Raw genomic sequence first — 144,179 nt, forward strand, 5'->3', positions numbered from 1 at the left:
CCAGGAGCCAAGACGATTCCTGGAGACTTGCCCCTCAAACTCCTTCATTTTTCCTTCCTAACACCCAGCCTCCTCTCTCCTGAGCCCAGATACGTTTGACTGTAAGCCTCTAAAACGTTGACAACGTAAAGCGCCTTCCTCTCTTTCCTCGAGCCCCTACCGCCTGCCTGCCTCACCCCGGCCCTTCTCTCTTCTCCTCTTTTCTTCTGTCTCTAAATAAAGCTACAGATGTAGGATATTAATTTGAACCAGTTTGCTACAGCAGGAAAATAAAATCCTGAAACAGGAAATGTGAATTATTATGTGGATTATAATTAATGGACATTTAGGTAGGAGTTATATTTTTTGTTGGGGCAAATAAAGCCTGATATTTGAAAGTGGAAATGACAAACTTTTGAAGCATTTTAAAAACTCAAATACACTACAAGTTTGCATTTCCTGCTGTGCAGAAACATTCTCAGCAACAAAAGAGTGATCAAATTAAGATCCTACATCTGTAGGATTTGTTTTCACTTTCGCAGCCGGTGATAATGGCTGCCACGTTATATGGCATTTCATCCGCAATTAAATAAACAGTCCTTTTGAAGAATCTCTGAATCTCCCCCCCTTCTCTCTCTCTGCCACTGAAGCCTGCTCGGGCTCCTGCCTCCATTCCTCCCTTTCTCAAGGCTTGGTGACAAAGAACTCTGGGGGCAAAGCCAACGACTCAAGCCTTTCTTTTGTCGTCCTGGGTGAAATTAGCGACTGAAGAGGCTTCATTGTGGGGGCCGTTGTTTTTAAACGCTGACGCGTCACACAAAGGCAAACCTAGGGGCCTCTCCCTCCTCTCCGGACCCTCCAAAGCCCTCCACTCAGGGAACAAACAGCACATTGAGGGGTCATCTTTAATCCCCCTCCGCCCCTGCCTTTTGTATTCAGATTAGAGACTAAGAAGGATTTGCAAGAGCCCGAAGCCTCTTGTTAAAAGGCGGTTTCCCACTTAACCTGCAATTTACCTGTCACTTAAGCCCGCTGCAGAAATCATACACAGCCAGTCACACACACACCTCCTGCAGTAAGAGGCACACACACACCTACCGCAGTAAGAGGCACAAGAGGTACACACATACACCTCCTGCAATAAGAGGTACACACATACACCTCCTGCAATAAGAGGCACACACACACACCTCCTGCAATAAGAGGCACACACACATTTACTGCACTAAGAGGCACACACAAACCTCCCGCAATAAGAGGGACACACAAACCTCCCGCAATATGAGGCACAAACACACCTACCTCCCGCAATAAGAGGCACACACACTTCTCCCGCAGTAAGAGGCACACACACACCTCCCGCAGTAAGAGGCACACACACACCTCCCGCAGTAAGAGGCACACACACCTCCCGCAGTAAGAGGCACAAACACACCACCTCCCGCAATAAGAGGCACACACACTTCTCCCGCAGTAAGAGGCACACATACATCTCCCGCAGTAAGAGGCACACACACACTTCCCGCAGTAAGAGGCACACACACCCCTCCCGCAGTAAGAGGCACACACACACACACCTCCCGCAATAAGAGGCACACACACACACTGCCCGCAGTAAGAGGCACACACACACCTCCCGCAGTAAGAGGCACACACACCTCCCGCAGTAAGAGACACACACCTACCTCCCGCAGTAAGAGGCACATCTACACCTCCCGCAGTAAGAGACACACACACACCTCCCGCAGTAAGAGGCACACACACACACACCTCCCGCAGTAAGAGGCACACACACACACCTCCCGCAGTAAGAGGCACACACACACCTCCCGCAGTAAGAGGCACACACACACACCTCCCGCAGTAAGAGGCACACACACACCTCCCGCAGTAAGAGGCACACACACACTTCCCACAGTAAGAGACACACACACTTCCCACAGTAAGAGGCACACACACACCTCCCACAGTAAGAGGCACACACCTACCTCCCACAGTAAGAGGCACACACACACTTCCCACAGTAAGTGCACATACACACCTCCCACAGTAAGAGGCACACACACACTTCCCACAGTAAGAGGCACATACACACTTCCCACAGTAAGAGGCACACACACACCTCCTGCAGTAAGAGTGTCTGTGTTGTGTTACTCCCTCAAGCCACTGCTACGGCTCTGGCTGGAGGCTTTGTGATGAATGTGGATGTTTATTTATTTATTTTATTTCACCTTTATTTAACCAGGTAGGCCAGTTGAGAACAAGTTCTCATTTACAACTACGACCTGGACAAGATAGAGCAAAGCAGTGCGACACAAACAACACAGAGCTACACATGGGATAAACAAACATACAGTCAATAACACAATAGAAAAGTCTATATATAGTTTGTGCAAATGTAGTAAGATTAGTGAGGTAAGGCAATAAATAGGCCATAGCGGCAAAATAATGACAATTTAGAAATTAAACACTGGACGGCACCCTATGTGCCCTGATCAAAAGTAATGCACTATATAGGGAATAGGGTGTAATTTGGGACACACGTGTTCGTGGAGGAAAATGGGGAGCTGAATAAGTTACCCAATGTTAGCAATTTATGTTATTCTTGAATAACACAAACTCCAAAGCAAATCAGGGGGAGGAAAATAGGTTTATTCAAAGAGGACAAATCAAACGGGGAGGTAGATGGTCATTCTCCCCTGTCCTCAGTGATGCTCTCTCAGTGATTCTCTCCTGTGGTTCTCTCCAGTGATTCTCTCTCCACAGAACAAAGGCACAGCATGTAGTTGTATTACCCAGCCCTTGCCTGTGGTTGACCAATTAGAATTCCTTGCAATAAAACTAGCCATTGACCAAATAACATGTATCCTATTTCAGAAGACATATTCCTCCCATGTCTCTGAACCATTGATCAATAATTCAGAAAAAAAACTATTTCCATTCCAGTTCTATTCTCGTACTCGGTCACTGCTTTGTGTGTAGCAGCAGTGTACAAAACAAAGGGGGGGGGGGGCATTTGATTAATTTGCACCCCTATAAGGCTCTGGTCAAATGGCACCAATATAAGACTCTGGTCAAATGGCACCAATATAACACTCTGGTCAAATGGCACCAATATAAGACTCTGGTCAAATGGCACCAATATAAGACTGGTCAAATGGAACCAATATAAGACTCTGGTCAAATGGAACCAATATAAGACTCTGGTCAAATGGAACCAATATAAGACTCTGGACAAATGGCACCAATATAAGATGCTGGACAAATGGCACCAATAGAAGACTCTGGACAAATGGCACCAATATAAGACTGGTCAAATGGAACCAATATAAGACTAGTCAAATGGAACCAATATAAGACTCTGGTCAAATGGAACCAATATAAGACTAGTCAAATGGAACCAATATAAGACTCTGGTCAAATGGCACCAATATAACACTCTGGTCAAATGGCACCAATATAACACTCTGGTCAAATGGCACCAATATAAGACTCTGGTCAAATGGCACCAATATAAGACTGGTCAAATGGAACCAATATAAGACTCTGGTCAAATGGAACCAATATAAGACTAGTCAAATGGAACCAATATAAGACTCTGGTCAAATGGCACCAATATAACACTCTGGTCAAATGGCACCAATATAAGACTCTGGTCAAATGGCACCAATATAAGACTCTGGTCAAATGGCACCAATATAAGACTGGTCAAATGGAACCAATATAAGACTCTGGTCAAATGGAACCAATATAAGACTCTGGTCAAATGGCACCAATATAACACTCTGGTCAAATGGCACCAATATAACACTCTGGTCAAATGGCACCAATATAAGACTCTGGTCAAATGGCACCAATATAAGACTGGTCAAATGGAACCAATATAAGACTCTGGTCAAATGGAACCAATATAAGACTCTGGTCAAATGGAACCAATATAAGACTCTGGACAAATGGCACCAATATAAGATGCTGGACAAATGGCACCAATAGAAGACTCTGGACAACTGGCACCAATATAAGACTGGTCAAATGGAACCAATATAAGACTAGTCAAATGGAACCAATATAAGACTCTGGTTAAATGGAACCAATATAAGACTAGTCAAATGGAACCAATATAAGACTCTGGTCAAATGGCACCAATATAACACTCTGGTCAAATGGCACCAATATAAGACTCTGGTCAAATGGCACCAATATAAGACTCTGGTCAAATGGCACCAATATAAGACTGGTCAAATGGAACCAATATAAGACTCTGGTCAAATGGAACCAATATAAGACTCTGGTCAAATGGAACCAATATAAGACTCTGGTCAAATGGAACCAATATAAGACTGGTCAAATGGAACCAATATAAGACTGGACAAATGGCACCAATATAAGACGCTGGACAAATGGCACCAATAGAAGACTCTGGACAAATGGCACCAATATAAGACTGGTCAAATGGAACCAATATAAGACTAGTCAAATGGAACCAATATAAGACTCTGGTCAAATGGAACCAATATAAGACTAGTCAAATGGAACCAATATAAGACTCTGGTCAAATGGAACCAATATAAGACTGGTCAAATGGAACCAATATAAGACTCTGGTCAAATGGAACCAATATGACTGGTCAAATGGAACCAATATAAGTCTGGTCAAATGGAACCAATATAAGAATCTGGTCAAATGGAACCAATATAAGACTGGTCAAATGGAACCAATATAAGACTCTGGTCAAATGGAACCAATATAAGTCTGGTCAAATGGAACCAATATAAGACTCTGGTCAAATGGCACCAATATAAGACTGGTCAAATGGCACCAATATAAGACTCTGGACAAATGGCACCAATAGAAGACTCTGGACAAATGGCACCAATATAAGACTGGTCAAATGGAACCAATATAAGACTGGTCAAATGAAACCAATATAAGACTCTGGTCAAATGGAACCAATATAAGACTCTGGTCAAATGGAACCAATATAAGACTCTGGTCAAATGGAACCAATATAAGACTGGTCAAATGGAACCAATATAAGACTCTGGTCAAATGGAACCTATATAAGACTGGTCAAATGGCACCAATATAAGACTCTAGTCAAATGGAACCAATATAAGACTGGTCAAATGGAACCAATATAAGACTGGACAAATGGTACCAACCTTTTTTTTTCCAAGATGGCGTAGCAGTTCAGACGTCCTCTACCCTCCTCTTGTCGTGTCCCGTGTATATATATATTTACATATTTTTTTTCTTCACTTATCTTTATATATATATATATATTTTTTTTAATTCTAAATACTCAACCTCAAAGCACTCTCCTGCAACCCGCCTCACCAATTTAAAAAAGAAAGTATTATTTACCTCATCTGAATTCCACAACAGAAGCTAGCAAGTGTTTAGCCATTTTCACTGGCTAACGTTGAAGTTCAGCTAGCCACGGTTAGCTGTCCTCAGCTATCCATTAGCTCGAAAAGCTATCGCCAGTTTTTGTACAGCGCGACTCAGACCAGAGCATACCGGACCTATTCTCTCTCCTTTCCCCGATTTCTACCGCAGGCTCTGGACATTTACACCTGGATCTTGCAGCTAACTAGCTGCTACCTGAGTGACTATTGGCAACGTCGGTCACGGAATTAACACACATTATTACGGAGCTAGCCAGCCAGCCAGCTGAAGAGTTCCGTCAGCCACTCCTGGGCTATTCCTGAGCTAGCCAGCTGAAGTGTCTCCTGGGCTACAACTCACCTATCCTGACCCGTTTTACTGCCGATGCGGAGCCCCATCGGGTCTTCACGACTGGACCACCGACGTTATCTGCCCGAGGGAGTTATCCAACTGGCCCCTCCGTCGCGACGTAACGTGATCGCCCATCTGCGGCCCGCTAATCGTTAGCTGTCTTTTCGGCTGCGATCTGAATAGGTCTATCGGACACTTTTCTTGGGCCACTATAACTAACTATTTTGCCAACTTGGACTGGTCCCCCCTTCCACACGGAACCCCACTAACGCACAGACGGAAACGCACGAGGTGGCTAAAAACAGACCTCCCTCCCATCTTCCACCAGCTTGCTACCTATGGCCCGGCTAGCTGTCTGAATCTCACTGGACCCTTTGATCACTCGGCTAAGCATGCCTCTCCTTAATGTCAATATGCCTTCTCCATTGCTGTTCTGGTTAGTGTTTATTGGCTTATTTCACTGTAGAGCCTCTAGCCCTGCTCATTATACCTTATCCAACCTCTCAGTTCCTCCACCCACACATGCTATGACATCTTCTGGTTTCAATGATGTTTCTAGAGACAATATCTCTCTCATAATCACTAAATGCCTAGGTTTACCTCCTCTGTACTCACATCCCACCATACCTTTGTCTGTACATTATACCTTGAAGCTATTTTATCGCCCCCAGAAACCTGCTCCTTTTTCTCTCTATTCTGGACGTCACAGACGACCAATTCTTATAGCTTTTAGCCGTACCCTCATACTTATTCTTCTCTGCTCCTCTGGGGATGTAGAGGTGAATCCAGGCCCTGCAGTGCCTGGTTCCACTCCTACTCCCCAGGCGCTCTCTTTTGATGACTTCTGTAACCCGTAATAACCTTGGTTTCATGCATGTTAACATTAGAAGCCTCCTCCCTAAGTTTGTTTTATTCACTGCTTTAGCACACTCTGCCAACTCGGATGTCCTAGCTGTGTCTGAATCTTGGCTTAGGAAGTCCACCAAAAACTCTGAAATCTTCATCCCTAACTACAACGTTTTCAGACAAGATAGAACGACCAAAGGGGGCGGTGTTGCAATCTACTGCAGAGATAGCCTGCAGAGTTCTGTCCTGCTATCCAGGTCTGTACCCAAACAATTTGAACTTCTACTTTTAAAAATCCACCTCTCCAAAAACAAGTCTCTCACCGTTGCCGCCTGCTATAGACCCCCCTCGGCCCCTAGTTGTGCTCTGGACACCATATGTGAACTGATTGCCCCCCATCTATCTTCAGAGCTCGTGCTACTAGGTGACCTAAACTGGGACATGCTTAACACCCCAGCCATCCTACAATCCAAGCTTGATGCCCTCAATCTCACACAAATTATTAATGAACCCACCAGGTACAACCCCAAAGCCGCAAACACTGGCACCCTCATAGATATCATCCTAACCAACGTGCCCTCTAAATACACCTCTGCTGTTTTCAACCAAGATCTCAGCGATCACTGCCTCATTGCCTGCACCCGTAATGGGTCAGCGGTCAAACGACCTCCACTCATCACTGTCAAACGCTCCCTGAAACATTTCAACGAGCAAGCCTTTCTATTCGACCTGGCCCTGGTATCTTGGAAGGATATTGACCTCATCCCGTCAGTAGAGGATGCCTGGTTATTTTTTTTAAATGCCTTCCTCTCCATCTTAAATAAGCATGCCCCTTTCAAGAAATTTAGAACCAGGAACAGATATAGCCCTTGGTTCTCCCCAGACCTGACTGCCCTTAACCAACACAAAAATATCCTGTGGCGTTCTGCATTAGCATCGAACTGCCCCCGCGATATGCAACTTTTTAGGGAAGTTAGGAACCAATACACACAGGCAGTTAGAAACGCCAAGGCTAGCTTTTTCAAACAGAAATTCGCTTCGTGCAACTCCAACTCTAAAAAGTTCTGGGACATTGTAAAGTCCATGGAGAATAAGAACACCTCCTCCCAACTGTCCACTGCACTGAGGATAGGAAACTCTGTCACCACCGATAAGCCCACTATAATTGAGAATTTCAATAAGCATTTTTCTATGGCTGGCCATGCTTTCCACCTAACTACCCCTACTGCATTCAACAGCACTGCACCCCCCACAGCTACTCGCCCAAGCCTCCCCCATTTCTCCTTCTCCCAAATCCATTCAGCTGATGTTCTGAAAGAGCTGCAAAATCTGGACCCCTACAAATCAGCTGGGCTTGACAATCTGGACCCTTTCTTTCTAAAATTATCTGCCGAAATTATTGCAACCCCTATTACTAGCCTGTTCAACCTCTCTTTCGTGTCGTCTGAGATTCCCATAGATTGGAAAGCAGCTGCTGTCATCCCCCCTCTTCAAAGGAGGTGACACTCTTGACCCAAATTGCTACAGACCTATATCCATCCTACCCTGCCTTTCTAAGGTCTTCGAAAGCCAAGTCAACAAACAGATTACCGACCATTTGGAATCCCACCGCACCCTCTCCGCTATGCAATCTGGTTTCAGAGCTGGTCATGGGTGCACCTCAGCCACGCTCAAGGTCCTAAACGACATCGTAACCGCCATCGATAAGAAACAATACTGTGCTGCCGTATTCATTGACCTGGCCAAAGCTTTTGACTCTGTTAATCACCACATCCTCATCGACAGACTCAGTAGCCTTGGTTTCTCAAACGATTGCGTCGCCTGGTTCACCAACTACTTCTCTGACAGAGTTCAGTGTGTCAAATCGGAGGGCCTACTGTCTGGACCTCTGGCAGTCTCTATGGGGGTACCACAGGGTTCAATTCTTGGGCCAACTCTTTTCTCTGTATACATAAATGATGTCGCTCTTGCTGCTGGTGAATCTCTGATCCATCTCTACGCAGACGACACCATTCTGTACACTTCTGGCCCTTCTTTGGACACTGTGTTAACAACCCTCCAGACGAGCTTCAATGCCATTCAACTCTCCTTCCGTGGTCTCCAACTGCTCCTAAACACAAGTAAAACTAAATGCATGCTCTTCAACCGATCGCTGCCTGCACCTGCCCGCCTGTCCAGCATCACTTCTCTGGACGGTTCTAACTTAGAATTTGTGGACAACTACAAATACCTAGGTGTCTGGTTAGACTGTAAACTCTCCTTCCAGACTCACATCAATCATCTCCAATCCAAAGTGAAATCTCGAATTGGCTTCCTATTTCGCAACAAAGCATCCTTCACTCATGCTGCCAAACATACCCTCGTAAAACTGACCATCCTACCAATCCTCGACTTCGGCGATGTCATTTACAAAATAGCTTCCAATACCCTACTCAACAAGCTGGATGCAGTCTATCACAGTGCCATCCGTTTTGTCACCAAAGCCCCATATACTACCCACCACTGCGACCTGTACGCTCTCGTTGGCTGGCCTTCGCTTCATAATCGTCGCCAAACACATTGGCTCCAGGTCATCTACAAGACCCTGCTAGGTAAAGTCCCCCCTTATCTCCGCTCACTGGTCACCATAGCAGCACCCACCTGTAGCACGCGCTCCAGCAGGTATATCTCTCTGGTCACCCCTAAAGCCAACTCCTCCTTTGGTCGTCTCTCCTTCCAGTTCTCTGCTGCCAATGACTGGAACGAACTACAAAAATCTCTGAAACTGGAAACACTTATCTCCCTCACTAGCTTTAAGCACCAGCTGTCAGAGCAGCTCACAGATCACTGCACCTGTACATAGCCCATCTATAATTTAGCCCAAACTACTACCTCTTCCCCTACTGTATTTATTTATTTTATTTATTTTGCTCCTTTGCACCATATTATTTATATTTTATCTCTGAACTTTCTTCAAACTACAAATCTACCATTCCAGTGTTTTTCTTGCTATACTTTATTTACTTTGCCACCATGGCATTTTTTTGCCTTTACCTCCCTTATCTCACATCATTTGCTCACATTGTATATAGTCTTATATTTATTTTATTTTTTTATTTTTATTTTTTATTTTTTTCTACTGCATCATTGATTGTATGTTGTTTTACTCCATGTGTAACTCTGTGTTTTTGTATGTTGTCGAACTGCTTTGCTTTATCTTGGCCAGGTCGCAATTGTAAATGAGAACTTGTTCTCAACTTGCCTACCTGGTTAAATAAAGGTGAAATAAATAAATAAAAAATAAGACTCTGGACAAATGGCACCAATATAAGACTCTGGACAAATGGCACCCATATAAGGCTCTGGACAGATGGCACCAATATAAGACTCTGGACAGAGGGTACCAATATAATACTCTGGACAGATGGCACCAATATATGACTCAGATCAGATGGCACCCATATAAGGCTCTGGTCAGTAGTGTGTTATACAGGGAATAGGGTACCATTTGGGATGTAACTTGTGATTCATGTGGCCAAATCAGAAACAGGCTAAGAAGACATTATTTATCCATATCTTCCCTCTTGTGAGTTATGCTGTCCAATACCACCACTGGGCTGCTGTTGGCTAAGGCTCCTCTAAATCCTCCCTGTGACTGGGGCTCTCCGGGTCCACGATGGTCTTCAAGTGACCCATTAGTTCTCAGTTGTAGAGCCAAAGAGAAAATAAGAATAGCTTTGGTAGTAGTGTTGCTGAGACAGAGTACTCCATTTTTTAACCAGGCAAGAACAAATTCTTATTTACAATGATGGCCTACCCCGACCAAACCACAACACTGAGGACGCTGGGCCAATTGTGCGCCGCCCTATGGGTCTCCCAATCACGACCGGTTGTGATACAGCCTGGAATCGAATCAGGCTGTAGTGACGCCTCTAGCACTGAGATGCAGTGCTTTAGACCGTTGCGCCACTCGGAAGCCCCACTATATAGGGAACAGAATGCCCCTATGGGCCCGGGTCAAAAGCAGTGCACTAAATAGGGAATAAGGTGCCATTTGGATGCACACTCAAAGCTGGCTGCCAAAGCTCTGCTCCAAGCCCCTCGTGCTTTTAAAACCATAAAGCATCAGCCATCAGTCGATACCCAGCACCAGACAACTGCTCCGTTTCTGCCGGAGCTTTGAAAGCGTCTTTGATTCGCTCTCTCTAATCTCTCCATAAACTATCCCACTGGTTTTAACAGTAACACCCCAGACGTGTTAGCCTGTCTTATAACTTAAAAGAGTTTCTTGTTATATGCGCAAAATGTAGCTAGGTTTTTTTCAACTCTGGATTTTAGAACTCTGGGCAGCTTGAATGAGCAGCATGCCGATTGATACGTTCTCACAATGCAACACAGGACGGGGATATTGTCCATTGTTTTAAAAATGAAATCCCTACTGCCATTGAGCCATCTCAGATTAAAACCATTTAAAACTCATCACTTCACCATTTAGGAAATACAATCATCTGGATGGTGGAGATCATTTTCCCTACATCCTGATTTGCTTAAGTCCCCTACTACACCTGAGAAATGCATCCAAAACAAAAGACTACTTGTTTTTTAAACGGCTTCTCTACTAGACCAAAGTAAAGAGCAGCTGTACGGTGTCCATATTAGGAAAGCCTGACATTGAAACAAGTCCTGTGGAGACTGATATTGTCATAATATGGACATCGTACCTGAATATGGAGGATAAAAACCAGGTCAATCATCCGGGGGAAAACTCTACTTAATTTCCTCCTTGTGTTAAACTGGATCTGTGGCTGGCCTGTTTACTTTTTGAGTCTCTCTCCTCTTCCCTTCCTCTCTTCATCCTCCCCTCAAAACCCAAGAGAGTTGCTCCCTTCCTTGTGGAAAAACCCACCTGTCTGGCTGCACATCAAGCAGCCTGTCCTGGTGGGGCTCCCGGTTCAATTCCAGTATTAAAACCCATTACAGAGCCATCAGCCCTCTATCAGCCCTCTATCAGCCCAGTCATAGGATGCGGCCTATACACTCTTTCCTCTTTCCATGACATAGCTTTTACCTGGATTCACCTGGTCAGTCTATGATCCCTTGTTGATGTCACTTGTTAAATCCACTTCAATCAGTGTACATGAAGTGGGGGAGACAGGTTAAAGAAGAATTGAGACATGGATTCTGTATGAGTGCCATTCAGAGTGTGAATGGGCCAGACAAAATATTTAAGTGCCTTTGAACTGAGTACGGTAGTAGGTGCCAGGTGCACCGGTGTGTGTCAAGAACTGTAACGCTGCTGAGTTTTTCACGCTCAACAGTTTCCCGTGTGTATCAAGAATGGTCCACCAACCAAAGGACATCTAGCCAACTTCACACAACTGTGGGAAGCATTGGAGTCAACATGGCCAGCATCCCTGAGGAACACATTCGACACCTTGTAGGGTCCATGCCCCAACGAATTGAGGGCAAAAGGTGGTGCAACTCAATATTAGGAAGGTGTTCCTAATGCTTTGTACACTCAGACCAACGGCCCAGGCTGCCACCACACACCACCGCTGTCTGAGGCTTCCGTCCTCTGTGAGGCATCGGCATCTCCGCCACCCTCCGGCACTGCGTGGCCAGTCCTCATGAAAAACAGGATAGAAAGCCTCAATCCGTGGAAATATGTCAAGGCAACTGGGAGGGAGAGAGAGAGAGAAAAAAAAAATGAACTGCTTGGATATTAGTCAGAGCAGCACAGTCAATCAAGGCCCCATTTTGATTTGAGGTTAGGCAGAGAGAAGAGGAGGAGGAGAATTGGCACATGATGGCTAAATGGCTGCCGGTCATGGGGTGGCTATCCAAGCTCAACCGTATCAGTCAGGAGGAGTAGGTGTGTATGAAAATAGATTATTACTGAAGTGATCAGAACACTGATCCAACTCCTGCCCTGGACAGCTTAGGAGGCAGCAGAAAGTGTGTGTGTGTGTGTAAGTGTAAGTGTGTGTGTGTGTGTGTGTGTTGGTGGGTCTTTGTGGAAGAGTGCGTACGTGTGTGCGAGTGTGAGGGTGCATGCATACAAGTTAACGTGCACTGCTGCTTTCATCTCATTTCCCTCCTATCCTACTCCCTAGGTCCCTCACCACATTCCCCTCCTATCCTACTCCCTAGGTCCCTCATCTCATTTCCCTCCTATCCTACTCCCTAGGTCCCTCACCACATTCCCCTCCCATCCTACTCCCTAGGTCCCTCATCACATTCCCCTCCTATCCTACTCCCTAGGTCCCTCACCACATTCCCCTCCTATCCTACTCCCTAGGTCCCTCATCACATTCCCCTCCTATCCTACTCCCTAGGTCCCTCACCACATTCCCCTCCTATCCTACTCCCTAGGTCCCTCATCTCATTTCCCTCCTATCCTACTCCCTAGGTCCCTCATCACATTTCCCTCCTATCCTACTCCCTAGGTCCCTCATCTCATTTCCCTGTGAAATTATTTTGGTAAATACAGAAAGGCCCCCCTAGGCCACACAGGCCTGGACCCTCTCTTTAGGACTGTACCCTCTCTTTACGACACTCTTTAGGACTGGACCCTCTCTTTACGACACTCTTTAGGACTGGACCCTCTCTTTACGACCCTCTCTTTAGGACGCTCTCTTTAGGACTGGACCCTCTCTTTAGGACTGGACCCTCTCTTTAGGACTGGACCCTCTCTTTAGGACTGGACCCTCTCTTTAGGATAATTGACTCATTTTCCTCCTCCTCAATAATTCATTGCTTGTGTATGCCAGCTAAATCATCAGTTAGCCTGCCCCTGCCACACACAGGAAATCGGTGTGGTGGAAAGTGGTGTCGGTGTGCAGAATAACAGGGGTTAACAAATGAGAGCACTTCTAGATCTATGAATGAATTATGTATCTTAAATGCCTTGCGCAGAGGCGACTGTCAGCCTGCCTCCATGCGAAAACCTCCCTGGTCTTTGTGGTTGAATCTGTGTTTGAAATTCACTGCTTGACTAAGGGACCTTACAATTAACTGTATGTGTGAGGTACAGAGATGAGGTAATCATTCAAAAATCCTCCCCAGTTTCCAATTGGCTCATTCATCCGCCCTACTCTCCCCTGTAACTATTCCCCAGGTCATTGCTGTAAATGAGAATGTGTTCTCAGACAACTTACCTGATAAAAAAAGGGTAAAATAAAATGTTAAACACTATTGCACACAAAGTGAGTCCATGCAACTTATAATGTGACTTGTTAAGCTCAATTAATACTCCTGAACTTATTTTAGCTTGCCATAACAAAGGGGACATTTCAGCTTTCCGTTTTTTAATACATGTGTAAAAAAATAAAAAATAAAAAAACATAATTCCACTTTGACATTATGGGGTACTGTGTGTTGGCCAGTGACACAACAGCTCAGTTTAATCCATTTTAAATTCAGGCTGTAACACAACAAAATGTGGAAAAAGTCAAGGGGTGTGAATACTTTCTGAAGACCCTGTAGCTGCTGTCTCTAGTCGTGTTGTGTCTGATTTCCAGCCTCATTACAAAATGATCAGTCCAGTACACTTGTCTTCCACACTGCAGTACCCTCTTCTATTCCTGATGACTGCTCTGGTGCTGAGTGCTGACTCAGATATTGTTAAACAAATTATATCTCTGTCTTCTTGTCACAATAACCCACATCTATTTCATCTCAGAGGGGGGACGGCATTAAAGTGGAATGGGGGTGGAGGAGGATATCACTGTTATTATTCATCTCATGACGAATGCATTAGTGTGCACCAATGCTGAATCCGACATCGTATTCTAATGGCCTGATTTCTCGCCTCATTCTCTAGCAGCCATGGCTCCTTAATGCCAAACTGGTCATATTTTGTCCCTGATTAAAATGCCTTGCAAAGAAGGGCACCTATTGGTAGATTAGTAAAAAAATAAAAATTAAAAATCCTGCATTGAATATCCCTTTGAGCATTAATTACAACACACCAAAGATACAAGCTTCTTTCCTAACGCCGTTGCATTTCACCCTGAGGCCATGGTGACTTTAAAACAGTTACAGAGTTTAATTGCTGTGATAGGAGTAAACTGAGGATGGATCAACAACATTCAATCAAATGTATTTATAAAGTGCTTTTACGGAAACCCGGCCTAAAACCACAAACAGCAAGCAATTCAGATGTAGAAGCATGGTGGCTAGGAAAAACTCCCTAGAAAGGCAGGAACCTAGGAAGAAACCTAGAGATGAACCAGGCTCTGAAGGGCGGCCAGTCCTCTTCTGGCTGCGCTGGGTGGAGATTATACAAGATTGTCGTTACTCCACAATACCAACCTAAATAGAGTGAAAAGAAGGAAGCCTGTACAGAACACAAATATTCCAAAACATGCATCCTGTTTGCAACAAGGCACTTAAGTATTACTACAAAAATTGTGGCAAAGAAATGCACTTTTTGTCCTGAATACTAAGCATTATGTTTGAGGCAAATCCAACACAACACATCACTGAGTACCATTCTTCATATTTTCAAGTATTGTGATGGCTGCAGCATGTTATGGGTATGCTTGTCATTGGTAAGGACTAGGGATTTTTTGTAGGATAAATATAAATCGGAATACAGCTAAGCACAGGCAAAATCGTAGGGAAAAAAACGGGTTCAGTCTGCTTTCCAACAGACGCTGGGAGACTAATTCACCTTTCAGCAGGACAATAAATTAAAATACAAGGACAAATCTACACTGGAGTTGCTTCCAAGACGACATTGAATGTCCCCGAGTGGCTTTGTTACAGTTTTGACTTAAAAATCGGCTTGAAAATCTATGGCAAGACTTGAAAAATATCTTTCTAGCAATGATCAACAACCAACTTGACAGAGTATGACGACATTTTTAAATAATACGGGAAAATATTGTTAAATCCAGGTGTTCAAAGCTCTTAGAGACTTACCCAAAATGACTCACAGCTGTAATTGCTGCCAAAGGTGTTTCTAACATGTATTGACTCAGGGGATGAATACTCATATAATCAAGAGATATTAGTGTTTTATAAATGTTAGACTTTTTCATCCACTTTGACATTACAGAGTATTTTGTGTAGATCGTTGACCAGAAATTACAATTAAATCAATTTTAATGTCACGATCGTCATTGTAATCATACTTAGACCAAGGCGCAGCGTACGTAGTTCCACATCTTTAATGAAACTCCCAAAAATAATAAAGCGCAACAAACACGTGAAGCTATGGAGTGCTCACAGGCAACTACACATAAACAAGATCCCACAAAAACCAGTGGGGAAATGGCTGCCTAAATATGATCCCCAATCAGAGACAACGATAAACAGCTGCCTCTGATTGAGAACCATACCAGGCCAACATAGAACCAGACAACCTAGATAGGAACACCCCCCCCCCCAGTCACACCCCGACCTAACCAAAATAGAGAATAAAAAAGGCTCTCTGGTCAAGTCGTGACAGTACCCCCCCCCCAAGGTGCGGACTCCGGCCGCAAAACCTGAAACCAACTGGGGAGGGTAGTGTTGGCGGCGGCTTCGGTGCGGGTCTTTGTCCCCGCCCAGACCACGGGTCCAGCCATGGAGCCGGGTAGAACTCCGTGCCCAGACTGGGCATCGGCGCAGAGAAGGGCCCCGACCATGGAGCTGGGTTGGACGCCACACCCGGACTGGGCACCGGCACCGAGGAAGGCTCCGGCCATGGAGCTGAGTTGGCCGCTGTGCCTGGACTGGGCATCGGCGCAGAGGAAGGCTCCGGCCTTGGAGCTGGACTGGACGTCATGCCCGGACTGGGCCCCCGACACAGAGGAAGGCTCCGGCCTTGGAGCGGAACTGGACGCCGTGCCCGGACTGAGCACCAGCGCAGAGGAAGGCTCCTGCCATGGAGCTGGACTGGACGCCGTGCTTGGACTGGGCATCGGCGCAGGGAAAGGCTCCGGCCATGGAGCCGAGTTGGCCACCGTGCCTGGACTGGGCACCGGCGCAGAGGAAGGCTCCGGCCTTGGAGCAGGACTGGACGCCATGCCTGGACTGGGCACCGGCACAGAGGAAGGCTCCGGCCCCTGGACCATCGCAGGAGGCTCCGGCCCGTGGACCGTCGCAGGAGGCTCCGGACCGTGGACCGTCGCAGGAGGCTCCGGACCGGGGACCGTCGCAGGAGGTTCCGGACCGGGGACCGTCGCAGGAGGTTCCGGACCGGGGACCGTCGCAGGAGGCTCCGGACCGGGGACCGTCGCCGGAGGCTCCGGACCGGGGACCGTCGCCGGAAGCTCCGGACCGGGGACCGTCGCCGGAAGCTCCGGACCGGGGACCGTCGCCGGAAGCTCCGGACCGGGGACCGTCGCCGGAAGCTCTGGACTGGGGAGGCGCACTGGAGGCCTGATGCGTGGGGTCGGTACAGGTTGCACCGGACTGGTGACACGCTCTTCAGGGCGAGTGCGAGGAGCAGGCACAGGACGTACCGGGCTGTGGAGGCGTACTGGAGGTCTGGTGCGTAGAGCCGGCACAACTTGTCCTGGACAGATGACACACTCCGCACGACGAGTGCGGGGAGCTGGCACAGAACGTACTGGGCTGTGGAGGCGCACTGGAGACATGGTGCGTAGAACTGGCACAACTTGTATCGGAACAATGACACACTTCGCACGGCAAGTGCGGGGAGCTAGCACAGGACGTACTGGGCTGTGGAGGCATACATCAGGGCGAGTGCGGGGAGCAGGCACAGGACGTACCGGACTGGGGACACGTACTTCAGGGCGAGTACGAGGAGGAGACACAGGACGTACCGGGCTGGGGAGGCGCACTGGAGGCCTGATGCGTGGGACCGGCACAGATTGCACCGGACTGTTGACACACTCCTCCAAACGCCTGTGTTGCCGCATACTCCTCGCCAACTCCATTCTCCGGTATCCCTCCTCGCACTGTTCCATTGACTCCCAGGCGGGCTTTGGCACTCTCCCTGGGTCGACCGACCATCTCTCTACCTCCTCCCAGGTTGTCACTGGTGCTCTCTATGTGGCCGCGAACCCCGGCGTCGTTGAGTGTGCAAAGCTGTCATCAAGGCAAAGGGTGGCTACTTTGAAGAATCTAAAATCTAAAATATATTTTTATTTGTTTAACACTTTTTTTGGTTACTACATGATTTCATATTTGTTATTTCATAGTTTTGATGTCTTCACTATTATTCTACAATGTAGAAAATAGTAAAACTAAAGAAAAACCCTTGAATGAGTAGGTATGTCCAAACTTTTGACTGGTACTGTACATCACTAAAAAAAGCAATATGTTATATCCTATGTAATGATTCCTAAGATACCATTACAGAAGGGATAGGTTTGAACTTCATTAGATTGATCTGATTGTTAGATCTTGCAAAAACCCTAGGTTCAAAAGGAAACTCACAAGTGTGGAAGATTGTCTTAATGATCAATTAATAATAATCTACAGGTAGGTAACTCTCCAGGAACAGGGTTGGAGGTCAAATCTACAGGTAGGTAGCTCTCCAGGAGCAGGGTTGGAGTGAAAACCTACAGGTAGGTGGCTCTGCAGGAGCATGGTTGGAGTGAAAACCTACAGGTAGGTAGCTCTCCAGGAGCATGGTTGGAGTGAAAACCTACAGGATGATAGCTCTCCAGGAACAGGGTTGGAGGGCCCTGAGATAGAGTATGTAGACATAACTGATAAATGTCTTTAGAACAAGACTTAACTGATAGACATGTCTTTAGTATACGTGTCAAACTCATTCCACAGAGGGCTGAGTGTCTGCGGGTTTTCGCTCCTCTCTTGTACTGTACTTGATTGATGAATTAAGGTTACTGATTAGTAAGGAATTCCACTCAAATCAAATTATATTTGTCACATGCGCCCAATACAACAGCTGTAGGTAGACCTTACTGTAAAAATGTTTACTTACGAGCCCTTAACGAACAATGCAGATTTTTTCTTCTTCAAGTAAGTAAGAAAAATTAGCTAAATAAACTAAAGGAAAAATAGTAATACAATAAAATAACTATATTGAGGCTATTGTAAAGGATGTCTTCGGAAAAAGTGGACCAAAACGCAGTGGAGTTAGTGTTCGTCATATTTAATAAAGCAAAAGAGAACACTATACAAAACAAACTGAGAAAACCGACAGCCAACAGTCCTGTCAGGTGCAAACACACTAAACAAGAAACAATTACCCATGAAACACAAAGGAAACGTAGGCAACTTATGTGTGACTCCCACTCAGCCACAACCCTCTACAGCTGTGCCTGATTGGAAGTCACACGGCCAAAATCAACGAAACAATCAAAAACACACACTCCCTTCTGCCACGTCCTGACCCAACTACACCCTCTACTGGTCAGGACGTGACAGCTATATACAAGGGGTACCGGTACCAAGTCAATGCACAGGGCACACGAGGTTGGTGGCACCTTAATTGGGGAGAATGGGATCGTGATAATGACTGGAGTGGAATCAGTGGCATTGTATTAAATACTGTACATCAAATACATGGTTTCTAGGTGTTTGATGCCATTTTATTTGCTCGGTTCCGGCCATTATTATAAACCGTTCTCCCCTCAGTCGCCTCCTGAGTAGCAGCAGCATATGTGAAGAGTGTGAAGTGTGTGTGTTTGTGTGTGTGTGTGTGTTGGAGTGTCAATGTAATATGTGTGCGTGTGTAGTTAGAGTCAAGTGAATGTACATAGAGCCCGTGCAAGAGAGTCAGTGCAAAACATAATAATACATAACAATAAAATAAGGGGGTTGAAGCAAATAGTCCTGGTGGCCATTTGATTAACTGTTCAGCCTTCTTATGGCTTGGGGGTAGAATCTGTTAAGGAGCATTTTGGTCCCAGACTTGGTGCTCTGGTACCGCTTGCCGTGCGGTCTATGACTTGGTGGCAGAAGTCTTTCACAATTTTTAGGGCCTTCCTCTGACACTGCCTGGTATAGAGGTCCTGGAAGGCAGGTCTTAACTGAAAGGAAAAACCAAAAGCTAGCAGACACTAGGCCCTCCATGGAATGAGTTTGACACCCTGCTTTAGTACAAGCTTTCCACTCACACAATCTGCCTTCTGTTCTGCACTATGAATGGTTAGACCTCCCTCTTGTGACTAAATTGTACGCTACATACAAACTAACTGTTGGTGTCTCCCCCCCCACTCATATCCACTAGATGGAGACAGAGGATCAATAAACTTCGTCTGACTTTCAATTAAAACTCTTGCCTACCGCTCCATGTTCTTTCCTACCGATCCATGTCCTTTCTTACCGCTCCATGTTATTTCCTACCGCTCCATGTCCTTTCCTACCACTCCATGTATTTTCCTACCGCTCCATGACCTTTCCTACCGCTCCATGTCCTTTCCTACCACTCCATGTATTTTCCTACCGCTCCATGTCCTTTCCTACCGTTCCGATAAAAACTGCTAAGCAGCACTCACAGGTAAAATTGCTGCTCCAAATTCGCACCATTCATTAAAATCACAATTTAACCAACATCCATCTATTTTTGTGACTACCTGGACCTACCAATTGTTTTTAAGTATTGAAACCAAACCATAAGGAATTGAAAGAAAAGTATTTGAATGTAAGAAGCAAACATAATGTCAAATAGCCAGACAGACAGGGAGCCTAAAAAATTACGAAAATGAATTATTTAGGCTATATTATTTCAATTGTTTTAAGGCTATATAGCCTACAACGAAATACATTGCGAAGGATTTGCGAGTGAGACACAATAGGCTGGAAGGGACATACAGCGTTCGACATTAAACAACATTTTGTTGTATTAAATCTGTCTGGGGCTTCAGGCTCATACGATGGTGCCTGGAGAGCCGGCCAGCAGAGAATATCCTGTCCACACTAGTAGAACTACTGCAGATGCTAAACACCATGTTGGCCTCTCTTGCCAGGCTGGGTAGAGATGCAGAGTTGTTTAAAAAAACATATATATAGGTCGGCCTAAAGGTTTTTAGGCAGAATTTCACAATCAAAACGGAAAGCTCCTTGAGTGTGGGAATATGGCAGGCCTATTGGGCCAAATCAATTATGGCCTATTGTGTAGATAACTAATTGTGTCATTGTAGCAAAGTAGTTATCTGCCCATCTCATTCCTTTATTTTAGCATGTGCACATATTAAGTACACCATCATGCTTTTGGGAAATGTGTCTTTTCAGATTCCACAATGATTCTTTAGTTATGGACACTAGCCTACATCACCACACTTTCTATCTTGCTCTTGGTCCTCTCTTTGTAAGTCACCTTGATTTTAGCACATGTGTTTTATCAGTTGGTTAAAATATTTAGCGAATTCCATGACAGTAACTAAAGCAAGGTTTATAGCAGCACACAAGTACACTACAAATGCATGCTGGGACGGGCAAGCCCTGGGCTCGTGAAGTGAGCACTACTGGAGCGAAACTGGAGCGGGTGAGAAATCCAACGCTCCAGACTTTGGGAATCTGGCTCCTTGTTCCAGTCAAATTGGGCACGCTCAGCTCCTTGCTCCGCTCCCTGCTCCGCTCCCTGCTCCGCTCCCTGCTCCGCTCCAGCTCCACTACGCTCACATGCTCTGGTTTCAACCAAGCATACTGCTCTTTTCTTCTGATGACAAGAATGAGAATGATCAGAATGACACATTATCAAACCCACATATTTGTATTTCCAATACCCCACTTTATTTACCTCCGAGTTTTATTTAAGTCAGAGTTATGAATGCATTCTTTATTCAAAGCGTCACATTTGCATGACAAGTGTTGCATAATACATTTGTAATGGTCCTTAGCACAGGGCTAATGAGTGATGCAATGTCTTTCTGAATTATCTAGCCAATAGTCTTGTGCTCTGCCCCTGACAACCAAGTGATTAGGCCTTTAGTCTCAATGTCAACATTATTTAATCCACAAATTACTGGCCCACAATGAGAGGAGAGACAGAGAGATGGCATCCAAATCACATTAGAATTTCTCTCTGTAAGCAATTATTGGAGCCAGTGATTGCGATATGGACAATATCTAATGAATATTCCCATGAAGGTATAGAATGAATCTAAGGCCACTATGACCGTGCCTGTGTCCCAAATGGGTGTTATTTGGGATGCATTTGTGGCTCATCATAACACCTCTAATCTTCTCTGAATGCATCCTAGCCAAATTAGATCACAAATAACATAAATCATCCTAACTTCTGCTGTGCTGTCCCTCCTCCATCTCAAGACTGCCAACAACGTCAGTCTCCAGATCTGTACTGTGTTATTGTGATACCAGATGGCCATTTTGTGTCATCTTCCTCTGTGGACAGTCTTGTCTGCTGTGATCTCTGCTTTTTGTAATGTGTAGTTGTGTGGCTAGCTGTGTTTGTGGATGGTGGATGAGTAAACAATCTCGTCTTGCCACCAGCTGTTGCGTAAAATGTCAAGTGGTAGTGTTGGGCATCATGCTGGGGAAAGAGCTGAAGGAGCTGTTTGCATTGGCTGTCCAGGCTTGCTCCTCTCTGATTAGACAGAACTGTCCACACATTCTGCCTGGTCTAGACTATATTGGCCTGTCTGAAATGTGTACTGTCTGGTGTCACCTACATGTTAACCTCGTCCCCAGGCAACAAGGAGGAAGTCTGGTGTCAGCTACATGTTAACCTCGTCCCCAGGCAACGAGGAGGAAGTCTGGTGTCAGCTACATGTTAACCTCGTCCCCTGGCAACGAGGAGGAAGTCTGGTGTCAGCTACATGTTAACCTCGTCCCCTGGCAACGAGGAGGAAGTCTGGTGTCAGCTACATGTTAACCTCGTCCCCAGGCAACGGGGAGGAAGTCTGGTGTCAGCTACATGTTAACCTCGTCCCCAAGCAACGAGGAGGAAGCCTGGTGTCGGCTACATGTTAACCTCGTCCCCTGGCAACGGGGAGGAAGTCTGGTGTCACCTACATGTTAACCTCGTCCCCAGGCAACGAGGAGGAAGTCTGGTGTCAGCTACATGTTAAAGGTCCTGAACAGTTATTCTGAAAATTACTTTTTCTCTCATTGCTAACTACCAGGAACTTTGAAAAGACAGGGTGAGTGGGCAGGGAGCATATATCATGAGCTCGCCTTGACTGACAGTTCTTTGAAACGCCTGTGTCAAGCAACTTGAATGTAGTGAGCAGCAGTGGAGGCTCCTCAGAGGAGGAAGGGGAGGACCATCCTACTCAGTGAAAAAATAAATAGTGAAACAATGAAAAAGGTATCCTTTTTAGGTACAACTATACTAAATATATTCACATAACTGAGTCACCAAATAACTGATTAAAACATACTGTTTTGCAATGAAGCCTCAACAGCACTCTCTGGGGGGCATCATGGTGTAGCCGGAGGACAGCTATTTGCTATCCTCCCTGGGTACAATGACTTCAATACAAAACCTAGGAAGCTCATGGTTCTCTCCCCCTTCCATAGACTTACACAGTAATTATGACAGCTTCCAGAGGACGTCTTCCAACCTATCAGAGCTCTCGCAGCATGAACTGACATGTTGTCCACCCAATCAAAGGATCAGAGAATTAATCTAGTGCTGAAAGCATAACCTACAGCTAGCTAGCACTGCAGTGCATTAAATGTGGTGAGTAGTTGACTCAAAGAGAGAGAATGACAATAGTTGAACAGTTTTTTACAAATGAATTTCTTCAAAAATTAAGGAGAAGCAGCAGAGAGTGAAGGGAAAAGGTGAGAGGAGGAGAGCATGTAGATGTGAGAAGGAATTATACAACGAGCAAAGTGATGATGCTGTTTGAATGTGGCTGCTATGAACGTGAGCTTTTGTGTGCGGATGATCAGGAGTATATGCATTCTGCCGATTCTGTTGAAAAAACATTTCACAAACGGAACGAAACGCGGATAAACCTACCTGAATTTGTTCAATAGAAACTCTTGTTTGCAACTGTTTGGACTAATGATTACACCCCAGATCAGCTAGATGCAGGCAAGAGAGTGCAAGGCGGTATTGAATGTGTCACTGTCTGTCACCTTGATTACTCCTAGTTGTCTCTTGATCTGTGCACCTATGTTATAAACTTTGTCTGGTGTAAGCCCATCACGAGGTCCCAACAACCTAGCCTACGAAAAAGTCTGGTGTAAGCTACATGTTAACCTCGTTCCCAGGCTAGGGGGAGGAAGTCTGGTGCACGAGGCTAGCTACTTTAGACTCCCAGAATGTTTGTCCTCCAGTATATCTGACCTGTACAACTTTCCACATATCTGAGCCAGTTTTTTAGGGTACAAACATTATTTTCTTTATGTACGTACATTTTTCAGAAGAACACATCAAATGGTTCTTAATGTTTGCAATTATACATATCACTTTCATTGCACAAACATTACAGAACATTACTTTCAATAGTCAATTGTCCTCTTTTACAACATCTTTCCTTCATCCTAGCATAGAAAGAATAAAATACAAAGAACAGATATATGTTTACGTTGTACTATACATTAATATTAAAATGCAGCACTTGTAGTCGGTACAAAGAGCCAAAGAAAATGACAGCAGTCACATTCTGCATCCCAAATGGCACCCTATTCCCTACATAGTACACTACTTTTGACCAGAGCCCTGGTCAAAAGTAGTGCACTACACAGGGAATCGGGTGCAATTTGGGAAACCGACACCATTTCCGTGTGAAAGACTGCTAGTCAATGAGTCATCAGCTTTCATGACTTAGGGAACCTTACTTTTCTGAAGATACTAAGTTGTCCCTTTTACAGAATACAGTGTCCAAGGTAACAGGACAATACAATAAGCTTAGGAAAAATAGAAGAATATCTCAAAATAACATCCTTTTTTTTGGGTCTATCACGGCAGCACCGTGATGTTTTTTAAATCTTAAAGGCATAGGCATCACTAAATTATAAAATCAAATATTGGCTTCCTTACCAAAGCACGTATTGATGTCTTCACATGTCCATATACTGCTTACAGGGTAACACCCAAACCAGACCAGCCATGTTGCGTCAACGAGTGTTGCAAAATAAATGTACACGTTATTAAAATATTTCATCCAGACTGGTCACGCACATTAACGAACGTCTGCATAGCCAAGCACTAAAATAGAACTTGGTTCAATTTGAGACGCTTGACACAATGTAAGTCCCACCTCTCCGATCTACTCATTCGTTTTCAGGAGCATACAAACCCACATGGGTATTTGAAAGATGAACAAGGAAAGATTAATCATAGATAACTAACTAAAAACGAACTACGTTTCGCCTTGTATCTGTGGATCAACGCTAGAAGCACTGAGAGCATAATTCTTAAGTCATATGAATTTAGGATTTGAATAACTCTGCCATTTTCAGTCATGTTTCCCCGTCCTTGATATTTCCTAAATACGTTTATTCATGTTTCAGGTTTCAAGTTTTAATGTCAAGTACAGTGAAATGTATTTCTCGCAAGCTCCAAACCCAACAATGCAGTAATCAATATCAATGTAGCACTAAAAATAACATAAATAAAAACAAGAACAACACAAGAAAGTAAGATGCTACAGTGAGGGAAAAAAGTATTTGATCCCCTGCTGATTTTGTACGTTTGCCCACTGACAAAGAAATGATCAGTCTATAATTTTAATGGTAGGTTTATTTGAACAGTGAGAGACAGAATAACAACAAAAAAATCCAGAAAAACACATGTCAAAAATGTTATAAAAGGATTTGTATTTTAATGAGGGAATTAAGTATTTGACCCCTCTGCAAAACATGACTTAGTACTTGGTGGCAAAACCCTTGTTGGCAATCAGAGGTCAGACGTTTCTAGTAGTTGGCCACCAGGTTTGCACACATCTCAGGAGGGATTTTGTCCCACTCCTCTTTGCAGATCTTCTCCGAGTCATTAAGGTTTCGAGGCTGACGTTTGGCAACTCGAACCTTCACATCCCTCCACAGATTTTCTATGGGATTAAGGTCTGGAAACTGGCTAGGCCACTCCAGGACCTTAATGTGCTTCTTGAGCCACTCCTTTGTTGCCTTGGCCGTGTGTTTTGGGTCATTGTCATGCTGGAATACCCATCCACGACCCATTTTCAATGCCCTGGCTGAGGGAAGGAGGTTCTCACCCAAGATTTGACAGTACATGGCTCCGTCAAATGATGCGGTGAAGTTGTCCTGTCCCCTTAGCAGAAAAACACCCCCAAAGCATAATGTTTCCACCTCCATGTTTGACGGTGGAGATGGTGTTCTTGGGGTCATAGGCAGCATTCCTCCTCTTCCAAACACGGCGAGTTGAGTTAATGTCAAAGAGCTCCATTTTGGTCTTATCTGACCACAACACTTTCACCAGTTGTCCTCTGAGTCATTCAGATGTTCATTGGCAAACTTCAGACGGTATGTATATGTATTCTTGAGCAGGGGGACCTTGCGGGCGCTGCAGGATTTCAGTCCTTCATGACGTAGTGTGTTACCAATTGTTTTCTTGGTGACTTTGGTCGCAGCTGCCTTGTGATCATTGACAAGATCCTCCCGTGTAGTTCTGGGCTGATTCCTCACCGTTCTCATGATCATTGCAACTCCACGGGGTGAGATCTTGCATGGAGCCCCAGGTCGAGGGAGATTGACAGTTATTTTGTGTTTCTTCCATTTGCGAATAATCGCACCAAATGTTGTCACCTTCTCACCAAGCTGCTTGGTGATGGTCTTGTAGCCCATTCCAGCCTTGTGTAGGTCTACAATCTGTCCCTGACATCCTTGGAGAGCTCTTTGGTCTTGGCCATGGTGGAGAGTTTGGAATCTGATTGATTGATTGCTTCTGTGGACAGGTGTCTTTTTTACAGGTAACAAACTGAGATTAGGAGCACTCCCTTTAAGAGTGTGCTCCTAATCTCAGCTCGTTACCTGTATAAAAGACACCTGGGAGCCAGAAATCTTTCTGATTGAGAGGGGGTCAAATACTTATTTCCCTCATTAAAATGCAAATCAATTTATAACATTTCTGACATGTGTTTTTCTGGATATTTTTGTTGTTATTCTGTCTCTCACTGTTCAAATAAACCTACCATTAAAATTATAGACTGATCCTTTCTTTGTCAGTGGGCAAACGTACAAAATCAGCAGGGGATCAAATACTTTTTTCCCCCACTGTATATACAGGGTCAGTTCTAATACCATATTTATGTGCATGGAGTGATAGAGGTAGATACTGTATGTATGGGGTAAGGTGACTATGCATCAGGATATATGATAAACAGAGTAGCAGCAGCGTACATTTTGATTGTATTGTGTGTATATGTAACCGATGTGAAATGGCTAGTTAGTTAGCGGTGGTGCGCGCTAATAGCGTTTCAATCGGTGACGTCACTCGCTCTGAGACCTGAAGTGGTTGTTCCCCTTGCGTTGCAAGGGCCGTGGCTTTAGTGGCGCGATGGGTAACGATGCTTCGTGGGTGTCAGTTGTTGATGTGTACAAGGGTCCCTGGTTTGAGCCCGGGTTGGGGTGAAGAGAGGGACGGAACCTACACTGTTACATTGGTGCCGTGACCCGGATCATTGGTTGCTGCGGAAAAGGAGGAGGTCAAAAGGGGGGTGAGTGTAACCGATGTGAAATGGCTAGTTAGTTAGCGGTGGTGCGCGCTAATAGTGTTTCAATCGGTGACGTCACTCGCTCTGAGACCTGAAGTGGTTGTTCCCCTTGCGTTGCAAGGGCCACGGCTTTTGTGGCGCGATGGGTAACGATGCTTCGTGGGTGTCAGTTGTTGATGTGTGCAAGGGTCCCTGGTTCGAGCCCAGGTTGGGGCGAAGAAGGGGACGGAACCTACACTGTTACATATAGTGTCAGTATAAGTTATGTGTGTGTTGGAGTGTCAGTGTGTGTGCATATGTAGAATCCTGTGAGTGTGCATAGAGACAGTAAAAACTAAAAATTCAAGGGTCAACTCAGATAGTCTGTGTAGCCATTCTGTTAGCTATTCAGCAGTCTTATGGCTTGGGGATAGAAGCTGGTCAGGAGCTTGTTGGTGTCAGACTTGATGCACCGATACCGCTTGCCGTGCGGAAGCAGAGAGAACAGTCTATGGCTTGGGTGGTTAGAGACTTTAACGATTTTCCGGGCCTTCTTTTCACACCGCCTGATATAGAGGTCCTGCATGACAGGGAGTTTGGCCCCAGTGATGTACTGGGCTGTCCTCACCACCCTCTGTAGCATTGCTGTTGCCATATTAAGCATTGATGCAGCCAGTCAAGATGCTCTCAGTGGTGCAGCTGCAGAATTTTTTGAGGATTTGAGGGCCCATGCCAAATCTTTTCAACTTCCTGAGAGGGAAGAGGCTCTGTCGCGCCTTCTTTAAGACTGTACGCGTGTGAATGGACCATTTTAAATCCTTAGTGATTTGGACACCGAGGAACTTGAAGCTCTCGACCCGCTCCACTGCAGACCCCCCACCCCCCCATTTTCTGCAGTCCACAATCAGCTCCTTGGTCTTACTTTTGATTAGGGAAGCGGCGAACCTTCACTGTAAGGAAAACGTTCGTGATGCATTTCCTTATGAAGCTGGTGACAGAGGTGGTTAACTTGTCGATGTTTTCGGCGGAGTCTCGGAACATATTCCAATCAGTGCTAGCAAAGCAGTCCTATAGCATAACCTCGGATTCTGATGACCATTTCTAAACGGAGCGAGACACAGGTACTTCCTGTTTTAGTTTCTTCTTGTAAACAGGAAGCAGGAGTACAGAGTCATGATATGATCAATGGTCTAGGACTTCTACAAAGATTCAGTAAAAATAAAAGGACCATATGCATTTCAAGTAAAATAACAACCCAATGTTCATCTCCCAGGACAAATTAGCTAGCAATAGCAAGCTAGCTAAATGTCCATGAATGTTTAACGTGTGTTTCGACATACCCCCAAATGTATATTGTTGGTTCACAATTGGTTTTGGTACTTTAACCCTCGTGTCATGATTTCGTTTGTTGTGGATTGACAAAATCCACACCTAACATCTTTCCTTCATCCTAGCATATAAGAATAAAATAGAAAGGACAGATATGTTTACGCTGTACTATAGATTAATATTACAATGCAACACTTGTAGTCAGTACAAAGAGCCAAAGAAAATGACAGCAGTCACAGGCTAAAGCAGTCATATGTAAGGAAAGTACATGTAATTTTGTTATTTGGGTGAACAGTTTTTTTTATGCTTTAAAGGGGCAGTGAAGTTAAATTATATTTCCACATTATGAGGTTGAAATAACACTATGAAATTGTGAAAAAGATTTTTGTGTAAGCGCTGTTTGAAAATGCCTGGAATTTCAGGATGTTCAGGAGGGATGGAACTTTTGGCACACGTCATGAAGTCACAACTGGATCGGAGTTATTTTCAGTAAATAAACACAGTTATTTATTAGACTTATAGTGATGATTTATAGTGATACATGTGGACTTGAACTGTACTTCATATGAGCTGTATCCTCACTAAAGGCGGTTTGGCTGTAAATGAAGCCCGCATCCCTCCCACAGTCCCCAGATCTGAGTAAACCATCTGAGTCATCCCAACAAGATTAACAGTATTTATTCTAACATTGATGACTGAGCTCAGCCAGACAGCCAGACAGCCAGACAGGGAGACCAATCTACACCAGATCAGAGGCTTAGTTCTCCTCTTCTTCATCTTCTCTCAAATTGTTTGCATTCCCTCTTTCCTTTTATAGTGCACTCCTTTTAACCAAAACCCTATGGGCCCTTGTCAAAAATAGTGCACTATGTAGGGAATAGGGTGCCATTTGAGATGCAGTGTTTAACTTACAATAAGTTGAGACTGACTGACAGAATTTGCTCTCATAATATCTGAGATAATCTAGTCAACACCTCGTTCACGTATGAATTAATCTCGTCCTCCATCCGGCTCCGTATATGCGGTAGCAATTATGCCTGTGGACGAGGTTACATTTGAATACCTGCTATAACAGTGATTTAAAAACAGGCAAAGTAGCACTTATTGATTTGTTTTGTATTTTGAACATTCATTACATCACCTTTTACGTTCATCACTTTTATGATGGCCTAGTTAATTCCTGCCAATGAGCCTGAAAAGTTCCAGGTTGGCCGGAGACTCCAGTGGCTACAGAGAAGTATAAAGTACCAGTTTGTAGTACCAGAGGGGTATATAGGACCAGTTTATAGTACCAGAGGGATATTTAACCTTTATTTAACTAGGCAAGTCAATATATAGTGACACACAGGTCATTGTCACACAGGATATATAGTACCAGTTTATGTAATAGCAAGTAGACAGCCATGCTACGTTGGGCAAGGCTTGTATAGTGCCGTCATCTGGATGCTCCCCTTATCTTCAATATCAGCAGTCAATGCCTGGTCCTCAGAGGTCAAGACCTGGTCCTCGGAGGTCAAGACCTGGTCATCGGAGGTCAAGACCTGGTCCTCAGAGGTCAAGAGCTGGTCCTCAGAGGTCAAGAGCTGGTCCTCAGAGGTCAAGAGCTGGTCCTCAGAGGTCAAGAGCTGGTCCTCAGAGGTCAAGACCTGGTCCTCAGAGGTCAAGAGCTGGTCATCAGGTCTCACATCTATATCATAGGCCTCTGAGCTGGTGAGATCACTGGCCCTGGGGGCGGGGCCATCCTCACAGGCCTCTACTGCAGGGGTATCCCCATGGGCGGAGTTACTAGACTTGTGGGAGGAGCTCTGAGAGTTGGTGGGACTGAGCTGCACAGCAGTGGTGTCCTGCGGCGTGTGCTCGCTCGTCTCCATCTCAAATGTGACACCGGCCCCTATCCGCGTCCGACCCCAGCTCTCGTCCCCCTTGGCCTTGCCGGCATTGTGGGTTGGTGGCCGCCGCCCACACACACAGCACGCTCCAAAAAAGGACAGGGCCACCAGTAGGAGGAGGGGCCCAATGACGATGGGTGGGTTGCTGGTGGGGATGAAGGACTCGAAAGCAAAGGCCCCCACTAGGGTGATGTTGATGCCCGCAAGCATAATGCACAGGCCACAGGCGCAGCACAGGGCCGGGGAGGGGAGACTCTGGGGCCGTTTCCCGAATAACGTTTTGGGCCCCGAGCTCTTATCGGGAAGGACCATCTCTCCAGGCTTTATGTTGTATACTGTCTAATTCAGATATTTTTGGGATTGCATATTACTTAATTATTTTATGGTGTCAGCTAAAATACAATTTAATAGTCTTGATTAATGACAACATAATCCAGCCCAAATGCAGGACAGGTCTGAGTTTTCTCTGCCCTACAAGAGATAGACAGAAGAGTCAGATGATGTGTTCCTGTCATAGACATAGGTTTTCTACAAAATAGATCATTGTCACACAGGTCTAAAGGCAACTGACATTGAGGGAGAAAAGCTGATACATTATGTATACATGACGAGTAATAAATGCTACAGACTAGATAAATCAACGGTATTATTATCTTCAGCTCTGCAACATATTAATGTCCAGTTTTTTCCACAGAGAATAAGAAATTCTGAGTTTCTTGTCTTCTGTTCAGATATATATGTTCCTAAGTACACAATGAACAAGTACACTGGCTTCTGATATGCAAGCAGCCGATCATTTACATTTTGAAGAGGTATTGGTCTTAAATTACATGGTTAAAAGTGTATTAGACTACATAAATATACGTCTTAGACTGACACATAGCCAATAAACTGGAGCATTTTGACACATTAGGTTACCCTGATAAAACAATAAAAATATCAGTACCATTACAGGAGTTATTTCATTTAAATTGTCGTTTAAAAATCAACGTATATTCTAAAATCACTGACTGGCATTGGACAATTCATTCAGAACAGAAAATATAAATATTCTATTGGTAATGAATAGAAATACGTCAAGGACAGCGATTGCTTTTACTTACATGTGATGAGTCCCATAGTTCAGGTAATCTTGTTTGAAACACAACACTATTCCCGTCGGTTGCCTCTCATTTATATCGAGTCGTGGACTTTCCATGACACTCTCTCGGGAGCTCGCTCACCCAAGCAGATGGAATACGACAGAGGAAAAGAGGAGAGCGCTCATGAGTGTCGTGCATGGTTAACCACTAGGGGCGCCATATGAGCGTCATTCACTGATGAACACAGCGAGACGAACGGATGAACAAACCAACACAGACAAGTGTATTTAAACAAATAAAATAAAATGGGGATTAGAGATATCTGTAGAAATTGATTATGAAAGCAAATTATATTTTTTGGCAGGAATTGAAAGAGCCCAATATGTATTATGGGGATAGTTATTGTTCATTTTGATTATTAATTAAGCAAATGCTTTGGATATAATCAAACTATGATAGAATCACTATGAAATGTTGCTTGCTTAGAAAACCATCCAGACATATAGCCCAGATAAACTGTACCACTCTTTGTTCTGAACTACCCACAATGCAACAAAGCATGATTCTGAACTACCATCCCATACACAGTGGTATAAAGTACTTAACTAAATATTGAAAGTACTAGTAGGTTTTTGGGAAATGTGTACTTTACTATTTCTATTTTTGAGAACTTTTACTTCACTACATTCCTAAAGAAAATAATGTACTTTTTACTTCATACATTTTCCCTGACACCCAAAAGTACTCGTTACATGTTGAATGCTTAGCGGGACAGGAAAATGGTCTAATTCACTCATTTATCAAGAGAACGTGGGTATCCTTGCTACCTCTGATCTGGCACTCACTAAACACAAATGCATCGCTTGTAAATGTCTGAGTGTTGGAGTATACCCCTGGCTTACTGCACATTTTTAAAAGAAGAAAATGGTTCCGTCTGCTTTGCTTAAAATAAGGAATTTAAAATGTACTTTTACTTTTGATACTTAAGTATATTTTAGCAATTATATTTACTTTTGATACTTCAGTATATTTAGAACTAAATACTACTTTTTTACTGAAGTAGTATTTTACTGAGTGACTTTCTATTAAGGTATCTATACTTTTGACAATTGGGTACTTTTCCACCACTGCCCATACAGTGCAACAAAGCACAATTCTGAACTATCCACCCAACATACAGTGCAACAAAGCATGATTCATGATGTCTTCCTTTCCAGCTTGTGTGTGTGTGTGTATAATCCCCTCGAGGATGGCATAACATTTTACTAGACGCTCTTATCCAAAGCTACTCCCTGCGGGAATTGAACCCACAACCCTAGTGTTGCAAGCGCCATGCTCTACCAACTGAGCTACACGGGACCATAAGTGTCTGCTCGTACATCTTCACTGTTACCTTCTTCCTTTAGGCGCTCTAGACCAACCCCCTTCCTCCTCTCTTCAGTGTGGTCAGGTGAATCACAATCATCCTTGTCCCCATTTCATTCACACTCTACAATAGGCAACTGATGGGCCTGAAATAAACCCATTCAATCAGTTCTTCCAGCCATACAGGGAGCAGTCTCTGTTTATGTACTCACACTGAACCTAGAAGAACAGTCAACTAACTTGTTACATGATGTCAGAGTTCTGCCTAGAAGTCAGAGAAAGAAGAATTTCATAAGAAATGGGTTTTATTGGGAAACAGCATACCACAGGGGCTATTGATGTGCAACATTGTAAGAACATTTGCCATAAGACCTCATACACATAGGTTATAAAGGTATTTAGTTGTATAGCTTATGCCAATTAATATATCTTATCCCATCTGATTTGAGTTTAGTGTATGTCCCAAATGGCACCCTATTCCCTATGTAGTGCCCTAGGTTGCCATTTGGGACAGAGCCAGCCAGCCACTTGCATAAGGACTTAATGAGAGTGAGAGGGCTTTACCATAGCCACTGGGAGATCCCTAATGTGTTGCACCCTCTCTGACAGAGTCCGTGGCCGCTTAGGAAGGCCCTTTAGTTGCTATAGCGATGGAGTATCCATGGCAACCGGGGGAGATCCAGGTATTGGGTACAAGCCGTTTTACATACTAATTTAATGTGACATGCTAGCATTCACAGTCGTCACAAGTTATTTCTATCAGTCTCTATGGTTTCTTTGGCACACTTTTTCAGATACATTTGCTGACAAACCAACCAACAATACACAAATAAAACAATTACTAAAAAAAACTGATATAAAACTATAAATTCCCTTTCCGCCACAGAAAGGTATCTTTATCATGGCATCCCCTCTGGAATATAGAATATATATAAAAAATTAAGTTATGGACGTTAAAAAAAGAATATAATATTAAAAAACAAAAAGACATTTCCAGATTTCTAAATCACTTAAACGGATTCTAACAATATTCTGTGAAGTGTGAATAGCCAAAACAGTAATTAATTCACGTAAAAAGAAAGCTTCAGGTTTTTAGTGGTATGACTGAAAATAAGTTAAACACATTTGAAGCAAGCAATGGCAGAATGGTCCTGTAATCATTTGGAAAAAATGTGCAAAGACGTCATACAAATTCTAGCTTGGCCCCAGATCTGTCTGTGCCATCATGTCAACACTTTCTAATGTCATGTTTTGCATGACATTGAGTGACAACATAACACAAACAAACTGGCAACCAGGCTAGTGCAACTCTGGTTTCTGAGGTAATCCTTGTAGTTTATCAATACTTCAAATATGTTTGAAATAAAAATACTGATGAAATGCAGTCATTTCAGATAATCTCAAAATACATATGACGAGTGAGTTATTCCAAAGTATAGAAGTGATCCAGGTAGCTGATGTTTCGATAAGGAGATAGGAAATGGAATTTCAGGGTCATTAAAATAATAAAATGCTTCACATCTTCAAAATGCTTTTCAAATTAATAACACACTCTCAAATCATTCAGTAACCCACCTTCCACAAGCACAATGTCTTAAAAGTTCTAGGCCAAACACTCACACTCAACATACTGTAGATATCGACCCATCTGTCAATAATAGGGCCCCAGAATGCTTACTAGGATAATCAAGGACAGAGTCCATTCCCTGAATACCAGGCCATTATTGGGTTGCAGAATTCTCAAAACATTCCAAAAATTCCCAGTTAGGTCAGAAATCCTGCATGAAAAATTTGAGGATGGATGCTTCTTCCCTGCTGGTTCCAGAAATCCTACAACTGGGATTTCTGGAAAAACCAGGACATTTTGGGAAAGTTTTGAAACCCTCCTCACAGCCTATGTATGACCAGCCCTAAAAACAGCATTACTAAGTGTCTGAAAAGTAATGCTCTACTTTTTCAGCATTCAGTAACTATAAATAATGCCAAAACCTTTTCACAGCTTGACCAACACAACGTAAATTAAAATGTTTTTTAAAATTAAAAGGATTTTTACAATAAGACAGGCTAGCTACATGTACTGTATGTGTATTAAATGCCCCATGCGGACATCAACAATCCATTCCTAATGGAAATAAGCGTGCAATTAAGTATAGCTAGCATAAAGCAACCATCACTAGCAGTCTTAACCATAGAAAAATAATCTCTAGAACAGGCTTAGACCCATTCTAATGACTTTATTTCTGTCATCTTAATATGGGATTGCGGTCTGAATAGACTGAGGTTATTATCAAATGCAGGAAATTACCTCAACCCAAACTAATCACTGAAACCAGACTCAGCAACCGATACAAAGCTGGGACTAAGTGTTAGTTTAGTAGAGGATAAAAGTGCTTCCCTTTGTGCTCCTGTCTCTCTGTTTCTAGGTGATAAGAAGACCACTGGCCATGACGAGAGCTTGGACAATGATGCTACCAACCTGTGAAGCTACACAGGAGTCTGCTGCCAATGGCAGCTATCGTCCATCTCAGATGGTGTGACATGGTAAACACCACGTAGAGAGGAAGAGCAGGGGGGAAGAGAGACTAGCACGAGGATGGAGGGAACAGAGGAAAAACAAAAGAGGGGAAGGCACACAGAGCCTGGCAGCAGTTCTAAGGCTGACATCGTTAAATCAGAGAATCTGACCCTGTAGGGATCTTAGAAGCACACGACTATATTAGAAGGATAAACCAGGTGCGAGGGAACTCCGAGCCTGCAGTAGCACCAAAACGGGGTCTTCCTGGGGTTAAACCAGGAGCTGGTCAGGTGACGAGAGTGTCGAGGTTGTCGTCATCTGCAGGCAGGAAGTCCTGGGTGGTGCGCTGAGCGTTGGACTGCGCCCGTCTGCGAGCCAGCCGGGAGTTGGAGGGGGGCGAGAGCCTCATGGAGGTCACAATGGTGGTGACTACTTCCTCCTGCTCCTCGTCGTGCTGCGACAGCTGGCGGTTGAAGGCGATGGCGTCGGCGGCAAACTGGGTCAGGTCTTTGGTGCTGCTGTTCCTGCAGAGAACGAGCAGACGATCAGTCAGAGATTGATCAAATTATAGATCACACGTTTAGCTCTAGGAGACATACACTCAATTTGTCAGGCACATCTCCTAAATCTAATTTTGTCTGATGTTTTCAGGCCTCAAAATGTCAAGTTGAGTCCATTATGCTACTTTGGAGGTCTGGAAAACAAACTTTGATTTTGAAGTGTAACGTCCCTTCAACGACTGACTTTATTAGCCATCTGCCTGTCATATAACAGAAGAAATTAGCTGTAATGTACGGCACATTCTGTGAAATGAGCACTGAGTGGATTACCTTTGGAGGAAGTGTGGGGTTGGGAGACCTCTCTCTGGTGCATTCTAGGGGAAAATAAATAACACATTTAAATAAGATATAAGAGGAAAACAGAATCCATTTATTTTAATTGTAACCTTTCCTTCACAGATATACAGTTTGGAGGAAATGTACTGGTGAAAACAAGCCCACTGGTTTCTTGGATGTCTCTTTCACACATTCAGCCTTCTTAGATCAGTGTAGAATAGACAAGGCAAGAAAGCCACTTTAGAATATTAACATCCACCGGAACAACATAAAGACCTGGGTTCATATACTGTTTAGGGTATTTCAATTGATTTCAAAAGTAATTTGGAACTTAAGTATTTGGATATTTTTTATTTGAAACAAGTAGTATTGGAATGTATTTGGAAACACTTGTTTAGTAATGACATGTATATATTTTTTAATACTCAAATACACAGTATTTATACAAATAATTAAATTCCCATGCATTTGAACCAGGTCTGTTCGGTATTTGAAATTATGTATTTTCAAATACTTATTTCAAAATAGTAGGCCATTTACAGGAAATTATTTGAAAATACTTTCAATAGAAGTAGGTGATTAGAGCCACATTATTAGAAAATACTGAAATACACAGAAAATAAGTATTCGATAACAAATAATAGACATGTATTTCAACCCAGGTGTGGTATGTTATGACCATACACCCACACAGTGGACAGAAGGGTTAGGAAATTGACACTCACCCCCTGCACCCAGGAGTGCTGCAGGACCTGGGCAGCACTGAGGCGGAGGGTGGCATCCCGCACCAGCAGCCTGGAGATGAGGTCCTTGGCCTGGGCAGAGATGTGGGCCCAGTCCCTCTCTGGAAACTCATACTGGCCATCCTGGATGTTCTCAAACAGATTCTTCTGCAGGGGTGGGACACAACATATTAAAGGGAAAATCATGAATAGTGAAATATTTTGGGCATTCACTTATGACATGAATCAGTCATTAAACATGGTTATAAATAATTAGAAATAGTTTCTAAATTACTATAAGTGCTTATGAATTATAATGGTTTAACACCAATAAATGCATGACAGATTTTTAAAATAATTTTTTATAATCGGTCTCGAAGGTCCAGAGTTTGTGTTCCTTCGAGACTGATTAAAAAAAATTGTGCTGTAGATGTCTATGGTGAACTGGGGGTTTGAGGAAGACTGGTGATGACTTGTGTACCTGGCAGGTGCGGCAGGTCTCTCCACGGTCCCAGCCACAGTCAGTCCCACAATGACCAGTGAAGGGGGGGCTGCCACTGAGCAGAATATAGAGGATGACCCCCAGGCTCCAGAGGTCACAACGCTTGTCGTAGAATGATGCCTCGTCTGTGAACACCTCCACCACCTCTGGAGCCATGTACTCTGCCGAGCCACACTGAGGTGGGGAAACCAAACACCGTGAGGACATATGTCAAATCAAATTTGATTTAAAAGTGCATTTAAAATCGCAACACTCTTTACAGTAAAAGTAAAATATGTGCACTCAGGGACAATTAAGACATTGCCAGACGAACAGACAGACACAAATATCAGGGTTAGTGATAGGTTCAGGTTGTGGTATTTACCGGTGTGGTGAGCTCTGGAGTGGTGATCGGAATACAGGCACTGCTAAGCTTCACTCCACTGCCCAAGTCAAAGTCACAGATTTTCACCGGAGACACCTGCAGAGGAAGAGAAAAATAGCAGGCATTCACTAGCTATATCCACAATAACTGTTTGGCAAACATGACATTTTCTACAGAAAACATATGTTGTTGTTCCGTAGCACATTGGGGGAAACAAAGGTTACCTGGTCAGTAGACTCACACAGGATGTTCTCTGGCTTTAGGTCCCGGTGGGCGATACCTGTAGAACAGAGAATGTTCACGAGGAAACAATCACACTGTAATTCTATACAGGCACAGCCCCATGTGCAGGGGTCCTACCTTTGTTGTGGAGGAAGTGGAGAGCTTTGGAGATGTCCCTGACCACACGGCTGGCCTCCAGCTCATCAAAGTGCTTACGGTTCTGGATGTGAGTCAGAATGGAGCCTGTATGGGTAAAGAGGAGAGCTTTCAGGAGCAGAGAGCTTTCAGGAGCAGAGAGGGGAGAGCTTTCAGGAGCAGAGAGGGGAGAGCTTTCAGGAGCAGAGAGGGGAGAGCTTTCAGGAGCAGAGAGCTTTCAGGAGCAGAGAGCTTTCAGGAGCAGAGAGCTTTCAGGAGCAGAAAGGGGAGAGCTTTCAGGAGCAGAGAGGGGAGAGCTTTCAGGAGCAGAGAGGGGAGAGCTTTCAGGAGCAGAGAGGGGAGAGCTTTCAGGAGCAGAGAGGGGAGAGCTTTCAGGAGCAGAGAGGGGAGAGCTTTCAGGAGCAGAGAGGGGAGAGCTTTCAGGAGCAGAGAGGGGAGAGCTTTCAGGAGCAGAGAAGGGAGAGCTTTCAGGAGCAGAGAGGGGAGAGCTTTCAGGAGCAGAGAAGGGAGAGCTTTCAGAGAAACACCTAATAGTTTCATGTAACCTGGGTCATGTTCATTAGGCCACAAAGCACCACCATGTTTTGCAACAGAAAACATTGTTTTTATTGACAAGTTCAGTTATAGCAGTATCTCCCCAGTTGACTTATTTATTCCATTTTGTGCATAATGAACACGACCCAGCTTCACCCTCACAAAAGTGGGATATGGTAAAAACAAGAAGACATACCTCCGCGCAACTTCTCAAACACCAAGTAGAAGCAGGAGTCATCTTCAAAAAACTGAATTAGTTCCAGAATGTTCCTGAAAATGTTAATAGGAAGACATTAGTGGGTGACATTTGTTTTTGTAATTATCATTTAACCTTCAGAAGTTTAACTTTGTAGAGTGAAAGAGCACACACTTGTTCCCCTGGCACTGGTAAAGGGTCTCCACTTCACGGAAGACGCGCCTGCGACTGTGCCCCGCATTCTTCTCAATGATCTGAAACCAAACAAAATGTACACGGGTATCAGTGAGTGAAGAAAGCTTAGTCACAGAACAATGAGCCTGATGTATACATTTTAAGCACCCAGTTGGCATTTCCACTCACAACAAAATATGTTGATGAGAGGAAGCCCACTGGCCAGCAGTGGGAAAAGATGGAATCAGATGGATTTTGGCTGACATTCTGCACATTTTCTCATCAATGAAACATTTGATCTCAATACAGTTTTCTGTTCCTAAAACTAGAATCTGTTAGGAACAGAGTGGACTAAGTTTCGTAGACTTTACCCTTTCCCAAAGTTTCTAAAAATGACGTTGTCTAGGAGTCCAAGGGAGAATTGAGCTATTGCACAAGCACACTTCACAGGCGTTCCCTAACAGAAATATGCAACTACATGCTAGAATGCACCAATAAGATCTCATTAGCTCGTGCTCTGCCCACTGTGATTAACTTGCTCCCATTGGAAACGGCAGGTCTATCTTGGATTAGTTATAAAAATCTTTGGCTTAGTGGGTGGTATACGTGCATAACTTGCTCCCATTGGAAACGGCAGGCTGTGGGTCTATCTTGGATTAGTTATAAAAATCTTTGGCTTAGTGGGTGGTATACGTGCATATCCGTAAAAAAAAGATGTTCCAGGTGTTGGATCAGAGAGGACAACGTAGAACAAAAAGCTAATCGGCACACTGGTATAAAGCTTAACTGTTTAATAGGACAATGTTTGGACCACAAACTGGGTAAAGAAAACAGTGTTTGGGGTCGAAACAGCATCAGTGAGTGACTTTGCGTGTGATGTATGACATTCATCACAAGTCCCATATGTCCTCTATGCACTCTGGTCAAAAGTAGTGCCCTAAATAGGGAACCATTTCATACGCAGCCTCTGACTCACCTTCACAGCATATTCATTCCCATTCTGAAGACTGATGCATCCTTGGACCTTTGCATATGCACCCTGACCCAGCATTTCATCTGTCAGTTTGTACAGGTCTGGAGAAAAGAGAAGCGCACAAAAGCCTGTCTCTGGTATCTATGGTGTGGGTGCATTTATTAAAACCCTAGATTTTGAATGACATGAGTGATTGGATATTTGACATGCTTGTCTGATTTATGTGCAACATGATTACCGTTGAAGTTTCCTGTAAAGCTGTCTGTTGCTCTTGACCTCCTTTTCTTCTTCTTTGGTTTGGCTGAGTTTGGAATGCTTACTGGCTGGGTGGCTTCCATTGGTTTGGCTGAGTCTGGAATGCTTACGGGCTGGATGGCTTCCATTGGTTTGGCTGAGTCTGGGACGCTTACTGGCTGGCTACCTTCCACCTCTGTATAAACAAGTTGACTGTTAATTCACGTCAACCACAGCTATGTTGTAAAATATTGCTTGAATCGCAAAGTGTTTGCAACGTGCATACTGACTAACATCTATTGACTATGTGCCAATCAACAAAAATTAATGTTTTCTTAAATTGTGAATGATTGTTTAAAACTGTGACACATTGATAGATCCTTGAATGGATTAACTATGTGCCAATGTGAAAGCAAAGAAATTATTGCTTAAAACCTCTTGGGGCTAGGGGGCAGTATTTTCACGTCCGGATGAAAAACGTACCCAATTTAAACGGGTTACTACTCTGGCCCAGAAAATAGAATATGCATATTATTAGTAGATTTGGATAGAAAACACTCTGAAGTTTCTAAAACTGTTTGAATGGTGTCTGTGTATAACATAACTCATATGGCAGGCAAAAACCTGAGAAAAATTGAATCAGGAAGTGGGAGAAATTAGAAATGTAGTTTTTCTTTTGAATCCCTTGAAAAACTACAGTGACATAGGATTTACGTTGCACCTCCTAACTCTTCCATTGGCTGTCAACAATCTTTAGGAACTGGTTTCATCCGTCACCGGGCAGAAAATTGTGGCTCAGTCAATCAGTGGCCAGTCTGAGGACAGGTGTCTCGTGACGCGCATGCACGTGACTTCGCTGTTTGTTATTATTCTTCTGGGATGAATACCTATTGCCCGGTTGTAAAATTATCGCAATTTTACGTAAAAAAATACCCTAATGGATTGATTGTAAACATCGTTTGACATGTTTCTACAAACGGTAATGGAACTTTTGAACATTTCGTCTATGGATTTGCGTCCACGCCACATGGCATTGTAAAGTGTTCTGGATGGGTCAACAAAACAGACATATTTGGACATAAATGATGGACTTTGCAGAACAAATGAACATTTCTTGTGGAAGTGGGTGCCCTTCCGAGTGCATTCCGCCGAAGATCAGCAAAGGTAAGAAAATATTTCGAATATATTTTTTGAGATTTGTGGACGCCGTGGTTGTAGGCTAACTGTATAGCTTAGCATTGAAGGCTAAGTTCTGTACTCAGTATATTGAACAATGTGCTTTTTCCGTAAAGTTATTTTGAAATCTGACAAAGTGGTTGCATAAAGGAGTATATTATCTCTAATTCGTTAAATAATTATTATAAATTCTGTCAACGTTTATGAGTTCTTCTGTAAATGAATGTGCCTATTCACCGAAAGTTACGGGGAGAAAACATTTTCTGAACGTCACGCGCCATTGTAAAAAATTGTTTTTTTGGGATATAAATATGAACTTGATCGAACAAAAAATGCATGTATTGTCTAACATGATGTCCTAGGAGTGTCATCTGATGAAGATTATCAAAGGTTAGTGCTGTATATCTGGTTTTGTGATGGCTATCCGTGCTTGGAAAATTGCTTTTTTTTTTGCTAAGGTGCTATCCTAAAATAATCTAATGTTTTGCTTTCACCGTAAAGCCTTTTTGAAATCGGACAATGTGATTGGATTAACGAGTAGAGTATCTTTAAAATGCCATATAATACTTGAATTTACATTTTGAGATTATTTTTTTTTAAATTTCGCGCCGTGTTATCTCACTGGTTGTTATCCAACCAATCCCTTTAACGGGATTTTATCTCGAAGGGGTCCTCAAGAGGTTAAAGCGTAGTGTGTGCAATGTGTATACTGACTAACATGTAGGACTGCTATGTGCCAATGTGATAGAAAAGCAGACAGTGAGAAGCTGGTTGTGGAGCTGGGTCAGTATCCACAAAGCATCGGAGTAGGAGTGCTGATCTAAGATCAGTCCATATAATCTTATTCGTTATGATCGAAAAGGCAAAACTGATCCTAGATCAGCACCTTTACTCTGAGATGCTTTGTTGATAGGGCCCTGGTCAGAGGCCTGAGGTGCAGTACCTGGAGGGTCCTTTGAGAGGCGCTGTCTCTCCTCTGTGGCAGTGGGGGGCACCACATTCTGCTGTCCCCCACAGCTGTCTCCTACTGGGCCAAAGGCCAGAGAGTTACTCTGCAACTGAGAGAGAGAGTGGGAGGGAAAGTGTGAAAGTGAGAGCAGAGCCAGAGAGATCAGGCGGTGAAGAGGGACAGAAAGAACAAGAAGCACAGTGTGTCACTTTTGTTCTTAAAGTACCAGTGCAGTCCTAAACAAACAGCCCCAAAACAAACATTCAAATCTACTGATATGGAATATTCTAGATAAAATAGCAATACAGTATAATTAGAACCAAACTTCTGGTTTAAAACAAGGTTATCTTCCCCTGTGGCAGCCTGCCAATAGGGTACACTGATATGCAAGCACAAACAGGGAAAGCTTACAAAGACCTTATCTGACCCTGGATATTCCCAAACACACTTTCACGTCCAGTGATAGCATAGGCATATTTGTACTGAAAATTATGCAACATATCCGATTTAACGCCAAGATAAGCATAATTGCTGGCAGTCTGGTACTACTAGAAGCTACTCTTATCTGAGTAACAGGAAAAGTTAAGAGAAGTAACAAGTGTGACAAAATCGCAAGCTATGACAAGTTTGTAAAATAGCTAGTTAGCTAGCTATTTCTGACAGCAATATTGAGTTACCTGGAGAGAGTGCTGGAAGGCTTGCAACTCTGCCACCCTGCTCTGCCTCACCATATCTGCCAACTGAAAAATAATGAAACATTTCAGATAGCTAGCACGTTTTCGAGTAACTAGTTAGTACAGTAACGTCATGTCGGCGGGGGCAGAAACAGGGAGAGAATATTCAAAGTTACACAAAGGAATTCCATCAGTGATGATGTGATGTTTTCACTTGAACACACATTCCAGAACTAGTTAGACCTTTTCTTACACACATATGCAGGGCGGTGTTTTGTAACGTTGGTGTTTATCTGCTAGCTGTAGGCTATGTCAAACCTATCTGGATAATTGGGTGAGTTATTGAGTCATTCCACAAAAAAAAAAACTCAGCTCCAAATATGCTGGTGAAAGCAGCCACGACTTGGTCGTGCCAGACTGGAGGCGGCAAAAATACTGCTAGTTAGCTAACGTTCGTTCGTTCAATCAGTCAACAAAAGTAGGCTATGCAATCACACACAGTAGCTAGCTAACTATAGTAAAGATACTCGTAAGGTAATAACAGGTCGACCTTATTAGCTGTCGAGTTAGCTAGCAAACCCTATATCAGCTCAGAGTCATAACGATGTTCTGAAAATAATTGTATCAGATGAGTTTATGAAAAGCCAAAGCAAATCAATTTGCGCTAGCTACCTACAATACATAGTTAGCTAGCAAGCTGGATAACATTAAGTATTTTAAGTTGGCTAGTTACTATGTCACCTATTCCGTCTTGCTAATGACGTTATGAATTACAGACGATATTTAAAAATAAAATAAAAATAATAATCTATCTAACCTGGAGTCTGGGTCCAAATAGGCCGAAATCCTCCTCCAGCGCCTCCGTCATCCTGTGGATTTTGCGGTGGGTCAGGGTGGACAACAGAGTGAAACCAGTTAGTGACGTAAGGCGCTAAACGCAGAGCCCCCGCCTCTTGCCTGTCCTGTAGTTTATTCATTGGACGAAAAGAATAAGCCACTAGGACGTCAGCTATTGCAAAACAACTTCCCCTATTTCATAACAGGGAATTTCTGGTGTATGACAGCACTCTCTCATTCATAGAAAATATACTAGTAGTAGCAAGGTAGGTTATATTATAGTCTAGGGCGTCCTATGTAAGTTAAATAAAGGTGAAATAAAATACATTTGTAGTGCAAGTTATATTAAAGAGTCATGAGTATTTTAAGATGAATAACTTTCCTCAAAAATGAACACAATTAACTCAACAGGAGAGGCCAGGAAGGGTAAAAGAGGCTCTTGATACTTGGAAATGGAATCAGTTACACATCAGATCGGTCTCACAGAGTAAGGTTTAAACTGGTTTTGTGTAAATTAAAATGAAGTCAGTAATTTACAGTATGAGTCCATACTTGTCATTCTGTACATCCCTGGACACATCACACAATGTATGTTTTTCAAGTTGTCTGGCTGGGACACATTCAACACATATTGGTCACAAAAATGCAAAACACTGGAGACAGGTCTTGTGTTGTGACCATAGAGAATGATAGAGGCCTCTAGTGGCCAAAAGGCCATTTTAGCATGGGCAGCTCCATTGAGAGCTTCCACCATTTTAATGTGGTCAACTGGGCTGGACTTCCAACTTCATTGGTTGATCCCTCCTGGTGACCCTGTTGGAGTCATGTCCAATCAGGTCATCAGGAGGGATCACCCAATTGTGAAGAAGAACATGTACAACTTCAAAATGGAGATAGCCTCAATGTCCATGCTGTCACAGATACAAAGAAGATCTCTATGGTTGTGACCTTCCATCCATTACAAAATATCTCAAACACCTCGAAGCCGCAAACATTTCCAAAGTTGATGATGTCAAGAACTATACATGCTTAATAAAACAGAGCTAGAATAGTTATTACTAAAAATTACAAAAATTACAATAAAGCTCAGAAGACTGGAGTGCTACATCATGTCACAGCACTATAGGAAGCAGAACAGTCCTTTTTCATAAAACATATAGACTATTGGCTGAAAATGTCACTTTATGAACAAACTTTGTAATGCTTGGGATGGATAACACTTTAGCTCTTCAAATCCACTCAAAATCCATTCCTTTAGTTTGAGCTTCAGTTTGAGTGTTTGGTTGTATTGAAGCTGTGGGTCTCTTGAAGGTCACAGGGACTGCTGAAATTATGTAAACTCAATTTCCCAAGTGGTTCAGTTACAGATCTTCTCTGTCATTGCCCTCTGAGGGTAGAGAAGAGAGAGTAGAGTTGGGGGATTAACATGATATTGACAAATAATTGCATTATATGCCTACCTTGCTGCAAAAACAAGACATAGGAATGGTTATTACAATGCTTTCTCCATTGAACAGGCCTACGATTAAAGGGCTATCTGGGAAAAAAAAAAACAAAGCGGTCACTCGTCCCTGTTTTGGTAAGACATATTCTTCAAGAATCACTGTCTATCATTAAGTACAAAAATGGATGTACCAATCCCAGATTGCCTTGTTAATTTGAGGTGACAGACAGAACTACATGCCTATGCTGACATGCTGTATGATGATGCTAAAATCATTTCTTAACGGATAGGCTAAAGCCATAATCTGAGGAGAACTCATTCGGCTGTTTCCACTCACAAAACACATGACTTATAGTCAACCAAAAGCAGAAAAGCTAAATGCTCAACCCATCACACTGTCTTATGTTAACAAGGTTTATTTCCCCTCATATTGCATTGTTGACATAATGTTTCATTGTTATTTATAAGTAGAATCTGTACTTCATAATGACGATAACAGAGGACTTTTATTGTATACCTCAGCGCTCCTACCTTCATCGGTTCAGATGTAATGAAGCGCTGCACTAAAGAAAACAACTTGAAAGTGACATCATTCTTACGTATGGCTGACTAGATTGCAATTTCACTTATAATGGTTATATAAACCAAACCAGATTTTTTTTTACAAAGACTAACAATTTTCTTTTATGATTCAAATTTGGGAAATAAGTAGTGCATCACCAATTCCAATGACTGTGACAAAGGGAACAATTAAAGACAAGCAGCTATTATATAATTATCTTATACTAGACTGTGATTTAGTCATTATGTTCTATGCTCAGAGAGTGATTCTGTATAATCGCCCAGGTTGTGGTTTGAGCAGACACACTTGTGGTGTGAAATAACGGTGACAATCCACCGCTTCTGTTTTATGACAGTAAAGCTCCTCCTTCATTGAACTACAGCAAAATTAGACCATCCAAGTCTGAATGACTGCACTACAGTATGTGAAGGATATTCCCTCATAGATAAATATCCAGACACCCCCTGCACTACACTGCATTTGGAAAGTATTCAGACACCTTCCCTTTTTCCACATTTGGTTATGTAACAGCCTCCTTCTAAAATGCATTAAATCTTTTTTTCTCATCAATCTACACAAATAGCCCCATAATGACAAAGTGAAAACAGGTTTTTAGAAATGTTTGCATATGTATAAAAAAAACAAAAAACTGAAATACCTTTTTTACAAAGTATTCAGACCATTTGCTATGAGACTCCAAATTGAGCTCAGGTGCATCCTGTTTCCATTGATCATCCTTGAGATGTTTCTACAACTTGACTGGAGTCCACCTGTGGTAAATTCAATTGATTGGACATGATTTGGAAAGGCACACACCTGTCAATATAAGGTCCCACAATTGACAGTTCTTGTCAGAGTAAAAACCAAGCAATGAGCTCGAAGGAGTTGTCCGTAGAGCTCCGAGACAGGATTGTGTCGAGGCACAGATCTGGGAAAGGATACCAAAATATTTCTGCAGCATTGAAGGTCCCCAAGAACACAGTGGCCTCCATCATTCTTAAATGGAAGAAGTTTGGAACCACCAAGACTGTTCCTACAGCTGGCCGCCCGGCCAAACTGAGCAATCAGGGGAGAAGAGCCTTGGACAGGGAGGTGACCAAGAACCCGATGGTCACTCTGGCAGAGCTCCAGAGATCCTCCGTGGGGATGGGAGAACCTTCCAGAAGGACCACCACCTTTGCAGCACGCCACCAATCAGGTCTTTATGGTAGAGTGGCCAGATGGAATCCACTCCTCAGTAAAAGGCACATGACAGCCAGCTTGGAGTTTGCCTAAAAGCTCCTAAAGGACTCTCAGACCATGAATAACAAGATTCTCTGGTCTGATGAAACCAAGAATGGACTCTTTCGCCTGAATGCCATGTTTTATGTCTGGCGGAAACCTGGCACCATCCCTACAATGAAACATGGTGGTGGCAGCATCATGCTGTGGGGATGTTTTTCAGCGGAAGGTACTGGAAGACTAGTCAGGATCGAGGGAAAGATGAACGTTGCAAAGTAGAGAGAGAGATCCTTCATGAAAACCTGCTCCAGAGTGCCCAGGACCTCAGAATGGGGCGAAGGTTCACCTTCCAACAGCACAACGACGCTAAGTACACAGCTAAGACAACGCAGGAGTGGCTGCGGGACAAGTCTCTGAATGTCCTTGAGGGGCCTAGCCAGAGCCCAGACTTGAACCCGATCGAACATCTCTGGAGAGACCTGAAAATAGCTATGCAGTGACACTCCCCATCCAACCTGACAGAGCTTGAGAGAATCTGCAGAGAATGGGAGAAACTCCCCAAATACAGGTGTACCAAGCTTTTAACGTCATACCCAAGAAGACTCAAGGCTGTAATCGCTGACAAAGGTGTTTCAACAAAGTACTGAGTATATGAATACTTATGTAAATGTAATATTTAAGTGTTTTCTTTTTTTTTTACATTTGCAAAAATCTCTACAACCTGTTTTTGCTTTGACATTATGGGGTATTTTGTGTAGATTTATGAGGAAAAATAAAAATGTAATCCATTTTAGAATAAGGCTGCAACGTAACAAAATGTGGAAAAAGGTGTCTGAATACTCTCTGAATCTCTCTCTATGTACTGTACATATATTAATAAAAACCTCAATTCCAAGTGTAACAGAGTTAATATCGTGCCGTAAGCTCACCCCTAGGGTTACAAAATTCAGGTAACTTTCACCAAATTTGCTGGTTTTCCAGAAATCCTGGATGGAGGAATCGTCCAACCAGGACTTGAGAAAAAAACTGGGAATTTAGGGAAAGTTACCGAAATATGCAACCCTACTCACCACCACACCTCCTCTCTCACCAGGGGCTCCAGTTCTGAGTGCTCGATGAGGCTGAACTCAGAGATGAAGTAGTAGTAGTGTTTGTAACAGGTATTGATGTGAGCCTCGGCGCCCATGCTGCAGATGCTGTCAAAGTGGTGGATGTAGACGTGCACAAAGACTCGGAAAAGACGGCTCAGGATCTTCTTACACACCTGTTGGAAGTTCTTAGGGAAAGGAACACCTACAACAAGAAGGATAGACCAGTCAATGAGGAAGAACACTGGACAGTTAGTTAGTTACCTTATAATAAAGCATTGAGCCTTTGCAACCGCATTCAATTCCTTTTAGAGACCCTCCCTGGATGCATTAATGAAAATCAGTTCGTAATTTTCAGAATATCATTATGTTCCATAATTATGTTCTATTATTTTTTCGATAATTGCTTTTTTTTTAAACTCGCATTAAAACACAATCACATTAGTTTCCATTGAAGATGATTCAAACCACACACTGGATTTCAGTATCCATTAGATCAGCTATTCCCAAACTGGGGTACGCGCAATGCCGTCAGGGGTACGTCAAACAAAAATGTCATTCACATTTTTTTTTTAAACAATAGTAATTCTTCACATTTTCAAACAGTCCATTTATATTTTCCAACGGGGCTATACATTTGGGTGAGTTTTTTTTCCTCGCCTGAGTAGCCTCATTTCACTGTCAAAAATAAAATGAAACCGTCTAGTGTTCAGCAAAATAACAACACAATGTCAAATACAGGTAGCCTAGTCAAATAATTAAAATCCAATCACATTAACCATTACTCTCTCGCGGGAATTCCACTAACATTCCGTATGTAGCCAAATGTAGCTGCTGCTCATTCAGTTTGCTCGAAAATTGATAAATGGTTTAAAAAAGTAAGGCCCGCGTTTCCATAGAGACTCATACCAGCTCTACTGGTAGTACTGCTACTACCAGCAGTACTACACCTGCACCTGTCGACGACACAAGTTGTGTTCTGCTTCCACGAGCACATCCAATGCTAGCATCAGTAACTACATTTGTTGTTAGCCCAGCTAGTATGGACACTGACAGTTGTGAATCTGATGCAGCCGAAGAGCTACTGCCCCCTTACCTGGGAAAGCACCGAACAACAAACAGGGACGTTGGACCATCGAAGAGGCGCAAATATGATGAGAACTACATTGATTTGGGGTTCACTTATATTGGGAGTAGTGCCTTTCCTCAGCCACAGTGTGTTATATGTGCAAAAGTACTATCTCACAACTCAATGAAACCTTCACTCTTCCGCAGACATTTAGAAACAAAACATGCCAATTTGAAAAATAAGCCACAGGAGTTTTTTAAGCGAGAATTAAGACGACTTTTGAGTAGTAAGACATGTATAAAAGCAACAGATACCATTAATAAGAAGGGGCTAAAAGCGTCTTATATGGTGAACTACTGAGTGGCTAGGACAGGCAAACACCATACTATTGTGGAGGACTTAATTCTTCCTGCTGCCGCGGATATGGCTGGGACAATGCTCAAAAAACTATACAGACAATGACTTCATCAAACAACACTGTTTCACGACGCATCAGTGATATGGCAGATGTTTTGAAACAATTACTGCTTCGCATACAAGTCAGTGAATTCTATGCTGGAATTTGTTGGTCAAGATGTGTTGGTATCTGTACTGATGGCGCAAAAGCCATGACAGGGAGACACAGTGGAGTGGTAACGCGCATACAAGCATTTGCTCCCGACGCCACTTGGGTACACTGCAGCATCCACCGAGAGGCTCTTGCTGGCAAAGGAATGCCTGACAGCTTGAAAGCCATTTTGGACACAAGTGAAAATGGTAAACTTTGCTAAAGCAAGGCCCCTGAACTCTCGTGTATTTTCTGCACTATGCAATGATATGGGCTGCGACCATGTAACGCTTTTACAACATACACACCTGTTGGAAGTGTGCTGGTTATCAAGCGGAAAAGTATTGACAGGTTTTTTTTTTTAATTGAGAGAGGAGCTTAAAGTTCTCTTTACTGACCATGATTTTCACTTGTCTGACCGCTTGCATGATGACGAGTTTCTCACACGACTGGCCTATCTGGTTGTTTTTTCTCACCTGAATGATCTGAATCTAGGATTACAGGGACTCTCCGCAACTGTATTCAATGTGCGGGACAAAATTGAGGATATGATTAAGAAGTTGGAGCTCTTCTCTGTCTGCATTAACAAGGACAACACACAGGTCTTTCCATCATTGTATGATTTTTTGTGTGCAAATGAACTCAAGCTTACGGACAATGTCAAATGTGATATAGGAAGCACCTGAGTGAGTTGGGTGCGCAATTACACAGGCACTTTCCCGAAACGGATAACACAAACAACTGGATTCGTTATCCCTTTCATGCCCTGCCTCTAGTCCACTTACCGATATCTGAACAAGAGAGCCTCATCGAAATAGCAACAAGCGGTTCTGTGAAAATTGAATTAAATCAGAAGTCACTGCCAGATTTCTGGATAAGGCTGCGCTCAGAGTATCCTGTCTTGGCAAATCTCGCTTTAAAGACACTGATGCCCTTTGCAACCCCATACCTATGTGAGAGTGGATTCTCGGCCCTCACTAGCATGAAAACTAAATACAAGCACAGACTGTGTGTGGAAAATGATTTAAGACAGACTCTCCCCAATACAACCCAACACTGCAGAGTTATGTGCATCCTTTGAAGCACACCTTTCTCATTAACCTGTGGTGAGTTATTCACAGTTTTCGATGAACAATAAGGTTTTATATGTAAGATGGTTAAATAAAGAGCAAAATTATTGATTATTATAATATTATTATTTGTGCCCTGGTCCTATAAGAGTCACTTCCCACGAGCCGGGTTGTGACAAAAACTCACACTCACTCTTATGTTTAATAAATGTAGCGTATAGTGTGTGTGTGGCAGGCTGACTCTGGTGCTAGAGGGGGTACGCAGCTGGAGGTTGAATGTTTGAAGGGGAACCACTGCATTAGATAATCTCCCTCCCCAAACAGAAGTTGATGACAACCCTTTAACAATGAACAATTGACTCAGAGTACCCCATTCAATTTCTTCTAAATGCCACCCTCATTGCATAATTAACATATCCTTGAACCTTTCAAGATCCATTAAAGGTATTGTCAGAGAAGGTGGGGTATGATTCAACATCACAGATGCATTCACTATCATCCACTTAGATCTACGTCAAAGAGCTTTCGTTTTAATTACTGCTGTAAAACGTTCTGTACATTGACTTTCTATAGGACCATTGCAGCCGAGAATGTCTCCTGAATATCAATATACCTTTGCACCCTGAAGCACCATTATATAGCTAGTAGCTTCCATGGTCACACACCCCATAGATTCAACTCTAACTTCAAAAAGACAGTCCCCCTACAGAGGAGTCCCTCAGGGTTTAGTATGAGGTCCTCACACACCTACTCTTGTGGGAAAGATGTCCTCGTTGTTGATGTTGGTCTCGATCCAGTCCATCAGCAGGTTCATGTATTTCAAGGCGGGCAGCTTGGTGGGCTTCTTGTAGTCGTCTCCATCCTGCCACCGGTACTCGTAGCGCAGGCCCCCGGACATGATGGGGCAGGTGCGCTCGGTGCAGAACTCGCTGACCGTGCCGTAGATTAGGTTGATCCGGTTGAAGAAGTCCACCACGTGCACAGCAATCCAGTCATTGATGTTCTCTCCTTCAGGAAGCTGGACCACTTTCCTCAGGTCCAGGCCGGACTTCAGAGAGGCCTGGGCCTTCTTGTATAGTTCAAAGCGCTGGGTCCCAGGCTCGAAGCGCTTCCGAGGCCTGAAGGTTTTGTCTTTGCTGAAGACTTGTCCGAGACAGAGCGCCATTGTCTTAAAGGTGGACTCTATGTTGAGGCGTGAGCCTAATGGACAGTGTGTGTATGTGTGTGTGTGTGTGGGGGGGGGGTTCCTGAGAGGTGATTGGACAGGTTTCACGAACATAAGTTTGTTCAGGTTAAGGTGTTCTCTGAGGAGTTCTGAGAGCAGTGACCTCTACATTGGGGACGGTTGGGAATGCAGGGACATTTCTCTGAAAAATAGAGAAAACAACAAGAAAGGTCATGAGAGGTTAGAATGGCTTCTACCCCCATGATATCATGCCTGCAAACAAAGTACAACAATACTATCATGCCTGCAAATTAGGCAACATGATAGAAATCAGCAAACTAAATCAGCAAAGTATAAACAGTATTGTTAGCTTGTTTACAAAGGAAATGGCTTGAAGGACTTGATAAGCAAAGCATGTTGTGATTGTGAAACTGCTCTGAATATAAAATATGATCCCAAATATAAGGACAAACCAACAGTGGAGTGTACAAGAATCCATTTGCGGCATTCATTTCTGGAGGCTGCTATGTAAAATTAGCTGAAGGTTACAATACTGACAACCATCTGGCCCATGAAATAGGTCCTTGTGTGTGTGTATGTATGTATGTATGTATGTATGTATGTATGTATGTATGTATGTATGTATGTATGTATGTATGTATGTATGTACAGTTGAAGTCGGAAGTTTACATACACTTACGTTGGAGTCATCAAAACTTGTTTTTCAACCACTCCACACATTTCTTGTTAACAAACTATAGTTTTGGTAAGTTGATTAGGACATCTACTTTGTGCATGACACATGTCATTTTTCCAACAATTGTTTACAGACAGATTATTTCACTTATAATTCACTGTATCACAATTCCAGTGGGTCAGAAGTGTTGACTGTGCCTTTAAACAGCTTGGAAAATTCCAGAAAATGATGTCATGGCTTTAGAAGCTTCTGATAGGCTAATTGACATCATTTGAGTCAATTTGAGGTGCACCTGTGGATGTACTTCAAGGCCTACCTTCAAACTCAGTTCCTCTTTGCTTGACATCATGGGAAAATCAAAAGAAATCAGCCAAGACCTCAGAAAAAAAAATGATAGACCTCCACAAGTCTGGCTCATCATTGGGAGCAATTTCCAAACGCCTGAAGGTACTACGTTCATCTGTACAAAAAAATAGTACGCAAGTATAAACACCATGGGACCACGCAGCCGGCATACCACTCAGGAAGGCGACGTGTTCTGTCTCCTAGAGATGAACGTACTTTGGTGTGAAAAGTGCAAATCAATCCCAGAACAACAGCAAAGGACCTTGTGAAGATGCTGGAGGAAACAGGTACAAAAGTATCTATATCCACAGTAACATGAGTCCTATATTGACATAACCTGAAAGGCTGCTCAGCAAGGAAGAATCCACCGCTCCAAAACCGCCATAAAAAAGCCAGACTACGGTTTGCAACTGCACACGTGGACAAAGATCGTACTTTTTGGAGAAATGTTCTCTGGTTTGATAAAACAAAAATAGAACTGTTTGGCCATAATGACCATCGTTATGTTTGGAGAAAAAGAGGGAGGCTTGCAAGCTGAAGAACACCATCCCAACCGTGAAACACGGGGGTGGCAGCATCATGTTGTGGGGGTGCTTTGCTGCAGGAGGGACTGGTGCACTTCACAAAATAGATGGCATCATGAGTTAGGAAAATTATGTGGATATATTGAAGCAACATTTCAAGACATCAGTCAGGAAGTTAAAGCTTGGTTGCAAATAGGTCTTCCAAATGGACAATGACCCAAAGCATACTTCCATAGCTGTGGCAAAATGGCTTAAGGACAACACAGTAAAGGTATTGGAATGGACATCACAAAGCCTCTTCCCTGACCTCAATCCCATAGAAAATTTGTGGGCAGAACTGAAAAAAAATGTGCGAGCAAGGAGGCCTACAAACCTGACTCAGTTACACCAGCTCTGTCAGTAGGAATGGGCCAAAATTCCCCCAACTTATTGTGGGAAGCTTGTGGAAGGCTACCCGAAACCTTTGACTCAAGTTAAACAATTTAAAGGCAATGCTACCAGATACTAATTGGGTGTATGTAAACTTCTGACCCACTGGGAATGTGATGAAAGAAATAAAAGCTGAAATAAATAATTATCTCTACTATACCTCTGACATTTCACATTCTTAAAATAAAGTGGTGATCCTAACTGACCTAAGGCTCTGAATTATTTACTAGGATTAAATGTCAGGAATTGTGAAAAACTGAGTTTAAATGTATTTGGCTAAGGTGTATGTACATTTCCGACTTCAACTGTATGTATGTATGTATGTATGTATGTATGTATGTATGTATGTATGTATGTATGTATGCATGTATGTATGCATGTATGTATGCATGTATGCATGTATGTACACTGCTCAAAAAAATAAAGGGAACACTTAAACAACACAATGTAACTCCAAGTCAATCACACTTCTGTGAAATCAAACTGTCCACTTAGGAAGCAACACTGATTGACAATAAATTTCACATGCTGTTGTGCAAATGGAATAGACAACAGGTGGAAATTATAGGCAATTAGCAAGACACCCCCAATAAAGGAGTGGTTCTGCAGGTGGTGACCACAGACCACTTCTCAGTTCCTATGCTTCCTGGCTGATGTTTTGGTCACTTTTGAATGCTGGCAGTGCTTTCACTCTAGTGGTAGCATGAGACGGAGTCTACAACCCACACAAGTGGCTCAGGTAGTGCAGCTCATCCAGGATGGCACATCAATGCGAGCTGTGGCAAGAAGGTTTGCTGTGTCTGTCAGCGTAGTGTCCAGAGCATGGAGACGCTACCAGGAGACAGGCCAGTACATTAGGAGATGTGGAGGAGGCCGTAGGAGGCCAACAACCCAGCAGCAGGACCGCTACCTCCGCCTTTGTGCAAGGAGGAGCAGGAGGAGCACTGCCAGAGCCCTGCAAAATGACCTCCAGCAGGCCACAAATGTGCATGTGTCTGCTCAAACGGTCAGAAACAGACTCCATGAGGGTGGTATGAGGGCCCGACGTCCATTGGAGTGGAATTTATCAACCCATGGAGGTCTGGATTTGGAGTCACACTCAAAATTAAAGTGGAAAACCACACTACAGGCTGATCCAACTTTGATGTAATGTCCTTAAAACAAGTCAAAATGAGGCTCAGTAGTGTGTGTGGCCTCCACGTGCCTGTATGACCTCCCTACAATGCCTGGGCATGCTCCTGATGAGGTGGTGGATGGTCTCCTGAGGGATCTCCTCCCAGACCTGGACTAAAGCATCCGCCAACTCCTGGACAGTGTGTGGTGCAACGTGGCGTTGGTGGATGGAGCGAGACATGATGTCCCAGATGTGCTCAATTGGATTCAGGTCTGGGGAACGGGCGGGCCAGTCCATAGCATCAATGCCTTCCTCTTGCAGGAACTGCTGACACACTCCAGCCACATGAGGTCTAGCATTGTCTTGCATTAGGAGGAACCCAGGGCCAACCGCACCAGCATATGGTCTCACAAGGGGTCTGAGGATCTCATCTCGGTACCTAATGGCAGTCAGGCTACCTCTGGCGAGCACATGGAGGGCTGTGCGGCCCCCCAAAGAAATGCCATCCCACACCATGACTGACCCACCGCCAAACCGGTCATGCTGGAGGCTGTTGCAGGCAGCAGAACGTTCTCCACGGCGTCTCCAGACTCTGTCACGTCTGTCACATGTGCTCAGTGTGAACCTGCTTCATCTGTGAAGAGCACAGGGCGCCAGTGGCGAATTTGCCAATCTTGGTGTTCTCTGGCAAATGCCAAACGTCCTGCACGGTGTTGGCCTGTAAGCACAACCCCCACCTGTGGACGTCGGGCCCTCATACCACCCTCATTGAGTCTGTTTCTGACCGTTTGAGCAGACACATGCACATTTGTGGCCTGCTGGAGGTCATTTTGCAGGGCTCTGGCAGTGCTCCTCCTTGCACAAAGGCGGAGGTAGCAGTCCTGCTACTGGGTTGTTGCCCTCCTACGGCCTCCTCCACGTCTCCTGATGTACTGGCCTGTCTCCTGGTAGCGCCTCTATGCTTTGGACACTACGCTGACAGACACAGCAAACCTTCTTGCCACAGCTCGCATTGATGTGCCATCCTGGATGAGCTGCACTACCTGAGCCACTTGTGTGGGTTGTAGACTCCGTCTCATGCTACCACTAGAGTGAAAGCACTGCCAGCATTCAAAAGTGACCAAAACATCAGCCAGGAAGCGTAAGAACTGAGAAGTGGTCTGTGGTCACCACCTGCAGAACCACTCCTTTATTGGGGGTGTCTTGCTAATTGCCTATAATTTCCACCTGTTGTCTATTCCATTTGCACAACAGAATGTGAAATTTACTGTCAATCAGTGTTTCTTCCTAAGTGGACAGTTTGATTTCACAGAAGTGTGATTGACTTGGAGTTACATTGTGTTGTTTAAGTGTTCCCTTTATTTTTTTGAGCAGTGTACATCGAGTGTACAAAACATTAGGAACATAGAAAAAGACTGCCCAGGTGAATCCAGGTGAAAGTTATAATGCCTTATTGATGTCACCTGTTAAATCCACTTCAGGGTAGATGAAGGGGAAGAGACAGGTTAAAGAAGGATTTCTTAAGCCTTGAGACAATTGAGACATGGATTGTGTATGTGTGCCATTCAGAAAGTGAATGGGCAAGACAAAAGATGTAAGTGCCTTTGAACAGGGTATGGTAGTAGGTGGCAGGCACCCCGGTTTGAGTGTGTCAACAACTGCAACACTGCTGGGTTTTTCCATACTCAACAGTTTCCCATGTGTATCAAGAATAGTCCACCATCCAAAGGACATCCAGCCAACTTGACACAAATGTGGGAACTGGGAAGAATTTGCGTCAACATGGGCCAGCATCCCGGTGGATCACTTTTGGCACCTTGTAGTCCATGCCCCGACGAATTGAGGCTGTTCTGAGGGCAAAGGGGATGCAACTCAATATTATGAAGGTGTTCCTAATGTTTTGTACACTCAGTGTAAGTCAAGCATATTTGTGCGCTCTGAGCCTGAACTGTACTGAGTAATCCAGAATGAGACAAAGTAGAAATGTTGCATTCCACCTGGTTTAATTTTACTGTAGTTTGCTCTCAGAGTGTAGCAGAAACTTGACAAAGAGCTTCAACTCTCACTACTCAGAACAGTAGGCCTAAAGTATGACTGTCATTCTTCTTCTGGACAGCTTCCTCTACATCTGTATGGTGTTTGTTACACAGTATGTGTGGTGTGAACAGGATCGTCCTCTTCCTTAGTACTTCACATCTATTATCTCTAGTGGATCATTTCCATTAGAGGCATTGGGTATTCACTTGGAGAATAAGACAGAAGGAGCTGGTCCACAACTGGATAGGTAACCGATTTGATGATGGCCACTACACTCCCTTAGTTTTGGTAACTAAGTCTAAATCCATAGCAGTCCCACAAATGTGGATACCAGTCATGGGCAGTAAACCTCAGAGTAATTTAATAACAGTGACAGTGCACAGAAAAGAAATGTCTATATAGGCCAAGGGATAGGGGATATGCGTCCTTTCTTTGTGATTATGACCTCACTGCTTCTCAGTGTCTTCATGCCTCTCCAGTTACAGACTGGTGCATGTCTGATCACATATTTGGGACGGTGGACCAGGTCCGCTATGCACCCTGCATACTTTACTGATTTTCCATGGAATTTCCTTCTGACACTGGAGAATAACAATAGCTCTTTCAAGGTCCTACAAAAATACTGTATGTGGGAGAGAGAAAACAGTAGCTAATGCACAGTAACAAATTCAGTAAGATCTAGTCATATGGAACAAAGAGAAAGAGCGTGAGAGATAAAAAAGAAAGGGGAAAAGTTTCCCCTCAGTACCTGGCCGGGGTCCGTGTGGATGGCTTGGAATGATGTGGGGAGTCTTTGGAAGGCCAAGAAGAGTTCCGTGGTCAGCCCCCTTTACTTTAACTCCCTCTGGACAACGATCCAGGCAGATCTGTCCCTCTCCGGATCCTATGGATACTCTCTCTTTCCCAGCCACCAACAGACCTTGAGGCTCCAACTTCACTCAGCAGCCAGCTACACAGCAGCGCAGACAAAAAAAACTGAAAAAAAGTTGTTTGGCTTCTCTTCCTGTGAGTGATGTCACATCCTGACTTTGTCTGCTAGGCCTCTGCTGTATCTGTGTATGTGTGTGTTTGTGAATGGAAGACCTATAAATCAACAGAGGAGGTTCCTGTACTATAGGGGCGGGAAGAAGCCACCCCGGCCCTCTATTCCACTCCTCTCAGCTCTGCTTCCAGGACAAGATTCATCCCAATATACCTCAAACTGCTATAATTTCTATTTCATTGTCAAGATGTAACCAAATCCATCAATTCTGACTTGCAGAAATGTATTGCCTGGTGCAACATACAAAATAAAGCGTCACAAATCTTCAAAAAAATTGAGACACGAGCCACCCGAGACCTGGACTGTTCTCCATGCTCCTGTAACGAGTGTTAATATTGCCTTGTGTATTTCACCTAAATCCTTTCATATCCATGGATTGTGAGTGTATCGATTGCTCTGTGGTATATTGCTCTGGCCTGCAGTACCTTCAAGTCAGACGCAGGAGTTCCCTCTCAGTATGTTTTGATTCTACTGAGGAGAGGTATGTGTAAATGCATATGTTATAAACGTTTAGAAGTAGTAAAACCATATAATTTTGATATAATGACAATAGTGTTGTTAGCGAACCGTTTGTGATTAAATATTCGGCTGAAAGAGTTTACGAAGTGGTGCAATTTTAGGCTAGCTAGCTAGTTAACTTACATGCTAGCAGGCTGTCTGTAATGTAACTTCCCTCGTGCAGGTACTTGCTTGCATTACTTTTCCTCACGTTAGGTGTGCAGCATTGAGAGGCTCACCATTCAGTGCATTGCATGTTTTCCATCCAATCCAGATAAATAAAAGACAACTAGTGTCCAGAGACCTGTTCGTTACCAATACAGCAGACAAGTAGCCAAACCGGCTACACTCCCAACCCGGCAGGCGGGACCGGTACATCAAGGCTCAGACCAACAGACTCCTAAACAGCTTCTATCCCCTGGCCATAAGACTGTTAATTGGCTAACTACTACAGCTCTCCTACAGACTATCGACACTGACTGCCCATCCACAGGTCTCTACGGGGTATGGTAATAGGTGCCAGGCGCACGGTTTGTGTCAAGAACTGTCACACACATTTGCGTGTGTATGAATGGTCCACCACCCAAAGGACATCCAGCCAACTTTACACAACTGTGTACATTTATATTCCGGACTCGATCGGATATATATATATATATATATTTTATTTTTTTCTTCATTTGTGTGTATTGTTAGGTTTTACCGCATTTTTGGAGGTAGAAACAAGCATTTCGCTGCACCTGCGATAACATCCGCGAAATGTGTACAGTCTATTCAATAAAAATAAACCTCTACTAAATCAAATAATGTTGAACATTGTTAATCAAAGTGTATATTTCTAAATCATGAGTTCTGTATCTCACAGCTGCATTGAAGAGATGTTTAGGGAACTACAGGTGAAAGGCCCCCTGCAGTGATCCACAATATCCACAGGATGTCACCAGCTACATATCTTGAATCCAAGGGCTCAGAAATGAGAGAAGTCCCTCTTGAAATCCAGAGCTTAAACAGAAGTCCCACATAAAATAAGTAATTGCCAATAATCAATGATGAAATTCATGTTCGATTTATAAAAATTGTGTGCAATGCCAAGCTTTAACTGTAAGTGATTAGGATCACTAGGATATAACTAAATTGCACCCCTTACAGTAGGCTTTGGTGTCAACTGTCAAAAAGATGTCAATAGTGTAATTGTAGCCATTATTACACAGCTTTCAGACGGGAGCCAGGACTGTAGGCCTAAAGGGGTGTAATAAATGGTACATTGGGTGGCCTATAGGTGATGGGTTAGCTTAGGAGATCATTAAAACTGCTTTTTTAAGTGCATGTTTTTTTTGTTGACATATTTTCTCAGTTTGGGTAGACCATCAATGTCCTGATCAGTCTCAGCATGCACATTGGTACGGGTCTAAACTAGTTCTACTGAAAAAAGACTCCACCTTTTCCTTTAACCGCCCACCCTTTCCTGTTTCATCAAAACGTTAAAAAAGGAGTGCGGTTCAATCGTTTTACGAGGGGTGCGTTCAGTTTGATTAAACGTTCGCTACGTTGCCTAACGGCTTCTGCTGAACGGAACGTTCTTCAGAGTTCTTGAACAGACTGAGGGACGTTTGGTGGGTGTGGCGGGGTGTGGCTTGAAGAAATGAGTGACATTTATATCGAAGCGGCCATGCTGACAGCGTTCCCCAACCCCATTTTTAAACTTCGTTTCCGTTTAATTGAACATTGCATTATTACCTTTTTTCGCACTGAACTCAGCCCTGAAGGACGACACACCACACCACTTGTTTTAACGGTTCTGTCTTCTAACTTCTCACGCTCTCCACCACTTTGTTCCAGGTAGGTAACACTTTTATTTCACTAATTATAGCATACGTGCTGTTCTGTATAAAATTAATTTGTGAATTAAACTAGAAAAATAAGTTTAACTATTGCCTGCAGCCAAATAGGTTACCTGTTTTACAATCTATAGTATATGGTTGGCTGTCACTGTAGTCGCCTATTATATTACCATGCATAGGATTAGTCATGGTAGCGGGTTTGAAAACCACTTAACTTGATAAACTTTGTCAGTGAAGTTAGGCATTTTATTTTTGTAACTGCGTCATGTGGCTATGCAGTCCCTATTTCCTTCAATTTTGACAGTTTTGTTGTCAACATCACTACGCGCCGCATTGGCCACAAAGTGTTTGAATCAACGTAATTTGTGAACGTATTGTGACGTTGAATCTACGTGGGAAATACATTGGATTTGAAAAAAGTCATCAACGTAAACGGTTGATTTGAGTGTAAAATTTCAGCCACGGGATTACGTCATGGTAACCAAATTTCAAGAGATAAACCTTGTATAATATATGTTGAGTTGTACCTTTTAAAACAATGTCAGACCTTTGACTCTATCCACGTATCAGAAGGAAAACATATATATATATATATAAGCAGGGCAGCACTTCCTACTGGAAAATGTATCTATCTACAGCTACCCTTCGGTCTCCCATCCAGGGTTTTAACCAAGCCCAGCCCTACTTAGCTATGCTGTTTGTCACTGCCTATTAACAATGTGCTATAGTGAGAATGACTGACTTTTTTTTTGAGATCTCTCCACTTAAAACCTAAATAGGTTCACTGCTGTTATCGAAGTCATTCAAAAGGTTAGGTTTAACAGAGCAAATGAAATGTGACTACTATTAGGCATTTGCAAATTCAACAATAGCTATTGTTTCAATTCAACCCAGAATAAAACAAAAAATAGACCATACAATAGGCCTAGGGTTTCAAGCTCAACCTCTGGTTTCAAGCTCATTTAAAAAAATGTTTTTAGTGATATTGAATTGTTTGGTTATCAACTCAACCAAGTGTGGAGAGTCTGAACTGAACACATTGCTCCTGTAAGTGCCAGGGCAAACCAACTTGACCTTGGGCTTCAGTTGCAAAGCATTCCACTTTCCCATGAAGGCTCCTCTCACTTTCCATTGCTCTCTTTTTGTCCAAGGATACTATCACTGTCACAATACACACTGATGCCAGCTATGAGCTTATCAACATTAATGATTATTCTGTATATTCAACTCTTCAATGGTAGTGTGGATAAATGATTTGTTCCATTGTTAATGGTTACCTCCATGTATGTTGATTATGGAGGATTGTTATCTCTCACATCACAAGGCTATTTCTTTGACATGTAAGTTTAAAACTATAGCGAAATATTTTAATGGGGTGTGAGAAACTGCTTCAAGGTGACTGGCCCTGTTTGTTTTCTGATGCTAATGTAAATATTAGGATCTTAATGGAGCGGTGTCACTGTTTACACACAGTATGCATCATGTTACTATCGTCCGATGAGCGTCAATTGTCAACGGCTGCTGCCTAAAGGGATAACCTTGTCTCGAGGCTAATTGCGCAAAGCGATTGCGTCAGATGTGTCACAACATTTTCAGCCTGATTCCCGGACACTGATTAAGCCCCAAAATAAAATATAGGCTTTTTAGTTCAGGACTGGGGTTCATCTCTGTCTGTGAAACCTACAGTATAGGGAAGGAAGACCCAGACTGGACTGACTAGAATGCTTTGGGTCATCATTTTATGCTTTTGCTCATTGCTTGATTGGCCATAAAGCAAAAGACTGGTGTCTGAAAGGTTGCTGGATCGAATCCCAGAGCTGACAAGGTAAAAATATGTTGTTCTGCCCCTGAGCAAGGCAGTGGATGTCGATTTAAGGCAGCCCCCCAGGGGTTGGGTTAAATGCGGAAGACACATTTCAGTTGAATGCATTCAGTTGTACAACTAACTAGGTATCTGCTTTACCTTTCCTTCTCCCAGGTAATTTCCCCCCCAGCCATCTAGTAATTTTTAAAATGTATTTAACTAGGCAAGTCAGTTAAGAACAGATTCTTATTTATGACAGCCTACCCCAGCCAAACCCAGATGACGATGGGCCAATTGTGCGCCGCCCTATGGGACTCCCATTCACGGCCGGTTGTGATACAGCCTGGAATTGAACCAGGATCTATAGTGACGCCTCTAGTGCTGAGATGCATTGCCTTAGACTGCTGCTCCCTTAGACCGCTGTGCCACTCAGGAGCAGTGGTCTAATACAGAGAGGACAATGGCTTAACTTGTACCTCTTAAGAGATGGCCAATTGCTCTACTCTCCCATCAGATTAAGGCATTTGCTTGTGTCCTTAAGAGGAGCCTCGTGATAGCTAAAATGAAATCACTTACTTTGCCTCAGCACATTGAGTTGATAGAAGGCACTAAAAGAATACTTTTTTTCACTTAAGACTTTTGCGGACCAACTTTCTCTTTCACGTACACTGTACTCTGTGGAATGTTTAGTCACCTCAGACAGCCAAGAAATCTGCACCTGGATCGAACATCAACATAATTTCCCCGAGCAACTCATTCTAGGTTTACCATAAGCGTTCAATGGATTAATTAATTGATTTGATATGAGGCGCTTATTAGTGTGTGGAAGTTATTTTCATAACAGAGGCAATGCATTCCTCACAGAGATTATGGATGCTGTCATTCGATACATTGCATAACCTACATAGTCTTGTATAATCCTACACTGTCTGTGAGACCTGCTCTACACTAAAAGCTCAGATGCACCAGTAGGATTGTCAAACGTTTTCCTGCCAACAGCACTTAGCACCTCTGTTCAGAGTGTCGGCAGTCAATCTCTTTTGTGTTCACACAGCAAAGACCTTGGAAGCAGTCAGCCACTCAGCCTTGTTAAAATACTCCAAACCAGAAGGTGGCAGTAGAGTTGTTTGTTAACCTCTATGGGCTAGGTGGGACGCTAGCGTGCCACCCGTGGTGCACTCCATCAACAGCAGGTGCATTTCAAGAGCGGCAAATTTGAATCCAAATAAATGTCAAAATTCAAATTTTTCAAACATACAACTATTTTACACCCTTTGAAAGATAAACATCTCCTTAATCTAACCACGTTTTACGATTTCAAAAAGGTTTTACGGCGAAAGCATAAATTTAGAGTATGTTAGGACAGTACATTTACAAGAGTTGTGTGTAATGTTTTGTCAATTCAAAGACAGGGTCACCAAAACCATAAAACCAGCTAAAATGATGCACTAACCTTTTACAATCTCCATCAGATGACACTCCTAGGACATTATGTTAGACAATGCATGCATTTTTAGTTCTATCAAGTTCATATTTATATCCAAAAACAGCGTTTTACTATGGCATTGATGTTGAGGAAATCGTTTCCCTCCAATAACCGGCAGTCAAGTCAGCGTCACAAATTAAATAATTAAAATTAGAAAACATTGGTAAAATATTATATTGTCATTTAAAGAATTATAGATTTACATCTCTTGAACGCAATCAACTTGCCAGATTTAAAAATAACCTTACTGGGAAATCACACTTTGCAATAATCTGAGCACTGCGCCCAGAAAAATACGCGTTGCGATACAGACTAGACGTCATGTTGGGGAGATCTAAAATCGAAAATACTATGTAAATAATCCATTACCTTTGATTCTCTTCATCAGATGTCACTTCCAGGTATCACAGGTCCATAACGAATGTAGTTTTGTTCAAAAAAGCTCATCATTTATGTCCAAAAATCTCCGTCTTGTTAGCACATGATCTAAGCCAGCCGGACTTCTCGTCATGAACGAGGGGAAAAAATATATTTACGTTCGTTCAAACATGTCAAACGTTGTATAGCATAAATCATTAGGGCCTTTTTTAACCAGACCTTGAATATTATTCATGTTGGACGAATGCATACTCTTTTATAACGTATTGGAACGAGGGTACCCAACATGAACTCGCGCGCCAGGTGTCTAATGGGCCATCATCGTTCCATGGCTCTTGTTCGGTCAGATCTCCCTCCAGAAGACTCAAAACACTTTGTAAAGGCTGGTGACATCTAGTGGAAGCAATAGGAAGTGCCAAAATATTCCTCAGCCCCTGTGTTTTTCAATGGGATAGGTTTAAAGGTAATACAACACATCAGGTATCCACTTCCTGTCAGAAAATGTCTCAGGGTTTTGCCTGCCAAATGAGTTCTGTTATACTCACAGACACCATTCAAACAGTTTTAGAAAATTTAGGGTGTTTTCTATCCATATGTAATAAGTATATGCATATTCTAGTTACTGGGTAGGAGTGGTAACCAGATTAAATCGGGTATGTTTTTTTATCCAGCCGTGTCAATACTGCCCCCTAGTCCTAACAGGTTAATAATGCATGTCTGTGTGTGTTGCTTATGGTCTTGATTCCAAGCTAACTGCGCTAATGTTGCTATTTTGTAGAAAGCCCTTGTTGATACAATTTTTATTTCACCTTCATTTAACCAGGTAGGCCAGTTGAGAACAAGTGGTCACTTTAAACTGCGACCTGGATACTAGCCAGATGGCATCAGTTAGAGAACTACCTAGAAAGATGACGAAGAAACAATTTTATTCACTCTCTATAATTCCATACGGCAAGTGCTAGCTCATAGCTAAATGTTTAGCTAGCTAGTTAAGGTTAGCATATTTGCTAGCTAGCACAACATAGCTAGTGCACTGTCCTTTGCTAACTCGGCAGCTAACACAGGCAGCTGTTTCATGGAAACTAGCTAATCCATTATGATTTAGTTATGTCAATACTAGCTGCCGTGATTAGCTAACTTGGAGGACGTATTTAGTGTTGTGTGCATTGCGTCTGTGCACTTAGATAGCTCCTATCCCATAGCCTACATTGCATATGAAGTGTGACTGGCTTATCCGGGGATGTACGGAGAAAATGTTGTCTGATTGGCTCAAAGTCAAGTTGTTGGCAAGCCATTGCAATTCTACAAGTAGAATCACTGGGTTCGTTGCTACCGAGTCAGCAAGCAGCAGGTACCGCTTTTGTTCTACATGCTTAGAAAAAAAGATGCCATCTAGAACTTAAAAGGGTTCTTCGGCTGTCCCCATAGGAGAACCCTTTGAAGAAACCTTTTGGTTCCAGGTAGAACCCTTTTGGTTTCAGTTCCAGGTAGAACCCTTTTGGTTCTAGGTAGAACCCTTTCCATAGGGTTTACATGGAACCCATAAGGATTATACCTGGAACCAAAAATAGTTATCGTATGGGGAAAGCTGAAGAACCCTTTTGTAATGAAGGAAAGGCCTGTGATAAGTAGATATTGGCAGTCTAACGGCAGTGAGATTCTAGGTGTGTTTCATGCTTATTATGTCAAGTCTGACTTCAGGATGTTACCTTTTAACCACATGTTAGGGAGGGACCTTGGACCTTGTCCATTGTGATAGAAATGGTGAGGAATTGACGAAAGATGAATTGAGAAAGCCTGTGTCAGTTGAACCCTTTATCTGGCAAATGAGTAACTACCCAATGGGCAAAAACATTTACATTTACGTCATTTAGCAGACGCTCTTATCCAGAGCGACTTACAAATTGGTGCATTCACCTTATGGTATCCAGTGGAACAACCACTTTACAATAGTACATCTATATCTTTTTTGGGGGGAGGGTAGGGGGTTAGAAGGATTACTTAATCCTATCCCAGGTATTCCTTAAAGAGGCGGGGTTTCAGGTGTCTCCGGAAGGTGGTGATTGACTCCGCTGTCCTGGCGTCGTGAGGGAGCTTGTTCCACCATTGGGGTGCCAGAGCAGCGAACAGTTTTGACTGGGCTGAGCGGGAACTGTGCTTCCACAGAGGTAGGGAGGCGAGCAGGCCAGAGGTGGATGAACGCAGTGCCCTTCTTTGGGTGTAGGGACTGATCAGAGCCTGAAGGTACGGAGGTGCCGTTCCCCTCACAGCTCCGTAGGCAAGCACCATGGTCTTGTAGCAGATGTGAGCTTCAACTGGAAGCCAGTGGAGTGTGCGGAGGAGCAGGGTGACGTGAGAGAACTTGGGAAGGTTGAACACCAGACGGGCCGCGGCGTTCTGGATGAGTTGTAGGGGTTTGATGGCACAGGCAGGGAGCCCCGCCAACAGCGAGTTGCAGTAATCCGGACGGGAGATGACAAGTGCCTGGATTAGGACCTGCGCGCTTCCTGTGTAAGGCAGGGTCGTACTCTGCGAATGTTGTAGAGCATGAACATACAGGATCGGGTCACCGCCTTGATGTTAGCGGAGAACGACAGGGTGTTGTCCAGGGTCACGCCAAGGCTCTTAGCACTCTGGGAGGAGGACAGACACAATGGAGTTGTCAACCGTGATGGCGAGATCATGGAACGGGCAGGCCTTCCCCGGGAGGAAGAGACGCTCCGTCTTGCCGAGGTTCAGCTTGAGGTGGTGATCCGTCATCCACACTGATATGTCTGCCAGACATGCACAGAAGCGATTTGCCACCTGGTTATCAGAAGGGGGAAAGGAGAAGATTAATTGTGTGTCGTCTGCGTAGCAATGATAGGAGAGACCATGTGAGGATATGACGGAGCCAAATGACTTGGTGTATAGCGAGAATAGGAGAGGGCCTAGAACTGAGCCCTGGGGGACACCAGTGGTGAGAGCACGTGGTGCGGAGACGGATTCTCGCCATGCCACCTGGTAGGAGCGACCTGTCAGGTAGGACGCATTCCAAGAGTGAGCCGCGCCGGAGAGGGTGGAGAGGAGGATCTGATGGTTCACAGTATCAAAGGCAGCAGATAGGTCTAGAAGGATGAGAGCAGAGGAGAGAGAGTTAGCTTTAGCAGTGCGGAGAGCCTCCGTGACACAGAGAAGAGCAGTCTCAGTTGAATGACCAGTCTTGAAACCTGACTGATTTGGATCAAGAAGGTCATTCTGAGAGAGATAGCAAGAGAGCTGACGAAGGACGGCACGCTCAAGAGTTTTGGAGAGGAAAGAAAGAAGGGATACTGGTCTGTAGTTGTTGACATCGGAGGGATCGAGTGTAGGTTTTTTGAGAAGGGGTGCAACTCTCGCTCTCTTGAAGACGGAAGGGACGTAGCCAGCGGTCAAGGATGAGTTAATGAGCGAGGTAAGGGAGAAGGTCTCCGGAAATGGTATGGAGAGGAGGGGATAGGGTCAAGCGGGCAGGTTGTTGGGCGGCCGGCCGTCACAAGTCGCAAGATTTCATCTGGAGAGAGAGGGTAGAAAGAGGTCAAAGCATAGGGTAGGGCAATGTGAGCAGGACCAGCGGTGTCGTTTGACTTAACAAACGAGGATCGGATGTCGTCAACCTTCTTTTCAAAATGGTTGACAAAATGGTTGACAACAGGTTGAATCAACGTTTTTTTCCAGGCCATTTCAACCCCCAAAATCAGAATTACGACCTTGAATCAATGTGGAAAAAGTCATCAACGTAAGGGCATTTTGTTTTTCACCTAACTTTTAACCTAAATCCAATGACGTGGTGAAATGTTTAATTGATTTCACATTGAATTCACAATAGTTGACAACTCAACCAAATGTAAATCAAAATGTTGATGTTGAACTGACATCTATGCCCAGAGCGTAGTTCCTTTTTTCAAGTACGGAGATGAGTAAAAGAAATCCCTTTCTATTTATCAGAAGGGAAGTGGTGACCTTGTGTGACTACCCATACAGAAGTTAAAAGAGGAAGGTGTTTTTGAAATGTGTGTCAACCCTACACACAGTCCCACTTTGATACCAATAGTTATAATCATGACAGTTGTAAAGAATGATTGACATGTTTTAGTGTTATGAGGGAGAAATACCTGCAAATATTTATCCTGACCACTGACTCACTCTCTACCCCTCCTCCCAGTTCCCACCTTTAGAGGGTAGTAAACATCCTCCAGCCAGGTTTCAAATGCATCTGATTGTTTGGAACAGTTATAATTCTGTAATGAGCACTTTTTCAAATGTCATCTGAAGCAGGTAATGTTGTCCTATGTTGAAACCAGTTCTGATAAGATATACTTCAGTAATAATTGTGGAATGGTGTTTTTGGATGACGTTGTTGGAATAATAACCAGTACTACCTCTTGGTTATTATCTTAAGGCAAATGCCAGGAATAGCCTAGTTTGAGGTGGTCACCTAGGTGACAGCTGTCACCAGGGGCTGTACTCTACACAACCTTGGAAAACGACTGACTGACACTTCTCTCTGTAGAGCAAGTGTGCCATCCCGCTGGCTTGCTGGGTGGTTGTCTGTCCCCCCCACTAGTCAAATATGTGATGTTTTCATTAGGGTTGTAGTATGACAAAGATTCATTCCATAGATGGAGTAGTTAGATAAGGTAATGCAATGTTGAGTAAACATTTTGGTGGTTTACTCAAGTAGTGAATGAGAGATGGAAATTGACTTTTTAAAAGTGAATATTTTATTTCAAGGTACGTTATTTTTAGTGCAGAAGTATGCTATAGGGTTAAAGAAGGGATGCTTATTATTTTGTTTATGTAAACAAATGTGTTTTTAAAGAGGTGAAAGCGCAAAGGAAAGCTTCTGATCCATTGCACAATCATAAAATAACAGAATATCACATTCATTTCAATGAGTGGTGACGTTGAACTTGTTCCACTTTTCAAAGAACCTCTAGTATGGAACGAGTTCATACAGAACCATGCTGGGGGTGTTATAAAACCACATCCTGGCTTCAACTTTCCTTTCCTGTCAAATAAAATGGCTGGTGCTGAAGTTAGGTGAAAACAAGCTGGTGGAGACACTGCTGGGACATGATAGGTTGTCCCTGCCTGGAAACACCCATTTTTGGCATCAATGTAGTAAGTAGATCATTCTGTCACTGTTATTAGTCAATACATGTCATTTACATAACAAGAGGGGAGTGATAGTGCAATAATAACCTTACAGTATACTGGTATTTGTGATTTACAATATCCATTACTAGGAGCTGAAAGACTAGAAAGTTACAAAACGTCATGGTGAAGCCCCTCCACCCTATAAATTAAACAAATAGGCCTATGTCGTACAAAAGAAATGCCAAATATATATACATACACACACACAGTTGAAGTCGGAAGTTTACATACACCTTAGTCAAATACGTTAACTCAGTTTTTCACAATTCCTGACATTTAATCCAAGTAAAATACCCTGTCTTAGGTCAGTTAGGATCACCACTTTATTTTAAGAATGTGAAATGTCAGAATAATAGTAGAGAAAATAATTTCTTTCGGCTTTTATTTCTTTCATCACATTCCCATTGGGTCAGAAGTTTAAATACACTCATTTGGTAGCATTGCCTTTAAATTGTTTAACTTGGGTCAAATGTTTCGAGTAGCCTTCAACAAGCTTCCCACAATAAGTTGGGTGAATTTTGGCCCATTCCTCCTGACAGCTGGTGTAACTGAGTCAGGTTTGTAGGCCTCCTTGCTTGCACATGCTTTTTCAGTTCTGAACACACATTTTCTATAGGATTGAGGTCAGGGCTTTGTGATGGCCACTCCAATACCTTGACTTTGTTGTCCTTAAGCCATTTTGCCAAAACTTTGGAAGTATGCTTGTGGTCATTGTTCATTTGGAAGACCCATTTGCGACCAAGCTTTAACTTCCTGACTGATGTCTTGAAATGTTGCTTCAATATATCCACATAATTTTCCTACCTCATGATGCCATCTATTTTGTGAAGTGCACCAGTCCCTCCAGCAGCCAAGCAACCCCACAACATGATGCTGCCACCACCGTGCTTCACGGTTGGGATGGTGTTCTTCTGCTTGCAAGCATCCCCCATTTTCCACCAAACATAACAAGGGTCATTATGGCCAAACTGTTCTGTTTTGTTTCATCAGACCAGAGGACATTTCTCCAAAAAGTATGATCTTTGTCCACGTGTGCAGTTGCAAACCGTAGTCTGGCTTTTTTTATGGCGGTTTTGGAGCAGTGGCTTCTTCCTTGCTGAGCAGCCTTTCAGGTTATGTCGATATAGGACTCGTTTTACTGTGGTTCTAGATACTTTTGTACCCGTTTCCTCCAGCATCTTCACAAGGTCCTTTGCTGTTGTTCTGGGATTGATTTGCACTTTTTTTTTTTTTTCATCTCTCACAGTTGAAGTGTACCTATGATAAAACATTACAGACCTCTACATGCTTTGTAAGTAGGAAAACTTGCAAAATCGGCAGTGTATCAAATACTTGTTCTCCCCACTGTGTGTGTGTGTGTGTGTGTGTGTGTGTGTGTGTATTTATTTATGTTGATTGAGTCCCAAGCCCACTGTATGCCATCTGATCCATTGATCCACTACCGGTTAATTCTTCAATCCCAAAAGAATGGGGAAGATGGGTACCGTATTAATAATACCAGAATTTCAGACGGTACCTTTCTTATCCACTTGGAGTTGAGTCATATAGCTTCATCAACATAACAGAAGTCTTGGAACATGGACTTATTTTGACATTAGGCCATTAAGTGATCTTTAATGTGCCATCTGAGATTAAATGGTGTGCAATGTCGTAAATAGCTCTGCCATTTTATTCAATTTCAGAAGAGACAGCTTCTTTTGTAGAAAATCAGCATGTTGCCTTGGTAATTTTACTGTATATTTCATAGCCTGTAGCTCATTCCATTCAGAGAGTGGGGAAGGCCTTGGTAGTGTTGCACCATAGTACAGCATAAGGGTGGAAATATCAGGAGACATGTGCTTACTTGTGTAACCATTAGAACACATACAGACACATGACGTAACCTCACTCACACAAACCTGGGGCGTAGGCCTATTCACTAGAAACCAAACCAAAAAAGTTTCAAGTTTTTATTAGTCGTATGTAGGGGATACACATGGTATACACCGTCCAACGAAATGCTTATTTGCAGTTTCCTTCTCGACATTGCAACAACAATAATAAAAGATAAGAATATGAACATAAAGTAAATGGTTCAGTAGAATAGAATAAACATTTGAGCATATGTATAATACAGAAAGGCACAGTATTTATAGTCCCAATATTTACATGTGTATCGGTGAACGGGGGATGTGGGGGCAGTGTAATAAGAGTCTGGGAGCAGCAGTTGTGATGTGTGCGTGCTAAGGTGCAGAGAATCAGAGCAAGTGGGCAGTCCAGTTCAAGTGTTAAGCATTCTGATGGCTTGTAGATAGAAACTGTCTGAGCCTGTTGGTATCAGACGTTATGCTCCGATACCGTCTGTTTCAAGTAGATGTCCTGGATGGGTGGGACCACGGTCCCAGTGATGTACTGGGCCGTCTTCACCACCCGCTGGAGGGCCTTCTGGTCGTGGACGGAGCAATTCCATGATGCAACCGGTCATGACGCTCTCGGTGGTGCAGCGGTAGTGTTTGGAGAGGACCCGGGGCGGCAATGCCACGTTTCTTCAGCTGCTTTAGGAAGTAGAGGCGCTGTTGCGCCCTCTTGACAAGAGTGGTGGTGTTGTTGGTCCATGACAAGTCCTTGATGATGTGGATGCTGAGGAACTTCTGCTGACTCTCTCTACTGCAGTTCTGCTCGTGGTTCCCTCTGCTTCCTGAAGTCAACAATCAACTTTGTTTTGCTGACATTGAGGTAGTGGTTGTCATGCCAGTTCACTTACCTCCCATAGGTTGACTTGTTGTTGTTTATCACACCTACAACCCGGGGTGTCGTCAGCAAACTTGATGATGGAATTGGTGTCGTGCAAAGCCAGTTGTGGGTGAACAGGGAGTACAGCAGAGGACTGAGGACTCACCCCTGGGGGGCCCCTGTGTTAAGAGTCAGTGTGGAGATGTTGCCAATCCTCACAGCATGAGGGTGGTGTCCAGACCCAGGGCTCTGAGCTTGGTGTCGAGCTTGGAGGAAACAATAGTGTTGAATTCTGAACTGTGGTCAATGAACAGCATTCTCACATAGGTGTTCCTATTGTCCAAATGTGTTACGGCCATGTGAAATGATTGAAATGGCATCTTCCATGGATCTGTTGGAGCGGTAGGCAAATTGGAGTGGGTCCAGTGTGCTGGCCTTGATGTGGGCCATGACCAGCCTATCGAAGCGTTTCATGATGACCGGGGTTAGTACAACGGGGCGATAATCATTTGTGCATGTCATATTTTCTTTCTTGGGCACTGGGATGATGGTGGTCTCCTTTTTAAAGCAGGTTGAGACTACAGATTGGGGACTCAAACAAACAAAACAAATCGGGAAAGGACATACTTGAATTTATCCGATATAAACTCTTGTATTTGTTGCAAAACGTATTCCATTTTGAGTAAACGATTTCCGTTGCAAAATGTTTGGGATTTATGATTACACCCCAGGCCAGCAGGGAACAGAGAGGAGTTAGTGCTGCAGTTTATGCTGAGAAACATACAGCATCGTGGTATGAGAGGCCAATCAGGTGTTTCAATCAAGTAGAGTTGCACATTTTGTGGAATATTTAGAGGTAGAAATTTTCCATGGGAATTAACAAATATATGAAAATTAATATTAATACCATTTAAATGTCATGTTTTTTGCATTGGATATATTTACCATATTATATGGAGATAGAAACAAAACATTTTACCTTATCATAAGAAGACATAATTGCAAATGATTAAATCCTTCCAATAGAAATAAAAAAAACAATTTTGTTACGAATTGAACTTTAATTAAAGGAGTTAACTCTTCACATGGGATGACTTCACTGAACAACAAAAGAAAGGGACTATTGAATGATCCCCAATGACCCGTCGCATCTCCCAAAAACGTTTTCAACATGCATCTGTAAAATTATAGTCTAGAAACTAAAGCTTTGGTTGTCTTCCTCTCAGGCTTCCATGTCTTCTCCCTGGATCTCCTCAATGTCCATCTCTTGAACATCAGACTCTGAGGCCTCATCTTCACTGTCACTTTCCAACCTTGTTAAGGATGGCTCGTTGTCAGCCTCAAAAAGCCTCAAATTTACCCGGCTGGCCACCAATTTTTCAACCCTTGTATTGGTCAGCCTGTTGCGTGCTTTGGTGTGTGTGTTCCCAAACAAGGACCAGTTGCGCTCTGATGCGGCTGATGTTGGTGGGATTTGGAGGATGATGGAGGCAACAGGGGAAAGAGCCTCAGATCAACAAAGTCCCTTTCACCAGGTAGCTGATGAGATATGTTGGCAAGACTGCCATTTTGCCTCTCCATCCCAAAGCCCTTGCTTGGAAGTGTACTTCGCCAGACTGCCAAGAACCTTGCCCTCATCCAGGCCAAAGTGGCGAGACACAGTAGTGATGACACCATAGGCCTTGTTATAGGCCTCCATATCGGCAGACTGTGAAATGGCCATAAAGTCAGACAGCTAACGTTAGTAACCTAACCAATTCGCTATAATATTAACTGTTGCCGTTCAAGTTATAACGCGTTAGTTGCTTACTGGACCCTGGCAATCTGTGTGAAATGTTAACTAGCTAATGAACAAACTATCTGAACTAACAGTAATGTTTCCCTCTATACTATGCTGTTAATTTTCTGAATGAGAGAATTGGGTGAAAATGAGGCGTTTCTTGTTAAACAAGTGGAGCTGGGCCTGGCTTAAGCTGGATGCCACTATAGAGGTGAAAGGAACACCACACACTTTCCCACTTTTTAAAACCAAGGCAAAGTTGGTTTTATATTTACACATTCATCAGAAATTCACCATTTGTCACAGGAACATCAAACTAGGTATGATTTATTCTATAAATGTCTAGCATAACCTTTATTTTGAGGAACAATTCCAGTTTTGACTTGATAGAAATACATAAAATCCTATCAAATGCCATTTAAAGCTATATAAATCAATAACGTTTTCACTGATTATGACAGAATCAAAGGTTGTAAAAGTATTCTAGACATTTATAGAATAAATCATATCTAGATTGAGGATTCTGTGACATGGTGAATTAGTTATTGATTTATACACCTTTAAATTGCATTTGAAAGATGTATTTCTATCAAATCAAAACTGGATTTATTTATTCAAAACAAAGGTTGTAAAAGTATGCTAGACATTTATAGAGTACACCATATATATTTTTATGTTTCTGTGACAATCAATTAATTAGTTATTGATTTTTACTATTTTAAAATGGCTTTTGGCGAATGTCTGAATGTGTGAATATAAAACCAACTTTACCTTGGTCTTTTTCAATACAGTGGATAAAAAAGGGTATGCCAGGTGTACTCTCTGCCTGAAAGAGATCAATTATGCTAACAAAGGGTATCGTGCTCTGTTGGCACATTGTAGAACAAATGTGCAGTGTAGCCCAAAGATATTGCTTTAGTTGTGTTGAACTTGACAGTAACGCGTGTGTGTGTGAGTGAGGGGGGGATTATTGAAATGTTTTACTCAGTGAACGTTATTTTTGCACATGTGTAGCCTTGTGCACTTGATCGATATCTATTATAGAGCAAAAATAGAATGCCTGTTTGTTTCATTGTATTTCTACTTTTTTAGTGTGTGTGTGGTCACAAGCGTTCTATTAGAAAGGCCTTCATGGCTAACTGCAATATTAGTGTATTGTTCTTTCTCAAGACTTGAGTGTCATTTGCAGTAAAGTCTAGGTAACAAATAACTAACATTGGATTGCTTTCTTTACATTTTTTAGCTGTGAGTTAGGTTCATATTAACCACTTTTTATTTTACACACCGAGACTGATCATGTATATCATATTTTTTGTTGTTTAATTAGTTCCAACCTGCATTTCCCCCTAGCAGGGATGTTTTGCATGTTTCAGTGGGCCCTCACCAGTTTGCTTCCCTGTATATTTACCAATACCATATGTTGGTGTAGAGAATCATGCATGTAGTAAAAAAACAAAATTAAACAGGAATTAGTGCAGGTGTAAAAATAAGTGAACCCCAAGTTGCATTGGTTAAATTAAGTAGTTTAAGTAGAATCAGGTGGGTAAATAATTTGATACCAAATGAATCAATCAAAGGAGAGATTGTTTGGGGGGGACTCTAAATAGAGGTAAGAAACCTGGTCGGTTTGGTGTTACCCATCCAGGTGAATACAAAGCACACCATGCCGAGAGGAAAGGAGATCTCAGAGGACATGAGGGTGGTGAGAGCACATCAGTCTGGGGAAGGCTATAAAATCATCTCAAAAAGATTTGAGCTTCATCAGTCCACTGTCAGGCAAATCATTTACAAATGGAGAGCATTTAACATGACAGCAACTCGGCATGGAAGTGGACGCCCTTCCAAAATATCCCCAAGAGCCTCGAACAATAATAAATCCGGTAAAAGCCAACCCAAACATAACATCTAGAGATTTGCATACTTCCCTTGCTGCAGCTCAGGTGACAATAAGAAGAACACTGAATCCAAATGCCATTCATGCGATGGTTGCTAGGAAGAAGCTTCTGCTGTCAAAGAACCAAACTGCCCATCTTAAGTTTGCCAGAGATCACCTGGACAAACCTGAATGTTTCTGGAAGTCCATTCTCTGGACCGACGAGTCCAAAATTGACCTTTTTTGGATTGGCCAAGCCAAAGTCCTGACCTAAATCCAATCGAGATGCTGTGGCAGGACCTGAAGCGGGCAGTTCATGCCAGACACCCCTCAAACCTGTAAGGAGGAGTGGGCAAAAATCATGAGACTGATTACTGGCTATAGGAGATGTTTACTCCACGTTATCGCTGCTAATGGAGGTGCCACAAGCTATTGACTGAAGGTGGTAACATTTTTGCACATCAAATCTGAGTTTGTTAAACTACTTTTGTTCAATAAACAATATAAATATATATATATTTTTTGTTTCTGTCATTTACTTGGAATGTCTGCATTACGAATTGGGGTTTCGATAAGGATTTTGTTTATTTTATAGCAAAATAATGACCAGCACTGTGTTATTTTTTTTGTTGGCTCTTCCATATTGTCTATCTCTGATAAGCTACCCAGGACAGGACTGAAAACAGCCCATATTAATATATCTAACCTTAGAAATAAGGTTCATGAAGTCAATAACTTGCTAAACATCAATGTTTTTTTAAACCTTTATTTAACTAGACAAGTCAGTTAAGAACAAATTCTTATTTATAATGACTGCCAAACCCTAACCCGGATGACGCTGGGCCAATTGTTCGCCACGCTATGGGACTCCCAATCACTGCCGGTTGTGATACAGTCTGGAATCAAACCAGGGTCTGTAGTGATACCTCTAGCACTGAGATGCAGTGCCTTAGACCGCTGCGCCACTTGGGAGCCCAAATAAGATTCATATAATAGCCATTTCTGAGACTCACTTAGATAATTCATTTGATATAGCAATAAAAGGATATAACATCTATCGAAGAGACAGGAATGCTTATGGGGAGGTGTTACTGTGTATATATATTCAGAGCCATATCCCTGTAATGCTTACAGAAGATGTTATGTTAAGTGTTATTGAGGTGTTGTAATTGGTTAAACAAGTTTTTCCAACAGTATGCTAAGAGCTGGCAGCAAGCTGATAGGTCTGCTGTTAGAACCAGTAAAGGCCACTTTACCGCTGTTGGGTAGCGGAATTACTTTGGCTTCCCTCCAGGCCTGAGGACAAAGACTTTCCTCTAGGCTCAGATTAAAGATATGACAGATAGGAGTGGCTATAGAGTCAGCTACCATCCTCAGTAGCTTTCCATCTACGTTGTCAATGCCAGGAGGTTTGTCATTATTGATCGATAACAATAATTTTTCCAAAGTGGGCCAACTTAGGTAGAAAATGCCGACAATGAATCGTACTCATGCATACAAAAACGAATAATGAAAGAAAAGCATTGTAAATGAAATTTTGTCAAGTTAGTGTGGGAGAGGTAGAAAAATTGTTATTGCTCAATAATGACAAACCTCCTGGCATTGACAACTGAGGTAACTGACTCTATAGCCATTCCTATCTGAGCATAGAGGAAAGTCTTTGTCCTCAGGCCTGAAGTCATTCCGCTACCCAAGAGTGGTAAAGCGGCCATTACTGGTTCTAACAGCAGACCTGCCAGCACTTTAGTATACTGTTGGATGTTTTGTTGTTGACCAATTACAATGCTATTTCTCTGTAAACAAATGAACAACAAACTTTCAGCATGCTTAGAGAGAGGGGCACTCAACATGTACTGCACTGACACAAATGACTGATGATTGGTTAAAATAAATTGATAATAAGAAGATTGTGGGAGCTGTACTGTAAGATTTCAGTGTAGCTTTTGATATTATTGACCATAACCTGTTGTTGAGAACTTGTGGCTTTTCAACCTCTGCCATATCGTGGAATCAAATCAAACTTTGTCACATGCACCGAATACAACACTTACCGTGAAATGCTTACTTACAAGCCCTTAACCAACAATGCAATTCAAGAAAGAGTTAAGAAAATATTTACCAAACTAACGAAAGTAAAAAGTAATACAATACAGTATCAAGGCTATATACAGGGGGTACTGAGACAATGTGTGGGGGTACAGGTTAGTCAAGGTAATTTGTACATGTAGGTAGGGTTAAAGTGACTATGCATAGATAAAACGGTGCGAAGCAGCTGTGTAAAAACAAATATACTTAAGTATCAAAAGTATAAATAATAATTTCAAAATCCTTATACAGTATTAGGCAAAGCAAATGGTACAATTTATTTTTTTTTTTTTCAGGTATGAATAGCCAGGGGCACACTTCAACAGTCAGACAATTTACAAATGAAGTATTTGTGTTTAGTGTGTCTGCCAGATCAGAGGCAGTAAGGATGACCAGTGATGTTCTCTTGATAAGTGTGTGAATTAGACAATTTTCCTATCCTGCTAAGCGTTCAAAATGTACCAAGTACTTTTGGGTATCGGGGAAAATGTAAGGAGTAAAAGGTACATTATTTTCTTTAGGAACGTAGTGGAGTAAAAGTTGTCAAAAATATAAATAGTAAAAGTACAGATGCTCTAAAAAAAAGTAGTACTTTTACACCACTGGTAATGAAATGGTCCTGAACGTCTCTAAAACTAAGAGCATTGTATTTGTTTCCCTAAGTTCTAGACCTCAGTGGAATCTGGTAATGAATGGTGTGGCTGTTGATCAAGTTGAGATTAAATTACTTGTTGTTACCTTAGATTGTAAACTTTCATGGTCAAAACATACAGTGCATTTGGAAAGTATTCTGACCCATTGACTTTTTCCACATTTTGTTACATTACAGCCTTATTCTAAAATGTATTGTTTTTTTTCCCTCATCAATCTACACACAATGTCAAAGCAAAAACAGGTTTTTAGAAATGTTTCAAATGTATTAAAAATAGAAAACTGATATTTACATAGGCATTCAGACCCTTTACTCAGTACTTTGTTGAAGCACCTTTTGGCAGTGATTACAGCCTCGAGTCTTCTTGGATATGACGCTACATAATTGGCACTCTTGTATTTGGGAAAATTCTCCCATTGTTCTCTGCAGATCCTCTCAAGCTCTGTCATGTTGGATGGGGAGCATCGCTGCACAGCTATTTTCAGGTTTCTCCAAAGATGTTCGATCAGGTTCAAGTTTGGGTACTGGCTGGGCCACTCGAACATTGAGTGGCCACTCCTGCGTTGTCTTGGCTGTGTGCTTAGGGTCGTTGTCCTGTTGGAAGGTGAACCTTCTGCCCAGTCTAAAGGTCCTGGGCGCTCTGGAGCAGGTTTTCATAAATGATATCTCTGTACTTTGCCCTGTTCATCTTTCCCTCAATCCTACCTAGTCTCCCAGTCCCTGCCGCTGAAAAACATCCCCACAGCATGATGCTGCCACCACCATGTTTCACTGAAGAGATGGTGCCAAGTTTCCTCCAGATGTGATGCTTGGTATTCAGGCCAAAGAGTTCTTGGTTTCTAATCTTGGTTTCATCAGACCAGAGAATCTTGTTTCTCATGGTCTGAGAGTCCTTTAGGTGCCTTTTGGCAAACACCAAGCGGGCTGTCATGTGCCTTTTACTGAGCAGTGGCTTCCTTCTGGCCACTCTGCCATAAAGGCCTGATTGGTGGAGTGCTGCAGAGATGGTTGTCCTTCTGCAAGGTTCTCCCATCTCCACAGAGGAACTCTGGAGCTCTGTCAGTGACCATCAGGTTCTCCATTTAAGAATGGAGGCCACTGTTCTTGGAGACCTTCAATGCTGCAGAAATGTTTTAGTACCGTTCCCCAGATCTGTGCCTCCACACAATCCTCCTGTCTCGGACCTCCACGGGAAATCCCTTCGATCTCATGGCTTGGTTTTTGCTCTGACATGCACTGTCAACTGTGGAACTTTATATAGACAGGTGTGTATGCTTTTCCAAATCATGTCCAATCAATTTAATTTACCACAGGTGGAATCCAATCAAGTTGTAGAAACATCTCAAGGATGATCAATGGAAACAGGATGTCCCTGAGCAGAATTTCGAGTCTCATGGCAAAGGGTCTGAATACTTATGTAAATAAGGTATTTCAGTTTTTTATTTGAAAACATTTCCAAACCTGTTTTTGCTTTGTCATTATGGGATATTGTGTGTAGACTGATGATAAAATGTTTTTAATAAATTTTCGAATAAGGCTGTAATGTATCAAAATGTGAGAAGGGAAGGTGTCTGAATACTTTCACTGTGGCACTATCATAGGATGCCACTTTTCCAACAAGTAAGTTCGTCAAATTTCTGCTCTGCTAGAGCTGCCACGGTCAACTGTAAGTGCTGTTATTGTGAAAGGGAAAAGTCTAGGAGTAACAACAGCTCAGCCGTGAAGTGGTAGGCCACACAAGCACATAGAACGGGATCACCAAGTGCTGAAGCACGTAGTGTGTAAAAATCTTCTGTCCTCGGTTGCAACACTCACTACTGAGTTCTAAACTTCCTCTGGAAGCAACGTCGGCACAATAACTGTTCGTCGGGAACTCCATGAAATGGGTTTCCATGGCCGTTCAGCCGCACACAGCCTAAGATCATCATGCGCAATGCCAAGCATCGGCTGGTGTGGTTTAAAGCTTGCCTCCATTGGACTCTGGAGCAGTGGAAACGTGTTCTTTTGGAGTGATAAGTCATGCTTCCTTATCTGGCAGTCCAACGGACTAATCTGGGTTTGGAGGATGCCAGGAGAACGCAACCTGTCTGAATGCATAGTGCCAACTGTAAAGTTTGGAGGAGGAATATTGGTCTGGGGCTGTTTTTCATGGTTCAGGCTAGGCCCCTTAGTTCCAGTTAAGGGAAATCGTAACCCTTCAGCATACAATGACATTCTAGATGATTCTGTGCTTCCCGACTTAGGGGTAACAGTTTGGGAAGGCCCTTTCCTGTTTCAGCATGACAATGCCCCCTCACACAAAGCGAGGCGCATAGAGAAATGGTTTGTCGAGATCGGTGTGGAAGAACTTGACTGGCCTGCACATAGCCCTGACCTCAACCCCATCAAACACCTTTGGGAAGAATTTGAACACCGACTGCGAGCCAGGCCTAAGCCAGGCCCAACATCAGTGCCCGACCTCACTAATGTTCTTGTGGCTGAATGGAAGCAAGTCTCTGCAATGTTCCAACAACTAGCGGAAAGCCTTCCCAGAAGAGTGGAGGCTGTTATAGCAGCAAAGGGGGGACCAACTCCATATTAATGCCCATGATTTTTGAATGAGATGTTCGACGAGCAGTGTCCACATACTTTTGGTCATGTAGTATAGATTCAATGGTTGTAAAGATGGGGAGAGGTCTGTCCATAATAGAGATGCTCTGCTTTTTTTGACACCACACTCCACAAAGCAAGTTCTGCAGGCTCTAGTTTTATCTTATCTTGATTATTGTCCAGTCATATGGTCAAGTGCTGCAAAGAAAGACCTATTTAAGCTGCAGCTGGCCCAGAACAGAGCGGCACATCTTGTAATTAGAGGGCTAATATTAATACTATGCAAGGAAGTCTCTTGGCTAAGAGTTGAGAAAAGACTGACTGCTTCACTTTGTTTTTCTTGTTTTTCTAAGAAACGTTTTGGAAATTCCAAATAGTTTTGCATAGTCAACTTACACACGGCACTGACACACACTTACCCCCCCAGACATGTCACCAGGGGTCTTTTCAGGTCCAAAACAAATTCAAGGAAACAAAAAACACATTTATTTTTAATGTAGGACACCAGTAAGACTAGGTGTTGGCGTCGGCTAACGCGGATCCTAAGAACTCCTAAACTAATCAAATCCCTTGGGACAGAGCAACAACTCGTCTCTGTCCACAGATACAGAAATATTAAGAGGCCAGACAACTACATCTATACAACTATTAACAGTTGATTGGACTAGGGTGCTAGTTGTGATGCACACTTTTAGTCACGACTAGGTACCTAATTTCAGTAGATTGATGTTAGATAAAATATTAGAGCAGTACTTGACGAGTGTCCTTCGCTCTCAATTAGGGGTGGCTTGTTTCACAAATGTTTTACATCACAAAGGATCTGAGAGCTCGCTTAAAGTAGAGAGGAATTAGTAGGTTACTTAATATACAACTAAAGGGTGGAGTGTGTCTGACTCCCACCTGACTGTTGTGTATGGCCTAGGCCTGGACAGGTACACCAAGACATGAGTGTGTGTGCTGCACGTGTTTGTTCTAGAGGGAGAGTGAGCGTCATAACTACATAGCTTTAAAGATTGTCTCAATATCTGTTCCTCCTTTTAAAACTGGGCTTGGTAGGGAGATCAGACTCTGATTTAAAATGCGTGAGAGCAAGCATAACGTACAATATACTTACGTATTTGCCAGTAAGTCACTGTCTTCCTGTAGAAGCCATAATGGCCTTATCTATGTTATGAGATTTATCAACCAGCCTTGAGTAAACAGTAGAAATATAGTTTTTATGTTCCAACTGGTCTCTTCCTCTTTGGTGTTCAGTCTCCAGAGGAAGTATTCCATGCTGTTTGATGAACAATACATTTTTTTTATTACATTTTGGAAAGCCCCATATGATTGTTTTTGTAAGTGTCATGGAGTTGTAAATGTTTCTTTTGGTAATCCAGATGGAGGGTGAAATGGATGTTAGCTTTGCTTTCGGGTGTTGGCTGGGGAAAGAGACTAGCGGCACAACAACAGAGTAGCCACTGATTTCTCCCTGCTGTGTATGAGAATAATATAATCAGCCCAGCCCCTAGGAGAGAAACCTGCAGGATGATGCCATATTCTGCTGTGTTTTAGCTTTGTGGGAGGGGGGAGGATAGAGGGGAAGGGGCAACTCCTGTCAGACCAGGGCTGTGGTCACAAAACGGCCAGTCACCTACCTTTCCTTAATTTTGAGGTTTTCACACTGCCGGTTGAAATACAAGGCCAGCTTCCTCTCGTTCTTACTCTCTTAACCGCCCAGCTTGCATTTACGCTGACACATATACACTCCTCCCTCCTCTCTCTCTCTCTCTCTGCCTTGCTCTCTCTTTCTGAACTAGTTATTCATTCACTGTGTGTGCGTCACGGTGGGTGGGGAGGACAGCAGTACCAGTCACACTTCATCCGTTTTCTCTGTCTCACTCACTCCTGCTTCCTCCTCTCTTTCACTCCCTTTCTCTCTCCCTTGACTGCTATCCTGGCGCTTCTCTGCAAAAGGAGCAAGCAAGCTAGCTGTGCTCTTTAGTGTTGGTGTCCACACTGGCATCCTTTGGCCCGCTCTGAGGTGAACAAGAAATAAACCACATCAAAGACGAGGTAAGTCTGCTCACTTAGCACCAGATGGAGTACCCAGGAAACAAACCCTAACGTCTTCTCCCCCTTTATCTAATTTTGACACGCTTGTTGAGCCAATGGTTTGGGTTTGTTTCCCTAAATGGGTTTTAGGTCTTGTGTTTACGTTATCTCCTCAGGGAACGCCTATATTATGTGTCTAACAAGCTGGGGTAAACACACAGACGTTGTTTTGACTTTGAAAACCCAGTGTGTGTGTGCGTACAGTAGGTAGAGCATCCCTGCCAACACTTCTGTTAAAGGCCCAGTACAGTCAAAAGTGTGATTTTTCTGTGTTTTAATTATATATTCCCACACTGAGGTTGGAATAATACTGTGAAAATTATGATTATGCTCTTTTTTAGTGTAAGTGAAAATACATTTCAGCCTGTTTTGTTGGTATGGAGTAAATTGAGTTAATAGACCAGTAAGAAAGAGTTTCAAACCTCTGCCAATAACAGCTAGTTTTCAGTTCCCCCCCACCCCACTCAGACCACTCCCAGACAGCCCTAGAAAAATTCTTGCTCGAGAAATTGTTCTTTGCTAAGAAGCTATTTTTAAAAAAAAAATTTTTTTACCATTTTATTTGAAAACAATCACAGTAAGTTACATAATTGTTAACCAGAAATGAATTTATATAGAAATAAAAACGTCTGCATTAGGCCTTTAAACACCAAGCTGCACTATGTGTTTGTTCTATTTGGCTCCTCCCTCTCTCCCTGTGGACCTTATTTACCCCTCTCCTCTGTCGTTTTGTTCATCATGAACTCTAACCCTTTGAACAAGGCTCCTTTTTTTTCACCACTATGATTGACAGGCTTCCCATAACACATGCATTTTCCCCACCCTTTCCACTATGCTACTCTTCCCTGCAAGTCGTAAAAGAGGCACTTAGTCTGCGATTTGAAGAGTTATTCCTAAACCAAGATTTATTACCAGCATCACAATTTTGTTCTGGGTTTTCTATGTCAATAGTGTAGTCACGGAGAATTGTATCTGGTCAAGGTCTGGAGATGGCTGATAGTTTTGAGGAAAGATACACTCCCTCCGTTCTGGAACGGAGAGGGATGAGGTGATCTGCAGTCTCCGCCCTCCTGGTTTATGGCTGTTAACCGTTTAGCCCTATTGAGTCCAGTGTTAGAGGACTGGAATACCAAAAAGGGCTACATTTAATTGGCTTCATCTGTCTGTCCGTTTTGCCGTTAGCTATGCCTGTATGGCGTTTCTTTCATGGAATTGAGGTAGTGTTTATCTGTTTATCATATATGCACAGTCACGTTAACTATACATTCATGTACATACTACCTCAATTGGGCCGACCAACCAGTGCTCCCGCACATTGGCTAACCGGGCTATCTGCATTGTGTCCCACCACCAGCCAACCCCACTTTTACGCTACTGCTACTCTCTGTTCATCATATATGCATAGTCACTTTAACCATTTCTACATGTACATACTACCTCAATCAGCCTGACTAACCGGTGTCTGTATGTAGCATCGCTATAGCCTGTCTTTTTACTGTTGTTTTATTTCTTTACTTACCTATTGTTCACCTAATACCTTTTTTGCACTATTGGTTAGAGCCTGTAAGTAAGCATTTCACTGTAAAGTCTACACCTGTTGTATTCGGCGCACGTGACAAACTTTGATTTGTGTAGTGCTTGGACTTTGACTCTCTGGTCAGGGTGATGAGAAGAGTCACCTTGTGATCCACCACAGTCTGCTGGTGGAAGGATTATCGCTGACTTAGTCACAACACCATGAGGAAATTCTCCTGCAAGTCTTTACAGCAGCAGTCAGAATGCTTTGTTACAATGTGACTGGAGTTTAAAGTGTTTGTAGTGAGCTCATGGGATTGGTATGTCTGGACTCTTGAGGCATTTCAGTAGTGAGGTGGCCAGGTTGAAGTGATGGCACAGTCAGATCAGAACTGAAGGACTACTGTTTTCACACATTGTTTTAAAGTGAATCTACCAAATATGAACAGTGTCACAGTCCTCTGCTGCTGTACCGCTGTTGAACTACTAGATTCTGTTGGATGGTTTGGTGTTGCTAAAGGTTGGAATGAATGTCCTGACCAAGATTTTCCTAGCACTATTTGTAGTTGTGGTTGTTTGCTTTAGTCTAGATAAATTTATAGAAACGTACAAGAAGCCAAAAGGGTAAAAAGAAATATCCTGAATATTCCGCACTCATTAGGTTATTGGCCTGTCTACCTTCTCTGGTCTCTGACAGAAGAATGGGGTTTCTCTAGTCTCTCCGATATCCTTTGTATATCTCCACTATGGCTATTGTACAGGTTTCTTTCCTCCTCACTGGTCTGTCTCTTTCTTTGGTGCATTCGGATGTGGATTGAAAGAATCAGTGTTGTGTTCTCCTGTGTCTGGTAAGGTCCATCTTAGCCACAAGACGAGACCCTGACACTATACATTCTCATACTCACACGGAGGCGTGTTTTTGACTAGAAAGGTTGTCAATACAAACTGCCCCTCTGTGTGCAATACTCAGATCTCTGGTGGTGAATTCCATTAGTAAAATCCAGTTCTTCAGTGAGATTTTTAACAAATCACATGTCTGATCAGGGTTATACACACTTGCTTTTGAGTAGATATGGTGTTTTAGGTAATGTTGTCTTGGGGGTTATGTTGAATATATTTTTGTCAAAGTAGAGGGGCACGGCAGCAAGGCTTAAAGTAGTGGCGGCAGGTAGCCTAGTGGTTAGAGACAGGTAGCCTAGTGGTTAGAGCATTGGGCCAGTAACCCAAAGGTTGCTAGATCAAATCCCTGAGCTGACAAGGTAAAAATCTGTCGTTCTGCCCCTGAACAAGGCAGTTAACCCACTGTTCCCCGGTAGGCCGTCATTGTAAATAAGAATTTGTTCTTAACTGACTTGCCTAGTTAAAGGTTTGGTCTTTGAGTCAGAAATTTAGGCAAGATGCCAAAACATTTTTCTATTTTTGTTTCCAAGTGGAAAGAGCCAAGTGGCCTCTCAAAAGGACTCAAAAAATAAATTCAAATGTAAATTTGCTCTTCTTCCTCGCATGGGTACACAGCAACCTTCTCCGATGCTACACTCACACTATCAATAGATATCTAACATTTGTCATAATGTTCACATGATCTCTTAATGTGCAAGTGTTACTCCTCTGATCAAGACAGACGATTGATGTCTGAATCTGCCCGAGTTAGAGGCACTGAGATGTGTGTTGTCACCACAGATATGAGGCACGCCTGCTGACTCGCCTTGTTTTCAGGTTCCAAAGGAACAACAGCTATTTGTGTAAGAGCTTTCTGAAATGCTTGGTCTCTGGTCTAAATTAGCATGGAAATGAGAATCATACCGACAGGTGAGCACTCACTCGACAACCAGGAAACTCCCTGCCGGTGCGCTGTAAATCTGCATACAATGAACTTTGCCCTATATCACTTGTAGGCGCCCGTGATGCTCGGCTTTTCTGCTTGAAACGCATGAATTGTGGTTTAGTAAATGCCAACCTCTGCCTTAGTTGCAGGCTTTTCCTTGAGGTTTTCACCTATTGCATCCATAATGTGTTATGTCATGTGCATTTAAGTTCAAAGGCCTACATGTTCCGATTTCTCAGGAATGTTCTCATAATCACACATGTAGTCAAGATAATAGCGGTTTAGCCTGATATCCCCCTTGCCGTGTGGTTGTTATCGGTGTCCTTGAAGGTTCCAGGTGAATAAAATGTGCAGGTGATCTTAGCTGCTAGATTAGATCTCGCAAACAGGACATTCCTTTGCCTCTTCGAACATGTGCATTTGCTATACCTTCCCAGATGAAACAATACTACCGTTTACTATAGAATACTACAGTACTTACTATAGAATTCTATAGTAAACTGTAGAATACTATACTACACGATGTAGTATCCCTCGATCATGTGTAGTACTTACTATAGAATGTTGTAGAATACTATAGTAAAAACTACAGTTTTATCCACACAAAAAAAACACTGGTAAATGCTACAGTAGTGTCAGCAAAAACACCACACTTTTTTAACTGTAGTGAATACTACAGTTTTTAATTTGCATAGACCCTGCCCATTCCCCTCCCCATATCACAATTTGTGCCATCCATAAGTGAGAAACCTACATACCGTATATTGTGTTCCGAAAAGAGCAGAAGCGCTGAATTATCCGTTCAGACCCCAGTCCCTGTAGCTACCTACAGGTTATGGAAAATTATAGCTCTCTTTAGTATTTCCCTAGTAGGTTTCCTCAAGGAGAAAGCCTCTACTTCTATGTCAAAGATAATAGAACAAAAACACTATAGTCTGCAAAACCAAGACATTACAGTAAATACGAAAGTATACTACATGAATTACTATAGTATATATCATTTTTATTTTCCTACAGTATTTAGACTAGTTAACTGTAAATGCTACAGTAAACACTAGTGAATACTACAGTAAAGTCTGCAAAAACACTACAATTAATACCATAGTATTTATACCATAGTATACTACAGTATTTTTTTTATGTGAGTTGTGGCTAGTTACTGGTAAACTACTCCGGACCTTTACCGGAGTTCAAGAGAAGTACTGATAATGCCAGTTAACTTTACATACAGTTATGTGTGCAGGTTATATGATTTTAAAGGCCATACATTTTATAGAAAGCCCTGTTGGTCTGAAAATGTCCGGCTGCTGACTTCAAGTTCGTAATCACTGTTACATAAAAATAACAAAAGACTGCATTCGGCTCATTGAGTACAGATGCTGAAGTAGATAAATGGAATGGCCTGCTATTCAACATACTTCAGAATATCGGATACTATCTGTGTGAGAGCTCCCTTTACTGAGTGGTGACAAGCTTTCCTTTGTCATACATTCAACACTGACGTGTATGTAAGTCATAGGTTGTCGTTCACACCACATGAGCGAAATCATGTTGGGCAAAGTTTCAAACGGACTAAATGTTGACATGTACACAAAGCAGTTATCTTGAATATTCCATTTGGAAACAGGTGTTGCTTGACATTGTTGCTGTATGAAAGACCTCCAGCCTAGTGTTTGGTTAATTGAAAGGGCTTTCCGTGAGCATACCAGTGGATGGGAGCTGAGAGGGAACACTTCCCACTTGAACTATTGTTGTAATCATGTAGGGTCCCTCCGGTTTCAACGATGTGTACACTTGACAATGTCTCCTATACTGTTCCCTGTATGCTCAGACGTTACTGATTGAGTCATTCCATGTTGATTGTGTACTGTGTGTTAAGCTCTAAGGACAGGTAGATGTTTTAACTCTGTTAGATACTATTTGCTGTTGCGCCCCCCCGTACATTCCAGTAGGCTGGATCATTACCTTTGATGGTGTTAGCTTAGGGTAGACTTTACTCCTAGGGCAGGGAGAGCTCAGTGTAGGTTCTCTGAACAATGGATCCCTCTTTCTCCATAGTGTGGCAAGAATGCTACCGCACCCACACATCCCAGCTATTGACCAATAACATTGACGACATGCCCTATATGGAGTTGAGATTTGATATGGATAGGTTTTGTCAAGACTGCGCTCAGCCCGTGTACATATTTTGTTGCTTTATACACATTGTAGCCAGCCAATGTGTCGAGATTAGAAGTTTGAATACCAGTATTGATACTTGTAGTTCAGTTGTTGATATAAGTTGCAGGTCGCTGAGTTCAGTCCAATTGTCCTTATAACCCTAAGGTAAATGTTCCAGTCTGTGGAACACCTGTCTTCAGTCCAATTGTTCTTTTATAAACCTTGAGGTAAAACCGTCCCACCTGTGTTATGCTGTTTGTTCCCGATGTAACATGTTGGTAAATACGCCTGTTTGATCTCCCTCTTCAGTCATGGTAGTTCTGTCGGCACCTGGATCTCATGAGACTGGTCTAGAACAAATTCAAACTTCAAAGATGATTGCCTTTGCCTCCTCTCTCTTACGGCTGGGGTCATTTGGGGGGAGAGAGAGAGTTTGTGTTTTGCTGTGGTTCTGTGTTTTGGCCTGGTTCCCATACTTGGCAGTCCCAAACTGAGGCGAATGCTGTGGGATGGAGACACTCGTCTGTAGCCCCTCCCCTCTGCTGTCAGGCCATGTCTGCCGGGACAGGGGCAAGGCATGCTGGGATGTGGGGGCAGAGTGTGGTATGCTGGGTCAGTGATATTTGTTCAGAACCAGAACACACTGTTGCTGAACAAGGATCATCAACTGTAGCACACTCACATTTCCTGTCTCCTTTTTCATGTCATGAAACCAAATAAAATACCAGCTGTAAAGTGATGTTCTGTGTCGTGTTTTTGCGAGTAAGGGTTGATGGTTTTGCCAAATACAACTGTGACTAGATTATTAAATATGATGCAGGCAGTTTAATACCATGAATGATGTTTGGGTAAAAGATATTGTAAAGTCAGTACCTAAAGATATTGTAATAGCATATCACATTAGTCAGTATGTAAGGGATTTGGAGTAGCGTATTATATTTTTATATATAATGCATGTCATTTTTTATAGCGCTTTTCATTAGAGTTATCTCAAAGCTCTGAGTAAAAAACAAACATATACAATAAAAACAACACATTTAGAATCACGGCAGGTAAAAAAAAAAGCAAAAGCGGGTGCAAAATACATTAAAATGACATCATGACTAATTCATTTGCTTTTCCACAGGTGATTGGGTGGTGATACCAGAGTGGGAAGCTAGTCAAAATGCTTCAGGACATTGGTGATAGAGCCATGGGGGTTTATGAGTACCTCTTGAAGGGAACAGGTGAGGTATTTTTCTGCCTAGTTAATTACTTAACTATATCTCTGCTTTGTGTACCTTGAAAGCTGTAAGCAAGTATTATTGGGGGGGGGGTCATAAACCTGTTTTGTAGTTTATTTTACAGCTCATGTTTTGTTTCTCAGATCCGCGACTGTGGAGTTACCCACTCATGGGGAGTCCGGTGAACATGTCGGCCATCTTGCTGACCTACATCTTCTTCGTGCTGGTTGCTGGGCCTCGCTTCATGGCCAACCGCAAGCCCTTCCAACTCAAGGAGGCCATGATCACTTACAACTTCTCCATGGTGGCATTGAATGCCTTTATTGTCTATGAGGTGAAACACTATGACGCAAAGCTCTTGTCTCTCAAAGATCGGGGTTCTTGATTGGTTCTTTTGAGAGCCATCTCTACAGGACTTGGAGCCAGTCTTTTCCCTAGCAGTGTATTTGGTGTTTGGTATGTGGCAGCTCTGTCTGAATGGGTTATTGCCATACTTGGCCAGAGTGTGTTGGATAATTGGAACACTAGCTAAATGAACCATTGCCTAGATTGACGGAGGTAAATAAGATTTGAGATTTGCATGTAGAAGATGACCCATATAGTCAATATACACTTGCTTATGTTAATAACAGTATGGCTTCTTTCCAATATAGTTTGACTACCGGTAGCTACAGTATCTGTTTGTTCAATTTGTTCTCTTGTCTTTTTAGTTCTTGATGTCAGGCTGGGCCACGACATACACATGGAGATGTGATGCAGTTGATTACTCGGATAGCCCCCAAGGCCTTAGAGTAAGTCTTGAGTCTTTGTGCATGGTCCCCCCCCCCCTCCCCCATGATGGTCATGAGATGCATCATCTTTGAAAGAAAGTATGCAAGAAAAGATACAAATTCTTAGGATATTCCTACTGATCCACTGTGACAATACTATCTTTAGATTACTACTAATAGGCTGTTTTGTCCAAATTCTCACGTTTGAATGGTATGTTGTTCCCTCACTAGATGGTTCGAGTGGCCTGGTTATTCTTGTTCTCCAAATTCATTGAGCTCTTGGACACGGTAACACTTCAGATTATTTCCTACAGATTTGCATCTCCTCAGTCTTTCCCCCCTGTTCATGTTATGGTCATCATGGTTGTATTTGACATGTTTCTCTCGTTGGGTCAGGTGTTTTTCGTTCTGAGGAAGAAACATGGCCAGATCACCTTCCTGCATGTCTTCCACCACTCTTTCATGCCCTGGACCTGGTGGTGGGGTGTCAGCCTAGCTCCCGGTGAGTCCACAATATTTGGTATTGTAAAATGGTGGGAAGATGATTCCATTTGCAGTAGACAAAGATATGTTGTTGGTGGATCCAGTGGAATATGGGCAGGGTTGGTTTGAAGTGTTCTGTGTGTTTTACCCCAGGGGGAATAGGCTCTTTCCATGCCATGGTGAATTGCATCGTCCACGTCATCATGTACTCTTACTACGGCCTGTCTGCGGCTGGACCACGCTTCCAAAAGTTCCTCTGGTGGAAGAAGTACATGACCGCCATCCAACTGGTATGTTTTGTTAGTTTGAATGGATGTGTATGACATTGTCATTTCCAGTATACATTTGTACTATGAGTAGTAAGCTTTTGCCAGGTCTTCGTTATACAGCAATTTTTAGTTGTTTCTCTAAAAGGTGATCTGTTCTAGTTTTTTTTATTTTATTTTTTAACTTTTGTAGATGCAATATACTAAAGTAGTAAATAAACTAGTCTGAAATACCATTATTGATCAGTGCGAGAGCTGTGCCACTCCAGAACATTCTTCTCCATATGCGTATTGTTCCTCTTCATTCCACCAACAGGTTCAGTTTGTGATGGTGTCCCTCCACGTCACCCAGTATTACTTCATGGACAGCTGTGACTACCAGGTACCCCTGTTCATCCACCTCATCTGGATGTATGGCACCTTCTTCTTTGTGCTCTTCTCCAACTTCTGGTACCAGGCATACGTGAAGGGAAAGCGGTTGCCCAAGCAGGACTCCAAGCCTGGCCTCAACGGCAAGGCCAATGGGACCACCATGGTCGCCAATGGCAAGCACCACAAGAAAGGTAACAGTAATGGCACTAGCAACGGTTCCAGTCACAACGAAAATGGCAGTGCCTATGCGGGCAAGATGAAGAAGTCCTAGGGTCTTCGGAAAAGAACATCTGAGACACGTGAATACGAGATCCCGTACGAACTACTGTGGATTCCAAAGAATGTTTTGGTTATGTTTCTTTTCTGATCGTTTTTTAGTTTTATTCAGCATAAAAAGCTGGGAAAATGACGAGGTCAATGACTTCTGCGGTTGGGGTCCCACATTTCGTTTTTTTTTTTTTTTTAACTGGAAACTTACTATGGAACACAATTTATGAAGAGACATGTTATGACCTGATGTTATCTCTTTACTGATGTTGCCACCTATGATAAAGATGAGCAATAATGACTATATAAAATACATAATAAAAATACTGAGCTATATTGTATACAAGAAAAATGGGATATTATTTTATACTAAGAGAAAGAGATTTTGTTTAACAAGTAATACTTTTTTTTTCCAAAAAAAAGGTAAGGTTAAAAATTGACACCTCTGAAGATTATTGTAAATAAAGTAGTCAAAAGTTTAGTATTTGGTCCCATATTCCTAGCACACAATGACCACTTCAAGCTTGTGACTCTACAAACTTGTTGGATGGATTTGCAGTTTTTGATTGTGTTTCAGATTATTTTGTGCCCAATAGAAAGGAATGGTAAATAATGTATTGTGTCATTTTTATTGTAAATGAGAATAGAATATGTTTCTAAACACTTGATTATGGATAATACTACCATGATTATCGATAATCCTGAATTAATTGTGAATAATAATGATGAGTGAGAAAGGTACAGAGGGTCAAAGATCATACCCCCAAGACATGCTAATCGCTCAACATTTCCAAAAACGGGAGATTCGATGTCTTGGCATTATCTTTGACCCTCTGTAACTTTCTCACTCATCATTGTTCACCCAACCCACAGCTCTTTGTGTGGGGGAGGGGCCTGGTTCAGGGTTGGACTAGGGCAAACACATAATACCGGTATATGAGTTTGACTTTGAGCTGTTGACAAGCGTACTGTAAATTACCTAACAATGCCAATGACACAACCTCTAATGGTAATGACTGTCTGGAAATGTCTACAGTATCTATGACGTGTCAAGGCTAATGCCATTCTTACTTCACAAGGCTGTAAGTCCAACAACCTCAATGAGTTGGTAAATTACCTGCTTGTCATGACAGAGCAACATTATGGTGCTTCTTTCAAAGCATTTCTGTGAGACCTTGACACTGTAAATAAAGGTGGACGTTAATGTCTCCTTACATCTGCTCGGATACTGATCCTGACGGAAAATGGAACTTGATACCTTGATTTCCACAAGCATTTCAAACAATGTTTGACAAATCCTTGTATGATGTCCTTTGTGTTAATATGTTTATTCATCCTAGGTTGACTGTAATGCATTTCGGGTTTAATCGAGAGGAATTAAAATGCATCCGAATTTGAAAACGTTATTAAACATGAATTAATTCAGTTTGCATCAAACAGCTAGCTACAGGTCTACTGATACATAACATTTCAAGTCATTCTCATTTTCCCATTGGAACTGAATACAGCCCCCAGTTTAAAGGCATTCTCAAAATATGGATATTTATTGAAAATATACAGAAATGTACTGTTCTCAAGCCATTAAATATTTACTGCTGCTGAGGCCAAGGCAGGGTGAGCTTTGGTGAGTCAGACCACTTACCATGCAGCCACCCTTTCTTACAGGCTGGCTGAGAAGTACATCCTGGAGGTGAGTTTCTATGTCCCATAAAAGAGCTTACTCCTCCAACCAATGCTGTTTTGAAGCTATCGAACTCACACCAGCACAAATGGAGAGCGGATGATGTGGGGATGAATGTGTGCACTTTGACCCCCTTTCCCCTAGGAAATGTTCTCCAGGATATAGAAAATGAGCTCCATGACTAAGGGTTCTTCGCTCCTCTTGCGCCCCCTGCTGTGGATGATGGGAATCAGCACGGTTTCCAGGGCGTTGAGGTACGGGGCTGGGAGGGGCAGGCCGTTACTGCCGGCCACAAACCCCACCTGGAACATGGAAAAGCGATGTTAACCACCACACATCTATGGGTTCAACTGCTAGCTTTGGTAATATTATGCAGGCCTATATCCGATCACTATTTACATAAAGAATAACTTTATATTAATAGGTGGTCAACCACTCACATATTAGTCATTCAAGAAGTATTACAACTATTAAAGTCAGGTGGGAATAAAGTGCTATACAATTTCAAAGATTACATTTCCTCAAAGGTCTAAATTGGCCAATGACCTACATGCAGTATCTTCATCCTAGCCAATGGCGCCCTCACCTGGTGGGAGTCCAGTGTGACGCGCAGCCCCAGTTTGGCCATACCATCCTCCTTCAACAACTTGAGGTGTGGGCCCAGTGCCAGGCAGAATGCCCGGGCCAGTCTCTCTGTGAGCCTGCTGTGTTCTGTATGGTGGTCACCCTGGCTCTTAGGATGACCCCCCTTCTGTAGGGAGAACACCTGAAGGACACATAAGACAACAATGCACTTTAAGAATACAGTAATAAAGAGGCTTTGAGTAGGAGTCAAGACTAGTGAGGGCCTTTCTAGGGAGTTTTTCCTAGCCACCGTGCTTCTACACCTGCATTGCTTGCTGTTTGGGGTTCTAGGCTGGGTTTCTGTACAGCACTTTGTGATATCAGCTGATGTAAGAAGGGCTATATAAATTGATTTGATTTGATTAGTGGTTAGATGTGCCCTAGATATTGTTTGGTCCAAAGGCTGGGGTTAACCTCTGTCCAGCGGATGACCTTTCCATTGGCCTTGTACTCAGACTTCTGGAACATCTTGATACTGCTGATGGACTCCATGGACTTGCCATCAATGGGGCTAATAACCCTGCAAAACACACACACACACACACACACACACACACAGAGGGTAATACAAAGTAGAAGGAAATGATAAAGAGTAGCCTACGTCGATAGAGAATGGTTAATGGGGAACGGGGTTCACAGGTCTGAGACAGACTTGGAGACCGGATGAAACGACAATGGGTTAGTGAGAGGTTAAAGGTAGGATAATGATAGGCTACAGAACTAGCCATGGAACACTGATCAGGGCAGATGTAATGACCAAACCATTACCCCTTGTTTACAGTGCATTCTTTCTCTTGCCATTGGACCTGGACATGCTCCTGGCTGTCTGATTGGTCGATCCGCCCACAGGAGATGTTGTAGTCTTTCATCTCCCGTAGCGACTGGCGAAGCTCCACCATGGTCTCCACGGTGATCTGCACCATCAGCCCATCTGGAGAGAGGGACAGCAATACAGCAAAAACACACACAGACAGCAACAAGAACACACACACTCACCTGCACATACATGCAGCCACACACACCTTGAGTGCACATGGACACATACACACACACAGAGAGACTCTAAATAAGGAAATCATATTTAGGATGAAAGTTAGTAGTAATGTTGTCATAATAAGACTATTTCTGTATGTGAATAGTTGAATCTGATTATTAAGGTAATGTTCCAGATCTAAATAAAGATACACAAGGATGACAGTACCTTCAACGATGCTGGATTTGGCCAGATATCCTGATGCTGCTTTAAGGGCTCCACTGAACAAAAAGAAGCAGGAACCAGTAACTGAAACACAACAACACCACATATCACCACTTGACTTGTAAACTCAGCAAAAAAAGAAAAGTCCTTTCACTGTCAGCTGTGTTTATTTTCAACAAACTCAACATGTGTAAGTATTTGTATGAACATAAGATTCAACAACTGAGACATAAACTGAACAAGTTCCACAGACAAGTGACTAACAGAAATTGATTAATGTGTCCCTGAACAAAGGGGGGTCAAAATCAAAAGTAACAGTCAGTATCTGGTGTGGCCACCAGCTGCATTAAGTACTGCAGTGCATCTCCTCCTCATGGACTGCAACCAGATTTGCCTGTTCTTGCTGTGAGATGTTACCCCACTCTTCCACCAAGGCACCTGCAAGATCCCAGACTTATTTTGGGGAATGGCCCTAGCCCTCACCCTCCGATCCAACAGGTCCCAGACGTGATCAATGGGATTGAGATCCGGGCTCTTTGCTGGCCATGACAGAACACTGACATTCCTGTCTTGCAGGAAATCACGCACAGAACGAGCAGTATGGCTGGTGGCATTGTCATGCTGGAGGGTCATGTCAGGATGAGCCTGCAGGAAGGTTACCACATGAGGGAGGAGGATGTCTTCCCTGTAACGCACAGCGTTGAGATTGCCTGCAATGACAACAAGCTCAGTCCGATGATGCTGTGACACACCGCCCTAGACCATGACGGACCCTCCACCTCCAAATCGATCCCGCTCCAGAGTACAGGCCTCGGTGTAACACTCATTCCTTCGACGATAAACGTGAATCCGGCCCTCAACCCTGGTGTGACAAAACCGTGACTCGTTAGTGAAGAGCACTTTTTGCCAGTCCTGTCTGATCCAGCGACGGTGGGCTTGTGCCCATAGGCGACGTTGTTGCCGGTGATGTCTGGTGAGGACCTGGCTTACAACAGGCCTACAAGCCCTCAGTCCAGCCTCTCTCAGCCTTTTGCGGACAGTCTGAGCACTGATGGAGGGATTGTGCGTTCCTGGTGCAACTCGGTCAGTTGTTTTTGCCATCATGTTCGGATGTACCAATCCTGTGCAGGTGTTGTTACACGTGGTCTGCCACTGCGAGGAGGATCAGCTGTCCGTCCTGTCTCCCTGTAGTGCTGTCTTAGGCGTCTCACAGTACGGACATTGCAATTTATTGCCCTGGCCACATCTGCAGTCCTCATGCCTCCTTGCAGCATGCCTAAGGCACGTTCATGCAGATGAGCAGGGACCCTGGGCATCTTTCTTTTGGTGTTTTCAGAGTTAGTAGAAAGGCCTGTTTAGTGTCCTAAGTTTTCATAACTGTGACCTTAATTGCCTACCGTCTGTAAACTGTTAGTGTCTTAACGACCGTTCCACAGGTGCATGTTCATTAATTGTTTATGTTTCATTAAACAAGCATGGGAAACAGTGTTTAAACCCTTTACAATGAAGATCTGTGAAGTTATTTGGATTTTTACTAATTATCTTTGAAAGACAGGGTCCTGAAAAAGGGACGTTTCTTTTTTTTGCTGAGTTTAGTATATAAACACCTTCAATACTACAGTTGGACTAACCCAAAATAATGACAGAACTGTATCTTTCTCAGGATGGTTCACCCTCTCACATGACACCACATTGCCCTCCAGTGGTGAAAAAAGTGGAAGCTAAGGCACAATTCTTGCAGTGAGCGAGTTTAAAAACATTGCAAATCATACATACGATTTCCCCTAGGCTGTCAAAGGCCAGATACATCATGGGTGTTATGTGGCAGTCAATATTACATCTCTGTACCATAATCTCTCCCTCCCTCTCCCTGATTGTAGGTGATGTGCTGCTTGCCCCTGTGTAACATTCCTTCTCTACTGGTGGTTCTCTTTGATTACAGGACAGGCAGTGGACTCTGTCTCAGTCTCCCTAATAATCTCTGCAACCCAGAAGTAAAATCTTCCGTAATTTGTTCAGGATCCCCATTAGCTGCTGCTAATGTCCAGCAACATTAAGGCAGTTATATACAATTTGAAATATTACATGCCCATGGGAGATTACGGTCTCCCCTAGTCCACATCGCCCTCTGTTGATTCTAGGGGCGCTCCCACCTTTGCGAGGCTGATTGTGGATGCTGATGGCCTGGGTCTGGTATTCGCCATCGTCCCCCTGAACACAGATGAGGTGGGAGTCTGCAGCCACGTTGAAGCATGCCGCCATGGCCAGCACATGCTGATTGGATTTATTCAAAGCCTTCATCAGCTGAGAAAGAGAGAGATGATCTATTATCTGTTTCACTTGCTTTGACAACGTAAACATATGTTTCCCGTGCCAATAAAGCCCCTTGAATTGAATTGAGAGGAGAAAGATAGGGAGAGAGAGATGGAAGGGTGGAAAGAGAGACATGATTGATATCAACCCTTGATCTATTGATGAAAGAGTTGTTTATAAGGGAGTGCTTTATAATTTATATGCATTTATAATGCCGTATTCATTACAGTTATTATAAATCGTAACCAAGTGCTGCTTCATGGTTTGCCTGTACCTCATCATAGCCGTTGGTAGGGATTTTAATGCAGGTCCTCTGAGCTTCCAGATCTACAGTGAGTCCAGGCACCACTGGCAGAGTGTACCGGTAATTCCTGAAGTCCTGGTAAGCAATGAGGGAAAAATGTGTGATTCATTAGACCCCAAATGGAAGAAAACAGACCTAAACAGAGAGGGATTTTCTGAACTCGTCCAGTAAGAAACGCTCCATTCATTTTCCGTTGTAAAACATTTTGGTACGGTGTGCCCTAATGAACACAACCTTGGTGTTGATTGTTGTTAGTGTAATGAGAGGCAAGCTACTTACTACTAGTAGTCTCATGATGGTGTGGCCGGTTTCCCCAAACAGAGCCTTCCTGAAGCGCACGCTGTACAGAGGACAGGGGTAAACTGGAAAGGGAGAGGAACACCTTAATGAGATGATGCTGGACGTGGCCGTCAAAAGCTGCACACTGTGTCTCTGATACATTTCTCACGCACTTACTCACACACACATTCTCTCTCTCTCACTCTCTCTCACACACTTTCTCACGCACTTATTCACACAGACATTCTCTCTCACTCTCTCTCTCACTCTCTCTCTCTCTCTCTCTCTCTCACTCTCTCTCTCACGCACTCTCTCACGCACTCACACACTCTCTCTCTCACGCACTCTCTCATGCACTCTCTATCTCTCACGCACTCTCTCTCTCTCTCTCTGTCTCTCTCTTTCACCCACTGATGTGAAAATAGTTAAAGTACAAAAGGGAAAATAAATAAACATAAATATGGGTGGTATTTACAATGGTGTTTGTTATTCCCTGGTTGACCTTTTCTTGTGGCAACAGGTCACAGATCTTGCTGCTGTGATGGCACACTGTGGTATTTCACCCAGTAGATATGGGAGTTTATCAAAATTGGATTTGTTTTTGAATTCTTTGTGGGTCTGTGTAATCTGAGGGAAATATGTGTCTCTAATATGGTCATACATTTGGGAAGAGGTTAGGAAGTGCAGCTCAGTTTCCACCCCATTTTGTGGGCAGTGTGCACATAGCCTGTCTTCTCTTGAGAGCCAGGTCTGCCTTTGGCGGCTATGCTCACTGAGTCTGTACATAGTCAAATATTTCCTTAATTGTGGGTCAGTCACCGTGGACAGGTATTCTGCCACTGTGTACTCTCTGTTTAGGGCCAAATAGCATTCTAGTTTACGCCGTTTTTTAAAAATTCTTTCCAATGTGTCAAGTAATGATATTTTTGTTTTCTCATGATTTGGTTGGGTCTAATTGTGTTGCTGTCCTGGGGCTCTGTGGGGTCTGTGGGTTCTCCCTTTCTCGCTCTCTCTCTCTCCAGCCACACATCTCTCTCCTGCCTCCAGAGCGCTGACTCACATCTGTACTCAGCCCCCAATCTGAGCATGAGGCGCAGGGGGAAAGCCTTGGCCCAGGGCACCTCAGCCCGGTGGATCAGCAGGCCAAAGAGAAAGGGCTGGTTGGGCATAGGGAGACCCTGCAGGGACTGGAGGGTGGCGCGCACCCAGAGGAACCCGGCATGCTCCTCACAGCCCAGGAAACTACTGGAGAACTGGGAGAGACCCAGGTGGCTCAGTACCTTGCCTGCAGAAAGAGAGAGGGGGAGAATGAGAGAGAGAGAGTGAGAGAGAGAGAGTGTGAGTGAGTGAGTGAGTGAGTGAGTGAGTGAGTGAGTGAGTGAGTGAGTGAGAGAGATAGAGATAATCAATGACTGTACAAAACATTAGGAACACCTTCCTCAATTCGTCCGGGTATGGACTTTACAAGGTGTCGAAAGCATTCCACAGGAATGCTGGCCCATGTTGACTCCAATGCTTCCCACAGTTGTGTCAAGTTGGCTGGATGTCCATTCGGTGGAGAACCTTTCTTGATAAACACAGGGAATTGTCTCAAGGCTTAAAAACCCTACATCCCAACCTGAGCACTCCGTTCCGCCACCTCTGGTCTCTTGGTCCCTCACACCCCTACGGCACGAAAGCTCCCGCTCAGCCCAGTCGAAGCTGATCTCTGTCCTGGCACCCTAAAGTCAGGACAGCGGAGTCCCTGCCCATCTTTCGAAACCCTACCTCTTTGAAGAGTATCTTAAATAACTCTCATGGTGCACCCATCCCACTAACACTGACTTTGTTGATAACTACTATGTTGAGGGAAAATGGACTTGATACTATTGTGATGTGTTGTTGTCTCACCTAGCTATCTTAAGATGAATGCACTAATTGTAAATCGCTCTGGATAAGAACATCTGCCAATTGACTAAAATGTAAAATGGAAGGAAAATGGGACTCTTTCAAGACCTGCTTCAGAGCTCAATCCAGTGCTGATCAATGGTAGCTAACCTGCCAGACCACGTCATTGCCAGTCTCACCTGTGAGGGCGTCCCTGTAGAGCTGTATAAAGTGGCTGAAGATGTCTTTGGGGAAGCTCTTTTCTTCGGCCAGACATTGCAGCAGCACCACCACTTCCACCTGGCCCACCGCGTGCATGCCCTTCGACGTCACACACCAGCACTTCCTGTTTACATCTGGGGGAAGTCAATGAGAGGTAGCCCTTCAATGTGAGGTCACATGTGACCTGAATTGTTCCACAGTGAGCTAAGATGAAAACAGGGTGTCACACACTGTCAATAACTGAAAAAAGTTGAATTTTGAGAGAAAATGTCACATACAGTTGACTAGCTTGACCATGGCCAGTAGGTTGGCGTTGAGGACAAAGACCAGGGAGTTGGGCCTGCCGCTCTCCAGGTCCTGGATGAGAACCCTCTCAGAGGGCCTTTCCTCCACCGTGTAGTCTGGTGAGACAGATGAAACGGTGACCTAGACATCCTTAGAAACTATTCAAAATAAGTGTCCATTTGACAATCCCAGTACAGTCAACTAGCCAGCCATTAGCATCTCCAGTAGCTAACTACCTAACGCTATGACAATCCCAGTACAGTGAGCTAGCCTTCCGCATATCCTGTAGCTGACTACCTAACCCTATGACCCTCAACCTCGAAGCCAGTTCCAGTTCCACTGCATTTTTTCGAATGTTCTCCTCTAATCAGGGACTGATTTAGACCTGGGACACCAGGTGTCTGCAATTAATTATCAGGTATAACAGAAAACCAGCAGGCACCGGTCCTCATAGGGTAGGGGTTGAATACCCCTGCCCTATGAAAATACCAAAACAGTGAGCTAAAGTGAGCTCTAGCGGTTAGCATCTCCAGTGTTGGTGGCCTGGTTGTACCTCCTTTGACTCCAGTAGAGGTGAGGATGGGAGGGAGGCCATCCAGTGGGATGAGGTTGGCAGAGCTACTGATGTGGCTACTGACCAGGGTTGCTGTACCCCAGCCACAGGGCCCACACACCTCCTGCAGAGGCTATACAGAGAGGGGAGAAGAATACTTTATTAATCCATACAAGACAGACATTGGTCTTCTGTTGTACCACACACACACAGTGGCTGGAGCAGTGGGCAGCTACTAGTACCACACCAGTGAGCAGTTTAGGGGTTAAGTGCCTCGCTCAAGGCCACAACTGCAGGTGATGGCATCTAGGACACTCTCAACCAGATGTCCCCCTGTCAGACATGGGATTAGAACCAGCAACGACCCACTTCTCTAGCCTCGAGGCTCTCGGCTACCTGCTACCTGCTACCTGCTGCCCCAAGGAAGAGGAGAGAGGGAGGAGGAAGGAAAGAGAGAGAGAGCTTATATATTACTTTTGCGTTATGGATATCAAAGATATCAACAGAAAGACTGATAGTACACTACATGTGAGAACATCCGTATTTATTTTATGTACATTTTAAATCCATTGCATTAAATGAGTCTGGTCTGACAATGTTGTATTACATACATTGAGCAGGGGCGGCCCCTGTGCTGTTGGTGTCCTCCTGCTGGTCTGTGGTGAGCCAGTGGCGCTTCTGATTGTAGCAGCTATACTTCTCCTCAATAATAGCGGTGAGAAGGTGGGGCCTCTGATTGGTGTACAAGGAGCAGAGTCTGATTTCTCATTGGATAGGATTTCATCAGCAAACCACACCCTCCTTCTCCCCCTGGGAGGGGTTCCTAAAGAAAATAACAAAAGAGAGAGTGTCAATTGACAGGAACTTGTTTCTGTATGTTGCACCAATGAACTGTGTAAAAAAAAACGTTTTTGCCTGTAGTGTCATGGTAACAGTGTTGTCAGGTGATACTCACTTTTCACTAGAGTTGAGTGACAGGAGACACAGACACGCCCCTCCTTCCCATCCAGGTGTGTTAGTCGGAACTTCAGACCGGAGCACACTGAACAGAATACCTGTAGGACACACACACACACACACACACACACACACACACACACACACACACACACACACACACACACACACACACACACACACACACACACACACACACACACACACACACACACACACACACACACACACACAAAATCACTAACGAGGTCAGCCTCCTTTCTCAGAGACAAGAGATCATAGACAAACATGTAATCCCCTCTTAATTTAAACACAACCAAGTGATGTAAGACCCTCACCTTGCCACAGGCGCGGCAGTGGTGCCTTCTCTTTGTGAAGGTGAACCTGACTTCACACATCATACAGACCAGCGTATGGGCGTCAGGGACCCACACGGGGGCCACCTCCCCCAGGATAGTGCCTCGCTCCCTGGACAGAATGCCCGCGGGGCCGGCCTGTAGCTCATTGTCTGGATCCACTGACGGAGACATAGGGGAAGGCGTGCAGTCCCCCACAGCTCCCTCTTCACTGTCTGCCTGTGCTCTGTTGGCGTTAGTCTCATCATTAGTTAGCCCGTTGGCTTTGGTCTGGTTCTGAAGCCCCAGTCTGGGCCCCTGGGTCTGGCTGCCTTCATAGAGCTCCTCCACAGGACGATCAGACGTGTTTTCCATGTCAGGACCTATGCCGTCTGAGCCACTGGGTGAGTCCTGCAGCTTACGTTCACTCTCTTCCAGCTCCTTCTCCTCAACCACAGAGTCCTCCTTGAAGGAGGGCAGCTGAGGCCTCTTCTTCTCCTCCTTCATCTCCACCTCTGGCACAGCCGCTTTGGAGGGTATGAGCATCAAAGGGGTGGAGGCCTTCCCGAAATGCCTCTCTCCCCAGTTGGAGAGAGTTGTCACAGCGCTGTTCCCATCCTCCAGCTGTCTCATCAGCCTCTGAGCGGGGGTCTCTAGTTGGGAAATGGGACCCTCTTTTGTCGCCCCTGGGCTCAGGACCCCCTTTGAATGGATTTTGGATTTTGCAGGGGACTCTGATCCGATGTGACCACAGCCCAGCTGTCCTGGCTTTGTGACATCACCATCCTTGAGCATCAGCAGACAGGGTCTGTTGAGCCAGTGGTGCTTAGCATCCATCAGAGACGGAGCATCCGATTCATCTGTTCATACAAAGACGTGGATGCGGGTCAAAACCATTGGAAGAGAAACGTCAAATGAACCTGACAAAGACATTCTGCTTCAAGCCGAGAGAAAAAACGGGCTATAAGGAACATAAAACATTTAGTCCACAAGCGCATACACGCACTCACAAAAGCGTTCGTTGTATGCATGCACACACACACAGAGACAGACACACACACACACACAATGACCATGACCCCAGATTGGACAGGCTGTGTTCCTAGGTGGTAATTGGCCATTTATCTTGTCGCATCTAATAGGTTGAACCATATCTATATATATGACATAAATGATATATGACGTAAATGATATATGGCTCTGGGTTAAATTATCCACTGACTCCAACATAAGTGCACTGTTGTCCTTGAGAGAGCTTGGCTGCATCCCAAATGGGACCCTATTCCCTATGAAGTGCACTACTTTTGAATAAATGTTACTTTTAATTAAACTTTTGAGTTAAATAAAGGTTCAATTTAAAAAAATGTAATAACCAGAGCCCATAGTGCTCTGTGATATAGGAAATCTGGTGCCATTTGGGATGGAGGAAGATCCAGAGAGCCAGGTAAAGCTGACTCATTCTCTGAGGAACAGGGCTATAGTGAATGAACCACCAGCGTGTGTGTGTGTGTGTGTGTGTGTGTGTGTGTGTGTGTGTGTGTGTGTGTGTGTGTGTGTGTGTGTGTGTGTGTGTGTGTGTGTGTGTGTGTGTGTGTGTGTGTGTGTGTGTGTGTGTGTGTGTGTGTGTGTGTGTGCGCGCGCGTGCGTGCGTGCGTGCGTGCGTGTGTGTGTGGGGGGGTTGCACACAGCTGACCGAAGACGTCTATATCGGTCTGCTAATAAAGGACAGGTAAAGGCCCAGTGCACTACTTTTGTGAAAAATGTAAACAATGTATTTGAGTGTTTACCAGCATTTGTAACTTGAGTCTGCTAATTATCTGTATCAAACAGTTAATCTGATAATACTTGTGGAATATAAAAATACTTGCTTGATATTTTTTCCAGTTTCTTGCAATACTTAGCAAATGCAACTCTATGTGAAAACTGAAATTATCTACTCATTCCTTTTCGTAGATGCTCTTATCCAGAGCAACTTACAGTAGTGTGTGTAGACATTTTCATACTGGTCCCCTGTGGGAATCGAACCCACAACCCTAGCATTGCAAGCGCCACACACTACCAACTGAGCCACATCCTCACATCACATCATCACAAACCACTTGATGGCTCAGTGTACTCAATGAATGTATTGTGCATTATTTTCCTTCATGGTGATGGAAAGTCTACAGGTACAACCCTAGATGACCAGCCTATGTACAATACAGTAATGTACACTTACATTAAGTGGTTTGTAAGGATGGTACATTAGTACTGCACAAAAAGTGCTTGTTTTCTACATCATTTGATTAAGAAAAATATTTTGATGTGGACGTTTTGTGTCTGTGCCCATAACTTTGAGCGTTTTGATGTTAATGTTTGAGGACAGGGTTTTGTTCTTTCTAGATTCCATTAGAATGACAATTGCAGAGAAGGGACAAGGCAACAACTCTTACAATTCTAACTATGGAATCCTACAAGATACTGTTCTCAATTATAAACTGGGTGGTTCGAGCCCTGAATTCTGATTGGCTGACAGCCATTATATATGAGACCGTATACCACGGGTATGACAAAACATGTATTTTTACTGTTCTAATTATGTTGGAAACCAGTTTATAATAGAAATAAGGCACCTCAGGGGTTTGTGGTATATTGCCAATATACCACGGCTAAGGGCTGTATCCAGGCACTCTGCAACAGTCCTTAGCCAAGGTATATAGGCCATATACCACACCTACTCTGGCCTTATTGCTTAATTAATTATACTACTACTGCACACACGCAAACCAATTGCCAGCACTACAGGCGTCTATACCAGTCTGCTAATACTAGCAAAAACCCAGTGCACTACTTTTATGAAGAAAAAAAAAATATATATATATATATATATATTTTTTTTTTTTCAGGGGGTGCTGCAGCACACTCAGTACCCATACTTCCCGTGGCTATTCAGGAAACAGTGGCAAAATTGGATGTTAGATTATGAAGCCTGCATGATTATTATTATTATAATACATTATGAATCAAGGTGTATACAAATAGTTACAGGCCTAATGACATGATCATGAATCGATAACGACAAAAACACAAATTAAGACAATATTAATTTAATTCAATATTGTTTAAATATTCTACTTTACTATCGACTGAAATGCGCCAAAATGTTATTACGGTGAGAAAGAAAATCTGATTCCTAATTCAGATTTGGGGATATGCTGTGATCTCTCCTCGGTTGGTTATTGCCTCTATTGCACAATTTCACATAGCCTTTATTGGCGTTGGTGAATTATTTTGGGGGTAAAACTGCATTGCAGCTTCAACCCCGTTATCGCACCCCAACCCTTCCATTTATGCTGACAATTACTAAACAACAATAGGGCCCAACCTATTCAGCTGACTGAGCGTTTGCGGTACGGTGACTCAGAATATCCTGCACACGTGCAACTGTTTAAATCCCCTCTCAACCAGCGAACACGGCAATGCGACATTTGCTGCCCATCTCGCTTCATTAATTGTTGCAGAGTAATTAAGCACAATATTATCTTTATCACGCCATTTCCAAAAATAGTCGTATTTTTCCAGTAATTCAAATAGGCTGAACAAATATTCTCACTTGTGCTGGGATCTGTCGTTCTACGTGTCGCGAGCGGCAAGACGCATGATTGCAGATCAGCTACAATTTCCCCTGATAGAAATACATCTTGCATCTCTATACAATAGAATTAAAAACCTTACCGTCTGTCAATGCACCCAAGAGGCTTTCATTCTCATCGTCCCGGGCACTGAAGAACTTCAGCATTTTGTAACAGCGGCAAAGAAAATAAGTAAAACAGTCTTGCTCAATATCAGAGGGAGGATTTCCCTCTATCCCCCCCACTCTCCTTCTGTCCCCCTGCTACACTGCAGGTCTTCTTGAATGAACTCAAGGATGTCCTCATATGTCCTTTTCCTAAACCAGTGTACAATGTACAGTAGACCACACAAGCCAGTTTAATTTGATCAAAATCTCGCTCTCATTTCTAGCCAAAGGTGTCTACTGCACATAGGAATGAATGACTCCTGATAAAACATTTAAAACATATTTATCCCAGTGGTTAAAGTGTTATATCATAATACAAGTCATGTGTACATGAAACCTCAGAAAACATTTGTCTAAAAATACAACCACAAAAGGCCTTATAACCATTATCTTTGACCAGTGAAATTATCCAAGTCAGTCCGATATCCGCTGCAAGACCTGATGCTGGAGTTGAATGAATTACTTGAGTTTAAGGCAACACCTTCTTGAATTTAAATATATAGTGACAAAAGAAAAAAGCTATGCATCTTGGTACTACAATAATGAACCAGGGTGGCAGACATTGTGAAAATTGTAGTTTCCAAAAACAAAATACCCCCTTTCAACAGCTAGAAAGACCACAGCACCATGTACAAAATGTTAATCACCTTTATTTTGTTTCATAAACAAAAAAAACAAACAAAAAAAACTCTGAAGACTAGCTTTATTTAAAGACCACCGCAATCATGATCGAGACTGACAATGTGGTGAAAAGTACTGAACTGTTGACCAATGTGTTGGGAGTTTAAGTGCGCAAGCCAGTCTGATAAGGGCTGCATCCGTGGCCATTTCAAAACACACAAAACTCTGGTTGACGGGATAGTGTTTGAAATGATATGTCTTCATAGCTAAAAGTTAAAACACCGGAGAAGTCGCCTTTCTTAATTGCAGTTCCAATCCTTGTATCGGGTCTTGAGGGGAAGATCAATCAGTTTGCCTCGTTCTTTGATGCTTCATCAAAATTCTCCACCAGGTCTGAAGAGAAAGGCAGAGGAAAACAAAGGATGGTTTTACAGGTTGAAATGATGTGAGGTTTCCTCTGAAGTCTTATACAGAATCATCCTTACCTGGGACGTCATCATCTTCTTCTTCAATATCTTCTGCTTTCGGGGCTTTGTTGTCGAGCACTGAAACAAAATAAGAAATTGTACACAATAACATCAAGACGTTCTTTGGGTCTCAGGTTGCAGAATAATCCCCAGGGGTGTATTCATTAGTGCACACAGCAGAAAGCTATAGCAAAAGTTTAACAAAAACAAGAGTTTCTATTGGACAAATTCAGGTAGGTCCCTCTTTTTTTTTACCCATTTGGTTCCTCGTAAATACACCCTAGCCTACTGCATCTGCCAACCCACCTTGCCGAGGGAACTGCTCTGCCAGTTTACGCAGGCTGGTGAGGCTGTCGGCACCCAGCTGACTGAGGATGCCCGGGAGCATCTCTGTGAGCTGCTTGGTCTCGGCGTGGCCGGTGATAGCGAAGGTGTTGGCCGACAGAGACGCCTGCACTTTGGGGTTGTTGAAGTGGATCACCGTGCCGTCATCCTTGATCATGTTTACCTAGTGACAGAGCAGGTGGGGGTTTCGGTTACTTCAGATTCTACTCCAAGTTTGGTGCCCAAAGTGACTGACATACAAGACTGTAGCCCATGCAAGAGTCTTCAGAAGTGCAGTCGTTTCATTCAAATTAATCTATAAACTGGAGACTCAAAGGAGGGAGGAAATATATATGAAACGTGCAATGCATGTGTTACAATACATTATCTACGAAATGGTTGCTGTTGCTTACCTCTTCAATACCAGCAATGTTGTTGACAGCTAATTTCTTTAGCGAACTCTGAAGTTTTTTGTCATCGGCTGTTGCCGTTCTGTGTACGACCTTCTTCTTCCTACGTGCCGAGCCCTAAAAACAATACAGGGAGATGTAAGAACATACTTAAGAGGTTAAATACAGCAGGGGTGTATCCAGTCCTCTGAGACCTCCATCTGGTGATTTGAACCAGGCCGAAAGCCCCCCAAATTAAGAGCAATTAAAAAAACAAAAAGGTTGCAGGTCCCTCTGGGCTTACAACGGCAACCAACTAAGACAGCCAACACAGTGGTTCTCAACAAGGACAGTGTTTGGACACTCCACGTGTCTATATTTCCTTCAATGGCATGTGTGTGTGCATCTCATGTTGTAGCCCTGGGGTATTCAAATCCGAGTCTGGAAGTCCGGAGTACTGCTTGTTTTCTATTCTACCTCATAACGAATTGCACCCTCAGCTGGGGGTGTACAACAGAACGATGTTCAAAGTTTAATTTTACGGAAACGGCCTGCTGAACGACCATTTGAAGAAAGGCGTGATTATGGTGGCCCAGAGGGAGATTTTCTATTGTGTGCTGCACGAGTTTTGCGATATTAAAAATGGTCACACCCATATAAAATGGCCACACCTTGTCAACCTGGAGAAAATATACCTCAAAGGCTGTTGAAGACTGTGCACAACATTTTGGGGAAATGTGTCGTTCAGTACAAACCAGCATCATGTTCCACTGAGTTTCGAGGTTCAGACTTGAATTTGCCTGGTGAAGCCCATAGTCCCTAAATCAGGGGTGTGTTCAGTTCATTAAACGTCATCTATGTTGTGTGACTGTTTATACTGAACGATACGTTTCCCCAAAACGGTGCACATGTCCGTCAATAGTCTCAGTAGTACATATGCTCCTGTTCAGCGGGTGTGGCCTGATCAATAAGGGTGTGTGAGCGGTTGAAATCGGAACACTCCTGCCTCCATAATCACATTCTTCAATTGGCCGTTCAGAACTGCACCGTTTTTGTTGAAATTACGACTCCACAACGTTGCTGTTCATTTCAAGGAAAGTAACCATCACTAAAGATGGAGAATTCTCTTACCTTTCCTCCTATCCGGACCTGGGCTTGAAGTTTCGCTAATTTTTCTTGGTTCATGTTGCTAACGTTACCTGGGAAAATGAGAGTTAGAGTAAAACATGACAACTTATCGGTTTTCAATTGGAGGCAGTCAATATGGTTTGGCAATTTATCAATCATCCACTATCAGTAAAACAATGTGTTCCATAGATGACCAGTGTCAGATAACCCCTCCACTCAGGTTAACGGGATTACAACCCACACGGCTGCTGCTAACTAGGATAGCTAACTTACTATGTTTAGTTATGAACCCTAGTTAACTAACCACATTTAACATGGGGGGTGTAACTAACTACGGTGAACAGTAAGCAGCGAACACAAGAACATGCCATTTGAAAACTAGTTTAATACACGTGTGACACATTTCACAAAATATATGGTGTCTGTCGCCGACATAATATAAACACATAGCCAGATATAGAGAACATTAGCTAGCTAGGCTAACGTTAACCAGACAGACTGGCTAGCAAGCTCATTTAGTGGACTTGTTGGGTATCACACGAAGTGTCAACGCTTATTTTCACCTAAAATACTTCGTTCCCGGTCAACTATCAAACACACATGTAATTGTAGACCACAAAACCTCTCATATTTACGTAAACACGATGTACCATACCTGATCCGAAGATATCTGAGGAAGCATGCGACAGCGAAAGATGGAGGATGACTATGAGCGATAAATGACGTAACTCACCATATGACTAATATCTTCTTCCGTGGTAAAATAAAACCTTTATGAATCCCCCTACCGCACAGGAGTAGTAGTATAAAGGGCACTGTCTGAGACAACATTTTGATAAGATGTCTTTGTTGAAATGCAATAAAACAGAACTGTTCTGAGTCTCTGTATAAACAATATCCCTCATCACCTATCCATCACTGCAAATGAATTTGAACTTAATAACTTTCATCACCTGCCAGCATAGCCTATAACCAAGACATCCAAGACATCATCAAGGACCCCACACACCCCAGCCATGAGCTGTTCATTTCCTTACTGTAGGCAGATGTTATCGGAACGTTAGTTCTGATACCAACAGGCTCAGAGACAGTTTCTATCTACAAGCCATCAGACTGCTGGACACTTGAACTAGACTGACCACCTGCACTGACTCTCTGCACCTTAGCACACACACACACACACACACACACACACACACACACACACACACACACACACACACACACACACACACACACACACACACACACACACACACACTGCTGCTACCAGACTCTTATTTACTATTGCACAATTTAAACACTTGCGAACCAATGATACATATGTAAATATTGTGCTTTCCTCTATTCTACTTATGCTTAAATGGGTGTCTGGTTAGACTGTAAACTCTCCTTCCAGACTCACATTAAGCCTCTCCAATCCAAAATTAAATCTAGAATCGGCTTCCTATTTCACAACAAAGCATCCTTCACTCATGCTGCCAAACACACCCTCGTAAAACTGACCATCCTACCGATCCTCGACTTCGGTGATGTCCTCTATAAAATAGCCTCCAACACTCTACTCAACAAACTGGATGCAGTCTATCACAGTGCCATCCGTTTTGTCACCAAAGCCCCATACACTACCCACCATTGCGACCTGTACGCTCTTGTTGGTTGGCCCTCACTTCATACTCGTCGCCAAACCCACTGGCTACAGGTTATCTACAAGTCTCTGCTAGGTAAAGCCCCGCCTTATCTCAGCTCACTGGTCACCATAGCAGCACCCACTCGTAGCATGCGCTCCAGCAGGTAGATCTCACTGGTCACCCCCAAAGCCAATTCCTCCTTTGGCCGCCTTTCCTTCCAGTTCTCTGCTGCCAATGACTGTAACGAACTGCAAAAATCTCTGAAGCTGGAGACTCATATCTACCTCACGAGCTTTAAGCACCAGCTGTCAGAGCAGCTCACAGATCACTGCACCTGTACATAGCCCATCTGTAAACAGCCCATCTACCTACCTCATTCCCATACTGTATTTATTTATTTATCTTGCTCCTTTGCACCCCAGTATCTCTACTTGCACATTCATCTTCTGCACATCTACCATTCCAGTGTTTAATTGCTATATTGTAATTACTTCGCCACCATGGCCTATTTATTGCCTTAACTTACCTCATTTGCACTCACTGTATATAGACTTTTTGTTTTCTTTTGTTCTACTGTATTATTGACTGTATGTTTTGTTTATTCCATGTGTAACTTTGTGTTGTATGTGTCGAATTGCTACGCTTTATCTTGGCCAGGTCGCAGTTGCAAATGAGAACTTGTTCTCAATTAGCCTACCTGGTTAAATAAAGGTGAAATAAATAAAATAAAAAAATGTCTATTCTGTTGAGCATTTTACTATATTTCCGTATTCATATTTTTTTATTTTATATCTTATTGTTGTTGCATTGTCGAGAAGGAAACTGCAAGTAAGCATTTTGTTGGATGGTGTATGCCACGTGTATCCTCTACATACGACCAATAAAACTTGAAACTTGCTACACACCAGCAGTAATCAGTCTGGCAATTAGTCTAGGCTGCCGAGTGGCGCAGCGGTCTAAGGCACTGCATCTCAGTGATAGAGGTGTCACTACAGACCCTGGTTTGATTCCAGGCTGTATCACAACTGGCTGTGATTGCGAGTCCCATAGGGTGGTGCACAATTGGCCCAGTGTTGTCTGGGTTAGGCTGTCATTGTAAATAAGAATTTGTTCTTAACTGACTTGCCTAGTTAAATATAAAAAGTATGAGGCAACATAGCCAAGTTAGTGCTATCTGGAATCCTTGGGACATCCCTACTCTAACCTTAACTCCTATTCTTTACCATAATAACCCTTACCTTAACAGTTTGAATTTTCAACTTCATTAGGGTGACGTGAGAGTTGGGAAGTTCAAAGCATTCGGTTTAGACTTTCCCCATACTGACCTACAAGGGCAAAATGCAGTAATTACACCTTTGGTCCAAATTTTGTTCAAAATTGAGTTAAGACTGAAATCAGGCTTTGTAGTATCTGTTCTATCTTGTGACAACGTGTCCTGGTTTAATTAAGTTCAGTTTCAGAGAAAATGGAGTGTGACATTTGCACTAACTACAAAATCCAAAGGACTATGGCTTTGTTCCACTGTGTTTTGTCTGCAGTTACCCGCTCTGCCATACAAAGGCAAAGAGCAGTAACTATGCACAGTGAAACTGAGAAAAATGTCTTTAATGTTGATTTGCAGTCCAGACAAATATGTTGTAGGTAGATAAGTGATAATGCATTGTCTTATTATGAAGTCATTTTTATGCATGTTAACCATGAAATGTAACATCCGGCGCCGACAGAGATGGCCGCCTCTCTTCGCGTTCTTAGGAAACTATGCAACATTTAGTTTTATTTATTTATTATTTATTACACTGTTACCCCAGGAAATCTTAAGTCTTATTACATACAGCCGGGAGGAACTGTTGGATATAAGAGCAACGTCAACTTACCAACATTACGACCAGGAATACGACTTTCCCGAAGCGGATCCTCTGTTTGGTCCATCACCCAGGACAATGGATCGAATCCCAGCAGGCGACCCAAAACAACTGTGGGACGGAGCGGTCTTCTGGTCAGGCTTCGTAGACGGGCACATCGCCCACCGCTCCCGAGTATACTACTAACCAATGTACAGTCTCTTGACAACAAGGTAGACAAAATCCGAGCAAGGGTTGCCTTCCAGAGAGACATCAGAGATTGTAACATTCTCTGTTTCACGGAAACATGGCTCATTCGGGATATGTTATCAGAGTCGGTACAGCCACCTGGTTTCCTCACGCATCGCACCGACAGAAACAAACATCTCTCTGGTAAGAAGAAGGGCAGGAGTGTATGCTTTATGATTAACGAGTCAGGGTGTGATCATAACAGCGCACAGGAACTCAAGTCCTTCTGTTCACCTGACCTGGACTTCCTTACAATCAAATGCCGACTGCATTATCTACCAAGAGAATTCTCTTCGATTATAATCACAGTCGTGTACACCCCTCCCCCCCAAGCAGACACCTCGATGGCCCTGAAAGAACTTCATTGGACTCTATGTAAACTGGAAACCACATATTCAATCCCAAGAGGGCGTAGCAGTTCAGACGTCCTTTGTCTTCCTCTTGTCGTGTCCCGTGTATATATATATTTACATATTTTCTTCGCATATCTTTTTACATATTTTTTTTCTAAAAACTCAACCTCAAAACACTCTCCTGCAACCCGCCTCACCAATTTAAAAAATAAAAGTATTATTTACCTCAAATCTGAAATCCACAACAGAAACTAGCCAGAGGTTAGCCTGGCTAACGTTGGAGTTCAGCTAGCCGCGGTTAGCGGTCCTCAGCTATCCATTAGCTCGTAAAGCTATCGCCAGTTTTTGTACAGCGCGACTCAGACCAGAGCTTACCGGACCTATTCTCTCTCCATATCCCCGGATTTCTACCGCAGGCTCTGGACATTTACACCTGGATCTTGCAGCTAGCTAGCTGCTACCTGAGTGACTATTGGCAACGTAGGTCCTGGAGTTAACATAAATTATTCCGGAGCTAGCCAGCTGAAGAGTTTCATCAGCCACTCCTGGGCTATTCCGGAGCTAGCCAGTTGAAGAGTTTCATCAGCCACTCCTGGCCTATTCCGGAGCTAGCCAGCTGAAGAGTTCCATCAGCCTCTCCTGGGCTACAATCACCTATCCGGACCCGTTTTACTGCCGATGCGGAGCCCCATCGGGCCTTCATGACTGGACCACTGACGTTATCTGCCCGAGGGAGTTATCCAACTGGCCCCTCCGTCGCGACGTAACCCGAATGCCCATCTGCGGCCCGCTAATCGTTAGCTGTCTCATCGGCTACTATCTGAATAGGTCTATCGGACAATTTTCTTGGGCCACTATAACTAACTATTTTGCCAATTGGACTGGTCCCCCCCTTCCACACGGAACTCCACTAATCTACAGACGGAATCGCACGAGGTGGCTAAAAACAGACCTCCCTCCATCTTCTACCAGCTTGCTACCTATGGCTCGGCTAGCTATCTAACTCTCACTGGACCCCTTGATCACTCGGCTAAGCATGCCTCTCCTTAATGTCAATATGCCCTGTCCATTGCTGTTCTGGTTAGTGTTTATTGGCTTATTTCACTGTAGAGCCTCTAGCCCTGCTCATTATACATTATCCAACCTCCCAGTTCCTCCACCCACAAATGCTATGACATCTTCTGGTTTCAATGATGTTTCTAAAGACAATATCTCTCTCATCATCACGAAATGCCTAGGTTTACCTCCACTGTACTCATATCCTACCATACATTTGTCTGTACATTATACCATGAAGCTATTTTATCGCCCCCAGAACCCTGCTCCTTTTTCTCTCTATTCCGGACGTCACAGACGACCAATTCTTATAGCTTTTAGCCGTATCCTTATCCTCATACTGCTCTGTTCCTCTGGTGATGTAGAGGTGAATCCAGGCCCTGCAGTGCCTAGCTCCACTCCTACTCCCCAGGCGCTCTCTTTTGATGACTTCTGTAACCGTAATAGCCTTGGTTTCATACATGTTAACATTAGAAGCCTCCTCCCTAAGTTTGTTTTATTCACTGCTTTAGCACACTCTGCCAACCCGGATGTCCTAGCCGTGTCTGAATCCTGGCTTAGGAAGTCCACCAAAAACTCTGAAATCTTCATCCCTAACTACAATGTTTTCAGACAAGACAGAATGACCAAAGGGGGCGGTGCTGCAATCTACTGCAGAGATAGCCTGCAGAGTTCTGTCCTACTATCCAGGTCTGTACCCAAACAATTTGAACTTCTACTTTTAAAAATCCATCTCTCTAAAAACAAGTCTCTCACCGTTGCCGCCTGCTATAGACCACCCTCTGCCCCCAGCTGTGCTCTGGACACCATATGTGAACTGATTGCCCCCCATCTATCTTCAGAGCTCGTGCTACTAGGTGACCTAAACTGGGACATGCTAAACACCCCAGCCATCCTACAATCGAAGCTTGACGCCCTCAATCTCACACAAATTATTAATGAACCCACCAGGTACCACCCCAAAGCCGTAAACACTGGCACCCTCATAGATATCATCCTAACCAATTTGCCCTCTAAATACACCTCTGCTGTTTTCAACCAAGATCTCAGCGATCACTGCCTCATTGCCTGCATCCGTAATGGGTCAGTGGTCAAACGACCTCCACTCATCACTGTCAAACGCTCCCTGAAACATTTTAGCGAACAAGCCTTTCTAATCGACCTGGCCCTGGTATCCTGGAAGAATATTGACCTCATCCCGTCAGTAGAGGATGCCTGGTTATTTAAAAAAAATGCCTTCCTCACCATCTTGAATAAGCATGCCCCATTCAAGAAATTTTGAACCAGGAACAGATATAGCCCTTGGTTCTCCCTAGACCTGACTGCCCTTAACCAACACAAAAACATCCTATGGCATTCTGCATTAGCATCAAACAGCCCCCGTGATATGCAACTTTTCAGGGAAGTTAGAAACCAATATACACAGGCAGTTAGAAAAGCTAAGGCTAGCTTTTTCAAGCAGAAATTTGCTTCCTGCAACACAAATTCAAAAAAGTTCTGGGACATTGTAAAGTCCATGGAGAATAAGAACATCTCCTCCCAACTGCCTACTGCACTGAGGATAGGAAACTCTGTCACCACCGATAAACCCACTATAATTGAGAATTTCAATAAGCATTTTTCTACGGCTGGCCATGCTTTCCACCTGGCTACCCCTACTGCAGTCAACAGCACTGCACCCCCCACAGCTACTCGCCCAAGCCTTCCCCATTTCTCCTTCTCCCAAATCCATTCAGCTGATGTTCTGAAAGAGCTGCAAAATCTGGACCCCTACAAATCAGCCGGGCTAGATAATCTGGACCCTTTCTTTCAAAAATTATCTGCCGAAATTATTGAACCCCTATTACTACCCTGTTCAACCTCTCTTTCGTGTCGTCTGAGATTCCCATAGATTGGAAAGCAGCTGCTGTCATCCCCTCTTCAAAGGAGGGGACACTCTTGACCCAAATTGCTATAGACCTATATCCATCCTACCCTGCCTTTCTAAGGTCTTCGAAAGCCAAGTCAACAAACAGATTACCGACCATTTCGAATCCCACCGCACCTTCTCCGCTATGCAATCTGGTTTCAGAGCTGGTCATGGGTGCACCTCAGCCACGCTCAAGGTCCTAAACGATATCACAACCGCCATCGATAAGAAACAATACTGTACTGCCGTTTTCATTGACCTGGCCAAAGCTTTCGACTCTGTCAATCACCACATCCTCATCAGCAGACTCAATAGCCTTGGTTTCTCTAATGATTGCCTCACCTGGTTCACCAACTACTTCTCTGATAGAGTTCAGTGTGTCAAATCGGAGGGGCTGTTGTCCGGACCTTTGGCAGTCTCTATGGGGGTGCCACAGGGTTCAAATCTTGGGCCAACTCTTTTCTCTGTATACATCAATGATGTCGCTCTTGCTGCTGGTGAGTCTCTGATCCACCTCTACGCAGACGACACCATTCTGTATACTTCTGGCCCTTCTTTGGACACTGTGTTAACAACCCTCCAGACGAGCTTCAATGTCATACAACTCTCCTTCCGTGGCCTCCAACTGCTCCTAAATACAAGTAAAACTAAATGCATGCTCTTCAACCGATCGCTGCCTGCACCTGCCCGCCTGTCCTGCATCACTACTCTGGACGGTTCTGACTTAGAATATGTGGACAACTACAAATACCTAGGTGTCTGGTTAGACTGTAAACTCTCCTTCCAGACTCACATCAAACATCTCCAATCCAAAGTTAAATCAAGAATTGGCTTCCTATTTCGCAACAAAGCATCCTTCACTCATGCTGCCAAATATACCCTAGTAAAACTGACCATCCTACCGATCCTCGACTTCGGCGATGTCATTTACAAAATAGCCTCCAATACCCTACTCAACAAACTGGATGCAGTCTATCACAGTGCCATCCGTTTTGTCACCAAAGCCCCATATACTACCCACCACTGCGACCTATACGCTCTCGTTGGCTGGCCTTCGCTTCATACTCATCGCCAAACCCACTGGCTCCAGGTCATCTACAAGACCCTGCTAGGTAAAGTCCCCCCTTATCTCCGTTCACTGGTCACCATAGCAGCACCCAACTGTAGCACGCGCTCCAGCAGGTATATCTCTCTGGTCACCCCCAAAGCCAATTCCTCTTTTGGCCGTCTCTCTTTCCAGTTCTCTGCTGCCAAAGACTGGAACGAACTACAAAAATCTCTGAAACTGGAAACACTTATCTCCCTCACTAGCTTTAAGCACCAGCTGTCAGAGCAGCTCACAGATCACTGCACCTGTACATAGCCCATCTATAATTTAGCCCAAACAACTACATCTTCCCCTACTGTATTTATTTATTTTATTTATTTGATTTTGCTCCTTTGCACCCCATTATCTCTATTTCTACTTTGCACTTTCTTCTACTACAAATCTACCATTCCAGTGTTTTACTTGCTATATTGTATTTACTTTGCCACCATGGACTTTTTTGCCTTTACCTCCCTTATCTCACCTCATTTGCTCACATCGTACATATACTTATTTTTTCTACTGTATTATTGACTGTATATTTGTTTTACTCCATGTGTAACTCTGTGTTGTTGTGTGTTGTCGAACTGCTTTGCTTTATCTTGGCCAGGTCGCAATTGTAAATGAGAACTTGTTCTCAACTTGTCTACCTGGTTAAATAAAGGTGAAATAAAAAAAATAAAAAAATAAAAATATCCTGAGGCTGCATTTGTTGTAGCTGGGGATTTTAACAAGGCTAATCTGAAAACAAGGCTCCCTAAATTTTATTTGCATATCGAATACGCGACCCGGGCTGGAAAAATTCTGGATCCTTGTTACTCTAACTTCCGCGACGCATACAAAGCCCTTCCTCACCCTCCTTTCGGCAAATCTGACCACGACTCCATTTTGTTGCTCCCAGCCTATAGACAGAAACTAAAACAGGTAACGCCCGTGCTCAGGTCTGCTCAACGCTGGTCCGACCAATCTGATTCCACGCATCAAGATTTCTTCGATCATGTGGACTGGGATATGTTCCGGATAGCGTCGAACAATAACATTGATGATCGCTGATTCGGTGAGCGAGTTTATTAGCAAGTGCATCGGTGATGTTGTACCCACGGCGACAATTAAAACCTTCCCCAACCAGAAACCGTGGATTGATGGCAAAACTGAAAGCGCGAACCACTGCTTTTAATCAGGGCAAGGCGACCGGAAACATGACCGAATACAAACAGTGTAGCTATTCCCTCCCCAAGGCAATCAAACAAGCTAAGCGTCAGTATAGGGACAAAGTAGAGTCGCAATTCAACGGCTCAGACACGAGAGGTATGTGGCAGGGTCTACAGTCAATCACGGACTACAAAAAGAAAACCAGCCCCTTCCCGGACCCCGATGTTTTGCTCCCAGACAAACTAAACAACTTCTTTGCTCGCTTTGAGGACAATACAGTGCCACCGACACGGCCCGCTACCAAAACCTGCAGACTGTCCTTCACCGCAGCCAACGTGAGTAAAACATTTAAAAGTGTTAACCCTCGCAAGGCTGCCGACCCAGACTGCATCCCTAGCCTCATCCTCAGAGCATGTTGGCTGTGACGATGAGGCTAGGGATGCAGTCTGGGTCGGCAGCCTTGCGAGGGTTAACACTTTCTGGCTGGTGTGTTTACGGACATATTCAATCAATCCCTATCCCAGTCTGATGTTCCCACATGCTTCAAGAGGACCCCCATTGTTCCTGTTCCCAATAAAGCTAAGGTAACTGAGCTAAATGACTATCACCCCGTAGCACTCACTTCCAGCATCATGAAGAGCTTTGAGAGACTAGTCAAGGATCATATCACCTCCAACCTACCTGACACCCTAGACCCACTCCAATTTACTTACCACCCCAATAGGTCCACAGACGATGCAATCACACTGCACACTGCTCTAGCCCATCTGGACAAGAGGAATACCTATGTAAGAATGCTGTTCATCGACTACAGCTCAGCATTTAACACCGAAGTACTCTCCAAACTCGTCATTACCCAGGGTCTCGACCCCACCTTGTGCAACTGGGTCTTGGACTTTGTGACGTGACGCCCCCAGGTGGTGAGGGTAGGAAACAACATCTCCATCATCAAGTTTGCAGACGACACTACAGTGGTAGGCTTGATTACCAACAACGACGAGACGGCCTACAGGGAGGAGGTGAGGGCCCTCGGAGTATGGTGTCAGGAAAATACCACTCAATGTCAACAAAACAAAGGAGACGATTGTGGACTTTAGGAAACAGCAGAGGGAGCACCCCCCTATCCAAATCGATGGGACAGTAGTGGAGAAGGTGGAAAGTTTTAAGTTCCTCGGCGTACACATCACGGACAAACTGAAATGGTCCACCCACACAGACAGCGTGGTGAAGAAGGCGCAGCAGCACCTCTTCAACCTCAGGAGGCAGAAGAAATTTGGCTTGTCACCAAAAACACTCACAAACATTTACAGATGCACAATCGAGAGCATCCTGTCGGGCTGTATCACCGCCTGGTAAGGCAACTGCTCCGCCTCCACCCATTTTATTTGATGACCACCGATTTGACTTATGACCACAAAGTCAAATAAATGACCATATGAAAAACAGAAAACAGAAAAACAAACAGGAAAGTTGGATAAACACATTTAGATTGTAGTTACTGCAAAAAGTAAAATGTTTAAGTATAAACATTCTGCGTGATGAAATAGTCCTTACCTTATGGCAAAAAAAATACTTGAGGGTTATTACAATACAACATTCAAAATATGAAAACGTAACTACATAAAACCATTAAATACAGTAGGAACGTAGTTTGATATTTCTAACTGTTTCCATCAAACAGGAAAACAACAAGAAAGTTGTATAAAGAGATTTAGATTGTAGATACTGCACTTTGCATTACCCATATAGGTGTTTAAGACCATACAGAAGGGAGAGTGCATTATCTGCATTTTAGGGGGCGTAGCTCAAATCAGTGCTCATGGTTGATATGCATAAAGTATTACTCAATAATAGCATTATACATCATTGCATTTTCACTTATCAACCTAACACATTTGGCTGGCTAGTAAAAACATATTTCAAGCCATTTCAGTTTGGCTGTTGGCGTAGTTACTGAGTTTTGCCTTTGTAGGGCAGCATAGCCTAGGCCAGGGGTGTCAAACGTATGCAAGGGGTCCGATCCCACGGTGGTTTGAGTAAAACAATACATTTTTGTAAAATAAAAAATAAATAAATAAGGGGGGGAGCAGATGATCGAACTCAACATATTTAAAATGACTAAAACCAAATCGAAAAAAAAACTATCCAGAAAACCGTCGAGCAAAAAGTACTCTCACTTAGGACAGAGACACATGAATCCAAAATGTGTTAAAAACCCATTTTCAATCTTGTCATTCTGCAGATGCTTTGAGGGCTGTGAGGAACTCTAGAGCTACAGATGTCTTTAGTTCTGAGCAGCTGGGTTTATAAGCCATAACTCTCACAGAGAAGACTCAAGAAGACTACATTGACATCTAGTGCTGATTGCAGAGTTCATCCTTTCAAGGTTAGGTAGTAAGGTACTAATAGGTTAGCTAGAAGCAATCAATAGGGCCAACTCAGGAGTCCATCTGGGTCCAGGCATTAAGTGTTTGTCACTGTCAATGATGGCTAACATGCCAGTGTCTGTACGCCTCATGAATGTACAGCACAATATTGTGTCTGGTAGGCCTCTGACATTTCCATCCAAGCAGAAGCAGTCTGGCTTACTGCTGATGGAGGTTCCACTAGTCTACCCAGAGCCCTTCACTGTGCTGCACTTCCAGCGGTTGAGAGGGTGGGGGTGGGAGTGGGACTTGGTTTTCCAGCAGCTGTGCACCAGCAGGAAGAGTTTCTTGAGGATGGCCTTCCTCAGGAGGATGTAGACCCAGGGGTCCAGGATCTGGTTCCAGGTGGCCATGCGGACTGCCAGCAGCAGGCGGGCAAACGCACGTTCGCCCTGGACCTAGATGCTCAGTATGACGACGTTAACCTAGGAGGGTAAACATAGGACATTATGTGAAACTGAATGTAATTACTTGAAGGAACCGTTGAAAATGTTGTTATAAGTGTTTAGATCAACACTTCAAAAACACATTACAGTATACCCAGCTCTCTTGAATCAAGGGAAAATGACAAGGGATTTGCTTTCACAGTGCATTACATTCTCATCTTAAACTACCACATATTACATTTTAGTCATTTAGCAGACACTTATCCAGAGTGACTTACAGTTACTGCATTCATCTTTAGATAGCTAGTTGGGACAACCACATATCTCAGTCACTGGCTGTGAATTTATGATACTATTTGAAGAGGTATGATTTCAGATTTTTTTCAGAAGATGGGAAGGGACTCTGCTGTCCTACATTCAAGGGGAAGCTGGTTCCACCATTGGGTTTCCAGAACAGAGAAAAGCTTTGACTGGGCTGAGCTGTAGCTGCCCTCCCATAGGGGTGGAAAGACCAAGAGACCAGAAGTGGCAGAATGGAGTACTAGGGTTGGGGTGTAGGGTTTGAACATTGCCTGAAGGTAGGAAGGGGCAGCTTCTCTTGCTGCTCTGTAGGCAAGAAACCATGGTATTGTAGTGGATGCAAGCGTCGACTGAAAGCCATTGGAGTGTGCTGAGGAGTGGGTTGACATGGGAGAACATTGGAAGGTTGAACGAGGACTGCAGTATTCTGGATAAGTTGCAGGGGTTTGATGGCAAGCGGGGTGCCCAACCACCATCAACTTGCAGTAGGCCAGACGGGAGATAACAAGTGCCTGGATTAGGACCTGCGCCGCTTCCTGTGTGAGGTAGTGTTGTACTCCACGGATATTGTAGAGCATGAACCTGCAGGAGCAAGTCTCTGCTTTGATGTCATTCCAAGGTTCTTTGCATTCTGGGAGGGGGACATCATGGAATCTTTAACCGTGATGGAGAGTTCTTGAAGAGGGCAGGGCCTTCCCCGGGAAGAAGAGCAGCTCCGCCTGGTCGAGATTGAGTTTGAGCTGATGGGCTGACATCCAAGCTGAGATATCTGCCAGGCACGCAGAGTTGTGTGTTGACACCTAGGTGTCAGAAGGGGGGGAAGTGGTTGAGTGACATCCGCATAGCAATGATATGAGAGACCATGCGAGGATATGACGTAGCTGAGTGACTTGGTGTAGAAAGAGAAGAGGGCCTAGAAACAGATCCTCGCCACGTCACCTGGTAGGAGCAGCCTGCCAGGTAGTATGAAATCCAAGAGTGTGCACAGCCTGAGATGCCCAGCGGTGAGAGAAGGATCTGATGGTTCACGATGTCAAAGGCAGCGGATAGATCTTGGAGAAAACACAGGAGAGAGAGTCCAAGCAGGTCATCCGTGATACAAGTAAGCAATTAACGTCCATCCATGTCTGAGGATGTGGGAAGATTATGTGGAAACCGGCCACTAGGGGCAACAGTGAGTACTGTTACTTTCAAGTAGGTTTTGTTTTGCTAAGGCATTGTGGGCGGGGAAGGTGGATGGGCGTAAGCATCGGCTTCTTATTCCAAAGGTTGCATATTCGAATCCAGCGATAGAAAGTTGTTTATATTTTTGTTTTCAGCCTTTAATAGTTAATGCCTAAACTTAACCTTAAACACTTCGAAATTTGGAACAAAGTCAAAATGTGGAGTTTGATAAACATGGATGAACATGAATTCTGATGTGAGACTGAGTTTGTACAGTCAGCTTTGGCAGTGCGGAGAGCCTCCATGACACAGAGAAAAGCAGTCTTGGTGGAGTGACCTGTCTTGAAGCCTGACTGGTTAGGGTCAAGAAGATCGTGCCGAGAGAGATAGCAAGAGAGTTGGTCAGATTCGAAGTCTTTCGACTAGCTTGGAAAGACAATACCGAGCAATATTGAAGAGCCCTCACTGCTGCTCGATTATCCTATTTTTCCAACCTAATTGAGGAGAATAATGACAATCCCCCCAAAAAACTAAAAAGCACCATTCCCCAAGAGAGGATGGCTTTCACATCAGCAGTAATGACTTCATGAACATCTTCGAGGAAAAGATCATGATCATTAGAAAGCAAATTGTGACTCGTTTCAGTAAACAAGGTGTATGCCACATGTCACTACTTTGCAGGAGAGCCATTTGAATGTAAAAAAAAAAAATGTAGCACGCTTCTGTTTATTTGAGCTGGTCAGTATGTGTAGGTAATCCTATCTAACGTGGCTTTAAAAAATATATATTGCGTAGTAGAACTGCATAAGTGTTGCTCTCCACTTTCTGGAGAACCGAGTTTTGAAATCAATAGAATTAGAGTATGATAGCTAAGGAGGAGCTGGAGAAAACACCTGTCTTTGGATTACATCTTCATACTAAGGGCAACCATGGCATCCATGACAGAGGGAGAAGCGTCCATCCACATAATATTAATTTGTATATCAGAGCCATTTGCTTTGCTAGTTATAGCCTAATGTTAGCTAGCTAACCTTGAACCTGGTTGGTTAGCTACCTGCAGATTCATGCAGGGTAGTAACGTCATGAGTTTGGATTATGGTTCATTGTTTAGCTAGCTAGCGACATATCATAACAAAAGACTCCACTATGCAAGTAACCATTTCAATAGAATGTTCATGATGTCACTGCGAACTGTTGCTAGACGTAGCTGGTAAATTCACTCTGGCTACCTACTCCAATTTCAGAGCCCTCTCGTCTGAGTGTGCCAGAGTGCAGAATAACTGATGAATTTACGAACGCGCAACACCCGTTGAATATGGCCTGTGTTGGCAAATGTTGGCAAAAAAAGCATAATTAAATTGTTGCCAGCAGCAGTCACCAACGCTGTAGATAATATAAAAACAGCCTAATCAGCTCAGCTAGGGTGAGTAAAACAGTCAGTGAGCTGTTCTCATTTGTGCCGGGAAGTAGCTAGCAAGCTAGTCAATGTTATCCAGTAAGCTTGGGTGCTTGACTGCTGTTGTTATGACAGGACGCTCTTAAGGATCGGACACTTTTTCAATTTTCACCTAAAATGACATACCTAAATCTAAATGCCTATAGCCCAGGCCTTGAAGCAAGGATATGCATATTCTTGATACCATTTGAAAGGAAACACAATTTGAAGTATGTGGACATGTGAAAGGAATGTAGGAGAATAGAACACATTAGATCTGATAAAAGATAATACAAAGAAGAATAATCATCTTTAAAATGCAAGAGAAAAGCCATAATGTATTATTCCAGCCCAGGTGCAATTTATATTTTGGCCACTAGATGGCAGCAGTATATGTGCAAAGTTTCAGACTGATCCAATGAACCACGGCATTTCTGTTCAAAATTTTGTATCAAGACTGCCCAAATGTGCCTAATTTGTTTATTAATAACTTTTCATGTTCAAAATTGTGCGCTCGCGCGTTACCCTTTGGATAGTGACCTGAACGCACGAACAAAACGGAGGTATTTGGACATAACTATGGATTATTTGGAACAAAAACAACATTTCTTGTGGAAGTAGCAGTCCTGGGAGTGCATTCTGATGAAGATCAGCAAAGGTAATACAATTTTTCTAATACTAATTCTGAGTTTAGTGTGCCCCGAAGTTGGAGGGTGTCAAAATAGCTAGCCATGATGGCTGAGCTATGTACTCAGAATACTGCAAAATGTGCTTTCGCCGAAAAGGTATTTTAAAATCTGACATAGCGATTGCATAAAGGAGTTCTGTATCTATAATTCTTAAAATAATTGTTATATATTTTATCAACGTTTATGATGAGTAATTTAGTAAATTCACTGGAAGTTTTCGGTGGGGATACATTTTCTGAACATCACACGCCAATGTAAAAAGCTGTTTTTTGATAAAAATATGAACTTGATTGAACAAAACATGCATGTATTGTATAACATAATGTCCTAGGAGTGTCATCTGATGAAGATCATCAAAGGTTTTAGTGCTTCATTTAGCTGTGTTTTGGGTTTCTGTGACATATGCTTGCTTGGAAAATGGCTGTGTGATTATTTTGGGCTATGTACTCTCCTAACATAATCTAATGTTTTGCTTTTGCTGTAAAGCCTTTTTGAAATCGGACAATGTGGTTAGATTAACGAGTCTTATCTTTAAAATGGTGTAAAATAGTCGTATGTTTGAAAAATTGAAATGATTGCATTTTTGAGGTTTTTGTATTTCGCGCCACGCTGTTCCACTTGCTGTTGAATAGAGTGGGACGGTGACGTCCCACCTAGGCCATAGAGGTTAAAGCCTATTTATTTTTGTTACAAGCCGTGTTTCGTTAAAGCCTGTGTAAAGTTAATTTGTTTCAATGTACCGGTAGGCACCTGCGGCTTATAGACATGTGCGGCTTATTTATGTTCAAAATAATACTTTTTTTTAAAATTCAGTGGGTGCGGCTTATATTCAGGTGCGCTCAATAGTCCGGAAATTACGGTAGTGTTTTTTCCTCTCTGCGTCATGGTTTGTTGTTTTTGTATATTCAAGTATTTAAGTGTATTGCATTCAGTTTCACGTTTAATAAATATGTGGAACTAGGAATACGCTGCATTTTGGTCCGCTCCTTCGAACAGCTGTGACACTACTACAGCGTTATAGTTCTTTCTCTGGATATAAGGTCAATTTTCATAAAAGCAAAATCTTACCGTTGTCTGTCTTTGACCACCATACCATCAAGCACAAGTTTCCTTTTAGATGGTCGCCTATGGGCTTCACATATTTGGGCATAATGGTGGATGGTAACCTGAAGAACCTCTATAAACTCAATCTGTCCAGCTTGTTGCAAAAGGTGGAGGGTGACCTGTGTAAATGGATGGACCTGCCTCTCACTCTACTGTGTAGAATCAATGTAATTAAAATGAATGTCCTGCCCAGATTTCTATATTTGTTTCAATCTCTCCCTATCCCTGTTCCCGCAGCATTCTTTTCCTCTCTCAACAAGCTGACCAGACGGTTTATCTGGCATGGCAAAACCCCGAGGGTTGGCCTGGATAAACTGAACCTTGATTACGGTCAAGGGGGCTTAAACCTCCCCAATATTAGAATGTACTACTGGGCTGCACAGTCTAGGTTTCTGGCTCAGAGGTTTGACAATGGTCCCTCTCCCTCATGGTTGAACATTGAAAGTTTGAGGTAAATGATGACACTGGGGCAGAACTGTTTTACAAATGGGACAGAAAATCGATAAAAACCATCACAGACAACCCTTTAATCATACATTCTGTCCTGGCATGGTGCAAACTGCATGAGCTGTTCAGACGAGAGGGATTTCTTTCCCCTAAAACCCCTTTATGGAACAATAGATTGATTCCTATGTTTTTCCAGAATAGTAACTTTAGACCATGGTCTGATAAGGGTATCACTCTTCTGGAACATTGTTATGAGGAGGGAGTTCTTATGTCTTTTGAACAGCTGAAACAGAAATACCACTTGTCTAACAGGGACTTCTTTAGCTACCTACAGCTACGAAACTTTATTAGGGTGACTCTGAAGGGACAATGGAACCTACCTATGATGTCACCTATTGAACAACTCTGCCATGCAGACCAACCACTGTTCAAGACCATTTCCCGTGTTTACGATGCTCTTATGTCAGGACTAACACTGCCTGAGCTAGATAAACCCCGACTTAGATGGGAAAAAGATCTGGGTATTGATCTTGATGAGGGTCTATGGAGTGACCTATGCAGGGATGGTGTAACATCCACATTGAACTCCAGATACAGACTGATCCAGTTTAATTTCCTCCATCAGCTCTATATCACCCCATCTAGACTGCACAAGTTCAACCCTGATATCTCCTCCCTGTGTTTTAGATGTGGCTCAGATGAAGGAACATTCCTCCATTCCACTTGGCAGTGTTCAAAACTACACGGTTTCTGGCAGGGGGTATGCAATACCATATCCTCAAATCATGGGGTTGTATTCCCTTTAGACCCGAAGGTTTATCTACTGGGTAACTTTACTAATTCCAATCTTTGGCAAAGCCATACTATAAAGCTAACAGAAATATTGCTAGCAATTGCCAAGAAATGTATTGCCTTGAAATGGAAATCGGATTCCCCCCTGCCAGTTGCAATCTGGCTATCGGAAGTTAATAGTTGTATCCCACTGGAGGAAATCACTTACTGCTTGAGGAATAAGTTAGAGACATTTTACAGAATTTGGCAACCTATATGCAGAATCTCCCCTCACATCACATTGATTGAATCTCTATATAATCCTCACATAATGTTTCACACGTAGTGTATAATATCTACAGTAGCCTACGGCAGGTGACCATATGATCAAATGTCTCATTATTATTATTTTTTATTATGACTTATTTATTGTATGTTTGTATATATAATTGTTATTATTATATATATATATATTTTTACGCTCGTCTGTCACTGTCACTTTGTCATATTGTTGTCTAATATCTTTTAATTTTTGTTTTGAATGTACTTAATTGGAAAATGCTAAAATAAAATATTCAAAAAAATGAACAAATAAAAGGAAATGTATGGTTTAAACATGTTGTCATGACTGTCCTGTAAGGATCACAATGGGTCAGATCAGCTCAGCAATGATTGACAATAACCAGACCCCTTCTTTCCGCCACAGAAAAGGGGAGGAATTGGCCCGGTTTGACAGTTCACACCCTGTTATAAATTACGGGGGGGGGGCTCTTTCTCCCCCTTTAGTATCAACCAAAGGAATGTCTTTGTTTCACGGACAGTTTTCCCTCTTAAACTCTAACACGGTCAAAAGTGCATACTGGATCAATATTTCTAACATAACAATGTGGGGAATGGTCAGTGGGGAGCTATAGAAAACTAATGTCATATGGGTTTTCATTTTGTGATGTCATTAAAACTGGTGAAAAATAAATAATGTAACTCGAAAAGTATTTACACTACAGGTATGAAGTCTCCATCCTTAACGTTGGGCATATAATATAAACAATTATGAAAGTATTGTTGTTAAGATATGAATGTGATTTTAGTAGGTGTGAGAGAATCTACCTCCTATAAACTGTGCATAAGTAAGTAGCCACACCCTGAGTGAGGTCGGAGAGCATGTCAGACAGAAGGAACAATGCGCCTTTGACGAGAGTGCATAAATAGCATTGCCAACGAAATTAACATTAGACCAGGAAAGACGGGGAGTTGCAGCCCATGTCTAAAGTGGTTTAAATGCTGAATCTCAGAGACCAGGAAACGTGAGCCGAGAGCTACATGTTTGAAATGGTTGGAACTTTGAACCTCAACTCGAGGTGAAGAAATAAACTCACCTTCCTTTAGACCAGAGAGACAGCGAGCTGCAGCTCATGTCCATTGTGGTCCGAATCCTGAATACCAACACGAAGGGGAAAACAAACTCCCATCAGACAATCACTAAAACAGCTGATTAGCTGTCTTAAGTCAGATATCGAGAAAAGCTCATCTAAGTGAGACTATCCTACTACGTTCATCACCAATGGGAACCGTTGACACGGCTGGCTATCTTTCAGAGTGAACAACAGTAGAAGACGGGAAAGGGGAGACCCCTTACGGACAATCAGAGCCATACAGCTTGCCACTGAAAGGCCAACAATCTTCCTAAGGAGGGCTGGTTTCGACCGAACAAAGGCACTCACATGTAAATACATTAATGATTTCTTATTCCAAACGGGCGGCGGTTCGTGTACAATGTATATGATTAGTGTGAGAATAGTTCTAAAATGTATCCATGAAAAGTGTCCCTTTTCCTCTCTCTCTCTCTCCTCATCACCACGCTTCATTCGTTGTGTATAAGCCACCATATTTTGTCAGTCCACTAGGGACCTTTGTCTCATGTAAAGGGTGTATTCTATGTTATTATTTAGTTCGCTAATAAATAAATAATTAAACCAATTTGTGTAGTACTGAATCATGAGTGAGACTGGGGATTTAGCAGATGCATGAGGTTACAACTGTTCAGAATGATGATATGATAAGAGGTAATGATTAATAAGATGACTGTTCAGAATGATGATAAGAGGTAATGATTAATTAGATGACTGGTCAGAATGATGATATGATATGAGGTAATGATTAATAAGATGACAAATCAGAATGATGATATGATAAGAAGTAATAATTAATGAGATGACTGGTCAGAATAATGATAAGAAGTAATGATTAATGAGATGACTTGTCAGAATGATGATATGATAAGAGGAAATTGTAATTTATTTCTATTTTTTATTTAACCTTTATTTAACTAGGCAAGTCAGTTAAGAACAAATTCTTATTTGCAATGACGGCCTAGGACCAGTGGGTTAACTGCTTTGTTCAGGGCCAGAATAACAGATTTTTACCTTGTCTCCTTTGGGATTCGATCCACCAACCTTTGGTTACTGGCCTAATGGTCTAACCACTGCCGCCTCTAATGATTAATAAGATGACTGGTTAGAATAATGATAAGAGCTAATGATTAATAAGATTACTGTTTATCGATTAAATAGATATATACCTTATAGAGTTTCATTGGGGAGATGGTAACTCTTTAAACAACCAAATTCCTAATGAGTTAATTGTTACATGATTAATTTAATCGGGTAACAATTAAACATAGTTAGTTGATTAGATAAATAACAGTCATCAGATTAATGAAAGTAAAGTCACGACAATGTCTTTAATGTTCATTTGTTTTAGTGATAATACATTTGTGTTTACATCATTAAGCCTTTATGTATGTGTTATGAATGACCAAAGGTGACTGACTGACCTTATAGTAAGAACAGCGTCATATGATACAAGGCATTTATGTATCTGTTACAAATGACCAAACGGTCTGACTTTAAATGAAGTACAGCGTCATGCGATATAGAGTCTTTAGGGATGTGTTATGAATGACCGAAGGTGTCTCACTTCAAACTAAGTGTTACAGGACACTACATAAAGTGTCAATAAATTGGTTATAAATAGGTTATTAATAACGTACTGTTGATTTATGAACGTATGGCTCGTTTTTGTTGTGTGCGTGTTTGTGTACTGAAGAACAAGTAACTTGGTTCCAGAAGAAAGACACTTTCAATTTCTTTCGGTTTGGGGCTTTCATCAAGGTAAGTGTTTCTTTGTGTAAGGTGTTTCTTTGTGTAAGGTCTATTGCACACATTTCCACAATGTATCTACTTAAAATTGTATTTTAAACTTAACCTTAACTAATGAAGGCCAAGTCCGATGCGTTTGTCCCCTTGACCTTCCGCACATTTGGGAGGAAGTGTCTGGAAACGAGATTAGGTGTAATGTGACTAACATGACATCACTTTAGAGCATATGCCATCCTTCAGCACAGCATGTCACCCTTTATAAAGCACGTTTATACTATATTCCACATAGTGGGTTATATCACATTTGACATGGTGATTATGTCACACAGTTAGGTCACATTTATGAACCCTTTATAAAGTATGACATAATGATTATAGATGCTTTGTAACACATTTATGTAGTGCTTATGAATGCCTTATTTATTTTTACCTTTGTTTAACTAGGCAAGTCAGTTAAGAACAAAATCTAATTTTCAATGAAAGCCTAGGAACAGTGGGTTAACTGCCTGTTCAGGGGCAGAACAACAGATTTGTACCTTGTCGGCTCGGGGATTAGAACTTGCAACCTTTACGGTTACTAGTCCAACGCTCTAACCACTAGGCTACCCTGCCGCCTTTATAAGCTGAACGTCATTTAAAGTGGGATCCCTTTGGTCAAATCCTTCTCCCTCCTGACTCTGCCTCTTTGACCCGACTCTACTCCCTTTCCACATCCTTTGTCTCTCACTGTCTCCTTTCCTCCCGGCCGGCTCTTCTTTCCCCTCCTGCTCCATGGCTGAGTGACTCAGTGCATGCTAACAAAATATGGCTGCGGGCAGTTGTTGGCAACTGTAACATTGAAGCTACACCTAACCCTAAGCATTTTCCTAACCTTAACCTCAGTCTCCTGACCTGCCACGCTAATTTACCTAACCTGCCACGTTAGTTATCCTAACCTGCTATGTAAACAAATAATTTGTGTCGAGAAACCATCACTCATAACACCAGAACTGAGCAATGGCAGGTATCAATGAGCATTTCCTGATATCAGGGAACACCCACATAAAGAAATGCCCCAAAATGCAGTCCACAATTACACCATATTCGAGAATTTGACAAAAGCTGTAACCCTTTTAGCCATGACTCAACAAAAGATGAAGGATATGAGGAAGAAATGATGTCACTTATCATATGACTAAAATCTTCTTCGGTGGTATCATAACGCCTTCATGAACCCCCCTACCTTATGGGAGTGATTTAAAGGGGCATCAGACATAACATTTTGATAAGTTTTGTGTGTTGAAATGCAATATAACAAAGCTATTTTCTAACAAGTCTCTGTATAAACAATATCCCTCATCACTTATCCATCACTGCAAATTCATTTTATTGCCTGTCTGTCGGCATAGCCAAGGCCCACCTCCAAAAACCTTCACATTCACAGTTTGAACATAAATGGCAATGACAATGTGTAGAAAAAAATAATCTAATCTAGTTTATACTGAAGGAGATCATTGCACAAATGAAGTGGTAGCCTATATTGTTTTTCAAGTAGAAAAGAGAGGATATGGAGGTTAAAATGAAGTGCTTACGATACAACAATACAATATCAATGCGTTTTAATTTACATACATCATCCTTTTTCACTCTTGCAGGTCTTTGGCATGCATATTGTTGGCATGATGGTTGACACAGACACAACATAGTTCTCTTTGTTCTGTTTCGGCAATAAAAAAAATAGTAGCACTTTACATTATAATAACTCCACGTAATAAAGCATGTATACTGGCTTAATAAATATTTTAATCATCATTTGCTAACCTTTCCTCCCACATTGTAAATGCTAGTAATCTAGTATACACTGAGTGTACAAAACATTAGGAACACATGCTCTTTCCATGACACAAACTGAGCAGGTGAATCCAGGTGAAAGTTATGATCCCTTATTGATGTCACTTGTTAAATCCACTTTAATCAGTGTAGATCAGGGATGGGCAACTTTGACGTGGGTGGGGGCCACAAAAAAACGGAACTCTTCACGGGGGGCTGCAGTGGTTTCTCTGGTCTGCGTACCCACCCCCTTTCAAAGTTACGTTTTAAAGTTCATTTCCTGCAATTCTGCAATTTTGCCATAAGGTGGAGGCAAATGTTAGCAGTTTTTAATATGATAACTGAGAGCTAGTTGACAGCTAGTTACTAGTAACTAAACTAGCCCCAGAGAGCTAGTTACCCCACGCTACCCTACGTTTAGAGAGTTACTACATTTAAAGGTCCAGTAGAGGTGACACCAAACAAAGCCATGTGTGAAAATAGTCTGCAGTTAAAAGACTGAAGCACTGGAAACATTTAAAGTTTATACATATACAATTTCTACCTGCAAATCATACATGTAACATGTATACCTCAATCACATATCAGTAATAATGAAGTAATAAAAATCCACTAGAGAACAACTGTCCGGTCCGACCAGCTGTTGTGTGTAGTCTACATCTCCATGTTTTATGATCAGTTCATATTCGCCAGGTTGACAACTCCAGCAGAACATTCACATTACAGCTCTTCCTCAAGTCCTTGTAACAGTTGTTTCACAACAGTTTTTGTGAATACATTTCAATATATTTCCTTATTCTTTAACCATTAATATGTTCTAGGGGCCATTCTGAGACCTTAAGGAGCATCAGGTACTGCTGGAATGTCTACCAATGGCATGTCCATCTGTTTGTGAGAAATTACACTGGTCACTCAAAACATTTATAAAGTATTTCTAAAGCATAAATAGCTCACATTTTATTTTAGATGAGGCCATGCAAAAAGATGTAACTTATGATTAGTAAATGGTTTATAAGGACCTGTATACATAGTCCATAGATACGTAATGTTACATCAACACACAGTATATCCTATAAGAAAGCACTGTTAAATTAAAATGATCATGCTGAGTCATTTTAAAACCACTGAAAGGATAGAGGTGATCCACTCGTCAGATGAGCTTAACTGAGTTACTGTGCTGTAAATGGTGAACAGTCTGAACACCCATGATGAGAGAATGACTTCAGAAAATGTTTTAATACAGAAAACCTGTGAACAAAAAGTACTCTCAACATGGACAGACAGACACATAAATACAAAATGTGTCAAAAACTAATTTTTCATCAGTCCATAGCACCGCAGAAGGTCAAAGAGAAACACCAACCATCTGCCAAACACAACAGCAACTTCAACAGCCAGGCCAGCCAGAAGAGTCTCTTCAGAATCCAAAACAAATCATTCTACGTGGACATTACGTCATAACTGCCATATTGGGACTCCAGAAGATAGTGAAACAAGAGAACAATTAATTTTACCGGAGGACCACCTGCTGAGGTGAAAATTCAGATTGCCTGGCACTCACTCACTGACTGATGGGGAGCTGAAAACAATCAAATGGTCTTGTCATTCTGCAAAATCTTCAAGCGCTGTGAGGAACTCCAGAGCTATAGATGTCTTTAGTTCTGAGCAGCTGGGTTTATAAGCCATAACTACTGTCACAGAGAAGACTCAAGAAGACAACATTGACATCTAGTGCTGATTGCAGAGTTCATCCTTTTAAGGTCAGTTATAGGTTAGACAGAAATATCAGTAACTGGGGCTATCTAAATCCAGGGTCCATCTTAGTCCTGTGTGTCACTGTCAATTATGACCAACACACCTATTACCAGTGTCTGTACGCCTCATGAGTGTACAATTAAGCGATAAGGCCCGAGGAAGTGTGGTATATGGCCAATATACCACAGCTAAGGGCTGTTCTTAGGCAAGATGCGATGTGGAGTACCTGGACACAGCCCTTAGCCGTGGTATATTGGCCATATACCACAAACCCTCGAGGTGCCTTATTGCTATTATAAACTAGTTACCAATGTAATTAGAGCAATAAAAATAAATGTTTTGTCATACCCGTGGTATACGGTCTGATATACCACGGCTGTCAGCCAATCAGCATTCAGGGCTCAAACTACCCAGTTTATAATACTTTGAATGATCCTTCATATGCTCTTCCTAAAAGAAATCTTATCTGGTTCCTTAGCTTATCGCCTACTCCAACTATACATCAATGTGCTACAGGTGCTGCCTGCAAACACTCTACCTGGGACCCAGGGTCTCTCAGATCAGATGCCCCATCCAGGGGTTCAGGTGATGGGCTTAATTATTGTGTCTGGTAGGCCTCCAACATTTCCATCCAAACAGAAGAATTCTGGCTTAGTGCTGATGGAGCTGCCGCTGGTCTCCCCAGAGCCTTTCACTGGGCTGCACTTCCAGCGTTTGAGGGGGTGGGACTTGATGCACCAGCAGCTGTGCACCAGCAGGAAGAGCTTCTTGAGGATGGCCTTCCTCAGGAGGATGTAGACCCAGGGGTCCAGGATCTGGTTCCAGGTGGCCATGCGGACTGACAGCAGCAGGCGGGCAAACGCACGTTCGCCCTGGACCTGGGTGCTCAGTATGATGACGTTAACCTAGGAGGGTAAACATAGGACATTATGTGAGACTGAATGTAATTACTTGAAGGGAACCATTTAAATTGTTGTTAGTTGATTACTGTGCTTTGTTCAACGCTTCAAATTGCGTTATTACAGTATAACCAGCTCTCTTGAATCAAGGGAAACTTATAAAAAGGGATTTGATTTAAGCTACCACTTTTTTTTATTGTCCTACAAATAGCTGAATAGAATATGATTAAATTGTGTTTGAGAATGTGTAATAGTGTTTTGTGTACACAGTGATGTGTGAGGGGCAGTAAGTGAGTGGACGGTTTTTATATTGAGGGATACCTGGAGGTAATCGGACCTCTCTGAAATGAAAATGGATGGCAGTCCCCCTGAGGATTATATATTTTTTACCTGGCCCTCCCCGAGCATTTGAAAAAGAAAACATGTAACCCTCCAAAATGATCATTAAAACAAAATAGCTGAAATATGAATTCCCCTTTAAGTAGGCTATCAATGTTGCAGTCGTGATTTCTATCAAATCACTCAGAACCAGTGCTGTAGTTCATACCACATTCATCCGTTAGAGGGTGGCATTTACCAACTTAAGCGTTAAGGGCCTTCCACACTAAGGACGATAACTATAACGATACATTATTGACGTTGGTGGGCATGCACACTAGAGGAAAGTTTGTCGTTCTACAATAGCCTATACCTGTCAATCAACTGATCAAAGCATCCTGCTGTACAGCATCCGTAGCCTATAGCACATTGTGCACGGGAACAGCTGGAAGAGAGGAGCTAGAGTTGTGTAGCCAAAGAAGCTAAATATTAGCTAGATATTAGGCCACTCATTAGGTAAATATTAAGGCTATAAATATTTACCTGTCAAAGTGCATGAAAAAAAAGTTAGGCTAACAGATAATGAAATGACTGATCTGTGCGTTCCTCCAGGCTGTGCTCTGCAGTCCCCGGGCAGTCGGGCATGCAAAGCTCCACTATTGATTAGGCCTAGGTTTTTAGACAACATTATTCCACCCTTAGGCTACAACAACACAGTGCAATTGGGAATGTATTATTGTTATCAAGAGTGTAGACCTACACATTTATTGGCTAGGGCTGTAAAGTGCAGTGATGTAGGCTAATTTGAATAACTGCTCAAACGTCCTGTTTTGAATGCTTCATGCCAAAATAACTGCATACAGCCTAAGCCTGATCATGCACCCATTTAGATCAGTTATGGAACTTTCTGAGACAATTTACAAAGTTCAGAAAGGTACATTAGCAGGCTACTCATATGGTGAATTTTTATCATACCATCGAGATCTCTCTTTCTCTCCTTTCAAAATCCCAGCCAGTTATTTTGGTTTCTGTATTTTATATTCAGCAAGCAAGAGCAAGCTGGAATCTCTCCTCCATCCGTAGAAAATAAAATGCTTGAAATAAGTGTACAACAGGCTATTTATTGTAGGTCTAGTCTAGCGTTTCCTGGGACTCCAAGAGATAAAGAGGAATTATTAGGAATAGTACTGGAGTGAATGGCATATAGGCCTACCCAATGAATTTACACAGTGATAAAAATAAAAATAAATAAAGTTTATGAAATGACAGACAGCCTAAGATAAACATATTGCTACAAAAAGAGAACCACTCATAGGCATAAAGGCATACAGATAGTCCAGCCATCCACATGGACTGTTGTCCTCCTCATACAGATAGTCCAGCCATCCACATGGACTGTTGTCCTCCTCATACAGATAGTCCAGCCATCCACATGGACTGTTGTCCTCCTCATACAGATAGTCCAGCCATCCACATGGACTGTTGTCCTCCTCATACAGATAGTCCAGCCATCCACATGGACTGTTGTCCTCCTCATACAGATAGCCCAGCCATCCACATGGACTGTTGTCCTCCTCATACAGATAGTCCAGCCATCCACATGGACTGTTGTCCTCCTCATACAGATAGTCCAGCCATCCACATGGACTGTTGTCCTCCTCATACAGATAGTCCAGCCATCCACATGGACTGTTGTCCTCCTCATACAGATAGTCCAGCCATCCACATGGACTGTTGTCCTCCCCATTCAGTAGCAGCATTGAAGACCCATCTCCTTTCAACTTCAAAATTCAATTGAACTTTTCTGGACTGTCTTCAGCGGACAGCGACCGCAAAGAAACCCTTCAATTATTGTGAAGTCAACTTTTTTCACTTGCTGTGGTCCTTGTGTAATTGTGCTATGCCATGCTTGTTATTGTTCATTGGTGCTATCAAGAGAACTGGAACTCAAAAACCCCCAAAACAAGATCAAATCACAAGGTTATTGATTTTCAATTAGGAAAGTCTGAGCTCTAAAACGATGCCAGAGTTTTCAACGTTGAAAGTGGAATGCCCATCCAGCCAGGCCCAGTGAGGAGAATTAGAGAGAGAGAGAGAGAGAGAGAGAGAGAGCGCAGGGCAGTACACCAAAGTTACACACAGTCAAATTCAATATGTAAATTCCAAAATGCTGAAAATAACTGACATTTAATCGATTACAAAATACATGACCCTCCCTGGACAAAGAAAAATTGAGACCCTCCCACATTTTCCTCCGGGTAACATTGTGTACATTTTGAACGCTCCCTAAACATCTTAGTGATGTAGGTCTAATGAAATGTCTTGCCAGAGAAAAAAATTGATTGTTTTTCCTTCCCTTACAAGCCTTCTCATCACGTGTTAATGATCCAGCTTAATCTAAGTTATTATACTGTCACTTTTAATTTTAAGAATCCTGGTCTACGATTAATGGCAGGTATAGAAATAAAAACATTGTCAAAGGAGGACAATTTATTTCAATAAGACTCGTCAGAGTTTCCATCACAGAGAAGAAATCTGGATTGAGAATGTTTCCCCTTTACTTTTGCTACATACCATATTTTGCTCTTAAAAACGTTTGGTGAAAACAAATGTCATTGAAATGGATGTAAAGTAACTACACAAAGTACTGGGAGAAAAGAAGGACATTACATGCCAGAAATCTTGGCGTGAAATGACAAACTGCCTTAACGTGAACATAAGGGTCAAAAGCACAAAATAACAAACAGGCCAACAATCTGTGCCCTGTTAAACATCGTGAGCATCTCTACAAAGGTTTAAATAGCTCCCTTTCCTTTTGAAAGGATTTGTGAGCATTCCGAGTAGAAGAACAAATTGCTTGCTGTGGGAATCTTGGCAGACTCCACCAATGCAGAGGACTGTTGGCAGAGATGAGGTGAAAGTGAGTTCTTCATCACTGCTTAACAGACATACCAGAGATAAGCGCTTCTAAGACCCAGGGAAAGGAGGGAAGAAGATGCCTTACCAATAAAGGGCCCCAGCACACACAGGACACAAGCATGATGGTCATGAGCTGGCAGATCATCTCAAAGTGGTGGGAGGTGTCCTTGCGGCGACGTTGGCGGTGGCAGCGCAGCTTGGACTGCAGTAGGGTGCAGCTGGTCAGTGTGTTGCACACAATGGATACCAGTAGAGCCAGGAGGCCCAGTGTAGAGAAGATCAGCGGGAGCACCACGTCCAGCCAGTTGCGGGGCCCCTCCATGCGGAAGAAACACCAGCTCTGGGAGCGCTGCACCTTGTAGGGCCTCCACAGCAGCACAGGTAGCAGAGCCACCAGGGCAGCTAACAGCCAGGTCAGCCCCAGCAGCCTCTTCATGTGGTGGGCGGCAAGGGCTGTGGAGTGGAACAGGGGCCTGGTGACACCAATGCAGCGTTCCACCGCCATTAGGCTACCCAGGAGCAGGGGGCTCAGACCGAAAAACACCATGGACACCCCGAAGAGACTGCACAGGATGTGGTGCGGGTCAAAGGCTTCCCAGTCCTTGTTACAAGCGTAGACATATAGCACCAGGGAGCCGTTAATGAGGTGGCCCAGGAGATCGGTGCCCACCAGGCCGCTGGCGAACAGCAGGAAGGAGGCCTTGGTCTTGAGGCGGAAGCGGCGGTAGGCTTTGACCAGGATGCAGAGAGCCAGGATGTTGGAGAAGATGCCCACGGTCATGGAAATGACGGAGGCGGTGACGGACAGCTCCGTCTTGCCGCAGGTGGTGTTGGAGTAGCTGCCTGTCGCTGTCCTGCTGCATCCCGCCTCGGAACTCCCATTGCCTGGCATCATCAAGTCCTGGTCCAGTCTGAGGATCAACATGTGACAGAAAGGATGGTTGAATGTCTTTGACAGAGCCCCAAAACATTTATCTTCACGACACGTTAATAAACAGCACTCCAACACAAATGACATTTAAAACGTCGATTTTACGGAGCAACTGAGTCATGACCAAGGTGAATACGTATAGAGAGCTTTTATCTTGTAGGTCTACATTTTAGCGCATCAGACTTATAAGTCAGGGCTTACAAAATATATATATTTTTCCTTTAAAATGTGCAGTGTACCACTAGGCTACGGGAAATGGTCATTCAAATAAGGAACAAGGAGTACCAGGCTCCCACTGTGCAACATTCAATAAATATATCATCATTGCAGTGGTAGCAGTGTGAGGTGCATAAAAAGTAATTTATGGTGTTTACTTTATTGAGAGAAATCAAGTAAGGTATTGTGTCATTTTGGAGTCACTTTTATTGTAAATAAGAATAGAATATGTTTCTAAACACTTCTACATTAATGTGGATGCTACAATGATTACGGATAGTCCTGATAAATCACAAATAATGATGAGTGAGAAAGTTATAGATGCACAAATATCATACCCCCTAAAATATGCTAACAGTGTTATTGTTCTGTTGAGCAGATATCATGTCTTGGGGGGTTGGGTACATCTGTACCTTTCTCACTCATCATATTTCAAGATTAATTCAGGATTATCCATAATCATGGTAGCATCCACATTAATGTAGAAGTGTTCAGAAACATATTATATTCTTATTTACAATAAAAGTGACTCCAAAATGACACAATACATTATTTACCATTCATTTCTATTAGGCACAAAATAATCTGAAACACAACCAACAGCAAATGCATACAACAAATGTGTAGAGTCACAAGCTTGACGCAGTCATTGTGTGTTAGGAATATGTGACCAAATATTTAACTTTTTACTACTTTATAAGTGAATTTGTCCTAATAGTTTTGCTCCCCTAAAATGGGGGGACTATGTATAAAAAGTGCTGTAATTTCTAAATGGATCACCTGATATGAATGAAAATGCCCTCAAATGAAAGCTGACTGTCGGCATGTTAACCTCATAGTCATTGTTTGATTTCAAATCCAAACTTTATAGAGACATAAGAAGAAAAAAGCTTCACTTTCCCAATAATTATGGAGGGCACTGTACTTCACTGCCTTTTTTCAGGGTTGACTGCACCTGGTCAATATTCAGCCAATGGATTGACACCCTTTGAAAAAGTAAAATGTTTTAAACAATTTTCATAAATTCACTTTTACTTCTAGCTCTAGGACTTTAGTTACCCCTAAAACAAAGTTAAAAAGGTAGGCTAATCACTGACTTCACGCGCGTCAATCGTAAAAATCACTGTATACAAAAATAAATGTTCACACTAGTGTGAACGTTTATTTTTTGAAACAGTGATTTTTACGCATGACGCACGCGAAGTCAGTGATTAGCCTACCTTTTTAACTTTGTTTTAGGGGCTATTAAAGTCGAGGTATCAATATTTCACTTGTGATAAAGAACTGATACTTTGGTCGAAACTATGCAAAAAACAAAACAGAAATAAACATGATTAATTAAAGGAAAATTCCCACCTGTCAACGTGTCCCGCAACTATATTTCACCATTTGCCGATGCAAGGATATTATGGATTAATGAGAACAAGTTTGACTGTTCTCATAACAGTAATCAAATGAATTACGAATTAATTGGTAAAGAAATCATAATCTTGGCGTCTCCTGCTTTGCTGCTTCTCGGAGGTACAATGTCCCATAGTGTAACGGTGTGGTCCATGAACATCTGACTCTGTCCCCGTCAAATAACGCACATGAAGTACCATTTTCCAGTTTGGCACTGCACCCGTCTTCACAACACATTATAACATACTGTCTCCAAGCTCTTTCAGCTACTTCTGTAAAGAGGGGCGCGGCCTCACCAGTAGATGTGGTGCGCCACACAAAGCCCTCCTCTGAGATTTGTCACACTGATGAATGCAGAAGTTTTGTCATTTTGAGAAAGAATACATCAAACACCTGGAAACCAGTTTATAATCTGTTACATAGAACCCTTTTATATAGTTCTTTGATCAGAACGTTAGGGGTTCTTCTCCACTGAAACAAAATTGGTTCCATATAGAACCCTACATTAATAAATAAGAAGTTGTTCTTAATTGACTTGCCTAGTTAATTAAAGGTAAATATTTATATATATATATTTTTACCTTTAATTAACTACTCAAGTCATTTAAGAACAACTTCTTATTTATATATATTTACCTTTAATTAACTAGGCAAGTCAATTAAGAACATCTTCACCACATATATGGTGTAATTTATGAATTATGGCTACTAATAAATAATACGATTTCTAGCCAAGAATATAATATATTAAACAGTAAAAAAAAAATAGACAAAAGAATAGCGGCATAGTTTTGAGATTTTATTGTCATTATAGTTTGGAAATATGCACTGGTGAGCACGAAGGCATCTTTGTTTGAGTGATGGCCCACGTCAATGTCGATACCAACTCTGTCTTTTTGCCTGGCTGCTTCCTTAAAAAAAAAAAAAAACGAAGGAGCAAAAACATTAGTTGATCTTCAGAAATAAGCATCAGTTAATCTGCCAAAATGAAGACAAAATGCTTTGTAGAAATAATTATTATGATGTAGAAGAACAATTTACATGCAGCAGCTGAAAGAGTGATCCTCTGCTTCAGACAGCTGGGTTACTGTCAGACTGAGCAAAACGTAGATAGTGTGTTAAAAGTCATTTAATGATTAACTAGGCTATTGAATCACCAAGACTTATTATAAATAATTGATTATAAATAATTTTGATAGCTATCAATGTGTCACGGTTGTCGAAAGGAGAAGAATGAGCAGACCAAAGTGCAACGTGTGTCGTTCCACATTTCATTTTCAGCGTGAAACTATGCGATACATAAATAATAAACTGAACTAACAAAACCATCAAACCGTGATGCAGAGGTGAAACATACACTACTCAAAGATAATCTCCCACAAACCCAGATGGGACAAACACCAACTTAAATATGACCTCCAATTAGAGACAACGATGACCAGCTGCCTCTAATTGGAGATCATCTCAAACAAAGCCTAACATAGAAATACAAAACTAGAACAACCCAACATAGAAATACAAAACTAGAACATAACAACATAGAAAAACTAAGCTAGAAAAACCCCCTGTCACGCCCTGACCTACTCTACCATAGAAAATAACAGCTTACTATGGTCAGGACGTGACACAATGCCTTCAAAAAGTATTCATACCCCTTGACTTATTCCACATTTTGTTGTGTTACAGCCTGAATTCAATTGAGTTTTTCTAAGAGATTTGCACACCTAGATTGTACAATATTTGCACATGATTCTTTTGAGAATTCTTCAAGCTCTGTCAAGTTGGTTGTTGATCATTGCTAGACAGTCATTTTCAAGTCTTGCCATAGATTTTCAAGACGATTTAATTCAAAACTATAACTAGGCGGCCACTCAGGAACATTCAATGCTGTCCTGGAAAGCAACTAAGTTATTGTCCTGCTGAAAGGTGAATTTGTTTCCCAGTGTTTGTTGGAAAGCAGAAATAACCGGTAATCCTCTAGGATTTTTCCTGTGCTTAGCTCTATTCCGTTTTTATCCCAAAAAACTCCCTAGTCCTTGCCAGTATCGGTGCGTAGGTCGCTGGGGAAGCCAAGCCAGAAAAAAATGCCATATTACAACCTATGTGTTGTAATAATTACGTTGTTTTCTCTATAACCTGTTAGTTTGCATGCCCTGCGACTGTGTTATATAGGCCTAAGTCCGAGACAATAAGAAGACAGAATAAATTCAACCACAGCTTTGTTTCATCACAAAAACAGAGAGCAACCTCTGTCCGGTAAATTCCCGAAGCATATTGCTTGTAACAAACAGTTACATGACCAACAGCATGGTCAAGAACGTTAATGTTTCCGACATTTTCGGACTACAAAAAAACTGCTGCTTTAGAACCACAGAGAGTTACCACAAGTCGCAAAGAAAACAGGAGCTGCCACGACTATTCCAGCATCATTTCAACTTCAACATTTCAACATCAGCAAATCCCCTCTGCTTAGTCTAATACAGTGACAACTAAAAGACACCAAAGAACAATTTAGTCCAATCAACGTGAGCAAAATATGATGTGGCTGACCATGGTTCTGATTTGTGTGCGTGTGTGTGTGCATGTGTTTGTGCAAGTAGAAAAAACATGTTGACTCACCCTACGCCAACGCCATCCTTCTCTTTCATGTTGACGAAACAGTCTATGACCATGTCATACAGTACACGCTTTTAGTTATGGTTGTCCTAAGCTACCTGGCTAAAATGCTTGCTTGCTAACCAGACTTGCTTTCATGGGTAACATTAGCTAGATAACATTAGCCTTCTACATCTAGCTACATACTGAACTTCCATCCTGTCAGTCCAGGGGCATAATGTATGAATTTATGGTTGGATCAGAATCGCCGTTGTAATCATTGGCTAGTACGGAGAATTATGGCTAATTTAGGAAAGGGCGAATTTTAGCTAGACAACAACACAATGAGATGCAACAATTCAAGTTGTTTCTGTCAATTAAATATTTATCTTGACGTGATGTGACAGGAGTGAAGCCAAATCCTACACTGGCGTCTCTTGACACTTTTTCTTGGTGCACCGGGACCATTCACAGTTGAGCTCACTCAGTTTAGCTCAACGCTGTGTGGCATACCGCAGATTAGCCACCAGGGGGAGACTCGTCGAGGCCTGGTGACAGACGGAGTCTACATCACGGTGCAATGGCCAGGACTAATTGGGGCTGATTGTGGTTGGTGAGTAATCAAGGGGCTGATTGCTCACCAGCTGGACAAGTCCTATTAAGTTGCCAGTATATGGGGGTGGGGTCTGGGGAAGAGAGGTTACTCCCGTATAGTCATGTTCAGTACCAGAGATAATGGAGGGAGCTCGGTTTTGTTCCCCACCGGATACCGCAAGACCTCGGAGCCCAGAAGACTGTGTCCCGGAGGAGGTCTCCTGGAGGAGACCTATTCTTTTCTCTTTGTTTATTATTTAAATAAACACCCTTGAAACACAATACAAT

General features: G+C 42.9%; 7 protein-coding genes across 14 annotated transcripts; 1 reads left to right on the top strand and 6 right to left on the bottom strand.

Moving 5' to 3' along the window:
* Positions 1-28,916: 28,916 nt before the first annotated feature.
* LOC106574027 (transmembrane protein 275) lies at positions 28,917-31,903 on the bottom strand. The gene is made up of 2 exons (XM_014149537.2): positions 31,360-31,903; positions 28,917-30,727 (listed from the first exon to the last, which is right to left on the bottom strand). The coding sequence occupies exon 2, from the start codon at positions 30,566-30,568 to the stop codon at positions 29,774-29,776; it is 795 nt and encodes a 264-aa protein (XP_014005012.1). The 5' UTR covers positions 30,569-30,727; positions 31,360-31,903; the 3' UTR covers positions 28,917-29,773.
* Positions 31,904-32,990: 1,087 nt separating this feature from the next.
* Positions 32,991-44,027, bottom strand: mknk1 (MAPK interacting serine/threonine kinase 1). 2 transcript variants are annotated; one of them, XM_014149535.2, is made up of 14 exons: positions 43,748-44,027; positions 42,934-42,996; positions 42,251-42,365; positions 40,136-40,327; positions 39,901-39,998; positions 38,925-39,004; positions 38,751-38,824; positions 38,003-38,107; positions 37,867-37,922; positions 37,643-37,738; positions 37,258-37,452; positions 36,780-36,944; positions 36,049-36,092; positions 32,991-35,742 (listed from the first exon to the last, which is right to left on the bottom strand). In XM_014149535.2, exons 1-14 carry the CDS (start codon positions 43,796-43,798, stop codon positions 35,505-35,507), a joined length of 1,572 nt encoding a protein of 523 aa, XP_014005010.1. In that variant the 5' UTR covers positions 43,799-44,027; the 3' UTR covers positions 32,991-35,504. The 2 variants fall into 2 exon arrangements, with proteins under 2 accessions (XP_014005010.1, XP_014005011.1); XM_014149536.2 differs by lacking the exon at positions 42,934-42,996 and having other exon boundaries at positions 43,748-43,855.
* Positions 43,884-59,155, bottom strand: mob3c (MOB kinase activator 3C). 5 transcript variants are annotated; one of them, XM_045697336.1, is made up of 5 exons: positions 58,764-59,149; positions 57,828-58,028; positions 51,516-52,135; positions 48,085-48,287; positions 43,884-45,154 (listed from the first exon to the last, which is right to left on the bottom strand). In XM_045697336.1, exons 3-5 carry the CDS (start codon positions 52,045-52,047, stop codon positions 45,125-45,127), a joined length of 765 nt encoding a protein of 254 aa, XP_045553292.1. In that variant the 5' UTR covers positions 52,048-52,135; positions 57,828-58,028; positions 58,764-59,149; the 3' UTR covers positions 43,884-45,124. The 5 variants fall into 5 exon arrangements, 3 of the variants coding, with proteins under 3 accessions (XP_045553292.1, XP_014005014.2, XP_014005013.2); XR_006759774.1 differs by having other exon boundaries at positions 51,520-52,135; positions 57,828-59,155; XR_006759775.1 differs by having other exon boundaries at positions 48,065-48,287; positions 51,520-52,135; positions 57,828-59,155.
* Positions 59,156-60,193: 1,038 nt separating this feature from the next.
* Positions 60,194-93,373, top strand: elovl1b (ELOVL fatty acid elongase 1b). Of its 3 annotated transcripts, NM_001146393.1 has the most exon segments (8): positions 60,389-60,458; positions 89,718-89,817; positions 89,958-90,148; positions 90,525-90,605; positions 90,816-90,872; positions 90,981-91,086; positions 91,221-91,357; positions 91,650-92,311. In NM_001146393.1, coding segments are annotated over 7 exon segments (960 nt in total). In that variant the 5' UTR covers positions 60,389-60,458; positions 89,718-89,756; the 3' UTR covers positions 91,977-92,311.
* Positions 93,282-106,549, bottom strand: zfyve9b (zinc finger, FYVE domain containing 9b). The gene is made up of 16 exons (XM_014149534.2): positions 106,304-106,549; positions 102,593-103,449; positions 102,253-102,352; positions 101,909-102,120; positions 101,298-101,430; positions 100,738-100,860; positions 100,438-100,593; positions 99,432-99,656; positions 98,372-98,454; positions 98,063-98,167; positions 97,629-97,779; positions 95,479-95,559; positions 95,046-95,208; positions 94,692-94,797; positions 94,240-94,419; positions 93,282-93,955 (listed from the first exon to the last, which is right to left on the bottom strand). Exons 1-16 carry the CDS (start codon positions 106,365-106,367, stop codon positions 93,794-93,796), a joined length of 2,901 nt encoding a protein of 966 aa, XP_014005009.1. The 5' UTR covers positions 106,368-106,549; the 3' UTR covers positions 93,282-93,793.
* Positions 106,550-107,001: 452 nt separating this feature from the next.
* On the bottom strand, positions 107,002-110,113 carry btf3l4 (basic transcription factor 3-like 4). Its single transcript, XM_014149533.2, has 6 exons — positions 109,952-110,113; positions 109,300-109,367; positions 108,193-108,306; positions 107,762-107,963; positions 107,474-107,533; positions 107,002-107,381 (listed from the first exon to the last, which is right to left on the bottom strand). Exons 2-6 carry the CDS (start codon positions 109,351-109,353, stop codon positions 107,335-107,337), a joined length of 477 nt encoding a protein of 158 aa, XP_014005008.1. The 5' UTR covers positions 109,354-109,367; positions 109,952-110,113; the 3' UTR covers positions 107,002-107,334.
* Positions 110,114-134,402: 24,289 nt separating this feature from the next.
* On the bottom strand, positions 134,403-140,950 carry ptgfr (prostaglandin F receptor (FP)). The gene is made up of 3 exons (XM_014149623.2): positions 140,658-140,950; positions 138,240-139,065; positions 134,403-134,923 (listed from the first exon to the last, which is right to left on the bottom strand). The coding sequence occupies exons 2-3, from the start codon at positions 139,047-139,049 to the stop codon at positions 134,600-134,602; spliced, it is 1,134 nt and encodes a 377-aa protein (XP_014005098.1). The 5' UTR covers positions 139,050-139,065; positions 140,658-140,950; the 3' UTR covers positions 134,403-134,599.
* Positions 140,951-144,179: the final 3,229 nt, after the last annotated feature.

Source organism: Salmo salar, chromosome ssa16, assembly GCF_905237065.1.
Source record: "Salmo salar chromosome ssa16, Ssal_v3.1, whole genome shotgun sequence".
NCBI classification, from domain to species: Eukaryota; Metazoa; Chordata; class Actinopteri; order Salmoniformes; family Salmonidae; genus Salmo; species Salmo salar.

What these genes read in the sequence shown, in the direction of transcription:
- elovl1b (XM_045696646.1), top strand. Translation starts at nt 89,757, where the DNA reads ATGCTTCAGGACATTGGTGATAGAGCCATGGGGGTTTATGAGTACCTC. An exon ending in ATGCCTTTATTGTCTATGAG is followed by an intron (nt 90,149 to 90,524) that starts GTGAAACACTAT and finishes TTGTCTTTTTAG; the next exon opens with TTCTTGATGTCAGGCTGGGC. An exon ending in ATAGCCCCCAAGGCCTTAGA is followed by an intron (nt 90,606 to 90,815) that starts GTAAGTCTTGAG and finishes TTCCCTCACTAG; the next exon opens with ATGGTTCGAGTGGCCTGGTT.
- LOC106574027 (XM_014149537.2), bottom strand. Translation starts at nt 30,568, where the DNA reads ATGGTCCTTCCCGATAAGAGCTCGGGGCCCAAAACGTTATTCGGGAAA.
- zfyve9b (XM_014149534.2), bottom strand. Translation starts at nt 106,367, where the DNA reads ATGCTGAAGTTCTTCAGTGCCCGGGACGATGAGAATGAAAGCCTCTTG. An exon ending in CTTGGGTGCATTGACAGACG is followed by an intron (nt 103,450 to 106,303) that starts GTAAGGTTTTTA and finishes TTGTATGAACAG; the next exon opens with ATGAATCGGATGCTCCGTCT. An exon ending in ATTGGGGGCTGAGTACAGAT is followed by an intron (nt 98,455 to 99,431) that starts GTGAGTCAGCGC and finishes CTCCCTTTCCAG; the next exon opens with TTTACCCCTGTCCTCTGTAC.
- mknk1 (XM_014149535.2), bottom strand. Translation starts at nt 43,798, where the DNA reads ATGACGGAGGCGCTGGAGGAGGATTTCGGCCTATTTGGACCCAGACTC. An exon ending in CCTCTCAAAGGACCCTCCAG is followed by an intron (nt 40,328 to 42,250) that starts GTACTGCACCTC and finishes TTGTTTATACAG; the next exon opens with AGGTGGAAGGTAGCCAGCCA. An exon ending in AGACCTGCCGCACCTGCCAG is followed by an intron (nt 36,945 to 37,257) that starts GTACACAAGTCA and finishes CCACCCCTGCAG; the next exon opens with AAGAATCTGTTTGAGAACAT.
- ptgfr (XM_014149623.2), bottom strand. Translation starts at nt 139,049, where the DNA reads ATGATGCCAGGCAATGGGAGTTCCGAGGCGGGATGCAGCAGGACAGCG. An exon ending in TGTGCTGGGGCCCTTTATTG is followed by an intron (nt 134,924 to 138,239) that starts GTAAGGCATCTT and finishes TTACCCTCCTAG; the next exon opens with GTTAACGTCATCATACTGAG.
- btf3l4 (XM_014149533.2), bottom strand. Translation starts at nt 109,353, where the DNA reads ATGAACCAAGAAAAATTAGCGAAACTTCAAGCCCAGGTCCGGATAGGA. An exon ending in AGGTCCGGATAGGAGGAAAG is followed by an intron (nt 108,307 to 109,299) that starts GTAAGAGAATTC and finishes TATTGTTTTTAG; the next exon opens with GGCTCGGCACGTAGGAAGAA. An exon ending in AGAAGATGATGACGTCCCAG is followed by an intron (nt 107,382 to 107,473) that starts GTAAGGATGATT and finishes CTTTCTCTTCAG; the next exon opens with ACCTGGTGGAGAATTTTGAT.
- mob3c (XM_045697336.1), bottom strand. Translation starts at nt 52,047, where the DNA reads ATGTTCGTGAAACCTGTCCAATCACCTCTCAGGAACCCCCCCCCCACA. An exon ending in CATCTTTCCCACAAGAGTAG is followed by an intron (nt 48,288 to 51,515) that starts GTGTGTGAGGAC and finishes TTCTTGTTGTAG; the next exon opens with GTGTTCCTTTCCCTAAGAAC. An exon ending in ACTCAGAACTGGAGCCCCTG is followed by an intron (nt 45,155 to 48,084) that starts GTGAGAGAGGAG and finishes CTCTACCCTCAG; the next exon opens with AGGGCAATGACAGAGAAGAT.